Source organism: Rhamphochromis longiceps, linkage group LG22, assembly GCF_057381845.1.
Source record: "Rhamphochromis longiceps isolate RC_006_pf linkage group LG22, R_longiceps_female_GT1.1, whole genome shotgun sequence".
NCBI classification, from domain to species: domain Eukaryota; kingdom Metazoa; phylum Chordata; class Actinopteri; order Cichliformes; family Cichlidae; genus Rhamphochromis; species Rhamphochromis longiceps.
The window spans coordinates 9,012,387-9,156,565 of NC_140577.1; the positions used below are offsets into that span (position 1 = coordinate 9,012,387).

Here is a 144,179-nt window from a genome sequence, read left to right on the forward strand (position 1 = left end):
GTTTGAACAACCTTTGGAAGTCCGAAAGTAGAGAAAAATTTAAGTAGTGCTTTTAGCACCGGTTTTGCTTTCAGCGTGCGTAGTGGAATTGCCTCTGGGTACCTTGTTGCTGAACACATTATTGTAAGTATGTATTGGTGTCCGGATTTGGTTTTTGGCAGGGGACCCACACAATCCAATATTACTTTTTCAAACGGCTCACCTATTACTGGAATAGGATGTAACGGAGCAGGTGGAATGGGTCTGTTAGGTTTCCCCGCCATCTGACATGTGGTACAGGTACGGCAATATGCCACCACATCAGCTTTCAACCCTGGCCAAAAGAAGTTGCGCAACACCCGATGATATGTTTTGTTCACCCCAAGATGTCCAGCCATGCTGGCATCATGCGCTAGGCCAAGCACCTGCCCTCGATGCGGCTTCGGCACCACCACCTGCGTAGCACCAGGCAAACCACACCGGTCAGAGGACCACCTCCTCATAAGAACTCCATCTCGCAAAAAATAAGAAGTGGGTGATTCACTTCCTGCACTCTTAGCTGCAGATAGAAAACAGGGAGCCAGTGATGAGTCATTCTGCTGAGCGGTTATCAATGCATCCCTATTCAATTTCTCATCCAGCTCTGGCATCAGTTTCATCACATCGCTTTTTGTTCTGTCACTCTCACGGCTGGGAGATATTCTCTCGTCTGGCGTCGCCATAAACGTGTCAGCAACATCCATAACGTCATCAAATTTGCGTGACTGCGCACGAGTGATTGCACAAACAGGAAACACATTTAACAAAGGGGCGGCAACCTCAGTGACAGAAGAAATAGGCGTTTCCACCACTTCAGGCGGTGGGAAAACTGTCCCACCAGCCAAGTCATTTCCTAAAATAAACGAAACCCCTTTAATCGGCAACTGGGAGCTCACCGCAACTTTGACATGCCCCGTTTTCACGGGCGAATGTAAATGGACTTTGTGTAACGGCGCCCGAAGAACGCTCATCTTAATTCCCCAAACCAACACATCCGAATCACAAGCAGTTTTATCTGACAATGGTAGTACACTATCCAACATAAACGACTGATGCGAACCTGTGTCCCGAAGAATAGTAACAGGCACTTTGTCCCCCTCTTCTCCCGTCACAGAAACAAAGCCTTTCGTGATGAACGGTTTAAAACGTGGCTCTATTTCTGCATCCACATGGTGCAAATCACGGGTGAGAGTGGAATGCGATTTAGGCAAAGGGACAACTTTAATGAGACCTACGCCCGCTGGATTTCTAGAGCCTTTGCGCTGCTCTTTCCTCCGGAGCGCAGGACAGGCAGCGATTAGATGTCCGGGTCCGCGACAATAAAAACAGTCGCGATTAACACCATCCTCCTGTCTATCTTTCAGTCCTATCTTTGGTGACTTTATCTTCCTTTCCTGTCCCACCCTAGTATTCTGTGAGACAGCGGCTGAAAATATAGTTTTGTGGGTGAGAGTAAACTCATCAGCCATCACTGCCGCTTTAGCAAGTGAGGTCACCTTTTGCTCATTCAGATAAATAACTACTTGGTCCGGCAAACATTTTTTGAATTCCTCTAACAAAAGAAGCTCTTTCAGCCCCTCGAAATCCTGTGCTTTACTGGCCTGCAACCATCGTTCAAACAGGCGACTTTTTTCACGGGCAAACTCCACAAATGTCTGATTGGCGGTTTTTTCACACTTCCTAAATTTTTGACGGTAGGCTTCTGGGACGAGCTCATATGCCTGCAACACAGTCTTCTTCATGACGTCATAATCCAGGCTATCTTCAATTGATAAACTGGTACACACCTCCTGGGCTTTGCCAACCAATTTGCATTGTAACAGCAGCGGCCAAAATTCCTTCGGCCAACTTAACGCGGCCGCTATACGCTCAAAAGCGTTAAAATAGGAATCCACTTCGGCCTCACGAAACGGGGGAACCAGTTTAACGTGTTTGGTGATGTCAAAACCTGTCGGGACCGCGGTGGACGTACTAGGATGACTAGAGGCAGATGTGGAGGGCTTTCGCTCCAGCTCCAAAGCTCTGACACGGAGGTGCATTGCTTGTACCTCAAGCTCTTTAGCACGGGCTTCCACCTCCCTAATACGGAGGGTCAAACGGAGATCTTCCGTAGACCGCCCCGCCAGGGGTTCCCCGGCCGTACCAGACTCAGCTGCTTCAGGCTTCGCCCCAGCAGCATCAGGGTCCGCCTCGGCTGTGTCAGAGCCCGCCTCAGCCGCATCAGAGTCCGCCTCGGCTGGTAGCACGTTAACAGGCCCTTTGGCATCCGACCCCGGCTCAGCCTCCGGAGCCACCTTCACACCCCCGCCATCAGGCTGCTCTACAGCTGCCTGCGGGGCAGGAAGAACGCCTCGCTCCACCAACTCTGCACACAAAGCGTCCCTAACCACCGCTTTGCGGGCACCATAGGACACTTGAACGTCATAACAACTAGCAATGATAAGCAAATCCGCTTTCCTGCACTTCACAATTCTATCCCACGAAGGCGAAGTAACAAAATCATCCAAAGAAAACTCCATAATTCCACACACCTACCACCCCCACACCCAAGAAAACCGCCAACAGACCAAACACACGCAAAAACCCACAGGAAAAGGCAGAGGACGAGCCCCCAATTCATGTTACGACCCGTCTAGGGCCAGGCCATAACATGAACGAGGCACTCGCTTCCCTCCCCAAGACCCAAGCAGTCACACGCAACAAATCCGTTAGATGTGAAGTGATTTATTTACAAGGTGAATAAAGAGAACCAAAACGGGAGTGTCAACACTTCAGGGTGAGCCAAGGCCAAAACAATAAACAAAACAAACCTACACAAATCCCGCACCCCTGACCTCACCAAAATAAAGTCAAAATAAAGACAGAGTCTGACCTCCTTAACCAACTCAAAAACAGGGGAAAACGGGTGATCAAAATAAACGGCAGCTCACCCCTACCCACTCCACTTCCACAATTTTCGCACGTATACTGCAGCCAGCGGCTACCACAGGACTACTGCTGGGTGATGAGGAGAAATGCGAGGACCTCTCCCGCTGTAGCACTCCAGCCTCTTTTTATTGGGCGGGTCCTCCAGCTGGATCCAATCACGCCGGGGCAGTAAGTCCACGCACCAATCGGAACAGGGCCCTGGCACAGCTAAATTAACATAGACAAAAACACAGCACCTGCACAAACAAACACACGGACATACATGTTCGTAACAATATATATATATATATATATATATATATATATATATATATATATATATATATATATATATATATATATATATATATATATATATATATATATATATATATATATATATATATATATACATATATATAAATTATAATGTTTTATATATATAATATATATATAAAAAACATTAGCGTACACTGTGTGGGGAAAAAATGTATTTTTAGAGCAAAAAACCCCCCCAAAACTTCTGAGCAAGCACTTAGCACGCTACCACGGGGATGTGAAATTCACAGATAAACCCCCGGATCCTCCCACTGACGTGACCGCTGCAGCACCCAGTAAACCTCCACCTGCTCCACTCCTGCTTAACAGGTAACAATAGATTTAAGAGTGACAGGACTCTGAGTCTTTTTATTTATTTTCTGCTGTGTTTTACTTGCATCTATTTGAAAGAGTGAGTATAAACACAAAATATGCTGGAAGATGCAGAAAATAGGTTTAAATGTTAAACAAATTTCTTCCAGTCAAAGACTGTTTAAATTTAATTTTTGCTTGATGCAATGCGCAAAAAATTTAAAAGATTAAAGCTCATAAAACAATTTTTAAAAAGAGACTTTTTCATTTGATTACATTTTATCTGATGGGTTATGCATAAAAAGTAGAATTGGCCTGAAAGGTCTATTACCTTATTACCTATTCAGGTTGTGTTTCATGTTTATAAAAAGTAACTAAGTAACTAATAACTATTGAAAATTTGCAAAACTAATTAGTAACTAATTACTGATTACTTATTTTCAAAAGTAATTTTATACTTAGTTACTCCATTATTATGTAATCCAAATGAAACCAAAGTAGTAAAGTATACTTTATGCAACATAAAAACATTTAAAAACAAACAGGACATTAAGAGATGTCTAAGATGCAACACTATGAAGTATAAAATGAGCCACAGTCACATCCAATATTCATTTTAGTTCTAATGCCATTGTATTTTATGTCCACCGATTATTGTGCTCATTATTGTGATGCTTAAGTCTGAAATTAAGCTCAGAAATGAATGCCAAAGTATAAAAACATCACACTGGGGTTTTAGAGAAAATTATAGGCTTTTGATAATGAGACTTTTACTGCAGCTGACCAATAACCAGCCCAGAAGTCACTAAACATTCCTCAGAATTTAACATGTTTTTCTCAGTTAACACATAAAACACAAAACCACAATGCTTCAGAGATGGTGGTGTTTTTAACATAGTTATGGTCTCTTCCAGCACGACAACTTGCACGGTGGTCCTTTAGTTGTTTTCTCCTTTGGGTCCAGCAACACTATGTTTGGGACTCACATTTAGGGTCGTGTTAGGTTTATGTTAGTGAACATCTGAATGAACTCGAAATCTGTCCTGAAATGTCGCTCACTGGCCCATCACCAGATCTCAGAAACAGCTGGAGCAGCAGAGGCACAAACAAGCCGAGGCACAGAGCAAACTTCAGAAGATTAACACTGCGATTTGTACCAGATGTACTGAGAATTGATGCCGCTGACTTTTAAGCGGATCTTTGTAGCACAAAAACAAGTCGCCGTGCAGAAAAAGAGCTCTCCTGTATGTAGGTTATCTTCAGACATAGCGCTGTGTTATGTGGAGACTTCGGATCCTGTGAGTGTTTTCCACACATGCGTGACTGTCCCTCGCAGCCCAGACCGTATTTTTATGTCATGAGTGTTTCCCGCAGAGACATCAAAAGTGAGCCGAGTAGTTCCCGGCAGCACTGGGGATGGTTTGGACTTGCCCCCTGCAGATATGTTCTTTCCTTGGCTGCGAATCAAATGTGTCTGGCTAATTATAGCAGCTCACCGCCCAGGATGACTGCAAACATCTGGTGTTGTGTGCATTTTTTTGCCCTGCCATTTTTTGACGACTCCTGCTGAATAAAGTTCACTAAGAGGCAACATTTTGTTTTTGTTATTTAATCTGTGCTCTCTGCTGTTTTCTGTTCGTAGCTCCACCATCAGGTCACGCAGCTTATTCTGATGAGAGGAGAAAACACTGCAAGCTGTCAACATTTTAGGGACTGAGGGACTTGATACTGAACAGCTGTAAACAAGCAATTTAAAACTTATTTTTGACCATAATGATGCACTTTTACTGGTTTTAACTTCACATGTGAAAATTTTAAGCTTTTTTCCATTTTAATTTAATTACATAAGCAATTTAACAACATCACTTTGTGCTCCAGGAGATTGTGTCACGTTGTAATGGGAGAGGGAGAATAACATAACAAAATGTGAGCTCTAGCAGATGAAGAAAAAGTACACAAACATCCATCCATTTCAGGGGGGACTGAAAAAACTAAATGACAAGAGAAACACAGCTACCAAAGAAAAACATGAAAAGTAATACAGTAATAATAGTAAACATGAAAGAACAATGATAATTAATAATAATCTTTGTTTTAATAAATTTAGTTATACGGTACAATTCTTAACAAAGTTACAAAGTGCTCCACTCAAATTTCTATTACCTTGGTACAACTGAGTTGTACAGCGCAGTACAGAATGGAGTCATGCCACCAACTGATTATGAACTATCAAAGATTTATTTAACTTAATGTTAATCATCGTGTGTGTGTAACTCCATATCAGTGGACAAATGTAATAGATATAATGTGCATGCAACAAACAAATTAAGACAGCCCAAATAAAAAGAAAAAAACAGTCAGAATCAGGTGTTCTGCATTTCTAACCTTGTCCTTAATCTCCACCCAGGAAACTCCTGCAACACAATGAAAACACACACACAGCAAACCAGCATAAAAATCCAAGAAATTAATAGCCTGAAAAACACAAGGTAAATAATAAAAAATAAATATTTTAGGCACTAATCCTCAACAATACAAAGGTTTTAATCTTTCATAACAGAAAAAAATTTAAGGTTTTTAAATTAGATGATTTTCTATCTTTCACTCTTTTTTTTACGTAAACACGTCAAGCTTGTACGTTTTATTATTCTAATGTGAGCATATTGTTCATGGCAGGGGATGTTTTGAACTTTTGGTTCAATAAGCTAACAGTTGACAGTAAAACTGTACTTCAGCAAATCTAAAATCTAAATCTGTGTTTAAGGCTAACTTAAGAACACTAATGTGCCCGTGCTAACATTGCTAACACTAACACAATGTTTGGTTTGTTTGCAGTAAGCTATGTTAGCTTAGCTTGCTATCATGCTAACATTTCCTATTTGGCTGTAAACACAACATGGTCAATGGTAAACAGATTAGTCCTTTTATAGCACTTTTATTCTCTACACGAGCGCTCAAAGCACTTTACAAAACTTGCCTCATTCACTCATTCACACAAGCACTTTTCTATTCTTTCTATCATACATTCATGTTTCAGTGGATGCATCGGAGAGCACCTTAGGGTTAATGTGGAAACTTAAGCAACTTAAGCAAAGGCTGGACCACTACATGTACTTTAAAGTTTGCCGAGATATTTAAGTCTGATCCAAAGTGACTAATCACCAGCGATTAGTCCAGTGATCTTCAAATTATTTTCCCGGGTCACAAAACTTGAAAATGAAGGACTAATCATGCACATTTGGGGCAATTATCTTGTGCCCACTAATGACCTGAGCCAAATTACAATGAGTCAAACAGCAGATTAAGCCTAAACCTCACAATCAAACACAGCAGTGTATGCAGGCATCATAAGGAGAGAGTTCACTTAGAGTCTCCTGGGAAAATGTGGACAACATAAAGCTTCTTGCTAAAAGATGAAAAGTGCCACAAGTGAAGTAATCAGAGTTTTTCTTTCTTTCTTTCTTTTTCCAGTTCATTTGGGACTAGCAGGGTATCCTGTGGTATCTGGGCTGCAGATACTACACTTAAGAGACAGATGTCTGCTGCCCAGTCTCAATGAGAGAGCCCTAATCACTGAGCCCACTGACATGGAAAACTGCCAACAGATCACAGTGTCTCTGAACCTGCTGGCCTGGGATGGCAGCATTGATCAACAGCAGCCAGCTGATTATATCATGGTGGAAAATTTCAACAGGGTGTACCGAAAGCAGGGGCATCATGGAAATTATTTTGGAAGGGTAAGGGGGTCTGGATATTTCTGGAAAAACAGTCTCTTACTTCACAGTGCATTACTGTAAATATACTGTACGATATAATATCAAATAAACTCTGTACTAATTAGATGTAGCAGGTGCAGGAAGCAGCCCAGCTGGATGCAAGAATTTTTCTTCCTGACCTAAGAACAAAAAGTTACTTTTAGAACTTAAGACCATCGTGACCTGGCTGAGTGGGAACCTATACAGACATACTCCCTTGCAGTTTGGGACGAACACCCTTCAGTTAGTGCAGCAGTATGAAAGGGCTACAACAGCAGAAGACCATACCAGGTGCCACCCTGGTCAGCTAAGAACACAAGCTCACCAAAACTGTACATCATAAGGCTGGAAAAGTGTTGCCTGGTCTGACGATGCTCGCTGTCTGCTGCTATATTCAGATGGTAAGGTCAGAATTTGGCATAGGCAACATGAAAGCATGGATCCATCCTGTCTTGTATGCACAGTTCAGGCTTCTGCTGGTCTAATGGTCTGAAGGATATTTTCTTGCACACTTTGGGCCCCTCAGTACCAAGTGATGTACCTAAAGAAGTGGCCAGCTAGTGTTTCTGTCTGTGTTACCAAAGACATATTTGTTTTTATGAGCTCCAACCAAACCACAGTTTATGGCTGCAAACAGACTGCTTTTTGTTTGACATGTCGTTACGTGTCAGCCACATCTCCTGATGTATGTTTAAAGGGACATGAGGTCTGTTCATGATTAAAAACGTTAAACCTTTTCATTTTTAAATGGTTTTGTTTTTGTTCCTGGTAAAGTTCTCAGATTCTTGTCGCCAACAGCCCCCCCCCCTCCCCCACCTCAACCAGTTTTACGTAAAACCAGAGATTTAACCTTATGATGGTGGTTTGAGCTCAAATACAGTAACCCCTAGTTAGTACCGCATCATGATTTTACTGGGTTAAATTGTTTCATAAAGAACACATTGCATAACTGTAAATTAGTTAGGCATGACTCAGATGATTCAGGTGGGTATAGTGAAGTTTATTTCAAGTGTTCTCTGCATGAATGACGCAACAGTTTGCCTTAATTTAGCTAAACCTTGCTCTGTTTTCAGTGTAAAGTGAGGCTCTTGTGTGTAGGTGGTGGGCTCTGTATGAAAACAGGTATCAGTGGGATGGAGGCTGCAAAAGGTCAGGTCCTGAGTACGTGTTGCCATGGCTGCGACTGCCTTAGTTGGCCTTGGTCTCAGAGAGCTTTTGCCCTTTAGTTAAAAGTCAAGAATAACCTCCACGTAAGCTGACAAGGGAGATGAGGGTGATGTTGGGTTTTTACCGGAGGACTGAAGTGATTCATCGTTTAACTGTTAAACTTTAAATTCTGCAGTGAAAGGAACTGTGATAATGAAGGCCGAGATAAGATGATATCCCTCAAGAGCAAATTTACATAAAAGACGTGCCACACAGTAACCTCAGCCTTCAGCATTTCAGTATTAGTTGTTCACAGAGACAAAACTGGTGAATAATCAGATTAAAGATCATGTCGAGGAAAGCTGAATGAACGTGTTTTTATGAACTACAGTAGAAAGATGCTTTACTGTACTGTCAAAGTATTGTACATCAGTGTTGAGCAGTTAGTTTCGTATAGCTTCTTAGGAAGAATTCAAGTTTTAACTATTAGGGGTTATGTCTTCCTTTTATATTTTATTTTCCATTGCTGTAAGAGCTCTGTAACAACGAAATTTCTCATCCGTGGGATAATAAAGGTTTATTCTATTCTATTCTATTCTATTCTATTGAATAAAAACTCAAATTAAACTACTGTAAAAGCTACTTTATTCCTACTTTTTAGAGTCTTGCCATAAACTATCTACACAGCAAAAAAAGTCTAAAACACAGATTAACAACCACCATAAAACACATTAATAAAGCTTGACTGTTTCTATGCCATGGCAATGCCGCCATGATTTAGGCTTAAATTTCAAGTGTTACTCCTGTTTAGCACTGCGCTAGTTTTTTAACATCAGACTAAAAGCCCACAGAAATACAAATTTTTCTGCCATGACCAGTGATACAAGTGCTGGGTCACTGACCATCGTTGCTGGTGTTTGTGGCCTGTGTGACTGTGGCTTTAACACAGTCACACAGGCCACAAACACCAGCAACCACTTGCCAACTGGTTGGGGAGAACAATTTTCCCACATGGTTGTGGATTTAGTCTCTTGGCCTGTGTGAGTGAGGCCATTTTCACGTAATCCTATAGCATTACACATTTATTTATCCAACACTTAAACTTGTGATTATACTTTCCACATCCACTAGGGTTTGCTAGGGACTCCATTGTGCCTGGGTGAAATTTCAGGTGCTGGACAAGTTAACATTGTAACGTAAATTTCTCATTATCAGTTGGTGAATATGGGGTCTGTGTGGCACAGTGGTCAGTTTTCAAAATAAAAGACCCCTTGCAGACTAATTGCCTTCTTGCTCCCTCTGCATGTACTCTGAAGTCGTGCTAAAGATAGAAACAAATGTCAAAGGCATGGACCTGTTTCAGTGGTTAGGTCTGTGCAAGCTGCAAAATTAAGGGACAAATTTAGCCAGCACATGATGCCTGAAATATACTTCAGCTGAATATCGATGTCGTAACTTACAGTCTAACAGAAAACCCTTTTAACCCTACACCAACGTAACCTGAGAAATGTAAATACACATTAGGTCGACAAGACCTAAGCGAGTGATTGGCGTGAAAGGTTGCGTGTGGGGTTAAGAGGAGCTTCTGGTTTTGTTGTAAGTTACGACATTGATTTCCCGTAAGAGTCTAAATCATGCATAAGGCAGGGATTATACATTCCACGCCTGCTAGTCCATTGGGGTCATACGATGAGTGTGACGGGCTACCTCTTTTCTCTGACTATGTCTGTAGTCCTTGATGTTCGCAACAGAGTATAATCAACCCTTACGGCTGCTTGCAGTTTTGGTAATATTGTCTCTAGGAAAACTTTGTCTGAAACTAGGTTCTTTTCGCTTAGTGGTATTTATATCTAAGTTAACAGTAGCCAACGCCTCCTTTTTTATTGTTCTGCTGAATGAGGCAGAAACACAATGTTTCAGTGACTTTGTTGTGGTTTTTACCTCTTTCATTCATGCAAAGCGAGCAGTATCTTGCACCTCATTTACAGTAAAAAGTGGACACATAAGCTTCTGTGAAGTACTCTGGATTTGTTTTTCTTTAGGCAGAGAGGGGAAAACCAAGTACTATAATCTGATAAAGTCACTGAAGCACACAGACATGTGGAGCACTGCTTAAAAACATCCACCCTCCCAAAAATCTAAGTGGATTAAAGCCATCAGAGGGGGAAAAAACCCAAAAACGTGTTTCCATTAGCCTTTGTTAATTGATTTTCCCAGTAGAACTGCTGTGCAGATAAAAAAAAGGTTCCCACATGTGCACCATTAAAGCCCAAATACGTGGACTCCTGGCAGGAGGCGCAGTGACACTGTGGCTTCTTTTTGAAAACACCCACAGGTAAGCAGAGAAACAGACGACCAATTATGAGCGGCAGCAGAAGATCAGCATGTTCCGGACTTCCTCCCTCTAACCTGGCCTGCTGTCAAGCTGCTTGTGCTTTGCCCCCCGCCTCTGTCTGCCTCCTCACATCTACTTCACAATTACTGCCTGTCTGATGGAGTGCTAGTCACTGCAGCAATCAAATCAGTCTTCAGGTCCGCTCATGAGTCTCTGCTGTGGATCTGCGATGTGTGCCAAGCTGCTGCCGCGTGGGTCAGGGAGGCTTCAAGTACAACCAGCAGTCACTTCCTCTGGCCAGATCATCACAAACAGCACAGTGAAACACAGTGAAAAGAACAACAGACATAGTGAATCCAGTGTCTTTGACCTGCACTCCTTCATATGGCGAACAGGGGGCAGATCCTCTGACAGATGAAAAAGTCCTACAGTGCTCTGCAGTTCACATGATTTATTATTGAAACAATGCATTTCTCTAATACTTTTCAGTGTAAGTTCCCAGTTTAAAGTTTTCTTTAACAGAGCATGATATTCATTTTTAAATTTATGGTCCCATTTACAGCAAAACAGACAATAAAGTAGAAGCTGAAGGTTATGAGTTAGTACCATATGAGCATCCATTTGCCTCTGGAAGATTACTGTGGCTATGTCCACCTTTTACCTCCAGTCTGTGAGTTTGACTCAAGACTAGGAATAGTTTCCTTTTCAGATCTGGCTCCAGATAAGGAAAATACTGAGATTTATTAGGCACCAGTGCTGACAAGGCTCCTATTGAACCCCTCACTGGTTTTATTTGCAAAGGCCAGTGAATGAGAAGAGAAGAAGAAGTGTATTTATTACACAAACGTAGCCAAAGTCCTTCATTACAGCAGCCAAAAGTGACTCAGAATCTATAGCAAAATAGCTTAAATAAATTATCAAATTAAATTACATTTAATTCATTACATTTTATTTAATATGAAAAAACAAGACAGATTCAGTTACTTTCATTTGCCAAAGATTTAAACAGCGAATTGTTCTGCATGTCGGATTTCACATACAGTAGACTTTGTGTCGGATGGTCTTCCTGATACAAAATCTTCCATTTTCCCAGGTTTGAGACCACCACAACATCACGAGGCTGTTGTTTGTGACAAAACAAATCATATAAAAATTATTATATCAGCTGTACTTAATCAAGATGTCACAAAAAGTAATACTTTGGTACCAGATTGATTCCAAAATTGATTCTGAAGGCACTGAAGACACGACACTATAACAATTTGTTGCTTTTAATTATATAATTAAAAAGTTGCTGGTGCTTTTTTTGTGCCAAATTTGGTCATTGTATATTTCAAAAGTAGAGTTACTGACAGTTTTTTGGAAATGTCTCATATAATCACATCACAGAGAGATTCCAATTACATTTTAATGTTGGTTACGGGCTTAAAGAGCCCCAGAACTAAGACTGATGATTTAGTAGAATAATAAAGAAATGCAAACATGACATCTAACAATAGTCAAAAATGTGGGACTAAAGCACTGAAAAAGCAGTAAAAACAAACGGAAAACACTTAAAAACTCCAAAGTTACTCAATCAGGGGCAACGAACATTTTGATCAGCTCCAATTTACAAAAGTGTGCAAAAGAATTTCTCAAGAAGCATGTGGCTGAAATCGAGATGTGGTAATCTGCGAGTGTATCCCCCACTGAAACCCAAAGATGATCAACAGAGTGACAGAAGAGCAGCTCCCTAACAGTTACTGTTAAGACCATAAAAGTAGAAAAGAAAAAAAATTTCCATTTGTGCTTTTCTACTTAGTGAGGCATTTTGGGAAGCAGGTACAATTTGTCCTTCACCAACCCCGTAGCCTGCATTGTTCATTCAGTCTGTGGCCAAACTCAGGCTGCACATAAGCAATGACCATAAATTAAAGTGTTATTAAAGTTGTATAAATAATTTCTCTTTAATAAATAACCAGGGTTTAAGCTTTCCGTGGTAATATTATTGTGTTCTTTTTCTGTTTTAGAGCTCCTTCTGAAAGGAAATTGGATCTGCTTGTTTGCTGTGCAATGTTGATTATTTATGTTTAAACAGAAACACTGGGTTTTTTTTTCAGGTTTGATTGTGTGTTTTTCCATCATCCAGGCCCGAGTGTGAGAACTCAGGATGGATCAGATTAAGTGTGTCGACCGCGTGTGGCTAAAGCCCTGCTGTGACCTGAGGATTTTTCCACACGCTCAGACATATCAGTCACTCTTCTGTCAGCATTGCCCTGCATGTTCACCGCATGTGACAGCACAAGAAACCATAAATGCAGAAACGTGGAAGAAAACAACCGTGGCACTCATTCTAATACCTGATGTGACTCTGGTATTTTTATTGGCTTGTAGTTGCACGGGGCCGTACAGGATTGCTATAAACGGTGACAACAAAACAATCGTCACCTCCCATTGTGAAACATTTCTGAGCAGGCAGTGTTGCTTATCATAAAAATGCTCTTATCACTAATCCTATTGCTTTACCTTGGGGAAATCCTTTTTCATGTGCAATGCGTTCTTGTTTTGAAGTCTTAAGAACAAAACATTTTGATCCACTTGGACTGGAAACACTAATGAGTAACATTTTTTTTCTTTCTCAACACTGCAGGTTGTGAAATGCACCAAAGGCAGCGTGCATAAGCTGAATAATGTTGCTCCAGACTGAATACAATCTCAACACTTTTTTAGATTAAAATAAGAATCATTTAAGCATCCTTCTTGACTTCTAGAAAAGGATACTGACTGCACTTCACTAACTCATGATGCACATTTTCCCAAACCCATGCTGGCAACGAGTATCTGCATAGTCATGAAGTCAGGAGTGTATGTGATGTGATAAGGCTATTAGCGGAGGATCTGGCCTCTTTAAATAACCGGGGTTTAAGCTTTCCATGGTAGTGCCATTGATAGAAAGAGAACCGGGGAAAAAGCTGGCTAGGTGTTGGGAGAGGGCATGGATTAGTGGTGCAGAGGTGGAGATATGGTGCCACACAGGAGGCGGGTGGGTGATGAGAAAAAGCTGACTCAGTGGGACAGCGAGGGAACATCCTGCCTTGAGCACTGTGTGGTGTTAAGAGCCTGACTCACATGCACAGTGAGAATATCGTGCACTGGAAAACTTCTTAGTGTGTGTGATCCAGCTCCTGAATTATAACCACGGGCGTAAATGGACCGGATGCACTCTTCCTTATCCTCCTGGGGTTCATATGTGATGTTTGTCAAATTTCAGTCGAGTTAGACAGAAAATCAGGTGCCGACTTAAACCATTTAACTCTGCTGGGTTTCCATGTTTCTCAACCTAGCGTCTTGGAGGCTTTCACCTCTTTTCAGAGGGGAGGGATCAGGTGGAAAGGATTATGTGTTCACTAAAAAAAAACTCTGCGTCAAACCTCAATTATTCCCAAACCGCAGTCCTGCAAATTACGGCGCTGTTTCATAAGAGTAGCTGGGAGCTCCTGTACAGGGGGAGGAACCAGCTGGAGCCTCAGCTGCACCTCAGCTCTCCTTGTTTTCCATCATTGATGTAGCATGCAGATCAGGCCGAACTGAGAAGGGCCACAAGAATGTGCCCCAACACGAAAACAGAAGGGGTCCTGCCAGTAAAGATTAAAGTCAGGGGGGTAAAAATGGAGACAGACATTGCAGATTGTTAGATTGGTAAACTTGTTGTAATAGGATTTAAAATGTGCATCAATAACTTATGAGGCTTTTTAGATTTATATGTAAACTTAACATGGTTTTAACATCTGATCAGTTCTGTCACAGCTCTCTCAAATTTATAGCTCTTGTGGTTAAACAATAATCAAAATAGTAGTTATGGGTCAGTTAATCGTTAGCTTCAGCAGTCCCTTCATTGGTCAGCTGACTTACACAAAGGCGTTATTCACATCCCGACCCAATATGGTCTAATGCACATTACATAAGTCTCACTTAAGTCAAACAAATCCTGCAGCTCCCTTTTTGCATACTGCATTTATATAAATATACATAAATGGGTGATGTGAATGCACTTGGCAGCTGGATTTAAAGTAAATTATGTGACCTCAAAGTGATTCTGAGAAAAGGCTCTTAGGGTGGAGTTGTTACGTGTTACTCTCTCAGTTAGTGCTGAGCCTCAGAGCGTCACCTTGAAACAAATCAGAGGCGGTGACATCATGTGGAGCAGTATTCGCTGCTGTGCCTGCCAAAAGGCCTTTAGCGGGATTACACTTCAGGTTTGGCAATGAAGTGGTTTCTGTGACGCCAGAAATTTAATTTTGCTATCTAACCTCTCTCCAGCCATTTAACTTGATTAAGACTCACATGGTTCCTGTTTCTTTCTATTCAGTATAATAAAGCTTTTTATTACCCACGACAATTAACTTTGCAAACTTACAGGACATTTTTTGTGGGTGGGTACGCTAAACTCAATTATGCTCAGTATTAATTTTATCTCTTTGTAAGTTTATTGGTGCGGTCCTCCAGAACAGTCCCAGTTTCTCATGTGGCCCCCTGGGAAAATTAATTACCCACCTCTGGTCTAAAGCAACCCACAGTGCTGTAGTGGAAATCTTTTGAGACTGGGTTCACTCATGCAGTAAGGACCAAGGGGCGCCTTTAAGAGTTCACATAACAAAGAAGCCTCAATTGTATGAATGTAATGACTCAGCTTCTGTGTGGAGGCATCGAGGACTATCGGAGCTCCTCTTTTAAGTGAACTGTGCTTGGTCCCTCTGGGAAGTGGCCTCTGTAACCCCTCCAATGAAACAAAATGTTCTACAGCTGCCATAAATAACAATTTAGTGGCGTCATTATAAGATGATAAAGGTATTAATGTCATGCTTTTAAATTGGGGAATACAATACTGCCTGTGTTTTGGAAGTTTTTCTTGTTTATAAGCCTTCTTCACACATGATCTCAGATCATTTTGAGAGAATAAGTTTTTTGTATAGTTGCAACACACAAAGCAGGAAATAATCTGATGCAGATGGCTTCACAATGCTGGGTGTGGTTTAGATACAGGTGCTCCCTGGGTAGAGTGTGTATCCAACCACTGGCGGGTAACACACTATGCTGTTACATGTGCTATCCAACATTACAAAGACTTTGTGTTCAGGATCTAGCAGTGTAAAGACCAGCTAACGTCCACTATGACTTTTTTTGTGCGTTTGCATCCTCACACTCAGCTGAAAAAAACGTTCTTGTAAAGAGCTGCAGTGGAAGTGAAGCGCAGCTGTAGATGTGGTTAAGAGCTCAAAATTTGTTTAATAAAATTATTTTTGACACTTACGTTGAAAACTTTGAAAAACTGAAAAATATGAAAATAAGTCCTTCTTAATTTTTATTCAGTGTACGTTTCCTGGGGGCAGAATTGGAAGTAACACACAAACTTCAAACGGGACATTAGAATAATTTCATGTTGGTATCTTTTTTTTTTTTGCCTGTCCTGTTTGGATCTTTAGCCATCAGAACTGTTGTCTGAAGGCCCAGAAAGATGCCAAGTGGATTTACTTTACCAACTGGATCATCATGGCCTTGCCATATTGGTCCATTTGATTGACCTTTATTATAATTATGTATTTATTTGATTTGATTTTCCAGTTGTTACAGACGGGACAGACATGACTGGGGGATAGGACAGGGAGAAAGAATGAAAGAAAGAGAGGGAGAGAAAGAAAAATAGAGGGGAGACGAGATGGTGAGAAAGGGGGGAAGAGAGAGAAAAAAAGAAAGAAACACAAACAAAACACCTGGATCACCTGTATGGGGATAAGAAAAAACAGATGAGAAAACAAACAAAACAGAGCAACATAATAAATACAACATCATCACAATAAACTAGTTAACAGTAGATACTAAATATTACATGTTATTGTGCAGCACGCAAGATCGACAGCACAAAGTGTGCTCCGAGGTAGCAGCCAAGAAAGGTATAGTTTGTGTCTGTGAAAACCTGTGTGTACACCTGTGTGGATCGGCACGCTTGTATTCAAAAGGTTTCTCCATGTAATGATCTGCTAGGGAGTGTGGGGAGCCATAGCCCCATCCCCCAGGGTATGAAGCAGGTATGGAGGAGATCCAGGCCCCAGACATCCAGAGGCCCCAGAATACGAGGACCCGAGGAGAACCACCAGGAGGACAACCGTGCCACCCTCCTGGGAAGAGCTGAGGAGAGCCCCAAATGTCTTTTCTGTGATTACTTTAAATCATTGGTGAGATGATAATTTGTTTTATCAAACTCAAATCAACTCACTCGCACAAAATTAGTTTAATTTACTGCAATCTCAAGTCGGGTGTCTCAGTACACACACATCCAAAGAACAAACAAAACAACACAGTGTTTGCACAGCGGTGCCATTAGTGGCACCATACTCACTGACTGATACAGACACTAGCTGAAGCCGACTGAAGCTGGGTTTGTGCAGCTGAGCTGTTGCTGCAGCTTTCCTGACTCACATTCAGTGCCAGTATGTCTCCTATTGAACATGTCTGGGATACACTGGGTCAGCATGTTCATCAGACGCAGCCACAACCAATCAACACAGCACAGCTGCCGCCTGCACTCACCCAGAAATTAGTTTTCTTCTGAAGATCTGGGACACTATTGTGTCCTTCTTCCTGGATAAATAAAGCTAAATCATTTTTAATACATTGTTTATATAAAACAGCTAAGACATAATTTAGTTGATTTTCTTTTTCATTTAAATGTTGGAAAAAAAAAACTTGGTGGCAACACGCAAGTTTTCGATATTGTTTTGTAAAATCCCAAAGTTCCATGTAAAAGACCTGAGCACATGACACCAGCATGGACTACTTTCCTCTTTTTTATGATCTAATAACTGATATGAAAGGAAAGCTAACATTAGAATATAGAATTTTCTTATTTTTGGTCATTTTTGACTAGAGGCTGAAATAAAATCATCTCAATTTCAACGTCTCTCTGATCGAAACTGTTTAAAGCTGTTTCGGGTAGATCTCCTCATGAAACAAAACACTTTTGGAATTAAAGGCTGAAATAGGATTATTATATATTTGGTTTATTGTTTACAGTTTATGTAGGTTTTAAAAATCTATCAGTTTTTCTTTAAGTCTCAGCATCTTGCCAAAAATATTAACCTGTGTTTTGTCCCTTTTAGGCCTTCATCTGTATGTAGGCCGTGTCAGCTGAGCGAGCGTCACTGCAGGCAAACAAAGCTGAAATTCTTTTCGGACGTCTGCTGATGGTGCAGGCCCGGGCAGACGGTTGCTCATCTGTAGCTCACATTGTTGTACCGCCATGCAATATGAGTCATCGACCACAAGAGATCTCCTCATGGACGCTCCAGAGCTGCCAACACCCACCACCAACGGCTGTCCACTGGGTTATAAAAGCCCTCCTACGTAGAAATAGTCCATGCTGGTAGATAAAAAGCACTTTTCAAAATGTTTTTCTCTGTGTGTGTGTTATTGTGTCTGTTCATGTAAGAAAAACTAAAAAATATGTGAGGGGAACAGATTGTGTTGTCATTGTAAACTACTGTACACTTGTCTCTCAATAAAAATATTTAAAAAAAAAAAAAAAAAAAAAGTTTTTCTTTTATGGGTAAGATTCTATTCAGTAAAGTATTATGTAGCATCCATTAGAGAAACTACTGCTAATTAAAATTTTTATTAGAAGAGCACAACAGCTCAGTCCAAGGAAAATGAAATATTTTTAAAGCACTTTCCTTAAACCTGCATGTATTTGCTTTGGTGTGATCCCACAATGTGGTGATTCTAAAAATAATTAACAGTAGTTTAGTGTTTCTGGCTTGTGAAAAACAGATTTATTAAGCCCAAGATTTTAATATATTTTAATATATTATGTATTGGTTTTGGTAAATTCTTCTTAAGAAATTTTTTTTTCTCTATTTAACTTCAGTGTTGGTGATGTTTTCCCACAGACTGTACACTAAAATTCCTTTGCGCACTTACCAACCAACAGGAACCTCAGAGATCCAGGCCAACCCAAGCCAATATGCTCCCTTAGGTGAATTCTACTGATATACTTTAATTTACAAACATTCTTACAATTTGGTAATGTAAATCTTAACCACCCATATTGCCATTAAGCTATTGCAGTATAACATCAGTCTAATTATTCCTGTCACAGTACTTTAGTGTTCTGCAGAAATCATGGTACCCAGCATTACTAAGGACACTGAAACCATGACGAGCTTTTGCATCTAGTTTTTAAACATAACCTTATTTGACTGCAACTGCAAAACAAATGGATATGTGTTAAGGATATTATCTGCTCAAAGTCAACTGTCCCAATGATGATCAGTTCATTGATCCATTTCTGAACAGCAAAGTGACCTGAGCCAAAGGCCATCGTCAAATGACTCTGTGGCGGGGGCGTGGTTTGCTGGCCTGCTGCAGAGGAAGGGTGACACAGTGAGCTTTCTGGGCGGCACGGAGGTGGGGAGGCAACAGGTGTATGGGACTGTGTTTATGTCTTTTTGTGTGCCCACAGTGAGCTGGAGCAGATGATGCTGGCAGAGAGACGGAGTGGCTGAGTCCGAGTCGGGTGCCAAAAGATTATTTTCAAAATAAAAAGACACTAAGCATAACCCGTGTGTGTGTTGGTCCTGTGTCACAGACTACCATCAAAATTACAGTAGTTGCCTATCTGTCTTCAGTGGTCTGCTGCCAACCCTGCCAACCAACTACAGCTTCTTTCCTCACCACCACCACGCTTTTTTCTCTGCTTTAAGAACTGGAATGTATCTTTTGTTTGAGAATGTGATAACTGTAACCCACATAATATCCTTAGGGATTAATAAAGCATGCTGATTCTGATTCTGATAAGATTGCTTAAAAATTCCTTTTTTCACCTAACAAGTGCAACAATCTGTGTGGAAAGTGTTGTCAATCCTTTATTGTTATTAGGGAGGCTTGCTTACACATAAAGTAAGTACTTCAAAACTGATCATGTATAAATCAGTGGATGAACAAGTTTAACATCCTGAGTAAGTCACTGAAACTGGTAACCAATAGAAAACCCCTATGCTTTAAACAGATTTTAACTTATTTTCATTTATGGTGTCTATTATTATTTTGTCACAGTTTTACATTCTTAACCGTTTAGCTTTATTTATCTATGCGTGTATGTATTTTTCTATGTATTTATGTTTAAAAAATTTACAAAGGGAAAAAAAAATCAAACCAACATTCGGTAGCCATCTTTGGTGTTTTACTGCCCCCTGCTGGGAAACCCCGTGCACATGCTAAACCTACGTCACATCCGCACAGTCTCCAGTTGAATTCAGTGGACGAACATGGCGGTGCGTTTGATTAATCTGCTACCATCCAACCTGAAATATGAAGTGTTTCAGCTTTCGCACACCAAGTTATGACTTTGAAGCGGGTAGGTTACGTTACAATTTACTTATTTTTTACATTAGTCGCGTTTTAAAGTTTTACACGCCGCGTTTCTTTTTCGTTTCTTCCAACTGGCTGTCTCACACACATGGCAGACTGAGTTTAACAACAGCCGGTGTTTCTTACTTTGGGCCCACAGGCTGAAAACATTTTACGGTGTTGTGAAAATCCTGCAGACCTTTCCAGCGAGGCTCAGCCTTCGGTGGCTCTGTCCTTTCCTGTTGTGTCTGCTAGAGAAATGTGAGGCTGTTTGAGGCCCTGCTGTGACCCATCATGGCAGGGTTATAGGTAAACCTCAGACAAAGTAAAACAGATTTTAAAGTGAGTGATTTTAGTCATTTTGGTTTTCAGTGTATCAAATAGTTGTCTCTGTACATTTGTGTTTATTCAGGTAGCTGGATTCTGCATTAATCCACAGGGGCAGTGCACGAAGGCTGGCCGCTGCCGTTGATGGCATATGGGTAGTGTTGGGAAGGTTACTTTTAAAATGTATTCCATTGCAGAATACAGAATGCATGCCCCAACGTTTCTTGCCAGAGACAGAGAGAGGCGTTGAAAGGCTGCCCCAACGGAACTTATTGTTTTCGGAGGAAAACACGAACACGGAGTACGGAGTACAGTCGAGTCTTAATAGCTTACTTACAACTGGGCTCGTCAGGCTCTCTTCTTGGCTGCAGTGGTTATTATTATATTTACATGCTTCCAGCTCCCGTTTTTCCTTGATGACAACTCGTACCTTTCCACTCGCCTTTTTCTCCCTCCTCGCGCTCACAGACCCATTACAAAGTAAAACAGATTTTAAAGTGAGTGATTTTAGTCATTTTGGTTTTCAGTGTATCAAATAGTTGTCTCTGTACATTTGTGTTTATTCAGGTAGCTGGATTCTGCATTAATCCACAGGGGCAGTGCACGAAGGCTGGCCGCTGCCGTCGATGGCATATGGGTCACGAGATGTGACCATGGTAATTTCTTCATCATAATCTTCCCTCTTGTAGTTGGTTTGCAGACCTTTCCAGCGAGGCTCAGCCTGCGGTGGCTCTGTCCTTTCCTGTTGTGTCTGCTAGAGAAATGTGAGGCTGTTTGAGGCCCTGCTGTGACCACTCGCTGCAGGGTTGTAGGTAAACCTCTGACAAAGTGGACAGGTTGTTTTGTTTTGTTTTAAGTGATTTATCAGTTACAAAGCAGGCATTCCTTATTTCTGTGCATTACTAATGTTCACACACAGACGGCGTAAAAGACAAGCAGCTTCAAGGTGCGAAAAGATGTGTTAAACCTTCTGCAAAGAGACTTTTGGTCCTGATGAATCTGAAACCTTCAGTATTTCTAAAAAGTTCAAAAATACTGTCAGAAGTAAAGTTAGGTAACATTTCAGGCAAAATTCCTTGCTGAAGTTTACAGATGCTAATATTTGAAATGGATCTCAAACCACGTAAACCTCACATTTATCTTTCTCTGTGTTTACACAGGCGGCTGGCTTCTTCAGGAATGACTCATAAAGAGTAGCACATGAAGATGGGCAGCTGCCATCTTCAGTTCCAACCGCGTGGACCACGAGTTGCAAATAAGGTAATCTCTCCATCGCCGTCTTCCGTCACACATGACGTGAATGTGTAGGTGGTGTGCAGACTTTCCAGCGAGGCTCAGCCTGCAGTGGCTCTGTCCTTTCCTCTTGTGTCTGCTAGAGTAATGTGAGGCTGTTTGAGGCCCTGCTTTGACCGTTCGCTGCAGGGTTGTAGGTAAACCTCCAACATTATTTTACTCTGTTTAAATTGAAGCTGAAGGCTTGTTGTAACACTCGAGCGTTGTATTTTAGCTTCTTTACTGAACCTGTTTTTCTATTTTCTGCACAGGAGAAACCACAGCATGTGTCTGCTGTTGATGTCTCAATAGACGCCAAGTGGTATGTTCACCTGGACATCTCTTAACTGTAATAAGTGTCATAGCAGCAGTTCTGGACTAACACAAAGGCTCTTTCATTAAATCCAGAAGTGCGAATTGTTTTAAGGTCCTCTCACAGAGGCCTCACTCATTACCTACCACTAAATCCTGTGTTTACAAAAAGAATTACGTGTTTAACATCAGTAAGATATTTCTGTTAAATGCGCCATGTTTCAGCATTTAGACGTCAGGTGCAAATAAATAAACAAATGTTTATTTAGTGAACTTTTGTGTGTGTACGTTTAGTCCGGCTCAGTCAGGTTGTTGGGTGATGTCTCTGTTTGCACATAAACAGTTCTGTAAATGAAACCTGTGCTTCTCGTCTTTTCTAGCATGGCAGTGCTTCCAGAGAAAAGCTCTCCAGTGCAGATGGTTGTTGTTGCTCAAAGCGCCAGAGATTTAAGAGTCTGGCCTCACAGGTGAGAAAATGAATCCATGAATATCTGACATCTTTTTATTTTTATTTTTTAAAACCATTTTACTAAACTGTCTTTTTTTTTTTTCTTCTTCTTAAATTTGTTCTCTGCAGATTTCATCCAGAGAGCCGGAGAACCAGTTGATCAAGCAAAATAAATAAATATTAAAATATTTTTTATTGCACTGCTTTAGTAATGTACAGGTTGACTGTCATTTGAAGCACTTGTTGGTTAAGTTGACTTGCAGATTTTGTGGTTAAATGTTGAAAGAATCTGTGACACTAAAGAAACTAGAAAAATGTATTTGCACAGAGATAAATCGATTATAATCTGTTCTACGTTTAAACACATGAAAGTGTTCAACCAATTGAAATGAATACTAGAGAAACATTAAAATAAAATCATGAAAATGGATTTTGTTTTATTTATCTTATTCCTTCGAGGAGCTGGAGCAGGTGACGTTGGGAAAAAGTTAAAACTGCTGGCTAAGGCTAAATGTAAATTCAGTAAAATTGTAATTCACATCGTCAGTAATGACACATTAGACCTGGAGTGACATGTTTAGCTGCTTGTTCTCCATAAATTGCTGGCTGTCTGAGTGGTGTCCAAAAAACCGATGTGGGCTTTATAGATAATTGGGAAACTTTCTGGAGGAAACCTGGTCTTGTTAGGAGAGACGGCATCCATCCTACTTTGGATTTTGCTCTGCTCTCATTTCTAGAAATCTGGCCAAATTTATTAACCCTCCAAAACGTGACTATCTAGAGTTGGGACCCGGAAGCAGAGTTGCAGTCTCACACGCCTCTGCAGCTTCTCTGCTCCTGTTATCCCGCCCAAAACCCCATCCCCTTAGAGCTGGGTGGAGAACTCCAGGCCTGAAGGTCCTGTGTCCTGCAGGTTTTAGATCTCACCCTGGGTCAACACACCTGATTCAAATGGTTAGTTCATTACCAGGCCTCGGGAGCACTTCAAGACAGGTTGAGGAGGTAACTTAACTATTTAAATGATCTGTGTTGAATTAAGGACACATTTGAAACCTGTAGGACACCTTGAGACCTGGAGTTCCCCGCTCCTGCTTTGGACAGAAAACCCAAACAGACTAAAAACCAGCAAAAAAAAAAAGGATTTAAACACAAAATATTACAGAGACAGAACAATACAGTAACCAAAACGGCACTAAGATGTAAAACAGTGAAATACGGATTATTAAACAGAGGTCTCTCTTCTCTGCAGAATTTGTTAAATGCACATTTATCTGTCTACTGATTGAATCTGTGATGGGTAACCAGCTTGTCTTCTTCTGGCTGCTCCCTTTAGAGGTGGCCACAGCAGATCTATCATACTGGTGGTGGCCAGAGGGCCCGGTGGCGCCAGTGTCCGGCAGCCTCACCTCTGTCAGTGCGCCCCAGGGCAGCTGTGGCTACAATCTAGCTGCCATCATCAGTGTGTGAATGGGTGAATCACTGAATGTAGTGTGAAGCGCTTTGGGGTCCTTAGGGACTAGAAAAGCGCTATACAAATGCAGGCCAGGCAGGCCAGATCTTTCCTCTGTCACACCAACATGTCCTCCTTCAATACATCTATTAAATCTTCTCTGTGGTCTTCCCTTTCCTCGCCTGCCTGGCAGTTTCATATTCAGCCTCTTTTTGATACCCTCCAGCCATAAATGGCTTGTGGGGTATTGTCAACACCGTGCTGGCCTGGGTGAAGGGACAGTTTGTGAATGCGATAACTGGAGAACGATTGGAGTTGATTTGATACCGTAGGTACATCTATTGAAAATCTTGTAGACTTCAAATCTCAGTTTTCTGATAAAGTCGTGACTGTGTTAACAAGGTGACAGGATTTTGAAACTAATACCAGAGGTGTATCTAGTAGGATGCTGAGGGGTATGATGGAGTATTAGGGACACATTAAGAAAAAAAATATTGAAAAAAGTACTATTTCAAGATAAAAAGTTAAAACGTGGGGATTACAGTTGTTATTTGAAGACAAACTGTCATGGCTGCTGATGCCCTCTGCAAAATGTTTTGTGTAGATGCTTTGTGTAGTGGGATTAGCAGCTGTGGAGGTTTGTCCCAAAACAACTAATTCTGCCTAAATGTTTAATTCTGCATTACATCCACGTGAGGGCGCCATTGCACTACATGTAGGCACTAAAGGTTAAAGACCTGTTTGACTTTAAAGCGTGACCGTGATCTAATTGGGTTTCTCTGTTTATCTAACACTAATAAATTGATATGACAAGTTTAATGGCTTTTAACGGCCTTTACACAGCAGTGAGACATTTTTAGTCTGTGAACGAGGCGGAAATGAACCAACACCTTTTTAAAGTGTAAATAAACCTATTTTAATGTATCCCAAGAGATTTCCATTTAAAACTGGTTTATTTTTAAGCTATAATTTAATTATTGGTGGTAATAAATTATATGTTTTGCATGGTTTTCTGTGTAAAAAGTGTGTGACGGACGTGACGTGTGAGTTTCGATTTCGTCCTGACTTCCACGGGGCTGTGGAGTAAACAAAGCCGGTGTCATGAAGACAGAGAAGTGAGAAGTAACAGTAAGTTGTGGGTCGTCAGATCCTCGGTGTCTGTCTGTTTCTGGTATCTTTACTGAAACTATGATGGAGTAATCTCAAGAATCAGCAGGAGCAGTGTTCGTAAAAAAAAAAGTTTAGAGGGGTTTAAAAAATGAAGTTTTTGCTTTGCAGTGGCTGCACATCATACCTGCACATCTTTTATTCAGTTTTGCGGGTCAGTAATGCTAATCTGCACATGTTTTGTGTCTATGACTGACCTCAAAGCGCTACTTTCACTTTCGATTAAACTAAGTAAACGCGACAGATCCCGTGCTTTGTCTCTCTGGCACCAGAAAGTAGAAAACAAGTGAGTCTCAAGGGGTTTCCAGCTCCTTCCTGGAGATGCATAAGCAGGGGGGCCTGGTTAGGCGGTTGGGGGTTCCAGGTGTTTCACCAGGTGACAGGACAGCTGAAAAACATCGGTTCATTTCCTCAGACCTAAGCACGGAGGAGGGGAGGTGCTGTAGGTGTGGTGTGCCCCTCTCACCAGCCCGGACAGGCCGTCATCATAGTCCAGGACCAGAGGGTGAGTCCACCTGGAGCTCAGCTGGCCTTAAACAGGGGGTCAGGTGGAGGTGAAGGTGTTTGCTGTGGGTTGGACGTTTCTGTGTGGATAATAATAATTTCAGCCATTCAGGGTGCATTAATCTGTGGTACTTTAGCGCCCTCTGTAGGCATTAGAATGAAATGCAACAACAGTAAAATTGCCTCCGCGCTCCCGTTTTTGTCTTGGACTATGATAGAGTAGCTTTGCATGATTCACAGGTCAAAATAGTCTTTCTTTATCTGATCCTGGGTCCTCATGCAGACCCTCAGTTCATCCTCTGAAACAAGCTGTGCAGTGAATATTGTTGTTTTTACTTCAGTTTTATTTAATTTAGTTTGCAGAGTGGGTTTATTTACCAGCACTAGGTGAGAGGAATAAGGGATTTGATTATATGTTATTACAGTGAATCAGGACACTTTAACGCCCAAGTTGAGGCTATAAAATAATTTTAACATCTTTTTTTTAACAGTTCCTGCTGAGTTTAGCAGACTGATGTGCTGCAGATCGATGATCAACAGTATCATTTAACCGTGAAAATGTCTGAGGTAACTTGAACATTTACTGTTATTTATGTTCTATTAGGTCAGATTTATCCTTTATGTATTCATGCTGTTGGTCCTTCTCTCCCTCTCCCTTGTCCTCAGATGGATTTCCCAGTGGAGGCAACACTACATTTGAAAGAGTTTCAAGATGAGAGAGAAGTGAAGAATATCCTCAGGTTGCATGGCTTTGAGATGCATGATCTAGGAGAAGGTCAGGTGCGTGTAAAGGGTCATTTTTCTAAGCTCAAAGAGGTAAAGGCTAAATTAGAACAGCTTCCCTTATCACAAACCAAGATGTCGCCATCCTCTTCATCCTCACCAACCCCAGTTGCATCTTCTGGAGCCATTCCCAAAAACTACAGTCACAGAGACAAGCCCCCACACGCTGCTCTATCTTCCCCCACCTCCTCCTCATCATCAGCGCCAGGCCCTTCTCGTAGCCATCCAGCCTCTCATGGGTACGCTGCAGGCTCGTCCCCAGACCAGCGTGGTTCCCTCAGGCACGGAGAGAAGACTTTTGTCATTGATGCAGATGTGTTCAAGTATGCTGACCGGTTCAGGAAAAAAGAAATGGACAGCATCCTGATCAGCCATGATGTGAAAATGAAAGCACAGGATTGTGGTGATATGGTCAACATCACTTTAACGGGGGGGAACTCAAAGATAGCACTGAGTAAAGTGCAGAGCCTTATGGTTTCTCTTAGCAATACACTACGCACACAGGAAGTTCCTCTGCAGGACATGTCTGATGATGGCAAAATGCTTTTAACGAAAATTAAGAAAAAAGGAAACGTCGACGGTTCGGTGCTGGTGTGCGAGATGGGCGACAGGCTTCATCTTATTGGCTCATCTCGCGAGAGCTTCTTGTTAAAGCAGAGGTTGCTGGATGGGCGTGACCAGCACGGACGCACGGGGAGAGCCTCAGCTAAAGGCTCCAGAGGAAGGAGCAGCTCCGCTCCACCGACTAATCGCAAGAGCACAGAAACAGCTGCCAACCCTGATACATCGCCCGGTGGAGCCACAGGTTACTCCCCATCGAAGCACCAGGATGATGAACAGAAAGATGCCACAACTGGGCGGGAAGTTGATGCTTTCCACAGTCGGCCAAGAGTGTGGTCTCTGTCCCGTGAAAATAAAGATGCAAAGAGGGTCAATGGTAACCCGAAAGAGAGAGAAAGTAAACCTCCACCTCAGAAGTCATCCAGGTTAAATAACCTTTTAACATTGAATGAGATAAAGAACAAATTAAAAAAGATAAATAGAAATTTTAAAAAGAAGTGAGAGAGAATCTCTCTTGACACAAAACAGAGCACCGCTGCTCTTCTTGTGTGTGAGTATTTAAAAGGGTCTAAATGCATGTTTTTTTTTTTCTTACTGAGTACCTGTGTGGTGTTACACCACTAATCCTGAAACCAGGGCTCAAGCTTGAAAGGAATATGCGTTTGCCTTTTAAGGAAATGCAACCTGGATCAGTGGTTAGCTTAGCCTAGCATAACGACTGGAGAATGACAATAAACCTGTTTGTTGTTTATTTAATCCAGACAAAACACGTGTTTTGTGGGTAGAATATGTCCTAGCCTGGTGCTGTTTCTGCAAAGAATAATTTGACATTTAAAAAAAACAAAAGATTTAAAATTAATCTACATATTCTGAAAAGAGACAGAAGGTTTTATTTTATTTTTGCAGATGCCACCAGTGTGTCTGACTTGGCTCTGTTAAACTAACAATACTGAAACAGAGCTCATCATTCAAACGTCTAAAAGCATCTGAAACCAGAAGTAATAAAATGTCTGCATAAAGCACGAGACTGTGGACCTCCCCACCACTAAAAAAACACACATCAGTTTCCTGTTTAATAATTACATACAACAACAGAGGAGGTAGAGGTGAGCCCTTCCTTCTTCCCCTTTTCTGAGACTGCTGGTCAATATGTAGTGGATGGAGCCACCCAGTGATTAGTCATTTTAACGAAACAGCTCCATCCTAACTTTTTTGTTATTATCTGAGGAGTTTCAAACCTCACTGTTACTTAAAATTAACTAAATGAATAAATAGTTTGTGTAGTGTTGTGAGCAAACTTTCAAAATGCAAAGAAATGTGAATCAATGTTCTGTTCAAACAAGAAAACAAAAGCTGTTTTCATGTTTAAGGAGCTTAAACCAAAGGACTGTTTCTGTTCATTTTCTGTTGATGATTGAACTGTTTTATTGCTGCTTTTTTTACACTCAGACTTGTTAGATGATGGTGTAATCTGTCAGTCGAAGGTCAGGCCGATGGCCGGGTCAGATCTAGTTATCCTCTGGTGACCCTTGAATGAAGGCGGTCATTTATGCTGTTCAGACTTTGGGAGATTTTCCAGAGGTTCATTTGGATAAAGTCCAGACTGCTTGAATAATGAAGGTTTGTGCCTTAAACCTATCAATGCTGGCAGATACACCACTACCAGTACGCCTATCTTTATAATATCAGCTGTGTAGATGTACCAGTTTATCTCCGTTGTTTACCTTTAACTTTTTTTAATACTTTAAGTGTAAACATTGATTTATTTCTGTTTTGTGGTGCAATATTCTGATTTTGATTCTGACACAACACTCTTCAAAAGTAGATTTTTTAAACATTTTAAACACTAAAAATAAGCTTTACATAAAAAGGATTACACACTGACATGTGCAGAGGAGGGATAATGGATATACTGGACATGCTTAATATGAAGGGGTAAAAGAGGAAGACCAGGATGTCGTGACGGAGGACATGCAGAGGGTCGGTGTGACAGAGGGGGATGATAAGGACAGGGAGGACAATGAGACTAACTGAAAATACCATGACTCTGTATTTAATAGTTAATGAAACGTTTTTATTGTCAACTCAGTTGACTGACATCTCTTAATCGTTAGTTTTGATGGTCGCACCACCATTGTTTAATATTTTCACACATCAGTATTTGCTCTGGATCATAATGGCTCACTGAAATGCAAAGTATGTGAATGTATAAACCAGTGAATAAAAAACAAGCACTGTGCACATTTTAAGGTTACGCGATGTTTATGAAATGTGATGCATCTGTGTTTTTCTTCTGGATCTTTTAGTGACTGTGTGCTCTGCGCTATCACATTTTCCCTGTAACATCAATGGAGTCAGAAAAAGATGAGGGGAAGCCAGAGCAGGAAGTGAAAAAGTCTCTGACGTTGATCTGACCTGAGAGAGGAAGTATTGATGAGGATCTAACAGGCTCACTGTAATAACTGAAAGACCAGCTGAGTGTTTGAGTGGATTTTGCTGCCATTTTGTGGTAATAAATTTAGGATTGGACACTTAAAGGAGACTAGAGGATGTCAAGAGGTAGATGAACGCCCTGCAGTAGGTAGGCGTTTTGTTTTTCGGTCAAAAAGTCCCTTTACACGTCTATTTTCCAGTAAGTGTATGTATCAAGTGTAAATCATAAAGACCACACACTGATGACTATGATTATGATTCAAAGGCTGTTTTTTTTACGTAATAATGAAAACACATTAGTATGGTGAGAAATGTCTCCACGCAGCCTCATGTTGTGGTTTCCCTGTTTTGTTATCGGTCTGTTGCTAGGTTCAGTCACACACTGAACATGAAATCAAATACTGACATATTTTTTATTCATCAAGACAGAAAACTTAAAGATAACCACTTTTACTTCAAGGATTAGAGTAGCCACATTACACCAATCCCATCTCAACCTCGAGTTAGTGCTTTACTGAAGCTTTCAGCTGTTTCATAGACTTCATCAAATGACTTTTGTGGGCATTTTTTATCATAAAGACTCCCCCATTCATGCTGACTTAAAGGTTAAGCAAGTTGATTCTTAGCATTAAATCTGAAAACCACAGACAACAGCTTCAGTGTCTGAAAAGTATAGGAGAACGTGAAAAATGCATTCTTTTTATTGACCACCAGGGGGCGACACTTCTAGATGCAAAAAGATTTCCAGTTGCATAGTCTATGGGAAAACAACCCTCAACTTCCTTAATCTGTGACCACAGTACACTTTTTGGATGAATTTTCTGCTGAATTAATTAGGGAAATTAAGTGAATTATGGTCACTAGTGCTTAAAGAGCTACAGTGTTTTTGGCCTGTTTGTGATGCTGGAAAGCTTACATACAAAGTCACAGGGGCTGTAGATGTTGTTTAAATGCTAAAAATAGTCAGTGCTAGTGTTTTGCTAGGTGGTTGCTATACAGTTATGATTAAAATTTTGTGGATATAAATTACATAGTTATTGCTGAGCTACTGACAAGAAATGAAAAAAACAAAAACAAATTAGGTATTTTTTAGCCTGTTGCTAGGTGGTTGCCAGGAAGTGTAATGGTGTCATAATATACAATGCATAATTCAGCACTTGTGGATATAAATTAGATGTTACTGTCATCAAATAAAAATGATATAATGTATTAATTTTTTTTTGTTTCCGGTGCATTAAGACTTTTTAGGTTGTTGCTAAGTGTTCATAGCATGATGTCATCATTATATCTGAAATAGATAAGAACCTTAAGAGGCTAAGATGTACCTGCGCACTGAGTTTGTTAAAGTGCTGAAGGCATAGGAGGAGTTTTTTAAATCCAGTTTGGTGAATTGACTGACTCTTAGTGCTTTTCTACTCTACTTGAGCACTTTATAGAAAGTAAAAGTACTTTATAGACAGAAACAAAGACACAGGTTAGAGATTTTGTGTCATAGCCAGAGTATTAGAGTAAAAAAGAACAATTATCCAGGGCATGGTGACCAATCACAAGTCATTAGCCAGTGAGTGTGTGGATTTACCAACTTGATTCATGGTGTGACTGACTGTGGTCTGACTTCAGGATATGGCATAAAGCCCGCACCCTAAAAACATTTTTCCCAAATATGGTTTCTATCATTTAGAAGTACAAGTAGTTGTTAACACACTGATCAGGGTTCAAAAGTTCCCTTTTCTTGTAAATAGACAGGAAAGTTTAGTTAACCCAGATCATGTGTATAATTCTTCTTGGATAATTGGTTGGGTAAGTGGGGATTGCCAAAATATGTCCATTTCCTAGTGTGCACGTTCTTACTTCCTCTCCTCACATTTTAATCTCTTCCACAAGAGATACAAGCGGAGGAGGCAAGGGAGGACAGGAAATTGAAGTAACAGGCATTTAACAAAATGAGACATCCTTTCCATGATTGTCCTTAAGCACATTTAAAGGACAATATAAAACCAGGCTTCTTCGCCCAGAGGAGTCGCCGCTTGTTGGTCACTGGAAAAAAATGCAGGTTTAAAAAGCACTTCCACACTATATTAGAGCAAAACGTTTATGGTTTTTCATAAAGAGCAGCTTCTTATCCTTATCACAGACTCCATTTATCAAAGAGACAGTACAGGCATGGATTTGGCTCATCATGGCAAAAACAGTCCAACTGAGTCATGCAGTCACTTGTCTGTGCTTGGAAAGATAAGTGAGAACTGCAGGAGCATGTTGGAAATGCAGATTGAGTTTAGACTCACTGACTCGGTGCTGAGAGGAATCCAGATATAATCATCTGAATGTATAAGTTCATCCAAATGGGCTAAATGGGCTTCAAGGTTTGAGAATAAATACATTTTTAGACATCTGTTCATCAAGTCTTTGGTCTTACTCTATACTTAGACACATTTAGAGGAAGTGATGTTTTTTCGTCATTTTCTACACATCACCATTTTTATCTGAACATGCTCCTAATAAAGGCTGAAGATATAATTAATCAAAGTCAACTGAAAGCCAAATTCATCATTAACCACTGAGAAAAGGTTGAATATACATATATATATAAATGAGACTGCCACGTTTATAAAGCGAAGCTAATGTGGAAGCGTCTGAAATACCTGCATTATTTCTGATCACCAGCAGGGGGCAATGTTTTAGTTTCAAAAGGGAACTCCACTGTATTGATATCTGTGGAAAATTGACCTAACTGCTCACTTGATTTCAGACCCCAATAAACACTTTCCTGATTAGTTACTGTCCTCAATCTCTACTTTCAAGTCCTATTTAAGAAGAACTGATGCTCTTTTTGTGAATTACAGCCCCATTTAGAGACAAACAGACAATAAAACAGGGAAACGCTTATATGCTGGGAAAGATCTGCCTTTCTAGGCTTCTCAGCCAGATTAACCATTCAACTGAGAAATCTACTTTAAGAAACAAAATTAACTTTGATTTATGTCCCTTGTTTGTTCAGTTTAATTTGTGTGTTTTTGCTACATTTTTTGATGTTTTCTTGTCAGATTGTCAGATAACGGATAAAACACCCAGTGCAGTTGCTCCATGGTGCCAAAGAAGCAGCTTAAAGTATCTTAAATAAAAGATCCAGAATACTAATGCTTGTTTTTGTTATTAGATTTGAAACTGGTGCAGTAATAAGCCCCATGACACTAATGCTTAAAGTTGAGTGAGTGTCAAAGTTATTTTAGCTTGAGGTTCTGACTCTTGAAAAGGCTGTAAAATTAATTAGGTTGCAGTTTTTCACAGAGATTTAACACCTTTTGCAGTTGAGAGAATGAAACGGATCAGGCAATGCAAAGAGTGCCAACCCCACCCCAGTGTACGCACTACAAGAGCCTGAAATTTTCACAGTATGAAGATGAAATTTTGCGTGGCTTAAGTTATTGTAGAAAAAAAATTGATGATTCTGAGGGTGTGAGGTGGGAACGTTTCCTAGATTTGAGATCTTGAGTGATCTTGAAGTTAATAGCTGCTTACCGTATGTTGATAGTGGATAAGTCTCGATAATTCTTTTTTTGATTGTCAACCTTTTATCTAAATTTAGCTCTTACTTCATGATCTTTGACTAAAAGCCAAAAATGAGGCAATGTTTAGTCAAAATGGGTTTGGAAATCTGTCTTTGTCAACATTCCTGTAGCTCTGAACTAAATCACCCATACGTACATACTAACATGCTGCTGGAAAACCTTATCTTCACCATCTACAAACTGGAAACTGGTTTGAGAGAAATCTCTGAGGAACATGATGCATTGCTGATGCGGAACTAAGAAAGGAAATGCCACGAGATTAAGACCATTTCTCTACCCCCAAATTAGTAAGGTTAACTGCTCTTGTCTGGCAGCTTCTCAAATGTGAGTTTCTGTTCCTGGAAAGTAAAGATATAAGTAAAAAAAAGCGCACATCTACACACATACACACACAGACACACAAAAAGACAAGGCTGAAAGGCAAGCGCGTTAAGCACTGTTTAGTGACAGCTAAGAAATTTGGACGACTTGTGGCAGGAAGACAGAGCCGGAGGAGGATGCAGAAGCGGTTTGAGCTTTTAAAGATAGCCTCCTCCTATTTATATAGGTCCGTGTGAGGGCACAGGCGAGTGACTGACAGCATGACGTGCTGTAGCATGTTACCACAGCAGTGACTTGACTGAACACAGCCTCAAGACCCAACCAAAGATCACGCCACGCCTACAGCGCACTCTCTACACACTACCGGGTCCCAGAAGTCGAGCATACTTCTCTTTCTTCTTCCTTGAGGTGCTTTCTGTTCCCCCGGGTTTGGTCTGTCTTTTATTTTTTTTGTGTCTAGCGAGTTCAAACAGGGATGGCGGAGCTGGAAGGCCTGGAGTTTGGGAAGTCAGACTTTGTGCTCCTGGACGAGGTCACGATGGAGCAGTTTATGGAAAATCTGAAGCTGAGGTAAGGCCTGAGATACAGTTAGAGAGGAGGAAGGGAGGGGAGGAGGAGGGTGGAAGCAGCTGGATGGTAGAGATGCAGAGGGTTATACTTCACGTGTACCGGATGGTATGTGAAGGAAAACAGCTGGGTTTTACTTTGTTTAGCCAGCTATGAAGGGATAAAAAAATAAAAGATAAATTAAGGTGAATACTGACAGGATTTAACATGTGCAAGTTAAAAAAAAACAAACGGTATAAATTTCATACAACAATACTGATACTAACAGTTTGGCGTGTTGAATTTATAAGCTTGTGGCTAAGAGAGGATGTTACAATAAAACATAAAAGGGGAAAAAAAGACCATGACTCACTTCTACCTCCACGTTCCCGCTCAGCTTCAGTGTAAATGCTTGTGGTTGATCTGTTCACCACCACACCTCGTTCACTGTCAGGGGAAACAAATTACACACATGGCAACAGACCAAACCTAAACAGTTTAATATCCTGATATAACTTTTTTCTGGTTTTGTTTTTATGACCTTTAGCGTGTAAATGCTTTCGGTCCAGACTTTTCTCGCTTCCTCAGAGACCTCTTAGAGGGGCACCGTGTCCTCATTTCAAATTGTGAGAAGTCACACAGCACTTTTTATCCAGGCCGTCGTCATCCTGAAGGATGAGCAGAGGGAGCCAAAACACCAGAATGTCAGACACTGTTAAATGAGACTTAGAGAGAATAATCACACTATATCAGCTGACGTGTGCACAGCTGATGGCTCTAGATGAACATTTTTCACATCACTCTGGCCTAGAGTGTCACCAGAAGCTTGATTAGACTTGTCTGGGGCCAAAGAACAGCTACCAAACTCATAGACAGGTGACAAATTAAAGGAAAAACCTTTAATGGTTATATCTGGTGCCCAAACACCTTATCAGATTCTTCTTCTTTTTTTTTTTCTTTTGATTTTTCAGTGATCTGCAATTTGGGAATGCTACTAAGTACCATCCAGTCAGTCAGAACACTTTTACTGTATGAGCTGACATGAATAACTTGAACGGGGCATGAATTTTAGACACTGAGGTCTGCAATGGTTGCACTCTCTCGGGGGAAAGAAAGTTTGCATTTCTTGGCTGCATTTGGGAGACACTTTATAAATACTTACAGAAACTACACGATTACTGACACCTCTAAATAAAATGTAATATTAATGTAGTTTACTCAATTAACTTGAACTGCTCATTAGTACATAGATTGATGTATTTGACTGCATTCAAATTTTAAAAATAATTAAGGACTAACCCTCATTTACTAATATGTAAAGTAGTTTAACCTATGCTACAGCCATACTAAGGAACATCATGGCTGGGGACTGTGGCACAACCAAAAATAGTGCAATGGTGTGCAGTGAACTTGCAGCCTCGTTGCTTTTTAAATGGTTCTTTGGAAATGAGGACCGGTTTGTGACCACTCGCTGCCAGTTGTTTGAAAGGGACGATCAATTTTAACATAGTTTCAATCCGTCTGTTCCAACACAGATGTGCTACACATAGCTTTTACAGCTACTGCTAATTTCTAACTCTTGTTTGTTGTAGGCAATTCACAAAAAAAAACCCAAACAAAATTTACAACATTCAGTTGCATACATTTCGATACAGTCTGCTATCCGCTTGCAGTTTAATGGGGTCAAGTTCCCAATTACATGCAATCCGTTTGTGATAATACAACAACTGCAACAAATAGTCAAACACTGCAAATATTTTGCTGTCTTTTACAGCTGCTGTCTTCATGCACAGACACAGGATTTAGATCACAATGTCATATGTGCTGGGCAACCTTGTTTTAAAGTAGGTTTACCACTATATAATATATTGTAGCATTATAACCTGAATACAAACACTTTGTAACCAGTTCAGTCAGTCTGAGCTTGTGTGGAGACTTGCTCCCAGCAGGCAATCCAGCCATCACCTTGCAGTTAGAAGTGACCAATCTGGTCACCCAGAGGTTAAGTGTGCAACACCCTGTGCTTGACCCTCTGAGTTGACTTAGGTCTAAGCCACTGGTGAGTTAGACATAACCCCAACCCTGGCCCTAACCAAGAATATCTAATTTTTGCTCTCATTACACTGTTCTGCCAAAGCTTGGCTATCAAGAAACAAATAAAAACTCATTCTAACTGACACAGATTATTATTTTTTAAACGGTTTAGGGTGGTTTTAGTGTTGGAGTTACCACCCATGATGACTTAAACCTCAAAAGGTAAACCTAATTTTTAGCAGCTGTAACAAACAAATTCTCCAAATTATGAAGAAATCACGTTTTTATCTTATTTTCTTAAATAATTTTAAGAAATTTAAAAGATGCTTGTAGTAGTAGAAACAGGTTTCAGCACTTGTCTTGGAAATGCTTTTGGCCACTTTTGTCAGTTGTTTAAAAACACTATTCTAATTTCCAATGACTGTGATGACAACTAGCATGTAAAAACTGCATAATCATCAAATCTGAATGAAAACTGCTTCAAAACTATGCACAAGATAAAGTTTTTCTTCTTGAGCATTATTATTCTATCAACATCTTTGCCGTTATAAAATTATCCAATAGATTTCAAATTCAGGATTCTCTGATAGAGCCACATCTCCCTCTTGTTTCTCTGGTATAGCTAATTATTGCCTGAATACTCAGGTTGGGAAAACTTAACTATAGACGCTTTCAAACTGACCTTAAATACATAAACCATGCACAGATAGTCCACAAACATAAAAATACAGTGGTTTTTTTGTGTAGTGCAGGAGGACATGCAGAGGGTTTGACAGAAGGGGATGAAAGAACTGTTCCTACTACGGTGACCCCAAGTGGTAACAGCCAAAAGAAGAAGCAGTTTTGGTGTCTGACAGTTAGTAGCATGACTAAAATCAGGAGCACGATCGCAGATTGGAGCAGATAAAATGAAATAGATGCAATAAACTACTCATCCATCTATTTTTAATCGCTGAACCCGTTCAGGGCCTGGAGCGCATCTCTGTTGTCACAGTGCCAGAGGCAGGTGTAATGTTATGTTAACAGTCAATCGCAGGACCGATGCAGAGAGACAGATAATGTTTCACACTCCCATTCACACCACTGATCAGGGAGTGGTTAACACTATGGCCTCATTGCAAAAAGATTCCTTGTTTCCTATCTGCTGGCTGGCTTTTCTCTGAAGAGTTTGTGCATTCTTCCTGTGTTGTTGTGAGTTCTGCCCAGGTACTTAAGCTACTTCTCACATACCAAAAAATAGTTGTTTATTGGTGATTCTAAACTGGCTCTATGGGTGAACAATAAACTAACAAATTACACAACGGTTATAATAAAAGCACGTGCGCAAGTTTTATTATGTTGATGGTCTTTAGGTTAAAGTTTTAGACAATTATGCAAGTGGTCTGAACTTACTTTCATATCCTGGTGGAGCCTGAAACTTAGCCTGATGCAAAGAGCCAGCACAAGCACATTAAATGGAAAACACCATGAAATAAACAGGAATCATTCTTTAAGACAGATTCCAACCTCTGAGTTGAGACACAGCATTTCTGCCACATGTTGAGCAAACACAACACCTACCATCTACAAAGCTACACATGCAACACGACTGTTAGGTCTTATTCATTCTAGCAACCTGTTTATCCTCTGTGGCATGTAGTCTTAACCCCTCCCAGCTCAACAAACCCAGTCAGATTACCCAAGGCTTGGTGACGCCCTTCGAGCCGCAAGTTTCATTTCCTGCTTTCAGCATGCAGACACTTGTGTCACTTCCTGTCAGCTGTGACATAGTGGTGCGTGATCTTCATTTTCATGTGCATTGTGAAAAAATTAATGGCAAATGCAGCTAACTTGCACCTGCATACCTGTTAACAAAAGAGTGAATAAACGACATAATTCTATCTGACATACAGTCCAGACTGGACCACTACAGTCAAAAGGAAATTGGTAGTTAAATCTACAGTAACTGGAGAAGCAGATACAGATAGAAAATATATGACACTGGCTGAGTCAGAAAAAGTATTGAAGAAAGGGGGCTGGGGTAGAGGCGGGTTGCACAGTGGCTTATTCATGCACAAAGGAGCTTAATACATGCATTTGATTTGCTAACTTGCTGTGTAGAAGGGTATAAGTAGATATGAGCTAGCACTAAGATCAGCTGATCTGTGGTTGATCTTGACTCTATGGCTGAATGCTATGTTTTGTGACTTCTTTTAATCTCAAATGTGCACAGCAGGTCTGCAGGTACTGCATTTGGAAAATCTATATCACAAATCTTTAATAACAGCAGGTGTATGTGATTGCCTTTTGTCTTGTCAGGTTCGAGAAGGGCCGAATCTACACCTACATCGGAGAAGTGGTCGTCTCCGTTAACCCATACAGGCAGATGGACATTTACGGCAAAGATAACATTGAAGCATACCGAGGCCGCGAGCTGTATGAAAACCCTCCTCACCTGTATGCAGTGTCTGATGCTGCCTATAAAGCCATGAAGAGACGGGCCAAAGACACCTGCATTGTCATATCAGGTCAGACTAACCTCACTGCTGTTTACTTTCAATAACCTCATAATAAGCTTGTAATGTCTGACTGGTGGGATTTCTGTTCAATGATGAAACCTTCTTTGGTTTCTCTGATTTTATGTTTATTAAATATTTGGAACAATCCGATGAGGAATTAGATCATTTTAACAACTTCAAAGCTACTTAAAGGGAAATTATAGAGAAAACTAAACTTTAGTCAAAATATGAACCCTCTTAAGTATGACTCTGCTTTTCTTCGTTTGTGCCTTGACAAAAATATGGAATTAAAAATGTAAAATTGATTTAGGTGCACCTTGCTAGCACCAGGGTGAACCCCTTTTTGCCTTCAGAACAGACTTAATTTTTCATGACATGGATTCATCAAGGTGCTGGCAGTATTCTTCTAAAACTTTGGTCCATGTTCACATGACATCATCACACAGTTGCTGCAGATCTGTCTGCTGCACATGATGTCATTCACCCATTGCACCACATCTCAAAGGTGATCAAGTGACTGTGGAGCAAATTAGAGTACAGTGAACTCACTTTCATGTCTATAGTAGACATGAAGAGTGAAGTATTGGAATGTGATTAACTGATTAGATACGTTAATGAATAGTTGAACAAATGCGGCTAACAAAGTGGCTAGTGAGTGTAAGTTATCAGGTTGCTATAACTGTTTAGGATTTTTCTATTGTAAAAGTAAATCTTCAACCTAATATGAAAACATTGCACTTAGCACTTAATATCATTGTTAATTCAACAGTTAACATGATAATATGGTGAACATTTAGGTTAAAGCACCATGCTAACATTTAAAACGCAAAGCTAACTAGCTTGTATAGGTTCTCGGTCATTCAGGTCATGGTAGTCTCAGGATCTACACTACCAAAGAAAGCGACTGGACTTCTTTAAGTGTTGTGAAGGCCTTTCAACCCACTTAAAGAAGTCCAGTCGCTTTCTTTATTTTTTTCCAAGGTCCTTAGTTAACTAGCATGATGCTAATCCCAAAGTTAACTGTTATGTTGGGACATTGAGGTTAATGCTAGAGACAAAAGTTATTTAATTAATTAGGAAAATAATTAACAGTAAGGAAGCACCGATGCTGTACTTGTAACTATACCAAATAAGGTGGCTATACCAGTAGCAGTATTAATTAGTAAACTGGTTTTCTATCATTACCTGAACAGGCAGCTTGCCTAAATCTGGATTTAAAAATACATTTTTTGCGTCCCTCTACTAAAAATCAGCAGTGACCTTTGACTGAATTGTAATCACAGTGTTCCTGGAGTTAATTCATACACTGTTTTCAGGCTTTAGAAAAACAAGTCCTATAATGGGAGACTTTTATCACTGTTAATCACAGATCAGATCAGGATGGTAGTATTAGTATAGTTAAAACCTATACAGGTTTTTACTATAGGGATACAGAATTGAGATACAGTCAAAACCAGTGACTGTAAAATCAATTTAGGGTTAAACAGGTGACAGCATGGGACAGCGTGGTTTTACTTATATGAAGGTAAAAAAAAATTACGCTGTGGTATTTTCACATACACAAATCAGCCCTGTGTTTGGTGTTGGGTTTCCGCTTTCTGCAGTTTTAATACTCAGCTAGGTATTTTTGGGAATTTAATTTATGCTTCTTTTTTGGTCAAAACCAAGATGTCATCAGGTGATGAGTCACACCATAACTTAGGTGTTTGGCTTACGTTTGATTTTTTAAGTTTATTTCTGAGTGCTTTTTGAGTCGTTTTCACCTCATTGATCAAACTGTTTTATCATTGTGTAAATATATGTGTATTCAGATACATGCCTGTTCTGTGTATGCAAGCTTTTTTTGTATATATGTATTTTGTTGGCTGTTTTAAGAGGGGCATTTTTTCAACCTTTTCCCATAAATCGTGGCTCAAGAGTTAGGAGTTCGCCTTGTAATCGGAAGGTTGCCGGTTCGAGCCCCGGCTCGGACAGTCTCGGTCGTTGTGTCCTTGGGCAAGACACTTCACCCGTTGCCTACTGGTGGTGGTCAGAGGGCCCGGTGGCGCCAGTGTCCGGCAGCCTCGCCTCTGTCAGTGCGCCCCAGGGTGGCTGTGGTTACAATGTAGCTTGCCATCACCAGTGTGCGAATGTGTGTGTGAATGGGTGGATGACTGGATATGTAAAGCGCTTTCGGGTCCTTAGGGACTAGTAAAGCGCTATATAAATACAGGCCATTTACCATAAATAAAGTATACTGTATTTTACTACTTATTTCTTTCACTCTGTAGGCAGGGAGGATGTGAGACTTATTTTATGCAGACAGGAATAGATATAGGACTATGAAGGTTGTCAAACAATATGATCTGCTAGATAGTGATTATTACTGCGTTGACCAAATGTCTGTATCCTCATTCATTAGATGGCATGCTGCTTAAATACATCCTTTTGTCAGTGAGATGCCATTTTTTCACATCATGTAAATATTCTGATATTATATTCACTTCCATGCTCAAAAAGGTTGTGAAACATTTTTTGTGTTGTAGGTGAAAGTGGGGCCGGAAAAACAGAAGCCAGTAAATACATCATGCAGTACATTGCAGCAATCACAAACCCAAGCCAGAGGGCAGAGGTCGAGAGGTGAGCCCTCACATGATCATTAGGTTCATAAGTTTTATTTTAATGTGATGTTGCCATAAATAACTTGTCATTCTTCTATTCCTCTGACTGCGCTTTACCTCCCTCATGGCTGATTCTGTAAATCCATCATTGGTTACCACAACGTGATCAATCAGTGTGAAGAACGTGCTGCTGAAGTCCAACTGTGTGCTGGAGGCCTTTGGGAACGCCAAGACAAATCGCAACGACAACTCCAGCCGCTTCGGCAAGTACATGGACATCAACTTCAACTTCAACGGCGATCCCACCGGAGGACACATCAACAACTACCTGCTGGAGAAGGTGAGATGATGAAAGGGTTTAAACTGCAGAGAGAGGGCCTTCACAGCGAGCCGCTGCTGAAAAGTACCAAAAAGTTCTTCTCATTTAGCTTTTAAATTACATCTTTCCTGCTGAACATGAATGTTTCATGAGGTGATAACAAAGAGGTGTGAGGGAACATCCATGAATAGATGTGTCTGTGAAGCCTCTATCCTCCTGCTGCTGCGCGTTAATGAATTGCTCACCTGGGGGTACTTGATGCTGCTGTATTTATCCGCTCTGTTAAAAAACCGTCTGACACTCAGATCCAGTTTAAATGATGGTGCCATGATTTATTCTCAGAGGGCAGAAATAACCACGCTGTCTCGAAGCAGCAAAAAAAAATCCAGAGATGAAAAACTGAAACAGCTAGAAATACAGAAGGTGGAGATTTGGACTTTTTCCTCCAAAACTAGGTGGTCTGGTCTTATTTGCATGGTGCACTGGGGTTGTTGCTGTCTAAAAAACAAAAAGCAAAAACAGTTTTTCCTGGAAAAATGAATTTTTGACACCACAACAGAGACAAAAGAAAACCATCAGCACTGTGAAAATTCTTTTCTTCCACACTACTTTTGCTGTTTAACTCATTTACTAAAGCATAATAGTTTATTAGGACGATACATAAGCAACTGCTTATATTTTTACTGTATGTGGACTGTACATGTGTAGCCTTCCAGTAAAAGCTCAAATGGTGTTTGGAAAAGCCATGAAAGTCCTTCTTGGAGGTAAATCTTTTCACCAGTGTTTCAGAAACATCCAGGGAAATATTAGTCTTTGATATCTAAAAATGACAGCTGACTAGCATAACATGTGATGCTATGTTCACACTGAGGCCTATCCCAGATGTGACAGGGTGAGAGGCGGAGTAAACCCTGGACAGGTGTGGGGCCAGTGTGTCACAAGGCTAACATATAGAGACATACAAACATTTGCACGTATATTCTCATTTATGGGTAATTTAGCATTACCAACTAACTAATTAACTAATGACTTTTAACTGTGGGAGGAAACCAGAGTACTCAGAGAGAACCCACTGCAAACTCAGCCAAACTGTGGATTTGGATTTGAGCCCAGGCTGCAGTGCTAACCACTGTGCCGGGCTGTCAATCCAGACTTAAATAAGTAGGAAAGCTATGATTATAAGGCTTGATACAGAATTTTCTTGACATTTATGTACTTGACAGGTTAAACCACAGTAAGTAGCAATAGCATCTACGTAGTGTGAGTTTGGTTTTCCTGTGGTTTGAAGTCTCATGTGAACCTGTGCACTTCATGAGTCCAGTCAGCTAACCACTCCACTCCAACTAGACTGCATCATGTCATCTCAACTGGAACAAATTAAGTTGTTGAATTTCACGCAGATCCTACACGATTTAATTACGTTCACCATATAAACATGAAATTATTTTGTTTAAAATTACAAGTTAGAATTGTGTAAATGTAACAACCACCAAGTTTAATTTTTCTGAGTGATTAGTGTTGTTTTCACGTTTCCCTTTTGGACTGACCCACTTGATTCAGCGTCCAAAGCTTTCTTTTTTTTGTCTCAAAAACTTAAACCAATGAGCTCTGACCTTTGGGGAATTGTATGTAGTATGTAGTAAAGGTATAATGGTATTTTTAAATTTTAAATTTTAAGGTTAGAAGTTGAGTTTGTCAGATAAATATTTCATTTAATGTCAGTGAACAAAAGAGAAGAAATTCTAACAAACAGACACAGATAGGCATTTATTGTCAGCTTTGCATTCAAAGTGACCAAATATATTTAGGATACATTTACTCTAATATTCAGTTAGTCTGAGAACATATATGAACATATATGGATGTTTGTGTTCTCAGTCATCCAGGTGATGGTGATCTGAGCTTGGAAAGAAAGTCTGGTTGCTTTTCTTTCCAAGCTCCTTAGAAAACATGTATGGATGTATATTCCAGCTAACGCTAATTGTCTGAGGTTTGCAGATATATGGCAGTCACACAGGTCGTGTAATACAGTAGCAGAAAACTAATAGGATGTAGAGTGGTAGTTGTTAAATCATAGTAAGAAGGTTCCAGGTTTCAAATTCTTTTGGGGTTCTCTCTGTGTGCTCTTGCTTAATTAGGGAGTCTAACCTTGTTATAGGCTATTGAGCTGTCCAGGCCGTCTGCCTGCCTCTCACCTGATGACACCCGGGATAGCCCCACATGTGACCCTGAATTAAAGAAAGAGTTGGATGGAGTAGTCTTAAGGTTTTTTCCTCCTCTAAGGAATAAGTAAAGTAATGCATTATTTTTCATTATGCGACAGAATAATGTGTAACACATTTTGAGGAATGACCCTAACATTGGTTACAGAAACTGCACCTAACTGAAAGTAACTTTTGAAAAAGCTTCGTCATCACAGAGTAATCGTATAACACTGTAAGAGTACCTTAGGTAGCATTTTTTATTTGCTACCATAATCTGTTTTCCTGTTCAAGTCCAGGGTGGTGCACCAGCAAGGAGGTGAGAGGAACTTCCACTCGTTCTATCAGGTAAACTGCAGTCTGCACTTCTGCTGTAAAACAGTTATCGCAGTTATCACATGAACACATTCACTCCGCAGCTATAACCAGGCTGTGCAATGTAACCTCCACAAATAAATGTCACCTGCCCAGTGATGCCTGCACAGCTGTACAGTCACAATGGTGCTGAGCTGGTATATTTGCTGTGTTTTCATAGCTGCTGCGTGGAGGCTCTGATGAAATGCTGCAGTCGTTTCACCTGCAGAATGATCCTGCTGTTTACGTTTATACCAAAGAGGGAGCGGAAACTGTTGTGAGTATATCATCTTGAGAGTTTTAGTTTAAGAGTGAATAAAAGTTTGAATAACTGATATAAATTAAACTGTCTGAATTTTAAAATGAATCTTTTTTTAAATTTTTTGCATAATTTGGAAAAATATTCCCAGCAGCCCATTTGTTTTATTTTGCATTTTTATTTGATCTCTTCGCTTTCCAGACCTCCAACAATGATCGCTCAAGCCACAAAGCCGTGTTGAGCGCACTGGAAGTTATTGGCTTCTCAAAAGAAGAGATCACCTCAGTTTATCAGATCCTCGCCACCATTCTGCTTTTGGTATTTTAGAGCTCGGATTAATGACTTTTCTTGACATACATGCAAAACATAAATTGGTCAATATACTTGAAGCATCCAATGATATAGAATGGTGTCTTTTTCAGGGCAATATGCAATTTGAGAGCGATGGTGAGAGCGTTAATATTGTGGGACAAGAAGTTGTGAACCACATCTCAGAACTGACGGCCACAGACCCGGAGAGCGTCAATAAGAGCCTCCTGTACCGCACGGTGGCCACTGGAGGAGGCGAGGTCATTGAGAAGGGGCACACAGAGCAGGACGCCTGCTTTGGACGGGATGCTTTTGCCAAGGTGCCAGAAACAGGCCCAAAATAGCTCAACAGTAAAGCTAAATGGTGTTACGGCTACTGAGGATGAATATAGATGTTTACAACATACAGTAACGTGTTTTCCTTTTATCATAGTCACAGTTGTGACCTTTTTTAAGCTCTGCCTTCTCTCCTACAGGCTCTCTATGAAAGGCTTTTCGGCTGGATCGTCAGCCGCATCAACAGCATCATTGAGGTGAAAGACTACGACCCAGTGCTGCATGGGAAAAACACTGTAATTGGTGTGCTGGATATCTATGGCTTTGAGATCTTTGACAACAACAGGTGGGTGTCACAACAGTGTTTTGACATCCGCCCTCTTTTCTTGTGAATACTAGTCATTGTTGATGTTGTTGCTCAAGTGTTTGTTCCGCTGTTTTCGGCCAGCTTTGAGCAGTTCTGCATCAATTATTGCAACGAGAAGCTGCAGCAGCTTTTTATCGAGCTGATCCTCAGACAGGAACAAGACGAATATCAGAGAGAAGGCATCACCTGGCAACATGTGAGGAAAACACACAAACACAAGCACTTGCACAACAACAGCTGCGTCCATATTTGTTCTTACTCAAAGTGGGCCTGTCATTGTTTCTCTTGTATTATATATCCGGTTCCAGTGGTGGATGCTCATATGAAATATGACAAAATTTCAAATAATAAGGTCAAAAGGTCAGCTTTCAGACCACTTGATATGCTCTGAGCCAGACAGATTTCTCCCGCCTTGTCTCTGTGATTCAAATATGGAGATGTCTTTATATGGTCATCTTAAACAGATCTTGCATTGAAGCCTCACACACCTGCTGTTTAAACCTTCTGTTTGAGAGAGGCAGCCAATCAGAGGAAAGCTGGATTTCAGACAGGGGATGAAGTGGGCATCAAAACCCAGTATGAGATAAATAGCCATAATTTTACAGTGAACTATGCAAAACTACCCATCAACTCTGACTTTGAAGTGTAATGTTGTGTCTATGTGTATCTAAAGGTCAGGCTGAGAGATTAAAAGTGTATTTTGGATTCAACATCAACTTCAGTGGTTCCCATCCCATCTCAAATTTGTGTTTTAATTATGCTTTAACTTTTACATAACCCATGTAGCATTGCTGTCCCCCAAACCCAGAACAGCCCCTCACTGTTTGGTCAGTTCAAATGAGGGACTGATCTGAATGGGAAACTGAGGACACTGGACTTGTCAGTGAGAATTTTTTTTTTTTGCAAATTAGCATACCCTGAATAATTCTCAGTTCTGACTTTAATGAGGTCCATAAATTACAAATTAACTTCATGTTTTATTTATGATTTATCCACTGAAGTCTTCATCAAAGTGTTTACTGAGGACACAGACAAAGTGAGCCAAGGACCTTTTCCCCCTATGCAAGAAGTCTTTCTGCAGCCAGATGAGTCGCCCCCTGCTGGATTCTCTTAAAACTAATGCAGGTTAAAGAAGCTTGTCCAATGGCTTCACCTTTCACTTCCAGAAGCTACAGCTATCCTTCATAATGTTGATCCAAAAAGGAAACTCTTAAATCACTGATTTTCAAATTGAAAATCTTCTAATCGAGTGTTGGATTTAAAGTCTCGTGAAAAGACACGAGTTTTGTGTGAGCTTAAAACCCTGACCTGTCTGCTCACTAGTGGACACCTGGTTGCTTAGGTAACCCTCTCATGTCATTTAAACACTTTCTTATGTCAATAAGCATCTTTCACTCCCATTTGTAGTGTCTTCAATCACTCACCTCAAAGTTGAGAAAAGTTACCATTTAGCTTTGCATTGCTGACTCTTATGTTGCCTTTTGTTGCCACATGTTGTTGGATTCTGATTACGACATCACTGCTAGTCTCTTGTTGTGTTAACTCTCATTACTTGTAGTTTATTTTAACATCGGATATACAACAATCTGTGAATCTGTTTGTATGGGGGTGTCATTGCAAAATCAAGAAACTGACCGAAACCACACACTCGCTGTATGTGGACACATCTGTCACAAAAGCTCATAAACAGAACAAAATTCTCGTGCAGTAACAAGAGCAACCACTTCATTCACAAACCAATCTGTTCTTTCTTTGAACTGACAGTCGTGCTCTTTATGCGTAGATCGAATACTTCAACAACCAGATCATTGTCGACCTGGTGGAGCAGGCCCACAAAGGCATCATCTCCATTCTGGATGAGGCTTGCCTCACCGTTGGAAAAGTCACTGACACAGTCTGCTTGGACAGCATGGACACCAAACTGGCACAGCACCCCCACTACACCTCCCGCAAGGTCAGAACTAATTACTACATCTCCTCATGTGATGTAACATTTACACTACGATTCCCTTACTAGACCCGAAGGTTAGAAAATAACCTTATACTCTCTAACAGTAGCACACAATTAAAAGGGCACTCAAAGAGCACATCCTCTGCCAAAGCCAGTGCATTATTTTGCAAGTTTAGGAGAAATTTGCTTCATACTTGGAAAGATGCTTTCATAATGACTGGGTTTCATTAGCACTTCTGCCAGTGCACAATAACAAAAGTATTTGTTTTTGTGAATTATAACATGAGGTTATCAAGCTTCTCAACAAAAGCAGAAGATCTTTAAATGTTTTTAACACAAAGTGGTTTAAAAACAGGATCTCGAACTTTCAGAATTAACTGGGAAGGAAGTGGTTTTATTTTCAACATGTTCTCATCAGACTTACAGTAAACCTAAAAGGCAAAAGAAGGAAGAAATCTGATCATTTGCCAAAATGGAAATGCTAATATTTGCCTTTTGTAGGTTAGAAGCACCGAAGTAAAGCAGTGGAAATGCTACAACCTAAAATAAATTGAGTTTTGCTCATTTTGGGGAAGGGTGGATTGTAAACACGTAAAAACAAAACCAGTAAAGCCAGTGAAGCAATTTATTGGATAAAGGTTGAGACAAATCCACACTAGTCAGAATCAATAAATGAGATGAAATCTTCTTTCAGGCAGATATTAGTAAATGGAAGGCAGTGCTGAGCCTTGAAAGACTTGAAATGTCCATTTACGTGGACGTATAATTTAACCAGTCACAATATTTAATGGAATTGTTGAGCAACAGTTCTTTAGACTGTCTGAAGGTCCTTCATATGTTTTACTTTGGACATTGGCTGCTTTTTCACTCATTTCCAGTCCAGTCCTTTTACCTGACCATTTGTTTTACTGTTTGTTAAGCTACTGACACTGACTTATACATCATTCAAGGATAAAAGGCACCTAACTCAAGGGTAAGGGGTCAACGGTCTTCAATTGGTATTGTCTTTACACAGACAACTTAGCAAAGAACCAATTTTAAAATATATCTGTGGGTGCTTATTAGCAGCCTGGTGCAAAAACAGTCTATTTGCATTTCTTTATTGCATATATGAAAAATACCAAAGATGACAGTTTGACAGGCATAAAATATATTTTTGTACCAAGAGATTGATTCCCAAAGAACTATTGTTTGAAAAGTTATCATGCATAACTCAGCATGGTGTGCACTCTGTCATTAAGAAACTGAGGAAAACTAACAAGTGGAGATAAAGAGGAAGTGACAGTCCTAAAATCAAATGAACAGTATCTGAAAGTCCTGTCAGGAAATCAGACATAAAAACAGCAAAGACCTGACACAGAACCTAAGAGATGCATCTGGCCCTTCAGTTCAATCATCCACTGTTCACTGAAGCCTCATCAGAAATAGAAGGGTGGCGCTCAAGATGGCACTCTTAAGGAAGGGAAACGGGGAGAAAAGGCTGAGGTATGCCAAATTACATCAGAGCTGGAGTGAAAATCAGTGTTAGCAGGTGTTATGGAGTGATGAGACCGGATTTGAAATTTCTGGTCCAAATTTTTATCACTGTGTACAGAGAGGGTCAACGGCCATCTGTAAAACGCGATTTAAGCTGTGTCAGGGTTTGGGGCAGGGCTTTTTCTTAAATACTGTGTTTGTATTCATGTCTGCATGTTTCAGTAAATCAATGATCTTGTCTCTCATTGTTCAAAATGTGAAGAAATGAGAGGCGGTTTGAGAATTTTGCACAATACAATTTTTTTTTTAAATTTAAATATAGAGGAGAATAAAAACACCCATAGTTACCTAAGAGAACAGGTGCAGTTTTGAGGTTTTACCACTAGAGAGCAGAGTTTCTCCAACATTTTTCCTTTTAGGTTTGCTCCAGATATGAGATGCTTTATGAAGTGCAGGATCTCCAAAACTCCTCGTAAAGTTGAGTCTGAAGATGTCTGTAATTGAGTTAAATAGATCATATTTCACTCACATTGTCCTCTCTTGTTTCCAGCTCAGCCCCACTGACAAAAGCATGGACTTTCAGAAACACTTCCGTATTCGCCACTATGCCGGAGACGTCACGTGAGTCGCTACATTTTGCACTGTTTGTTGTCATGTTTTTCAGTCCAAGGATTCTCTGTGGAGAAAAAATAATGACAGGCTGCTGTGCTTGAGTTCATGAGTGTAAGCCATAAAATCCTATTAAAGGAGGTCAGCTCATGGCAATGACATCATTTGGGCTCCAGCGGTCCAGAGTGACAGCTTTACTGAGCAGAATATGTAGTAAATTCCCATGTTAACCAAAATCTGTGCAATCCTGGAAAGATGTTGTCACTTTTCATATCCACTTAATTTATAATTGTATGGACAGTGGATGTTTCCACAGATGACAGCAGGGTTCAGAAGTCACATATACATATGTGAGTAGGACACTACTCTGCACATAAACAAGGCAATGTAGTGGCATAGAGAGGACACGCACACATCTGCTTACAAGAGCTGGAAAGACATGATTTTCAACAGGATCAGTGGATATTCATGTCCAAAAGCTTCCAAACCGCTAATATTTTATATGTCAAATTTTAAATCACGTATAATTTAAAATATATGTTTTACAACACATAGAATAAATTCCATCTATTCATTTTCTTGACCACATATGTAGTTTGAAGTCACCGGAGTGCTGAAGTCTGTTCCAGCTGTCGTGTGGAGACAGAGGCGGGGTAGAGATCATCAGTCTATCACAGGGCTAATACAGAGAGACAGACAACCGTTCATTACTGATATCGTCTTTGTTGTAGTGACAAAGGTTGTTTTAGTTCACTAAAACTAAACAAAAAATCAAAACCACATGTGAAAAATAAGATATTTTAATGAATGTTAATAAAAGGTAAGTAGAGATAGTAAAGATTTTTAAAAAGCGCGTTTTGTTTTAGTGACATTTTTGAATATAGACAGGATTGTGAGACAGTTTTGCTTATGTTTATTGAGACTGGAGGGTAAACATGACTATGAGTCAAGTGTTTGTAAGTTATGTTCTGAAAACTTGCTTATATCAGCCTTTATCACTATAGCAAAAACACTCTAAACGTAACACTGAAGCAGAAAAAAGCAGTTAAAACTGTCTGGGCTCTCCCAGGAAGAAGTTCTACTCCTCCACCTTGAAAGGAGGCAGGTATGGTGATTCAGATATATGACTAGGATGCCTTTTAGATGCCTCCTATGCGAGACATTTTGGGCAAGTCCAACTAGGAGATGGCCTTCTGGAAGACCCGGGACACTGGGGAAATAACGTTAATAATGTCAGGCTTTGAATGTCACGCTGGATGAGGTGGCCTTTAATAAGGAGGTCTGGGTATCTACACATGCCCCTGCAACCGTGACCCTGTAGTAAATGCACAGATAAATTATACTTGTAAAAGTAGGCTAAATCTAAAAATTAAAAACTTTAAAAAAAAGAGCTATAGTTACCCTGGCAGCGGCTTACAAATGTGTACTTTACCAAAGTCAAACAGGAGGCGTTCTGAGCTGCTAGAAAACAATTTATAGGACAGATGACATCATAAATCACATGTATGGCTATAAAACTGATATATGCATATTGAGCTTTTTAGCTTTTAGCCTGCTCCGAAAGTTGAATTTATTTTTCATTGATGTTAGTGGTTGCTTGGTTTATGACACACAGACTAAAGAAGAAACACTTTTCTCAGCTTCCTTCTCCATCACTGCTCCATTTCCTTATCGGGATTTAAACACTGCAGCGGCCAGATGAGGCCCCTGGCCAGCAGTCAGCCACCGTGGCTTTGGATCCCCACAGCTCACGTGTACTGCCCTCAATCTAGAGAGGGAAGGACATTAATATGTCAAGGGAACACGCAAGTGGAGGAGGATGAGGAGAGATGGAGCCAACTGATGAGACAATTTCGTCTCTGTGTGATACAGCAGCAGTAATCAAAGACTACTGAAGGAGGTTTATTGAGGTTCTGTGACTCTGGGAAATCCAGGCTAACAGGATGTCAAACACACACAGAAACACAGGACAATTTCATGCATCAGCTCAGGATCGCTCTCACCCACAGTTAGCAATGGTGTTTCTATTCCCCTGAAATGCATAAAAGAAAAGGTTCTTGTAGTAGTGATGTAGTATATGAGACAAAATGTTATTATTACTGATGCAGTAATGTCCAAGTAGCTGTTCATTTTATTATTTTTTATATTAATTAGGATTGTAACTAACAAGACTCTTTTAAGAATTACTCTATTAATTTTAATTATTTCACAAATTTATGCTTTTTTTTAATGCAAACCCAAAAGAAAAAGTTTGAGACCACTTAATCAAAAATATTGTGACAGTTGGTTGATCAACATGAGTGTTAGTCAAGAACTTTTTGAAGTTCTTTTCATTGCCTGCGGGTGCTTTTTAAATGAAGATTTTGCTTACAAAGAAACATCTTACAACATGCTAACGGACTGACCGCTCACTCCCTTTCAGCTGCATCTAGCTCTCTATGTCGAGTGGTTCGTTGATCTGATTGGATGAAATTAGCCAGTTAGACAGTGATAAACAGATAGTACAGAAGTACCAGGCAACTAGGCCAACTTCACTAACCTGCCAAATGTTCCACGTATTTAGTTTTTCATCCTTGTTTATGTCTAAAGCTAAAGCAGTGCTGTATGTTTTTGATTTTATACAAATACTTCAGTCAGAACACAGTTTTGTGTAAAATTCAACTGTCTAACTCCCTGTTAACTTCTAACGCTCATAAAACCTCCTTTTCTTCTGGACATTAGGGTTAGGGCTAGACGATGGAAAGATAAGCAGATTAATTTTGATCGCCAGACCACTGCGCTGTCAGAGAAAAAACACACACGTAAGCTGAGTCAGAGAGGGTTAAATTATTGAATGTTACGTTTGTTTAATTGTTTAGTCATGAGCATCCTAGAAAAACCATGTCGTCAGGGTCCTGCCAGCGGTAATATGACGGGCTGGATAAGAGCGTGTGTCACAGACCTGCAGTAAGTCATGACAGATGGCTGTCCCTGTCACTACGTGTCCCCATCATCCGCCCCCTGATCACCTCAGGGCCACGACGGGGTCTCTCCAGCTGAGCTGTCACCTCTCGTATATTGCTTCCTGGTGGCACCATCCCCTGTCCCATCCCATCCCGTCTCAGTCTTTCCTTACTCTAGCTAAATATACCCTCTTCCTCACCACCCGCTGGCCCCCCCTTTCTCCACTCTCACCAAACCACCAGTATCAGAAGCTTTGACCTACTTTGTTCTCTCCTCCTTTTCTCATCCTGTTTCCTTTTCTCCTGCTTCTGTTCTGCAACACTCACCTAGCTCTCATTGCTATCCGCGCTTTTAAATCCCTGCAGAATTTCAGCCTGCACATGCAGCACTTTCAGGAAAGATATACAGTTTCATATATTCCTACTCTACAGCTTTATATTGCAGGCATCTCACATCTTTGTCACCTGACTCTCCCCATATGTGCTGCCTTTCACCTTGTGCCACTCAGCGGTCTCCTTGCATCAGCCTTGACCTTCATACTTTAATATACATTCCTCTAAATCATTGTCGTGTCTCTGGAGACCAGCTGCCTTTGTCTTTGCCTGTCCTCTCCTGTCTGCTCTGTCGCAACAGCTTTCCTATGCTTGTAAATAAGTGCTTTGGCTTCTTGTTGTGGGTCCTGAACCCTCACTTTTTTTTTTACACTGTCTTACTTCAGCGAGCCTCCAAGAAATCTGATCAGGTTATACTGACTTCTGAGAGCCAAGGAGACACATCTGTCATAGGCACTGATAAGTTGTTAACGAATCCTTGACCATTTCCCCTTTGACTTCTATAGGCCTGGAAGTCTCTTTGGAGCCACAGGTATCGCCCCCTGGTGGCCATTAAAATACAGATTTAAGGCACTTCCACGTTGGCATCCCTTCTAAGATCTGGAGGCTATGTCCAACTTTTACACTGTCTATTATGGAAATCTGTGACATGTCGGCCTTGAACTTAGGATGCTAGAGTATGCAGTGAAATAATTCTGTCCAGCATCAGCCTTTCCAGACTCCAAATATGGACGTTTTTGCCCTCATATGCCCCCCAAGAAACAGTGCAAATGAGACCAGACACTGGCTAATTTGCTCTGGCATTGGACTGAATATGAAGGGAAGCTAATTTAACATGAACAAGAGTATTCTGAAGCCATTGGGGAGGCCTTTATTGAAAGTAAAATTCATGTTGAATACTTTATTATTGTTAATAATTGGATAAAAATGCAGATGTTTCAGGGTTTTTTGGCTTCTAAATGGACTGGTGCTTATATAACGCTTTCATTCACTCACATTTGTGCTTTTCTATATAACATTCACACTCCAGTGAACACATCAGAGTGCAACTCAGGGTTCAGTGTTTTGTACAAGGATACTTTGGCATGGCAGGGATTGAACCACCAACCTTCCAATTAGTAGATGACCTGCCTCTGCCTTCAGAGCTACAGCCACCTCAAGTGGGGAAAGACAGAGAACGTTTGAGAACCAGTGGTTTAGCAGTTGAAGGTAAAACAAGTCCTGCAGTAATCAGGAAGTTGGTGACTGGGTCCCAGCTTGTGATAGTCAGCATACATATGTGTCCTTTAGTGAGACACTGAACCCAAAAGTGCCCCAAACGTGTCATTGTTGTGAGTATGTTAATATGGATTATAGTCCAAAGTCCTGTAACTGGGTGATAACAGTAGAAAACCCCTATATATATAATGTAGTTTAAAAAAAATGTAATTTTAGGGGAATATTTGTATACATTTTTGTTTTGCTGCTTTTACTGGTTTTAAAGCTTCTCATTTACAGGATATGTGCACAGTCCAATAAAAGGAATGCATTCTTTAAAGTCAGAAATGCATCCACACTGTGCATCGTATTGTTACACTGTGAATACGAGGGAGAGGTTTTTATGAGGCAATGCTTACACTACAGCAGGCTCATCCCCCGGAGCTGGACAGCTTATGTAACTGTGCCTTACAATGTGCCCGTGACCTCCCACTGATGCCTCATCAAAACCAACTGAGCAGTTTGTGGAGGGAAAAAAAAAAGGCAGACAGATTAGTTTGTAGACAGTTCATTTTATCTAAACGCGAGCCATGAGGAGAATTTGACCATGTACTTAATTTGTAAATTGACTAAGCAGCATGACTCTTGCTCTAATCCTTTGCCGGAGGTCTGTGAGTCATTAGTAGCAGAGAGTGCAGTTAATGATAGCGACCCTTTGAGTGGCAGACACTTACTCTTTAAACTCTATTGCTATTTTAGTCTGACTTTTGTGTAACTTTAGCATCTTGATTGTTATTGTTCACTCCAAATACTCATCAATGGGGCCGCCCTCTCATTACTAAATAATTACTCTCATATCACCCTCTCTACATCTGTTGCAGATATTCCGTCGAGGGCTTTTTGGACAAGAACAAGGACCTGCTTTTCCAAGACTTCAAGCGCCTTATGTACAACAGGTGCCAAACACAAGCATCACTGACAGTTTTTCCCAGCATCATAATGCTCTTGACAGTTCATTAACTGGGTCATGTGTATATATGAGTTTCTTCTTCCCTCAGTCTGCACATCCCTCCTCTGCTAGCCTAGTTAATGGTGTCCTTTCTTTACTCTTTACCCCGCTTTCTTGCTTCTCATAGTGCCAATCCAGTCCTAAAAGAGATGTGGCCAGATGGACATCTGAGCATCACAGAGGTCACCAAGCGGCCTTTGACTGCTGCCACCCTGTTCAAGAACTCCATTGTGGCTTTGGTTGATAAACTGGCGTGCAAGGTTAGTAGTTTCTGCTTATGATCGACTTCCTCGTTTCTTCTCTTAACCCCAGTGGGAGGCTGTGGATGTATTTTCAGCTAATTAATGCACGTTTGATGTCCACACAGTCAAAGAGTAGTAAATGAAGAAGCATTAAAGTTGAGAAAACTGATTTCTAAACTAGTTTGTAAATATGTTAATCCATAATACTGCTGCTTTATGTCGGTGTTAAGATAATTATTTTAATCGCTACCACTCCGTCTACTTAGAGAGCTGCCATGAGACAGTACATGATTGATGTTAAATGGCTAAAATAATAACAGCGTTTTGCAAAAGTGTGTTGATTGGATGGTTAAGACTTTATAACGGTACCTTTTCCTACCTTGTGCTACCTTGATAGCATGTGATTGTGTAAGATAACTGCTAATAAATGTTAGTAGTTTGGTGTGAAGCCAAAATGGTAAATGGTCTAAAATGACTTGTGGCATCCATTACGGTTACAGTAAAGTATTTGCTTTTATACTGAAAATATAATGAAACTTTTAGGTTGTAGCACCAGTCAGTTCATTCAAGCCAGAATTTGACTTAGTTGGATTTCCCCATTTATTGGAAATGTACTGAGTCATTCTAAAGGGCTCGCTGAATTTGTGTGTGGTATTGTAGTAAGATGCCATCAGTTAGTGAAATGTCTTTCCTCTTAGATATCCCACAATATCTGTGGTGTTTAGGAACTACAAGAGCTCAGTCACAATGTAGCATAGCTCTTAAAAGTCCCGTAGACCTCCTCTGGCATTAACATCAGCACAAAAACTGTGCACTGGGAGCTTCATGGTATAGTTTCCATGGCCAGCTCTTGTAGGTTTAATGTGTAGGTGACCCAGTACTTTTGAACACATATACTGTAGGTGGATGTCTCACCAGATGATATTTCAAATAGTTCTCTTTTTTATAGTGCAGCCATCTACTTATTAATGTAGTCTTGTTAGCTTTAGATGAGTTTTTTCTCAATTATTAGAACTACCAAAATGTCACTTTATTAAAAGGCACAAACCAGTTAAGGGGGATTTGTTCAGTTTAGATTTAGCTTTAACTAAAACAAAGTGGTCATATCACCAGCTGCATATCTCATTTTATTTAGCTTAGCTGTGTAGTTAGATAACTATGGAAGCCCGTTTCCGCCACTAAAAAAAAAAAAAAAAGCTAGTATCCATAACTCGAAATTTCGAGTTATTTTCTCGAAATTTCGAGTTAGCTCTGCCAATCAAAAATATACGTGAATGAGGTCGCTTTCTTGTTACACGGAAGCATATGGCGCAGGACCGCGCACTCAAAAACGGATCCCAACAAATTAAAGTATGTTTGCTGATAGTAACACCATGTGATTCAGCTAATAACACAGGGATTTCATCATTTGTGAAGCCAGGCTGAAAACACTCAGCAATCTGTGCATTCACGACTGGATGTAATACCGGTAGCTTAGCTGTAGCATTTGTAGCTGAGGGCTTCAGCTTCCGGGTAACATGGAAATGACGTCATTCACGTAGATTACTGATTGGCAGCGCTAACTCGAAATTTCGAGTTGCTTTTCTCAAAATTTTGAGTTAATATGTCGAAATTTCGAGACAATAACTCGAAATTTTGAGAAAATAACTCGAAATTTTGAGTTATGGATCCTTTTTTTTTTTTTTAGTGGCGGAAACGGGCTTCCATAGATACCCAATTAGTGAGTTAGTGAGAAATTTAGTTTTTGGCTCAAACCTTGGTTAAATTACCAAAATAAAATCTCACTAAAAAAGATAGCATAAAAATGATTCTCGTAATATTGTTCAGTTTAGTTTAGCTTCAGCTAAAGCTAATGTAGGTAGCTAATCACAAGCTTGCATTTAATTAGCCTTTTCTTGCTTTATTTAGCTTAGCTACCTAGTTTCTACCCAGTTACCGAGTTTCTATAAGCTTGCTAACTTTAGAAATAGGCAAAATGCCTTTTCCTCAAATCATTAGATAAGTTACTAAGATATAATTTAATTAAAAGTAAGAAAGGATATATTTGAATCAATCATTTTAGCTTTAGCTAAGCTACATGCCAGTCTTATCAGGTAAAATTTCATATGCCTTTCTTTCATTATTTAGCATTACTGTCTAGGTAGTTACCCTATTACACAGTTGCTCTAAGCTTGTTAGCTTTAGAGGATTTTAGTAGACTTCTTTCTTCCATCATGATTGGATTTAGCTACTTCCTGATTTAGCTTTGTGGAATGACTGTCTGATTAGCTTTACAGTCAGCCTATAATTCTATGGTTTGTGTTTTTTATATGCTGTTTTCATAAACACATAACACATTTGTTTATATAGGTTACAGATTTTAATCTAGCAAAAAACATATGAAAGATTGAGTCCAGTGGAGCATTTATTTTGGTTTTGCTTCTGTGCTTTGATTTTGTAGAACATGAATTGAAGTCAAATCAATTACTCTGGAAACCTACAGATTTGTTTATATTTCTGTGTCAGAGTTTGTGTTTAGTGCCAGCGTAGATCATCTCCCCAGTTTACTCTGCTGTCTGTACTGATGCTCTGCACCAGTTATAGGCGGTTCTGGTCCCTGTAAGTCTGCATGACTCACAGACTATTCTGAGACTCCCAATGTGTTTGTGTGATGTCTCCTTTGGATAGTGCATAATAAACATCGGAAGAGGAAGAAGAGGTGTAGCATTTACATGTATACATCGCAGTCTGTTCCTTGTGGTGTCAGGGAGTAGCAGTGTTTCTAAGTTGTCCTGATCCTATCTGTCTTTTTGTGGCGTTTAGAGGGTGCTGAGGAGGAGAAGGAGATGGAGGTGGTACATAAAGTATGCACCTCACCTCGCCTGGCCTCATCTCACTGACTGAAGTCTGACATTTCTTGCTGTTATTTTTGGATGGCCTGCTTCCGGGCTGCTGTAGCATCTCGTCATGATGTGGCTGAGGTGAAATGAAAGTAAACTCCCATGCCTGAAGGGTTTTTTTTGCTGTAGGTCACGTTGAAAGAGCAGACAGTTTTCTTCAGCAGCAGTACTGAAGCACCTGTGCTCAGGCTTCCCACTTCATTTCCTCTCAGCCTTCATTTTCTGACATTTTCTCAAACTGCTGCCGAGCTGAGTCGAAACTCCAGGCAAAGCCTGCACAGGGATCAGTGTTTGGTGTCAGAAAGTGCTTCGCCTTATTTGTCTTTAATGGACAGAGCGGTTAAATCAGTGAAAACACAACAGCCAGTTCTTTGACAGGATGTAGTGCATCCCCGCTATAACTGTCAAGGTTCAGGCATCCAGCCATGACCCTGCTTCATCTAAAGTGCAGCTCGGCGTGCTGCTAGCGAGTAGCTGCGCGGGGCTGGGCTGTTGTGAGGCTCAGCTGCTCACTGTGGCGTTTGTTGAAACATTCTGCAAGTCTGATTAAGGTCACTGAACTCAGTTTGCCAGTTTTGCAGCATGGCTGTGGTGCAGCTCATTGACAGTTTACAAGCTGAGTTCAGTTTATTTACTCGCACAGTGATGACCGCAGCGGTGACGCGAACACTGAGAAAAATCAAAGACCTGTTCAAGTTTGTGCAGGTGATAAAACAAGAGTGTTATGAAAAAATACATTCAGAGTATCAGTCTAAATGCAGTGTTGCTGTGTCACCAGTGATGTAACACTTTATTGAAAATGCAAACAGGCTTGTTGAAATACAGCCAAAGAAAGCTCACACCATGCCAGCTGAACAACTTGTTCTATTTTGCAGGAGCCATACTATGTGCGATGTATAAAGCCCAACGAAATGAAGTCACCGGTGTTGTTTGATGACGCCCGCTGCCAGCACCAGGTGGCCTACCTTGGCCTGCTGGAGAACGTGAGGGTACGCAGGGCGGGCTTTGCCTACAGGCAGCTCTATGCTCGCTTCCTGCAGAGGTAAGACAACGTGATTACGGTCTAGTGAAGTGGTCTCTTCAGCAGCGGAGTGTAACACCATGAGTAAAAAGTAAAAAAAAGTAACTTTTCTTACCCAAAATGTACTTTGATCTGAAACCTTAAAAAGATGGCACACATTTATGTAAATAATACTACTCAAGAGATTTAGACTATTTGACAATTGGTGCCTGTTTTAACAAAACCTAACACGACTAAAAAGACCTAAAGTTAACATTTAAGGTGTGTCAAAAAGTTGGCTAAAAGAAAAAACACATTACCAACATTACCAGCCTGGTTCGTGCATGATATGTTTTGTATTTTTTGAAGTCGCTACGTGTTGGACAAGTCATTATAATGACCATAATTTAATTAGTATGACCTGAAACTAGAAAATGAGTCATTAGCCATCAGGACAGTGTTTAGAGGTCCCATCACAAGAAAGTGGAGGGCAGACTTCCACAGGACTGGAAGTTTTTTTTGGGAGCTAGAGGGATCGCCCCCTGCTGGTAATTAAAAAGAAAAAGTTTATGGCTTCAGTTGTCAGACTATGTTCAGCATTTATACTGTGGTTGCTTTCCCTTCAGGGTTGTCTTCTTGTGTAATTCTGCACCACTGCAAGCACCCTAGCTATTTTAGGATTAAAGTCCTGTTCTGACCATCTGCTGAATCTCCTCCACAGTTTCAAAATAGCAAACCTTCAAGTTGAATTCCATTTTTGGATTTTTGGGAAGAGGAGGAAGTAGCAGTGAGCCCGATCTGGAGATTGGAAAGCTCAAGTGTGATTGTGTTACTCATAAACTCCTGAGTTTTTCTTTAACGGCCTGTCAGCAGGTGCACAATGGCACGATAGCAAATGTCAAAGTTAAAGTTACAAAATTGTCTGGGAGCAGGAAAGTGCTACATTAGAATAAGGTCTCAGCAGATGTGGCAGAAGCATGGCCATGTAAGTAATTAAATACAGATTTTAAAATTTTTTAATGAGAGCCAATGAAAGGAAGAAAAACATGGACAATGTCAGAATGTTATTTTGGTGTGGTCACAATGTTTTCTCCAATTTTAATCAAAGCTACACTTGACTCTAATACCATAAATTAAGATATCTGCCCTCCGATGCCTCTGGATATCACAGAAGGCATCTGGATAAAGTCTGACCCTCGTTGAGAGTTCATGGTGCACAAAAATGTGCAAATGTCAAAATCACAGTGACGATGAAAATTCTCTCGGTTATGCTTCTGATATTGATCCCTCAATCTGACACTTGGAAACTGCTTGGAAACTCACGTTCTCAGGTAGCAGAGTTAGTGATGTTCACTGACATCAACTGTCTCTACCCAAGTTTGAGGTCAGACTGCAAACACTTATGTGATCATCGTCTCTGATTCTTGCTGAATGTTGTTCAGGTATAAAATGACGTGCGAGTACACCTGGCCAAACCACCTGATGGCGTCAGACAGGGAAGCTGTGGAGGCCATCGTCATCCAGCACGGTTTCCAGGACGACGTTGCGTACGGCCAAACAAAGCTGTTTGTGAGAACGCCGCGGTCTCTCTTCACACTGGAGCAGGAGAGAAACCACCTCATCCCCATCCTGGTGACTTTCCTGCAAAAGGTGAGGCATGCAAGTGTCACCATGCTTCACAGCTGGTTTAATGTTTAATTTTAAAGATCCATTGATGTGATAGTTTGACATCTAATTCAGCATCAGGAACAGTTCAGATGGTGTGTTGAAGTTAATAACATGCAGTGTTTTTTCCACCAGGCTTCAAGGTATCAGAATAGAAACTGCAGTTTGTCTCAGGCTCATGAATATGTGGCTCTTGGTTATGTTTGACTGAAATTCATCTGCCAGCTTGAATCCTAATTTCCTGTAACAATAATTGGGATAATTAATGCGATCCAGAGCGCAGCTGCATTAAAGTCAATTACTTCGCTTGCTCAATGAAATACCCTTCTCTTTTCTCTTTCCTCTGACCTACTTTATAACTGCAGAGAAATCTGGAACTCTAACTGGAGGAAAAGTTTGTCTTAAGTGCTGTGGGATGCAGAGGCAATAATTTTTCTCTTGTTTTGTCTCTTTCACACGCCCCTTTGTTGTTGTTTTTTTTAACCTGACCCACAGGTGTGGCGCGGGACTCTAGCTCGTGCAAGGTGCCGGCGGATGAGGGCCATCTATGCCATCATGGGCTGCTATAAGCGCTACAAGGTCAAGGCACACTTCTGGGAGGTGGAGCGGAGGTTTGCTAATGTGCGAACTATGGCCGACTATGGGAAGAGCTTGGAGTGGCCGACGCCGCCTGCAGCACTGTCGCAGTTTCACAGCATCACAGTCATGCTGCATCGCAGGTCAGAGCACATAAAAATATGCAACTCTGTGTGGTCTGTGAAATACTAAGGATATTTTACATTACATAGACTGACATATTATGCTGTGTCATTATATATTTAATAAAAGCTCAGCCAAAAGAAGCAGTGTCCATCCTTACTGCATCCATGGGAACCCTACCAACATGATGCACAGTCACACAGTTTTAAACTTGGGTGTTATCAAATCGTTGTCTCTGGGGATTGACTTGATTTTGGAGCCAAGCTGAAGTGGCAGTTTTAGGAAACGCCGCTTTGGGGATTTTCATGTTGGCTTCATTGTTCATCCCCAGAGGTTGCTGCTTAGATGTGAAACACTTTAGAGACTTTATTACAGATGAAACAAAAGAGATGTAACTTTCGAATTAGTGGATTAGTTTTAGAGGTTAGTAAAGTATTAACGTTTAAAGATATTGAGAAACAGCCCTTCTACTTGTTTACAGCCTTTTTGTTAAGCTAAGCGAAGTGGCTGCTGGCTAAAGCCTGAATTCACAGATGCGAGAGTGATTCATCTGTCTGTTCTTTGCCGTTCTTTTGATCCACTTCAGACTTGGTGGATCTTTTCTGGGGTTTGAGGAAGAACAGCCCCAAGTTTGAAGTTGTTTGGATAAGTGGTTCAATATTTTAGCTGGAATTTATTCTCTGTTAGCAGTGTTTCCCATAAAGTGACTGCTGCCCGCCCGACTGCACATAGAGTTATACATATTCAAGCCTCTTAACCCTAGGTTTAACTATCTGAACTAAGTGCCAAACCCTAACCTAATCCTAATTCTATCCATTAGGGTTAAAGTCTTACTCCTTCTTCTTCATCCTTACCTCTTTATCCTCACTTCGTCTCCCCCACCACTCTCTCCACCTCTTCTCTACCCTGCCTGCTTTCTTCCTCCATCTCTTTCATCTTCATTTTGTAAAGTGTGCAAAAATCTGGTTTCTTTTTTAGATTAGATTAGATTAGATTAGATATTAATCCCTCGGGTGGGTTCCTCTGGGAAATTCGATTTCCAAAAAAGCACAGCACCGACAGAAGTTACAGAGTTACAGAATATATATATATATACACACACACATATATATATATATATATATATATATATATATATATATATATATATATATATATATATATATATATATATATATATATGTGTGTGTGTGTGTATATATATATATATATATATATATATATATATATATATATATATATATATACACACACACATATATATATATATATATATATATATATACACACACACACACACACACACACACACACACACACACACACATATATATATAAATACAGAGACAATATAAATAAAATATACGAAGGGGATAAATAGAATAAATAGGAATAAAAAATAAAATACAAGTGAATTGCACATTTCAAGTATTGAGTCTATTGCACCGTTGACTATTTACAAAAGTATTGCACAAAAGGTATTGCACAGTGAGGTGAAGAGGCACTACAGCTTAGTTGTTCCCCCCTCCTTTGTCCTCCTGTTTCCCCTCCCTCTCCCCTCCAGAGAGGAGTTAAACAGTCTGATGGCGTGTGGGACAAAGGAGTTTTTAAGTCTGTTAGTTCTTGTCTTTGGGAGAAGCAACCTGTCACTGAACAGACTCTTCTGGTTGTTAATGGCCGTGTGCAGAGGATGTCTGGCATTGTCCATAATGTCCATCAGTTTCTTTAATGTCCTTTTCTCTGCCACTGTCACCAGAGTGTCCAGCTTCATGCCGACCACAGAGCTAGCCCTCCTGATCAGTTTCTCCAGCCTGGATGAGTCCTTCTTTGCTGTGCTGCTCCCCCAGCACACCACAGCATAGAAAAGTACTCCAGCAACCACCGACTGGTAAAACATCCTCAGGAGCTTCCTGCAGATGTTAAAAGACCTCAGCCTCCTGAGGAAGTACAGTCGGCTTTGGGCTTTTTTATACAGGTGCTCTGTGTTGCATGACCAGTCCAGTTTATTGTCCACCCACAGCCCGAGGTACTTGTACTTGTTGACCACCTCCACCTCCTCCCCCTCTATCTGAACCGGCAGTGGACCTGCTCTAGACCTCCCGAAGTCCACAACCAGTTCCTTAGTCTTTGAGGTGTTGAGTTGCAGGTGGTTTGTGTGACTCCATGCGACAAAGTTCCTCACCAGACTTCTGTACTCCTCTTCCTGATCATCCCAGATACACCCCATGATGGCTGTGTCGTCTGCAAACTTCTGAATGTGGCATAATTCAGAGTTGTAGCAGAAGTCAGAGGTGTACAGGGTGAAGAGAAGAGGGGACAGCACAGTTCCCTGTGGTGCTCCTGTGCTGCTGACCACAGTGTCAGACGTGATGTCCTTCAGCCTGACGTACTGTGGTCTGTCGGTGAGGTAGTCGGAGATCCAAGCCACCAGGCAGGGGTCCACCTCCATCCTGTTCAGTTTTTCTTGAAGCATACAGGGCCGGATGGTATTAAAGGCACTGGAAAAGTCAAGAAACAGGATCCTGACCGTGCCTTTTCCCCCATCCAGGTGTGAGTGGGCTCTGTGTAGGAGGTACAGGATGGCATCCTGTACCATCCTGTACATTTAAGCACATGTGTTGAAATCAACTCATCTCTTAAGGTCACTAAATTCTCAGTAGCTGCAGAATAAGTCGAGTCAGTGTTTGGCTGTGTGATTGAGTGAGTTTTGGATCACTGATTTTTATCCTTTATCTGACTCTAACTTAAAGCTGTTCCTCCAACTTTTCTTTCTTTGGGCCTTTGAAGTAATATCCACCCTCATGGCATGCTGTCTTGTTCTCATCCCTCGGTGTCAGGTGGTGGGCGAGGCAGATCGTGAAAAACATCCCGCCGTCTGACATGCTGGAAGTTCGGGCCAAAGTGGCAGCTATGACGGCTCTGAGCGGAGAGAGAAAAGACTGGGGAGTCAGCCGAGCCTGGGAGAGGGACTACCTGGCAAATGTAAGAATCACAGTAGTAACAAGATAAATCCTGGGTACCTTTGTTGTTTCTCAGCACATCGTGTTCGAATAGGTTGTAAAATTATTTGTTTTGGGATTTATTTTGACCTCTGGAAGACACTTGATTTATTTTACCTTTATTTAAGCAAGAAAATTGGACACTTGAGATATGAAATCTTTCACAAATTTGTGAGTATCCACCTTAATATGCAAAGATGAGGCAACACACGCACACACACATACATGCACGCCACACTTTTTGGTGAATAGATGCTGGGATGTGTGATCAGCAAAGATGGATGGATAGGTCACTAGGAGATTGGTGCTCCTAAAGTTTGCTTAAAAGATGCTGACTTTTCTGCAGTCTCACCATTTACTGTCTGAAGATGAACAGTCTCTGTTTCCAGTTTACATCACACTTTTCATAGTTTCAATACAGTTTGGCAAATAGCTAGTGAGCAAAACAATAATAAAACAACTTTCTTTAAGTGTAAAGAAGTACATTATATATATATATATATATATATATATATATATATATATATATATATATATATATCAGTGATTCATTAAAAAAAGTCACATGTTTGAGATGTCATTAGAAAAATAATGCCACTCTTATATGTGCATTAAGTTTTACAGATAACAAAGCAAAAGTAAATAACTTTCACTTGTAGACCACCAGAAATCTGGAGTAGGGCTCATCCAGATTTTGTCATCCACCTTTCTGTGACGTCACTGTGACACACAGACAAAATGGAAGCTTGTATGTGCATTTGATGACCTTTTGTCTGACAGCATAGTACAAAGAAAAACAAAGAAAATCCAACAGGGAACTATATCTGCAAGAAAGGAAAACATGTGAGCAAAATAAAAATGTATTGGCAACATTTTCAGAGAGAAAACACCAACAAAACACATTAAACCTGAGGGTTGTTGTACACACAGGCTACTTAGAAGAAGTGAGTACAGCTGTGGAGAATACCTGGGTGCAAGCAATCAGTGAAACACAATTATGGGAGGCAAAACTGAATAATAAGCACACAAGACAAACTAGCTCTTGAACATGAGAACACCTAACACAGATTTATACTTAAGACACGAGAAACACACGCGAGGCAGAATAAACTGAAACAGTGAATAAAAGCAAACTATAACCACCAAATAAACTAGATGGCAAAACTAAAACTAAGAAACCAGCCATTATGTCTGCGATTATTGTGATTCAGACAGCACACCTAAATCTCAGCTAGAAAAGCAGAACTACTTTTGAAATCACCTGAAATGATATTGCAATGCATTTTATTGAAAAGCTGGAGTTGACTTTTCTGCCGTTTTTACACTTTCCACTCCAGATTTAAAAAACAAACAAACCCAAAAAACAGTAGAAATAAGTCTCAGTGGCTTCCCTGGAAAGGCAGAACATGATTTCAAAATTTAAAAAAAAACAAAACTTGTTTCTTTATATATATTTTAACATATCAATGTTAAAATAGTGACATAGATTCTCAAACACTGCTGAACTAATAAAAACATTAAAGCATTTTGTAGTTTTATAGTTTTCCGCTTGTTTTTTCTGCCTCTTTAACTTTCAAAACGGAAGAATTTCTTAAGCAGTTGTCATTTCACATGACTCCCATTTAGTTAGTTCAGCTGGATATTTTGCAGCCCACTGGCAGGAAATTTTCACACAAATTCATCACAGTAATGAAAAAAGACTTGAACAATCAGCTGTGTATAGGATCATCTTTTGTTGTGAATGTATACTGTGCATGTGATGTGCCTTGGGCTGTGACCAAAAGAGGGCTGTTCATGTGAACACAGCCCTTTATTGATGAATACTACAGTTGCTTCATTTACCAGCTAATATGAGGTTGTTTTCTGACTTTAAAGATGCCTTCGGGGAGCGTGAGCGTGACTGCCGCAGAGTCCTGAGACATTCCCTTTGCTAGTTTGTCAGCTGGCCCCTGACTTGCTGGCCTCCTTCAGGGATCTAAGTTCATGTGATTGCATTTAATTCCACAGTGACCTGTAGATTAGTGCATGCATCGTGGCATTCAGTCAGGCTGAATCCTTACTGTGATTGTAAGTTCACCGAGTTCAGGGGGTTCATGTCCAGTCTTAAGCTTCAACAAAGGAAAATTTTCAGGTAATCAACACTAAGACCTGGAAAAAGTGCCTGAACCTGCCCCGTTTCATATTACTTAAATGAACATATTTAGACAGTGATTTTCCCATTCAGCAAAAATGGTGGCTACATTCATCTTTTATATATAGTCAGAGATGTTGAATCTTAGCTGTTGGTAGTAATTTGGAATCACACTAGCATATCAGTTCACTCAGTAGCACTCAGATTTACCTCTGGAACCAGAGAAGCTGGTACAAGTTTAAAAACTAAGAGGTTTTTTGGATACTTACCGTTTCCAAATAACACCAAACGATAAGCCATAATATAAGAGTAAACCAGTATGCATCCCTGTGAAAAATATATCCTCTGTCTTCTGACATGTTTTGATTACAGCATCAGACAACAGAGAGAAGTGTCACCTTGCCTCCATCACCTTATGAAACACCTTCACACCAATCAACAGGCAGTCATGGAGCCTCTTGGTTGGCATCCGGTGCTCTTTTGAAGTAGGCCTAGTTTCTCTCAGAGGGGATATTTGGTTTCCAAGTGGCTCTTTAGGCTTTCTTGGCGTCATGTTAGCACACATTCAGATTAAGGGACGTTGACATCTCCAGGCAAATGAAGCCATTAGGCAGTTCAACTTTCCTCTATGCTCCCTACTGATTTTTTTTCTCTTTTCTTTAGTTGGCGAATAGGCTGGACTGGTAGTTAGTTGTGGTTTGATTCACACAAGAAAGTGAGCTGTTTTCCCCTTTGTATTCTCCCTGCTGTCAGTCAGAGCCTTTGATGTGTCATGCTGTCATAATACTCCTCAAACAGACTGAGGTTCACTTTGATAGAAGAGATTTTTTAAGGGAAACGAGTGTGCAGAAAGTACTGATACAGAGACTGAATTTATTTATATAGTTTGTCTGCAGTTATTTACTGCAAAATGAATGTACGATGGTCACACCTGGATTTCTTCAGTGCACACAGTCTGGGAACCACAGCTTTAAACCGTGTACTGTATATATTAAAGCATGTAAAATAGATTGTAGGAGAAATGTTTAAAAAATGACCGTGATAGCTGCACTTTATAGGAGGAAGACTATAACAGAGTGTTAGATTTGCCACCAAATGTATTTCTCATCAGCTTTGGTCCCTCTGAAACGGCACGTCAGGCTCCGTGTCTGGTAACAGCAGCCAGGGGCCTTGAGCTTTGATCTGCTGCTTATGGAATTAAAGCGATAAAAAGGCTTAAAAGAGGCTGGGAGAGGTCACCTGGAGTTTTGTGACTAACAGCGAAGTGCATTCCTATTCCATCTGTACTGAAGATCGTCGCCTCAACCGACCTCCTGAAATAATACTGGTCTTTCATTTCTGCAGGCCCGAGACTGCCCTCAGACCAGCGCCAGCTTCATCCGAATTTCCAAGGAGCTGAAGAACAAAGACGAGTACAGTCAGGTCCTCTTCTCGAGCTTCTGTAGGAAGGTACAGTATGTGAGGAAAGAACACAGGGAAATGGAAATGTCTGTTTTGTAGCCACAAGGAGTTTCTTTCTTCTGCTGCTTCCTTTTAGCTTTGGGATGTTTTTCTGGTTCGATGTGTTTCCCATTCCACCCCCTCATGCTTCCTCTCTTTTGTAACAGCTCATCTTTCAATATTTCATGTTCAAACCAGTGAACACAGCCTTCTCAGGAAGTAATCTGAGGATCAATCATAAAAAGGAACTGAACTATGAATTCAGTCCTCAAGTTCCCTTAACCTGAATGAAGCGCTGCTTATTATTTTACCTCATGCTGAACCTCTTATCGTCTCCCTGAGGATAATAATGGCCATACTTTCCATATCAGGGACTGAACATTGAGGGCTTCGCCTAAGTTATGAGTAGAGCTTAGTTATATTTGAAGTTACGTAGCCTTTGATACAGTGAACTGAAGCAACCCCCGACTCACAGACCCACCACAGTCTTTTTTATGTTTTCTTGTGTGTTGCTTCTTTGCTGCTTTACAAGGAAAACCTGTTTTTGAAATGAAATAACCCAAAAGATCCTGCAAGAGGCATGAAGGGCTCTTCACAGAAAATAGAAAATGAACAAACATGCTGAAGCTTTTTCTTTCCCCTGTTCTGCTCTCTCAGGTGAACAGGTTCAACAAGAGCACAGACCGAGGCCTGCTCATCACAGACAAGTACATCTACAAATTAGAGCCAAAGAAACAGTATAAGGTTCTGAAGAAGCTTCCTTTAGACTCAGTAAGTACTCACGTGGGAGAGCATACACTCTGAATGCAAGCTCACACACAGACTCATTTGCTAGCTTCCCTTCTAAATCCCTTCTCTTATCTTCACTCCTGCTGTCTTTATCCAATATTTCCAGCATTGCAAATGTATCCTGTTGGGATCTGAGCATATGTTACTCATTTCCACAGCCTGATTACATTATAACTCTCACCCTTAAACCCCAGACTGATTAAACATAGTGTCCCCAACAATGCTCATAGTTGCAGGCATTGACTTTTTACCATAAGACCATATGATGATTTTACAGTTTTTAATACAATAATAAATACTTTCATTTTTCATTAATTGCTTCAGTCAGTACTAAATTCACTTTACTGTCCTTATACTTATTTTGTGCTTTCATGTGGTCTCAGAGTGACTGAATGTCTGCTCAACTCTTTTGGTGCAGAATTTGCAGAGTTATTCATCATAATACATTTCTGATAAATAGTACAAACACATATATTGCATATAATGTTTGTGCCTGAGAATTAATTGTAACTGGACGGCTCATTGCTGCACTGGTTTGAATCCACAGGCCATCATGTTCTCTCCCTTCTCTCTCGTTACTTCCTCCTGTAGTCCAAAGACATGCACGTTAGGGCAAGGGTCTCCAACTCCAGGCCTCAAGGTTCGGTGTCCTGCAGGTTTTAGACATTACCCTCGGTCAACACACCTGAATCAAATGATTAGTTCATTACCAGGCCTCTGGAGAACTTCAAGACATGTTGAGGAGGTAATTTAACCATTTAAATCAAATGTGTTGAAAGACACATCTAAAACCTGCAGGATACCAGCCCTTGAGGCTGAGAGTTGGACGCTCCTGTGTTAGGGTAATTGGGGATTGTAATTTGCCACAGGTGTCAAGGCCTCGTGGCCTGTGACAGATCACTCCAGCACCCTTGCAGATGTGAACTAGATAAACAGTTTTTAAAATGGATTGATGGATTGTAACTGTGGCCTTCCAGCTGGAGGAGCCTTGACTAGACAGAACATTTTGATATTAGCATGAAAATGACCAAGATTTCACATTATTATGTAAAGGCACATAAAAAGTAGATTCCCAAGTCAGGAACTGTAACCATCCAAATATCACTTAAGTGGAACATTACAGCATACATGAAAGCACTGAAGAAACATTATTGTACTTGTGTTCAGCAAGTCAGTAAAATGCGCGGCAATAAATAAGTCCAGAAATCATGCCGCCCATAAGCAAGTACAAATCAGAAGGCTGATGTCAAAATGAGGACAGAAAGCAAGGGAGACACAACTACTGCAAAAACATGCTTTTTCAGCCAAGCTCACTGGACCCAGGTGTAGCTCATGCCGTTAGTTAGTCTCCTGTTAGCTCCTGAAGAACAAAGCACAGAACAAAACCAAGACAAATCACAGAGGTTTATAAAAGGTTTTGTCCTTAAAGTGTGGTACAAATACAAAAATAACAGCTGTTATGAATGTGGTCAGACTTTTTGTGCTTTATTCTGGCTGCTCTTTATTTCTTACTCTGTCCCCTCAGTTGTGTACACGCACAAACACAAACACACACACACCTACTCATCTTCCGTCCTGTTTGACCCAGGTCACAGCCATCCATCAACAAGTACAAGAGCAATAAGAGGACTCACACTGAGAGAACACTGTCTTCCTTTGGGTCTCAGGGCTGATGACCTTTAAGAATTGTGAGGTTGTTGATCAGTCAGTCAGTGTTTGTGTGCGTGTTTGTGTGTGTACGTTAGGTTTTGTTGTCAACATGTGACGCCGTGGTCATGCTTGGGAGGCAGCTGCCAAGCTTAGCTTTAGATTTTCTGCCATATGGGGCGAACCTCAGCTGAGAAACTGGATCAGGAATCTCAAAGGGCTGCTGGCTCTGCAGGGCAAGAGGCTGAAGTTCTCTTGAAATAACAGAAATCATAATTTTCTTCTACAGCTTGATGCATGAACCTTGGTGTTGGGAAAACATACAGAAAGTGAAGGGTTGACTAAAGAATTTAACATGTGGAACACTGGGTCTATTTTTATATCTAAAAAAAAAGGGGGGGGGGGGGTGGTATTGTTTCAGGTAGAGGCATTTAGCCAAACCTCTATGGTACTGTGATGGTGCATTTAATGCTAGAAAAACCTTCTTGGACATTTGGCATTTACCTCTGTCTCGGGTAAAAGTATGTTTTTATCACCACACAGACTTAAGGCGTCTTAAAGCAGGGCTGTAAGCATGCAGTCAAGATTGGAGGAGACCAACTCTAGAACTTTTGACCAAGCAGCTTAATGTCTTTGCTCTCTCATACATATTACATATATTTAAGAGAATTAAATGTATGTAATTGTCTTTACAGTGTCTGCATCTTTAAATGCATGGCGCTTCCACCATGTGATCAGCTGATTAGTGACTTAATGAGCAGTTTAACTGTTGTACCTAATAAAGTGGCTGTGTGTGTTTTGTAATAGCTAGTAGCACACCTTCTTTTTTGGCCAGAAAAACTTCTTAAACTGAACTAAAAAATTGAGATGTATGTAATAGTTTGTCTAGTTTATGATATTTCCATCCCATTTTTTACCCAGTTCCTCACTGAGGAATCTGAGATTAAGATGGATTCCAACAAAAGTTGGAGATTGCCAAGTGCCATCAGACTTTGAGGTGACTCAGGTACTGAATGCAAAATAGCTTTCACTGAGAACACCTTCGTGAGATGTAATGAGTCAGCACAGCTGGACGTCCAGCAGTGATAGAAGAGAGGTGGAGAGAGAGAGCGCTTGCATGCCAGAGGGTTAAAAACTATCATTATGCAGCAGCGGAGCGGCTAAAGATAACTGGTGCCATTAGACTCTGGTGCTCAGAATGAGGAATATGAGTCTTATCCAGGTCAGAAACTCAGAATACAGCATTAAAGAAGCAGTGCATCTCTGACTCTCACCCAGGTCACAGCTGAGGTCAAAACCTGAAGCAAAACACGAGCTCTGTACCTCTGACTGGTCAAATTCAGAAAACCTGACTTTAACTGGCGCTTATGTTTACTCAGTCTTCAAAAAATGTTGACAAAATTAAAAACTAAGCATTCACTTTGCATAAACATATTGTAAGCTTAAATAGTTACTGTTAAAACATTTAGTCATTTAAATAACTGATAGAAAGTTAATGGACGTTTCTCACACTGGAGTATTTCCAGTCATTAAACTTTTGATTTGTTTATAAGATAAACTATGTGAAAAATGCTCCTTTTATTTAGAACAGTCAAATGTTCAAAGTAGAAATCAAAGTGAAATTAAAAGACTGCTAGGAAGGAATACTAAAAACAATAGGAACACTGGAAAACTTTACACAACAACACAATCTCACAGCAACAGAGGAGATGGCGAGTTTATATACTGCAGGTGAGCTATTGGCAAATAGTGAACAAGTGGGATTAATCAAGGTGGAGCAGACGATGACCAATGAGGGGGGACAAGGAAAAGGAAGAAATAAAAATGAAAGGAATACACAAGGAGCAGTGATTTCAAAATAAAACAGGAAAGAGCGTGATCTTTGAGGTATAGAAGTCTCCCATAGATACTAATTTACAATTTATTGGGGGACATGTCTTGCTTTTTTGTATTATCTCTCTTTTGAGTCAGTCTTGATTGAATTTAGGTTCGATTTATCTACCATGAAGTCTTCTCATAGGTCAGGGACCTCAAACTCATTTTATACTGCAGGCCACACGCAGCCCGCTTTGATTTTCTGTGGGCTGAACCCGTAAAACTCCAATTTCTGTTGGTGTAAAAAGTTTAACTACAGATTTAATCAAGGAGATAAGACAAAAAAAGTGCAATATTCAACATTATTTCTCAGTTTTCCTACATGGTAAAGAAATGCTGCTGTTGTAAATGAAAGAAATCAGTCAGCATGAGTCTTTGAGCTTCAATTGTAAGGAGAAATGTGTAAAATGACAGATATCTATCATTTTATTACTTGTGAATGAGGGAGATTTTTATGGGAAGGAAAACCTGTAAAACTAGCAAAGAAAGACTTAAAAGTTCAAAATTCCTGCCCTCCTTCACATTTTCCAAAGCCATCCAGCAGGCTGGATTGGGGTCTTTGCCAGGTCAATTCTGGCCCACAGGCCTTATGTTTGACACCCCTAGATTATGTTCCAGTTTAAACCTTAATCATAAGAATAAAGCAGATAATCAAGGCAAAGTATAAAAACTTAAAACAGCCCCTAATGTCTAATGCAGGGCAGTTGCATTTCTTAAATTTGTGACGTTTATATTGTAATTATAAATTGGATATTTTTAGATTTTTTTTGTTGGGTTGACAGAGTGAGCACCTAAAAGATATGGTCTTGTACTGTGCAGCCAAAGTTTGTTTGTCTATTTAGTGAAACTTTAAAGACTGAAGTAAACGATTAACTGAAAAGATCATAAATGAGCCTCATATCAAATCCATCTTGTGTTATTTTAGAGCTGTAATTTAAGCACTGCCACTGCAAAGAGAAGTGCTGCAGATACAATAGAACAAAGTAAAGTAATGTAATTTATAAAATATGTTTGGAACACAGTAAAAAGTATCACGCTGCTAGATCAGCTGTGCAGCTTCCCCTTCACTGAAGGGCAGGTTTAACCAGCGTTTGTCGGTGCTGGGACATCCTGCACATTGTCGTCCCTGCTGGATTAACCTGTATGGCTGGAGGCCGTAAGAGGCTTAGTCCACTCTGTCCTTCCATTTGCTTTCTAAAAACCCATGACACTTTCTCTGTTTGCATGTCTCCTCTGGTTTTGTCTTTGACCTATATGGGTCTCTCATAGTCCTTCTTTCATTTGCACCCTGCCGCCTTCCTCTCCCTCCGTTGCGGTAAATCAGTACATTAATTCCAACTGGGTCACAGCTCATGACTTCCCCTTCACTGCACCCACACACGTGCACCTCCAGCTTACATATTCTGAGCAGAAATAATCCGCTGGCTTCATTTATGGCATTGAATTTTTTTGATCCAAGATATGCTGCGCTGTACTGTATTAAACTCACAGGTTTTGTACATTGATGTGATAATCCCTGACAATTTTATACAAATGAATCCCCAATGCTGCAATCTGTGTCGATGAATATTAAAGGTCACTCAGCCTATAGGCAGGTCATGCATGAGGCTTTAGAGGAAGGAGAATTCTCACCTTTGGTCTTTTGCTAAAATAAAAATAGCATTGCAGCGTTTATGAAATACTCCTTTGGAGGTAAAGGGTATGGAGTTCCAATGCCGCCATAATCAGAAAAAATAACAAGCAATTTATCAGTGAAAGCACCAAAATTATTAAAATCTATGTATTCATTTATTAATAAGACCCTCACTAAAGACTATTTATCTGTCAGTGTATCACACCATGCAGCAGACTGTGACAGCACTGAGCAGCTCCTTCAGTGGGAGACTGCGGCACCCACGGTGTGGGACGGAGAGATTTCGCAGGTCTTTCCTCCCCACTGCTGTCAGACTCCATAATAAAGACTTTAACTGATCAAGCACACACATCCATACATATGCAATAATACTAAGTGCAATAATCCTTTCTGTCATCGTTGTATTTTTACTCAGTTGTATATAGTATTTGTATTTGTATTCTATTTTTATCTTATTGTATATTTATTTTATTTTATTCTACTGTATATAGTATTTTATTTTATTCTATTCTGTACAGTTGTGTACTGTATTTATTCTTATTGTATTCTAATTTTTGCCTCATAACTTTTGCACTGTCCACTTCCTGCTGTGACAAAACAAATTTCCCACGTGTGGGACTAATAAAGGTTATCTTATCTTATCTTATCTTATCTTATCTTATCTTATATTACATGAAAAAGTCATACAAAGCATGAGCTCAAGCTTGGATCTGGCTGAGATCTTTCTTTAACGTGTTCTTTCTCCGCAGTTTACCGGAGTGAGCGTGACCACCGGGGTCGACCAGATGGTGGCGTTACACACGTCCTCCCAGGATGACGTCCTGCTGTGCCTGCAGCGAGGCGAGTTGTGCCCCAACCAGGACAGAGTGGGTGAACTGGTGGGAGCGATTGTGGACCACTTCACACGGTCAGTTACAGAGATTTTTTTTTTCTTTGTCTTTTATCCCGCACTCATTTATACTTATGTTGTCAGCCTGTAATGCACATTACCTTCAGGGTAAAAGTACTCAATACTAGCCTGCAGATAATTGCAATGCAAGTATTTGCTCCTAAAGATGACTGAAATGATAATAAACGGCCAAGTGCTGTGGCCTCGGTCATGGTATCTTAAAATGGATTATTCAGTTTGAAATCTGATTCTTTGTTCTCTACAGCTATTTGCGATTACATTACCTTACATCAACATATACTTATTTAACATCTGTGGGGGATTTTCTCCCGGAGCAATGGTTCCTAACCTGACTGTGGGTTATCCTATGAACAGGCACAAGTCAAACAACTTCTGGCAGAAAATAATTTCAGCCAGAATTTCTAGTATAAATATGCTGTTATAATAATGATGATACATTACAGATGATACAATGATGATAATGAGGTAAGTGTATGTACAAGTAATCCCTGTCAGCAAAAAACTGCTTCAAATGCTCTGGTTCAGTTTTTTTTTTTTTTTATTCTCTTGGCTCTTTATGATGTCACTGAGAGCAGATATCAAGTTATGGTCATCGTACATACATCTCTGACTCTCAGCCCCTCCCACCCGCTGTTTTAACTTTCTATTTGCAAGGGGCAGCCAATCAGCCAAAAAGTTGGATAAAAGGAGAGGCATTGAAACAACTTGTTTTAGACAGTAGATAAACTCAGGGGCTACAACAAGACCAACAACAACAACCCTGCATAAGATAAATAAGCATTATACTGAACTTCTGAATCATGCAAAGTAGGGCTGTACAATTTTGCATAAAATGAGAATCACGATTTTTTTGCTTAGAATTGAGATCACGATTCTCTCACGATTTTCTTTTCCAATATAAATATCTTTGGTCAGGTGATAAGTGATAGCCTCCGTAATTTCTTTGTGCCTGCGGGAGTTCGACGGGTATAGGGAAGCGCTGTATAAGGTTCCCGTTATTGATGTATGGGTGGTTGATCGGGACGGATTTTCTCCTGACACTTTCTTGGCCTTTACAGCTTCGTCATCTCTCACGTGCTCTCCGTTGTTTTTTCCCTGCCAGCTGACTTCTGTATCACGTGGTATAAGCCTCCGCCCTTGTCATTTGTTGAGCAGGAAGAGTGAGCGCTTGTTTTCATGCAGCTTAAGTCCCGGAACAAAATGCAGTACAATTGTAATTTTTTTTTTTTTTAAATCGTTGTCATTTCGAAATGAGATCGCACATAAGTATGAATTGAGATCGCAATTTTCTAACGATTAATTGTGCAGCCCTAATACAAAGCATCTTTAGTAGAATCAAGGGATAAAAATATGGAGCTTGAAATGAGCATAATGGGTTTACTTTAAGAAATTATAAACTCACAAGGGTAAAATATAGCCTTTGGGCCAGACATAGCAAACAGGAAAACAACACCCATGAATCAGCCAGTCGATCAGAGGCAGCACCATGCACAGGAATCTGAAGACCAATGATTGCAGGAAGTCTGTACCGCTGTTTAACTCAATTTCAGAGCAATCTGTTTCATCAGTGATCTATGCAGTGGTATATTTCAGACAACTGGCAAGATGTTAAATATAACCTGGTTTCGATTGAGTTATCCAATGTCTGGCTCTTTGCTTACTTTATTGAAGTCAGTATGGCTCTCTAGGGAGAAATGCTGCCTGCCCCTGCACTAACTGAAGGGGTTCATGGCTCAAAAGAGATGCCACAACACTGCTGCCTTTCAGGAAACGTTTATTTCTACAAAAGAAAATTTACTTGCAAGTGTTGAACACAAATAAGAGAGGCAGGCAGCAACTCCCAACTCATCTAATAATAAGCGAAACTTCAAAAAGCATCTGAGGAATACCGATGCTGATGGAGGAGAGGCGAGGCTCAGCAGGTGTGCCTCCGCAGACAATCAGCACTAGAAGTGAAGCAGAGAAGAGAGCAGGTTAATGAGGATGCAAGAAAACACTAACCAGATGGCGGATGTGTCGGCCCACTGGGGCATGCGTAACAGGGTGCACAGAGTGGTCATCATTCTCAAAGAGATCATCCGCAAATTCAGAAACAAATTTGTTTTCTCATGCTGATAATTCACATCTTTGACATAGGTTTTAATTAGAATAAAACATTCTTCATAAAACTTTTAATGAATTAATCAGCGAGATGAGCCGGCGAAGTGATTGTTCAAAATGAAAACCTGCCGCTTTCCAGGCCTCGGTGTCACATGAAGAAACGACACGGCTTTAGCCCCATTGTTGCCCGCCAAACATCTCGGTTACAACGAACTCTATTAACGCTGCATAAAAATTACGTAAATCATATCCTTGGCATTTATCACTGTCATAGTTGTCGCTGTCTGTGTCCTGCTCTGAATAACTACCGTGAAATGAATCAGTCACGCTGACATTTATCACATTTATCACTCGGATTCCGATTTTTCGTTGCTGTTTATAAACCTGATTCACATCCACCCGCATTCATCTCTGCCAGACTCCATTTGAATGGCACGGCCCACGAGTTTTCACACACAGCAGACTGTTTTGGTTGTGCGCGCGTGGGCGGGTGTGTGTTTAAGTGCGGCCGTGTTGTCGTAAGTACTGCCCTCGGAGTCCTCACCCAGTCTGCAGCGATCGATCTCCTGCAAATCCTGCCAGCTTCATGCTGAGAGAATTTTACAAAAATAAAGACATAAACAGTGGAGCTCATATCTGAATTCGTTTCCCTTTTTGTAAAATTCATCACAGACTTTGCATTCTTATAGGTACGACTTATGAAGTTGTGATGTGATTTCTGGAATCACTGAGTGCAGATGAAGTGTAGACTGAGCCATCAGCTGACTCACATCAACATGTTTTTTATTTCTTCTGTCCTGTCCGTCGTTTTGTTTTTGCTCTCAGCTCAGAATCCGGCGAGACAGCAGTCGCTCCAGGGTGCATGTGTTTCTGTGTGCTCCCACTTTTATGAGTCTCTCTGTGTGTATGTTCAGCTTCCTGATCCCAGATCCCCGGTGAGGCTTTTGTGGATTTTACGAGTCTTAGACTTTTGGTCTGGGTTTTTTCAGGGGGGGGTGTATGGGTATCTATATCACCAGGGTCCCTGCGGCAGCTGCGTGGCTCTGTGTCGGGGTGCGGCAGGCGTCTCAGGGGGAGTCTGTTTCAGCTCTCCGCCTGTTATTGTGCCACCATCTGCGGTGAATGGAAGGGGGCGCGACCTCAGCTAGGCTACTCATCAAAAGGAGACTCATGAGACAAAGTCAGGGGTGAGATGTGCAAGTGTGCGAGCATGTGCGAGAGGGGGGTGAGGATGACAACACACAGACACACTCTTCTTGTGCTTCCTTCTGTCAGGAAATGGGATGCCAGACTCTGAGAGTCACGCGCACGTCATTTTAGTTTTTATGTTTGGTGGGGAGAACGGTCAGAGGAGGAAACAGTCAATGGAGTGATTGTGACTCCTGCTGCTTTTCCTCGTCTCTTCAGAGTAAGTGAGTAGATCTGTGAGGCTGCCGGTGTTCACAGCTGAGAGAGTTTGCAGTGACACAGTGAGTTGTACAAAACTGGGTCAGAAAAGTCAGCGTTAAAGGCGCAAGGTAAAATCTGACTTCAAAGCCGCTCTGTGTTGTCGGTGAGGATGGCAAAGACAAGCTGTCTGGTTTGCTGTCATGTCACATCCGATTCTCATTCCCTCAGAGGACTGCGCTCTTTCACTCTCTCCTTTCCTGTACATAACCCCATCCTCTCATCCCTGATTCTCTCCTGCTTTCTCTTCCTGTCACCTGGGTCAGAGCTGTCAGTGTGAATGAGCTGTTTGTGTGTGTGTGTTGAGTGTGTCTGTTTACTAAGAGAGAAATACTGTGTATGTGTGTGTTTCTATGTGTTTTTTATTCAGGGGGTTGGACCATCTGCTGGGACAGCTGGGGGAGTATGAGTGAGCTAAAGGCAGGATTTAGGGTATGATCTGCTCCTGCCTCAAAAGATTTAGGAGGATTTTTACTTAAAAGGCAATTTGGGGGTTTATAATCTTATTGATCACGGCCACAGACTCCTTGCAGAATAAATAGAAGTTTGTACAAAATGTGCAGTTTGTTAACATCCTTCATGCAACTTTTCACATATTAGATGCTTTAAATTGACAGTTTTGAACTGACTTTAACAGAACCAATTGTAAAACTCTCAGTCTGTGGATTGATTTCGATATGAAGGATATAAAATACAAAAATACAACTCTGGCTCACTTAGCCCAGAAGTTGAGTTTATTGTTCCTCTTATAGAGGAACATTGTTTATTGTCTGTATATATTAAATATATCAATACTTATTTTATGTAAGATAAAATGAACTTTAATCGCTCGATCAAACTGGTTTGGTCCAAAACCCACCCTGACATCATGTACAACTTATTAACTATAGTCTTGAGCTACCACTCATTCCTTTATATTTTGGTGGGAAATAGGTAGGTGAGTGGGGTGGCTTCTTGACAGCCATTCTTCCACTGAGACCATTACTAATGAGACTTCAAACAGCAGATGGAATAACTGAAGGGCCAGATTCATCTCTCAGGTACTACGTCAGGTTTTTGCTGGCTGACTTTCAGATACTTTTTTTGTTTTTTAGTGCTGCCATTTCTTCTTTTGTCCTCCACATGTCTACATTTCTAATTACGATTTGTTGAGCTATGCCAAGTTTTTGGCTAAAAGCTCTTTGGGGATGACCTTGTTTGTGTAAAAATACAATTTTACACCTGTCAAACTGTGTTACCTTTGGCATTCTTTTAGACTGAGCTAAAGACATGGTGAGATGCGTTTTTGCAACAAGTTCCTCGTAATAAAGTGTCTAAAATTGGTTCAGTGATAAGTTGTGTGTTATGTGTAGAAACAACAATGGTTTATCCCTTGAGTTAGGTGCCTTTTGTATCCTTAAATAACACACAGGTCAGTGTTGAGTAAAATTCGAAAAATCACACACCACTAAACAAAAATGTCTCAAAAAGCATATTGGTCATTTTTTCCCCGCACACCAGGTACAGCGGAATTGGCTCAGTTTGTCCCCGGTATACGTTTTTTGCTTTCTTCTGACCACTACTCATGCTAGGGCCTTCATCTGGGTCGGGATTTTCTCCAGGACCCAGGTCAGATTGGCTACTTTTTCTTTTCATCTCACACTTCTTCGTCTTCTTCGGTTTTACTGGCAGTTGGCAACCCATTTAATTAGAGCAGGTAGCTGTACTGCCCTCTAGTGGAAGAGAATATAATTGTTCTGCCCGTTACGCTGGTCGTTTAGAGTACTAATCAGGTGGAACCACGGCACACCTGATCATTTCTAACGACACATTGGTTGAGAAACACTGTCATAAAGGACATACACAAGATTTTTACTTTATTGCAGAAAGCTGACTGCCTGACTGGTTTTGGTTGCATTGCTGGATTGTGTATAGAAGACTGTATTGTACTGTGTTGTGTTGTGTTGTATATAAGGCTTTTATTAAAGTTGTATCTTTTTATTTTTTAGTTGTTTAGTGTTTCTGTGCATCATCTGTACATATGGTTTTTGACAATAATGCTAACTTTAACTTTGACCGATATACTCAGCTTTACTATCTCTCTGGGTCAGAGGTTCTTCATTGCTAGCTTTGCATTAGCCTGTTTAAGTGGATGCTGTGTGCAGCAGTACAGCATCAATAGATCGATACCTGCCCTGAGCTTAGTATGCACTTGACTGTCACATTTAAAGAAAGTTATTTTTATTCCTCTACTCCTTAAAATTTACTCTGTTTTCCTTCTTTCCTTCCACAGGAGTCAGATTATTGTAGCACGAGTGTGCAGGAAATGACCACGTTTCTTTTCTTTAATGACATATTTGTTTTCGTAACGTTGGTCTAATTACTGGATTTAGTTTGGTAAGATGTTATATTCCAGATATTACTCAACAATCTAAGATCACCCGTTTATTTTCTGATGCGGTTGAACAACATGTCAGTTCAGCTCCAAATTGCTGCGTTGCTTCATGTCGCCTGTAGCTTTTTGTTTTCAGGTTACTCATCAATCCCATCTTGTGAAACAGATACTGTTTTCATATTTAACACTAACACTCGCTGGAACTCAAGGATGAACTGGTGAACGTCACAGTGACCACATGACTGCCCCATTCTTGATAAATGATTTGTCTAGAAGACTTGAAGGGGATTTAACTTCATGTTGCACAACGTCTTGAACTAAAAGATGAGTTTGCTCCACCTTACTCTGCGTATTCAAAGCCCAGTTACAAGCCTCATTCACCCAATTACACACAAACAATGCAAGTCCTTTTTTCTAAACTTAAGCACCTTGCCTAATATTCATGTGCACACTCACACCGACCTCCGACCTTCCAATTGTTATATCACTCTAACCTCCTTATTGGTAGGTTACAGTCTGGAGGTTAGAGGTCTCTGTGATCTAGCAGACTATAAATGTCTATGTTAATGTTTTACCATATAATAATGAAATGATGGCATTTTACATTAAAAAGGTCAAAGGTCAACTTCACATTGACTTTCCATATTTCTGGTGTTTATATAGCACAGTAACTCAGGAACAGAAGGGAGATTTTTTTATCATATTTAATATATATAGATGCTCAATTTATTGCACTAATCTTTATAGCCCACCTTAATTTAAAGTCTTCACTACCTATGTAATGAAAGTCTTAAACTTTGTAACTGTAAGTAAACCTATGCTTGAATGATTTGTGGAGTCCACAAAGTGTTAAGATCTAGTTTCCTCACTTGCACTCTCCTCCTCTAACTCTTATTTGTTTTCATTTCCTCAGTCTGCTCCTTCCAGACTCTTCTCCAGCATTTTCTCCACTCGTCTCCACATCAGCAGTTTCATTTATGAATATGGAAAGACCTGGAACGATGTTGCATTAATAGCAATCTTCTGGGTCACCCATCCCTTTACAGCTTAGCAAGAATAATGTGCAAGTTCATTAACCCTAAAGTATATGTGAGAGGACTTGTGATTAGGCGTTAATGCCCAGATCAAAGAGAATCACATAGACACACATGCTCACCTGCTAATGATGGACTCGAGGACTTGTTTGACCTCGCTGGACATCAACAGTTTGCCAGTTATTCTAGGTGTGAGAGAAATCAGCCCTCTCATTTCTAAATTCAGTTTTTAGGTCGTGAAAGGCGTCATCCAAGTCCTGAAATAGCCTCCCCTGTTTCTCTGCCTCCCCTTTTTTTTTCTCCCTCAGTGGCTGTCCTCAATGTGCTCGTCTCACAGTCGGTCCTGCTGGCTGGAGCAACAGGAGCTGCATCTTGTGCTCCAACTCTCCTCGGTCATCTCGTCCCCTCTTTTATGTTTTTGTCCCTAATTTTTTTGTCTCTTAAGATTTTTCCAAACCTGCAGCTTCTGATCAGGTTCTTGTTTTGACTTGTTATTGGAGTTTTGATCAAATGCAAAGTAACTGCAGGAGCAGCTTTTAACCCAGACGGGTGTAAATAATGTATATAAACTCTGACCTATTTCCTTCTCAGTTCCCACAGAGCTGGCAGGTCATGTGCTTCACTGATTTTCTTCATTTAGCCACAAAATCCAGCCTCAGTCGCACTGCTATTTAAAGTTGGTCAAAACGCCTTGTTGACATGTGCAGTGTGTGGTTGACTTCCACCAGCGCAAGTGTGAATGATTCATCCCATGTGCACAAAATCACATGGCACAGCCACACACATTATAGTTCAGCAGCTATAGAAAGAACTGGCATACATTATCCAGGATATTCTTGGTCCCTCTTTTGGGCTTTGACCAGATGCTCGTTTTGAGAGATCAGACACACGGTCTAAATCAGGGGTGTCATTTTAGATTGTTTGCAAGTTCACATAACGAATAACACATATTGTTCCTTTTTTTAATGTAAACAACATTAAGGTCATGGTTCTCAGCTGGAGAAGTGTGGAGTGCTCACTCCAGTTTGCAGATTAGCTGCTTTCAGGCACAGGAGCGCCATTATCTCAGGGTCTTGTTCACAAGTGAGGGGAGTGGGAGGTTCATTCTCCCCTCGACTGTTAATGCTGCCAATTGGTGCAGCTTTGGCAGTGATGCCGCTACCACACTGAACTGTTGTGGTGGAGAGTGAGCTGGTCATGAAAGCGAAGCTGTTGATTTGCATTCATACCATCACCTGTGGTCATAAGCTGTGGGTAGCGACTGAAAGAATAAAATCAAAAGTGCAGAAATGAGTTTCCTCTGGAAGGTGTATGGGCACTCCCTTAGAGATAGGCTGAGGAATATGGTCATTTAAGGCCAGGGGACTCAAAGTAGATCTGCTACTCCTCCACACTGAACAGTCCCAGTCCAACTGGGAATAGATTCCAGGGCAGACTCGCGACACACTGAAGAGATTACATGTCTTGGCAGGCTTGGCAATTTCTCAGCGTTCCCCCACAAGAGCTGGAAAAGGTAGCAAGGAAGTGGGACATCTGGGCTTCTCTCTCTGTTAATTATGCTACACCCGCAACCTGGCTAAGCTGCAGAAAATGGATGTTTAAGCACAAAAATGTTCACTTTTAATAATAAATGTAAAAGTTATTATGATAAGTCTGAGTTGTCTTTAGGGAAAATAAGTGTAATTTACAAGTTTAATTTCATATATATATATATATATATATATATATATATATATATATATATATATATATATATATATATATATATATATATATATATATATAAATAATTGGTTTTAACCTTTGTTTTCACAACAATAGACACTATATTTGGTAGTGTTCATATGATTGCGTTCAGCATCTGGATAAACTTATTTAAAAAATCAACAGAAAAGACTGAGAGCCAGTTAAATCACTGACTACAGGCAGTGTGTGCGGCGCATGACAGACTTACAACAACAACAAATTTGTTGTTTATTTGGACTCTCCAGTTTGACAGACTGTATGCGATGAGACTTCAGATGAAACACGTGACTGTAATGTCTTTGAAAAAGCTTCATTTATCCATTTTAGAGAGTGACTCACAAAAGGCCAATTCAAAGAGCATTAATGTTACAGGAAGTTGGTAATACAATATCTCTCCTTCTCCCTTGCCCTTCTGGATGGCACTTCAGCCACTGGCAAACCGTGTAGGAAAACCATGTGACTTTCATTACAGGCAGGCATAGTCACGCATTTGGTATCACATTATGTTCAGGAAATCATTTAGCTGTAATCATCCACACATTATTGTGTTTCTGCTAAATTGCTGCTTAGTATAGACTTAAGAGGATACCTGTAGCAGGGTTCACATTCAGGGCACAGCTCAGAATATGGGTTACAACATCACCATAAACCTTTTGTTTTTACTCTGTTGTTACCTTGTGCATGGGGTAATGAAGTTGAACTCAAACGCAGCTTCAAACTCGTATTTAAAATGTAAAGGCGTTGTCTGAACCTGCCTTAAATTACAGGGTGACCAGTGAGTTAGACCTGAGGAACAACAAGGAATTAGGACTGTAAAATGTCTGGGTTATGTGGTGAAAAACAAGATTAAAATCTACTAACTGTCCAGTTTAAACGGCTTGTTTAGACCCCAATGATCTCATCCAGATGCTCCTCCGGAATGACTCCATTCCTTGCCTTTTTAAATGCTTGTCCGACACTCTTTAGAGGAAACTCATTTCTGCACTTGTGTCCATGGCCCTTTTGTAATGACCTTGTGTAAGTGTATACCTTTGCTTCACACTCAGCACTCTCTTCACCACAACAGCTTCTTCATCCTTGCAGACGCTGCACCAATCCATCCTATCCTCACTCACAAACAACAACCTTAGAACTTGAGATTCTTGAACTCCTCCACTTGGGGCAAGAGCTGTTTCCCAAACTCGAGTGGACATTTAACCTTTCTCCTACAGAGATCCATGGCGTCAAGGGTGTGTCCACACAAGAGCAATTCGCTGGTCGCCTGTCACTTTGTAGCTAGAAGTCAGTAGCTGGCAGACATTCCAGGCTCAAGTTGCCTAGGTAACCTTCTCATATAATTACCATGCTGAAATGTTTCAGTCAGTGGCATCGTTTATTCTCACTGGTAGTTGCTGATAGTTCAATCGCTTGCCTTGAACTTGAGAAAAGTTTAACCCAGAACTTGGCAACTTAAGATCACCAGCAGTAGTTTTACCCATTCATACTTGAAGTCACTGAATGTCGCAGAGTTTCTGCTGTTTCCCGTTGTCACATCACTGCTAGTCGTTTCAGTGTGGATGCGCTTTTTGACTTGGAGGTGCTAATTTTCCTTCTTGCTACTTCACACTGAGCTGCAAACTGCTCTAGCCTGAGCTACTGTAGATGGTAATGTTCAATGAAGCCAGAGGGACAATGTGAAGACTTAGGCCTGTTTTTCACCACTTTGACTGCACCAAGAAATTCTGTCAAAAAAATGGCTACCATGGTGAAGCCCAGCAGGAACGAGTCTGACTTAGTGTCAGCAAGACCAAACAGACTCACTACAGGTATACCAAATGGACCGAATACCCTTTAACAACAGGCCCAGTACAGCAAACTCCTTAAAATAATGATGTCACAGAACTTTATGGCAAAGTTTCTAAATTCTCGTATTTGAGTTTACTACCTGATGGTGTTCACACAGTGCAGTTAGAGTGCATATTGTGTATTTGCACTACTGGTTCTGTCAGGTATTTCTTCCTAACACAGCCGTTCTGGTACTATGTGCTTTCAAAGTTTTTCTTTGGCTCCCCTCTTGTGTTTTAGTATTTTGTACTTTTGCACGTGTCCCCTGTGTTTCTGTGCCTGTTTCTTATTTATTTCTTGGTTTGCTTCTCTGCTAGTTTGAAGTCTTTGTTTTTCGCCCCCTTTTTAATTGGCTGTCTCTCCCTGATTTGTTTCTTTTGTTCTTTATTTCCCTTTCCGCTCCATGTGTATATATAACCTTCTCTTCCCTGACTCCTTTGCTGTCAGGACATCTGTTTGTTTCTGTTTGTTTGCCTACCTGAGTTTGCAGCCCATGTTCTCTGACTTCTTGTCTCTCCTGTGCTCCTCTCGTGTTCCTGTTTTCCTGTTTTGGTTTTGGTCTATTTTTCTGAAAAGACACAGTTCAGTTTTCCCTCTTGGAATATTAATATTCTGTTTCAACTTTTATTATTAAGGTAGAAGTTTACTGTTCTTTTCCAGTATTTTTATTAAAGAGTAACTTTAAAGAGATACGTCTAATGAAATCATATAGATGAGAGAGTGGAAAATAACTCACTCACTCACTGGTATAACTTGCAAATATATTAACCATATTTTTTTAAAGTCTGAGAAAGAAAATGAGGGAAAACATTATTCGCCCCCCTTTAAAGCTTGCTTTTTGCTGCTTTACTCCTGTCTGATTTGTGTCCTGCATATTTATCCGCATGCTGGGCACAGTGTGTTTGCAAATGTGTCCATGTGCACTGTTTGTATTCACTTTTGTGCTTCTCATGAAAACATCTTGTTCCTTCCTTGTTCCTCTTCTCTCTCTTGTCACCCCCACCAACTGTGCATCCCTAACACTTGTTCTGCCAGAGGTCTCTACATGTTAAAAGTGAATTCTTCCTCCCCTCTGTTGCCGAGTCTGCTCGTTGAGGTTTTCTTTGAAACCGTTGGCTCTTTATGATGATGAAGAGATGGCTGTTGTTGTGAGCCAGTGTTATATAAATCAAACTGTATTGGATTGAATTAAATTGAAAGCGGCATGAATGCAGATGAAGGAGATGCTACAGTACAGCCGTGAGATGTTTTCGAAACATCAAGTGTGCTGTGAAAGATTTAGACAAAGTGAATACTACATCATGCTTTCCTAATGAGCGCCTTCTCACACATTTACATCAAAGACAACATCAGCGGAGGAGCAGGTTTATGAAGACGTTGGCTCCTGTTCGTTTAACTTTTAAAGCCTCCTGGGTGCACTCAGACTGAGCCACTGACCTTGAAACTGCATCAAAAGGCCTCTTTGTGGATTCAAACGGCACACGTGCTGCCTCCAAATCCTCCTCCGAGTGCAACAAATGGATTCCTCACAATCATTTTCATTCTTCACTACAATGTTGCTTTAGTGCCAACTACTAAACCGTAATAAATGAAATGTTTTTAACAAAGCACATGATTGGCTGTTTGTTTTATCGTCGCTCAGCTGAAGATATCTGCACCAGTACGGGTTCAGTAGCAGGCATGACTAAGAGTTGCCTATCCAGTGACAAATGTTCCTGCTGCATAAAAACCCCTGATAAAGTTCGACCGCCTTATCGATAATCAATTTGAGGAGACGCTGGGCTCTTGCTTTGTGCGCTCCGTCATTGACTCTCTCTTAAACGGATTTGCTCTTATCTCAGAAACATGTCTGTTGTCCCGAGAATTAATCAGGACCAGGAAAATTATTTAAGTGCCTTTCACTCAGTGATTCAAGCCATGTGCATGAGCCAGTTTTAAGTCTGCAGAGTGTTGGCGTCGCATCTTAAATCATATTTTATCCATTCGGAGAAGTCGCTCTGTATGCATCAACTCTGCTGTTCTTACAGTATGAATCACTTTTTTTTCCCAGAATGCCCCCCTGCTGAGGCTCACCATGCAGGGTGCAGCCAGTTAAGATAGGCCCACTGTTAGCGATGATGCTGATGGTTATCATAATGGATGGGTGGTGATGATCAACGCTATGACGCTAAAGCGAACCCTGCAGGATGGTCAGCTCCCCGCCTGCCCATACCCGAAGACTTGAGTGGCCTCAGCCCCCGTTGTCCCCGCTGTGGGGGCTGCAGATGATGCTGTTGCCCCAGCGATGGTTGCCAGGCAGCTGGGGAAGTGCTAATTAAGACTGCAAGGGGAAAACTGGAGGATTGTGAGGACAGAGTGTCAAATTCTGAGAAGAAGATGGATGGGATAGAAGATTGCAAAGAGGGGGAGACAGCAAACAGGGTCATGTTAAGTAATGACAAATAATTAATCGTAACCGACTGATGTTATGTAATGTGTGTGTGATCTATACAAAAAATGTAGCGTTGAAGGGAATGCCTGTTATCTGAGTAGCTTCAGGAAGTTTACTGCTCCAAACTAAGAAGTGGTTTAGCTGTGCATCTTGTTTTTACACTGTTTTGTTTTACAGACTATTGGCATCTTGCACCAAAACAAGTCAGTCCCCATAGTGTAAGGCTCTGTGGGTTATGTTATATTTCAGAGGTTAGGTTTCTGGTTAGTATTGTATATGTCAGTTCCTGTTTAGTGTCTTTACTTGCGTATTGACTGCGTGTGAGCTTGTGTTTGTAGTGTGATGTCTTTAGGTGTCTTTGGGTAGTTTTTTGTTCTGTGTATGGCTACAGTCCAAAAACAGGTGACATGATGATGTGACATGATGATGTCTGTGTGCATCTAGCCACAAAAATAAACTACAAGTCCATTGACCACGCGTGTGTGCTGGATCTCCTCCAACTCATTGACGTGTTGACGATTGTCCATTTTGTATGAACATTTTAGCAGGCTGGGCAGGGTGTGAACAAACCATTGGGTTACTTTGCCTTTTCAGTGCAGGCCATCCAGCAGTATGCATTCGCTGTGCACAAAATGAGCATGTTTCTGGTCACCCTTTTGAACTGATGTTCTGCCTTCTGGCTGGGACTGTGGGTTCGGCCAATCAAAATTGCTGTTTGGCTCTGTAACATTAAAATCTGCTCGGCTTGAATCCAAAGTTACAGAAGCAAAACTTGAGATTTGTGGTGAAATTGTGAGTTGCGTACAGAGGTCAAAACAGTACTTAAGTGCTCTTGAGCTGAATAAAAAGCCTGAGAGGCTGAAATTCAAATTTGCTATGGTTTTTCCTTTTTATGGGTAGCATTGCAGGTTATTTTGATCACCCTGCTTACACGATGTGTTTCCCTCTGTTTCTTTGTGCTAAGCTAAACATTTTCAGATGTACTAAACTCACAACAATATGAGACCAGTTTTAACATCATGAACCAAATACACGGTTTTATAAATGGCAAACTTCTCCTTTAATCCCGTTTCCAATCACAACCGAGTGTTCATACTGTATTCAGTTGTGCAGCTTCAACTGGATACAAAGTGAATGGGAAAGAAACAATTAAATGCAAATATGTCCAGGGTGGCAAGAAGTGTTGTGAAAATGCTTCTGCGTGATCTGAAATTTTTCCCACTTGCATGAAAATTTTATTTGTGAATCTTTTTCATAAAAACACACAGACCAAAGGAAAAGGAGAGTGGGAGAGGAAGTAACCAAGAGACTTTAAGTTCAGTCAGATTAGCTGAACATAGACAGACTATATCTTGTGTAGCCCATAAATAGTTCACAGTCTGCGAACTAAAGCATCTCATCTTGGTCGTCCAACATGCCTTCATCAGTTTTGTCTCCTCTTTGGACCTGGAGTTCCTTTAGAGCATGCTCAGATTTTGCTCTGCTCGGTCAGTCTGTGCACACCTGTGTAGTTCAAGAACCAGTTTTTCCTAAACCCGAGGATTCAGATAAAGAAATTGCCAGAGAAGAAGAAAAAGAGGAAACCTTTCTGATCTTTTGCACAGTGCAAAAAGTTCTCATTAACAGTGTCTGATGGAAGGTGCCGTTACATGACTTCAGGTGTCAAGCTGTTGTTTCTTTTGCAGGTTTCTGCCTGTTCTTTCACACACCCAAGTGTTATCTGCAGGCTATGTGTGTTCATGTGTGTTTATGTGCGGTGGAAGCGGAAAGTGAAAGTTATGGCTGCACAAGAGAATTTGTGTGTTTTGACAGTCTGATGTTGTCTAGGGTCTGTGGGATCATTAGGAGCAGACGTTGTCGCTCTCTCTGCTTGTTATCTAATCTGACAGGCCTCTGATACAAGCTCTTTACTTCAGAGAATTAGCAACAACCAACAGACGCTGCATTTCCTCCTTTATTGTGTACTTTTTGGGGTTTCTTTAAGCAAAATACTATGTTTTGTTGTTGCAGCTCGACAGTTTGAGACTTCTTGAGTTAATTAAGATTTTACATAAACTGCACAGTGTAAGATTAGTCGTGGTGACGAGGGACAGATGGGCAGATGACAGATTGGGAGAGGATAAATTAAAAATCCTCACAGGGGTCATAGTATATGGAAGGTGGTGCACAGTCACATAGGGGCAAAGGCACAAGTGGCTTTTTTGAATACTTGAATTTACCTTTAAAAACTGCACAACCTGACTTTACAGTTGTCACAGGTCTGACACTTCCACAGTTCATCACTCCTTCTGGTTCCCACCTGGAGACAGCTTGCACAGTTTGCCTGTGGTGGCTCTTTGTCCAACGTCTGTGACATTCAGAAGTTGCCTCACAACAAACATTCGAGAAAACCAAAAAACAACAACACTAAATACAAATCCTAAAAATCACAGTATCACTGTCGTAACATACGATAACATACGTTGAAATGGAGACTCAGCGATGGTGTATCTTGCTGCCACATCGTTTTTAATTGGTCATTTGATTCGACTCTAGAGGGCTAAACCACTTACACTTAAAACTGTATAAATATCTATGGCAAAGTTCATGAGCTCAATCATTAATTTCAGGTCACACTGAAACACTGAACATTATTTTTAAGTTATGGTCCCCATTAGACTTAAAGTATGGTAAACCTTTTAAGATCATTGGCTAAGGATCAGTTAGTCACAAGTCATTAGCCAGTGAGCATGCAGCCACCATCAGATCTCGCCTTACACGTCATGTCTAGTTTCATTTGTGACTGCATCCATCTTTTAGGGTCACAGCTAGTCACCATGATACCATCGCAGCACAGCAACATTGATGGCATCTGTTATGTTTTGCATCACCTCAGATGGAGGTGTTGACTTCTTTTGTATAGACATAAATTTAGCTGTCAGTACCCACACTGCCACCTTAAAGGCACAACAGAAAAAGTGAATCCACATGGTGTGGAAGGTGCTTTAGTTTAATGTAAGGCTAAAAAAAAACAGTCCATCTACTATAAACTCTCAAGCACATGGTGTCTGTGAAAATTCTCAGTCATCCAAGTCAACGTAGTCTAAGGAGCTTGGAAAGAAAAGCGTCTGGACTTCTTTGAGTTGCTTGAAGACGTTTCACCTCTCATCCGAAAATTGGATTGGGAAACTCCCACTGGGTTTAAATCTGGGACTCTCCACCATTTGACCCTTAGAACTGAAGAAGCTTCTCGGATGAGAGGTGAAACGTCTTCAAGCAACTCAAAGAAGTCCAGACGCTTTTCTTTCCAAGCTCCTTAGACTCTCAAGCACATGGTTTCTAGTCAGCATGTGAATTGAAATCAAAGCTTTCTAAAAATGCAAATCACACTTATGATTTAATGTTTTAGGAAGTTATTTAACATAAAGCTGTTTGATGAACTTCAGATCTACTCGCCTTATGCGAATAAAAAATAGCTGTTGTTAGTGGTGAAGTTTGGGGGATGTCCTGAATCAGATGCTTCCATTCAGCTGATTATCTTATTAAGCAGGCTGATTTGCATCCACCCACAGCTGTAACTATAAGTCGTGGTGGCGCAGCTACGATAAGTTTGTTTGATAGTATTAGTTACAGTTTATTTGGCCATAATAAAATAGCTGATATTCATCCACCGTAGACATGTGCTCTTTTTCCCAGTCATAGTTCTGTCAATGCGTGTATAGACTGAGGTCTTCTCTCCAGTCTGTTTTAGTGAAACTAACAGTCGATATATGTATTCATCAGCTCCAAGTCTTGATGGCAGAGCGGTGCAGACACACAGGCTCATAAACATAAATGCAGGTGATGTTTTAATCATACTGTGCATATCCCATACAAGTGTGTCATGCTTCTGTCTCCTTGGGACAGATAATCTTTTTATTGTTCAGCAGTTACATTTTAATTATCAGTCATGATTTAATCGTGGTTGCTGTGTCACCGCTTGTCCCTTGGAGGCACTGATCCCCGTTTTCTATTTAAAGTGAAGAGAAGCTTCTGATAATATTATAAAATATTCAGTTTACTGAGCAGTGTCCTCCAGCAGGACAAACTGTTTCTAAAGAAAACTGTGTAAAAAGACATTAGAAGCATCTTTTATCTGTGTTGGCACATTACTCCCTCTGAGCTATGCTGCATGGGAGTGTTGTTGTTGATCTGATTTTCCTGCAGTGGCACACACAGCATCAGAAGCCCTGTGTTTCAGCAGGCTCACTGGCTATTCCACACCACACATGCAGCTCAACTGTAAATGAAATGGCCTGTAAGTCTCCATAATGGAGACACCAGAGGCATGTACTCACATCGGATTATCAGCATCCAGCATCATATTGGGGATGACAGGGAGAAATCCTAGAAAAAGCTGAAGAGGGGGAGGAGGAGGCAGAAAAAAGGGGAGATGAGATGAGGAGTGGAGGGTCCAAGGGCTCCTCCAGGAGCTGCTGCTCGTCCCAGTTCTGTCTGCACCGTCGTCTCCATGAATTATTTGACTGCAGCATGAGGACGTTTTTGCAGACAGGAGCCTGTGGACCATGTTTATATACCACATCCCACTGCTCCCGTACAGACTGTCTCCTAATATGTGTCACTGATTTTATGATTTCCATGGAGGACATTTTGAACTCAATACCAAAGGGGAGATGTTCATAAAATAAGCTATCACAATGACAACTACGATGGGTAGTTTGCAGAGGGGAATCTTTACATCTTTGTTTGAAAATATGTGAAAAAATTGTATATATAAAAAAGATAGATGGAAAATTATTATTATAATTAAACAGCTTTTCACTCCTCCTGTCATAGGCAGTGAGAGCAGCACGTGTAACCCTGCTAACGCTTTCCAATCACGGTGACTGTTTTAGCCACACAGCGTTCACAACAACCTGAGGTGTGAGTCTTCTTCATGAGAGGAAAGAACAAAAGACGACTGGTTCTGTTCATTACCAGCTGCATATTTTTTATTTGTGGACTGTGATAGAGGAGCTTGTCCACAGCTCAAAGTTAAAATAATCTTTATTTACTTTATTCTAAGCCTTGGTGCAGCACCTCAGTTTATCAGAGACAAGCTGCCTTAGCTTCTCTCTGTATGAACATTTGGAAAACAGTGGTTGGAGACGGTGGCCCAAACAAAATTATTGCGACCTTGTTCAGTGAGCTTGCAGTCTTGTTGAAGAAGGTGACCAGATGTGACCTGTCCTCAAAGTGAGTTTGGTGCACTGATAAAATGGCAATAAGACTGAGTCACACTAACATCAACACATTACATGCAATGGGGTGTGTCATAATATGTCTTAACCGTCCAATCATAAACAGAAATGTCTTTAATCTTGTTATCATATAGAAATATAACCCAAATAGTCTGCAACCAGTTGAATCACCTAAAGAGACGCAGCACAGACGAGTGTTTCTTATTGGTGCAGTATGACTCAGATTGATAGCATCGTGTTGGTATTCCCTGGGTTTATAAATAAGATTTGAAAACCTTTCTCAGTCTTTTGGAGAGTGATTACAGCCAGTCTGATTCAGGGCACGATTGTTTGGAGACCAGTTGTCTTCCACCAGTTGACCTGTGCAGTCACTTTACAACCAACTGGTCACTGCAGCAGCTTGCAATCAGTTTCCCTAAGCAAAAAAAAACTTAATGCAGTCATCAGGCAACCTGCCGCTTTAGCCTAGTAGCAAGGAGGTTGTCATCCTACTGACAGAGCTATAATTTAACTATCCTCTGACTAACTGCCCCTCCTGCAGGTAAAGATGCTCACAGATGATTACATTAAAGACATCAGCTCTTATTGACATCATACAGAGCCAAGAATAGAAAAAAACTGAAACTTAGCAATCATTTTTTTTATAAACATGCTGGCCTCTTTTAGCCATGTTTAAATTGAACAGCCTTTTTAGACCTTATATATAACAGAAGATAAGAAAAAAAGCCAATCCCAACAGGTTCACTTTTATGTCAAGGTCGACCTGCATTTCTGGGCCTTCTTTTTATTTTCTGCACAGTACAGACAGAGAATGCTAACATCTAATATTGAAGGTTTTCAAAGAGAATAAAAGAATCAAACCTTCACCCAAGTAAACTCAGGCCACAAGAGCTCCTCAAACCACTTAACTGTCTCTGTCTTGGGGGGGGGTTGGCATTTTGTTGCTCATTAATAGATGTGAGACAAGATTGGAAACATCTGAAATCTATATTCATGCGACCTTACACAAGAAAACGAATCAAATCAAATTAAAGCCACCATGTTGTTTATTTTCCGCTACATTTAATACAGCTCCCCTCTCACTCTCACTCTCGCTCACTGCTGCTCTCATAAATCAGGGCTGATAGGAGAGCATCTGTGATTTTGTGGTGATATTTTCAAACATGCCAGAAACTTCCGAGCGAATGAGGATGCATTTCTGGCTACTGGGCAACAGGTTTGTGCAAGAATTTGGCCAGAATCTGGATTGTTTGTCTGAGCAGTTTGTCTGTTTTAAAAAAACAACTGTTAAATAGTTGTAGTCTGAATTACTCAAAACTACAAAATTATTGTGAGAAGCTTTAATATATTAAAAAAACTATCCAGCAGTCCATAACTGCAAAAAACAATACATCAAAACAAACTAATCATTCATAAGGGTGTTGTCTAAAGGGTGGGTGTAGGTAAATGAAACAGTTTGGTTAGGGCAGGGTCATGGTCGTGGTAATTGTTGGTTAAAGGCCACAGGCTGGACACCACAGTGTCAGACATTGACGGTTTGGTTGTACACCGATCCATCCACCCCAAACTGCTTCCTGGGAGGTTTGGCTGTAATGTAACAACATGCTTTGTGCAGCTTTAAAGCATCATTTAAGTTGGAAAAAAATGGAAATGTGTTGAGAAATTGTGCACTCGGTCAGTGACTTCTATCTGTCCCAGTCCGCAGTTACTTCTTTAATCCTCTTGTGCACCTTGAGAGAATGTCTTCCCTGCTATGTACGTTATCTAAAACATGTTATGTAGACTTAAAGATGGCTAATCTGTTCTTTTTTTTAATGAATTTGCAAAGTGAGGTCCTCCAATGACCTCCTAGTTAAAGGTGGTTCCCCATCTAGTGCTTGTGAACATTAAATGTTTGCACAAGCAACATCTGGGCCGATTTCTATTGGTGGAGGAAAGTCTGGTTATTGTGGACAATCTCAGCCTTAAAACAAAATTCTCTTGCTGCAGCAGAAAAATTCACAGGCCTCTGCAGCCTGTCATCCACTGTCCTCAGGCGCAGCCAGAGGCTTTTCTCAATGTGCGCTGCCGGAGTTGGGTTTCACTTCTGGTAGTGCTACGATGAGGTCAGCATTGTGCACAAATTAAAAAAGCTCTCTGGAGGTCAGTGGGTTTTTGTGTCAGATTTATCATAGTCCAGCAGGGCTGGACAGCTGGTTTGGGGGTTCAGCCAGGCAGGGTTGGCTTGGCTGAGAAAAAAACAGCAGGGCCACACCTGTTGGGGTGATTCATGATGAATACCATCACAGCTCTGGAAAATTGCAGTGACTGAGGTCAAACTCTTTTAGAAAGAGCACAGCAAATAATGCATCTGCAACTTTAAAAATAGAGATCTCAGTTTCCGTCAGAAAATTCAAGAAATATGTCCCCACTGCTTGACTTGAAGCATATTTTTAAGCAATTTGATTACCTGATCCAAATATGAGGTTTTCCACCAGATAATCTTTTTGTTTTATTCAGAATGCGGCTGCATTTCTCTGTAATTGTCTGTTATGGTTTATTACATTAAGCTATCACACCTCTGATAGCTCAATGTGTTTAATGAGTTTTGTTTAGTTATAAAAGAGTGACCGTGCTTCATTTTCTCTTATAAATGTTATAATATAAGCGGCTAATACAGGAAATTAAGCCCTTTTACCTTCAAAGCAAAAGTTTCACTTTTTTAACATTTTGGCTACAGCACTAAGACATATGTTGTCCATTGCAATTTTTTTTCTAGTTCAACTAGAAGTTAGCAAATGTGTTTGCAGACAACCCGCTGTCTTCCATGCAAACCATGAAGAACCTTGACAATCTGCTAGACATTAAAGTACAGGGAAAAGGAGGTTTTTGGTGAAGCACTCTTATTATTTGGCCTAGTGACAACCAGCAACCACTCACCAACCCATCAGGGAGTACACACATGCACGCAATGCGCCTCTGACATCACATGAGAAACCTGAATACCATCAGCTAGGCTAAACAAAAACTTCATGATTAGTTTATAACAAATGAATTAGAAAATTAATTTGCTGAACTAGCTTATTTGCTAGCTGAACTAGCTTATTTGCTAGCTGAACTAGCTTTTTTGCTAGTTCAGCAAATCAATTCATTTGCTAAACTAGCAAATAAGCTAGTCTAATCATGTTGGTTAGCTATAGTAAAAACTTGACAACCAGTTCCATGAAAATGAAAGTTAAATGTATTTAATGCTAATCATCATCTTTAAATGTTCAATACAGACTTGTCTTTGCTTTGAAACAATTCAAACACATGAGGTAAAACTGAAAGTTCCAGCAAATACCACTTCCAGAAAAAAAACATTTTTCTTGCTTGTCAAAGACAAACTTGAGTATTCATGAACCTGAGCCTAATTGGAGCCAAAAATATTTGTCCAAACAATGTTGGATCAGGACATTGCAATATATGCAATCTAGTGCCAGGGGGCAAAGCCTCAAATTATATTTAATATGCAGGATAATTTTTTTATTGTACTTTTAACCGACTTTATGGGAGGTCCCCAGAGTTTGGTGAAGGGTTAAAACACAATGCACACACAAAAACCTAGCACACTTATAATCCAGTTCACCCTATTCCTATCTCTATTCCACTAATGTACATAGCATTATATATTTATATAACACTATAATAAACTGCATATTTAAACTCTAAGATTTCAGGTGTTTCTCCTCAGATTTGCACCAACGATTGCCAGCACTGTTGCATAACAATAATTATGCAATCTTCCCAAAAATGGGACTTTATCCTTTATGATTTCCAGCCAAATTTTTGAAGACGACCATGCAGTCTGGGGAGAAGATGACACAAACACTTTGAAACAACACATTCGTCTGTCTTGCCAAACTAACCTCAAGCTTGCCAAGTTGGCTTATCTTTACAAGCCAGCCTTTATCATCAGTCACATTACCAATATTCAGAGGCATCCACAAATAGTCATTATGTAAATATTGCCTTTCATCTCTTTTTTAAAGCCATTAACTTGAATTGAAACCGAGAGTGTTTGCTGATTGGAGAAGGAGAGAATACATTCGCAAGAGAAACATTCTTACAAGCAGAGTCTGAGCCTTAAACTCCCCTGGGCCTCTGACTATGACGTAGGTGGATTCAGTGTTAGAGTCTTTATAAGCATGCTGCACAGATCCAGCCATGTGCTGGGCCAGCTTGTGTTTGGTGGAGCAGCGGGGTCAAGGCAGCCACGCTGAGGCTGCGGGATCCCCAGGGGTCGAGGAGGAAGCAGCGACTTCACAGTGGATCATCTTCAGCTGACTGTGCAGCAGCCGAGCGAGCCCGGGCACACTTTCATGCCCCAGCTGTCAGCAGAGGGGCTGGATACTGCTTTGATCAGGAGAACTCAGCAAACAGCCAGGTGTTAGGTGATCAATAACAAATATTTTGTGGTGATGCTTCAGTTTTGGGTTTTTTTCTTTTTTTACTTTTTGACTTGCTCTGGAAATGTTGTAGTCTTGTTGCGGTAGACATTCAAAACACACTTCTAAGAGGAGCAGACTGCAATTTTGGTATCCCAAGATTTTGGATTAGCAGCAATTAATGCAATGTTCCTAAAACCCACACACCAGTGGGCAGGTTTGGGACTCTTGAATCTTAGCTTGTGTAGACCTGTATTTTAATGTCTGGGTAAAAATGAAATAAAGATCAAAGTTAGTTTTATATCTGTGCATCTGGGAATTCAGTCAAAAAAGGCTTAACAAAAAGTCTGTCTCCAAGTGAATCAAAAGCAGCTTCATACTTTCGTCTAATATCCAAGATAATATATAAGTGGCAATAAAAGTGATTTCTACAGCCCGTATATGGACATGGATGGATGTGCACATGTTTTAAACCTCCTTGTAATTTTCCCACTGAGCAATTGTGTCTGAACATCTTCTGCTATTTAACTGACCAGATCAATATTCCAGCAGTTTAATGAGTGATCCTGGTCCCTGTAACCATGATAACCATCAGCTAATCACGTATCAGTTCTGGCAAAGTTATTGAAACCCAAATGTTTGCGTTGTTGTCTTCCAGGGTGAAAAAAGTCCAGTTTCCTGTGAAGGTTTGCCGTTCAGGTTTGGAGATTCACATGCGAGGCAAGCCCAAGAACATCTCGGTGGAGACCAAAGCCGGTCAAACCATCGCTGATTTCAAGAAGAGTAAAGACGGTTTCATCCTGCTGGTGCCCGCTAACTAACAGTCCCCCAGTCAAACCATTAACAGCTACACCTCATCGACATCTAAGGAGAAAATATCAGCCACAGACATCCCAGCTGGACTTTAGCAAGAATTTCTTTTAATACATATAAACAATTTTGCAGTATATGAGGATTTTAAAGTAGTAATCTGAGCATTTTTTCTGGGAGAATCTGCTTTCTTCAGCACGCAGAGGAAACTGAAAGCTGAAATACTTTTATATTCATTTATAACACATTTATATGTATCGTACTGTTTATGCTTTTTTGTATTTTTATGAAATATAAAGATGTTTTTTTAAGATATGATTGAAAAAACAGAAACAAAAAGCACTTTTTATGATGATAAATATGGACATGTTTTTGTGTTGTAACACACCGCTGCCTGCAGACTGAGATAATTATGTCAGAAGTAATAAAAGGGGAAAGAAAAAAGACAGTGGGGGAAAATTCATTATTCAATGTTTACTTAAGTTCTCTGTTAGTGTTTCTCTCATGTTTTGCCACATGAACAGAGTGAATGTCGACTTTACGCAGTATTTAAAACCCATTAAAATGTTCAGCCTTAAGTGGCTTTAAGGTTTCCCTGCAACATAATGAATCAGTAAAGACGCTTCTATCCGTCCTCTGAGTGGCAGCTATGAGCCCGCGTCCACAGAAAACTGGACCCCGTGACGCAGGAGCTGCTTCCTCTCTCATCCCCTTTCCTGATAGTTAGACTGATAAACACAAACCAGCACTGGAGAGGTCATTTAAATGATTTCTGAGGAATGAAACTGAACATTCCTTGTTTATTTATTGTGCTATCTGGTTGTCCAGATATGTTTCTTTTATTGTGAACAAACTCACAATGAAACCTGCTTTTATACAAACGTCTTCTATTGGAGTCTTTTACAGAACTTTAAATAAAAGTACGGCATTAAATAAAGTGTAAATTTGTCGTCTCAGGAGAAGCCGCACTAAACTGAAGCCCAGCTTGTTTATCATGGTTAAAGCTAACCAATCATAGAAAACAAGAAACGTGTGATTAAATTGAACCTTGTGTGTTTCTACAGTGCCGTTGAAAATCGTGCTACCTTTGCATTGTTCACGTTTTGAGATTTGTAGAAACAATAATTGTGACAATAAATGTTTTTTTACATTAATAATCATGAGTGTTTTCCAGGTCTAACTAACAGCAGCTGCAGATAAATTTGAGCTCTTTTGTGTAATTCTTCCCAGAATATTTACAATTGAAGAACAGATAAACCATTTGGTATGAACCAGATTTACGGACATGCTTAAAGAAAATGATCCTTTAATAGTAAAGATTGCTGCATAATTGTCATTATTAGTCCTTTAGTTTGTTGTCTCAATGTTTGATGCAAACTGTCCCGTGGAAGGAACTGATACTTACATAATACAAGTGGTAAAAAAATAAAGCCAGGACTATAAACTACAGTTCCTCTGGTGGCCACTCAAGACTAACTCCAAATATGAGTTAATCCCCACAGACTCCCATGTTACAGCAGGAATAAACATGTTTACAGCCTGCTACAAACATGGTTTCAGTCTCTGTAGCTGATTTACATGCTTATAACAACTGAACAGGGTTTGTTGTTGTTTAGTCCCGGAGGGCTTTTTACATAACCGATCATTTTAAACTCAATTAAGGCGAACAGTCTGTGACTGAACCAGACCTATCCACCTTGTTTGAGATATTTTAGATGTATTATCAGCCAAAAAAATGTTGTGTGGCTTACTGTACTAACAAATGACCCAAGAAGTCTCTGCTTCAGTTTCACATTCTGGTGATTTTTAAACTACCAGTCAACACACAATTTATACCTGCAGCCAATGCTAATTAAATTTGATGTTGGTTGATAACTTAACATTCTACCTTTCTGACTCAAATGAAAATCAGCCAGTGGTGCTGATACCAATACAAATACTTTTAACCTGTAAAGGCAGCTTGTGTTACATGATTTATAAATGAATCATCATCAGTTAGCAATTTCTTTTTGTGCCAGCCTCTAAAGCACTTTGGCTCAGCCACTGTTGCTTAAATGTGCTACAGGCTATAAATACAATTCACATGACAGTCAGCACAAAAAGGTTTGCACATTTTTCACAGATTATAACTGATGTATGTTTTTTAATTTTCCAAAGAAAAAAATGTTTAACACAGTTCAGTACGCTTCATACTAAGAGGGTAGAAACAAAGCATCCTATCAGTCCTAGCGCTAGCATCGATCAAATACCACTACCAGTGTTGGTATCGATATAGATGTTTAGATCAGTCTGCCCATCTCTAGGAGGCAGGTGAGGCCACAGGTGGTGGCGACTGGACTGATGGAGGTCTCAGTTTCTTTTCATAGTGAAGGAACAGACGAGCGGAGAAGGGAGAGACAGAGGTCTGGACTGACTGTGTCTTTGTCTGTGCAACTGATAAGTAAAGTGAAAACCAGTAAGCACAACCATCGCATGTGTTGGGTCCTTGAACAGATGCATCCCGGGTGTACTCTTAGGAGAGATGTTACAAGCATATCCCAGCAGGAGTTGCCCCGGGGAAGACCCAGAGCATGCTGGAGGGATTATATCTCTCAGCTGGCTTGGGAATGCCTTGGTATCCCCTTCAGATGAGCTAGACGAGGTGGGGGGAGAGGAAGATCTGGGTTTCTCTGCTTTGACTGCTGCCCTCCTGCATGGATGGATGCACAAACATAACAGTGTCCCTCTTTTATACATGCCCACTATAGAGTGGATTTAAAACAGCCTTGGACTTTTTTATTCCTTTATTATTCCTTATTCTCAATGCAACTGCAGATTCGGGTGTGTTATGCTAGTAGCAGCTAATGTAGCCTTTAGCCGAGATTAGCAGCAGGTTTCCAAAGAAGGACAAGCAGACTTTAATGTGGAAAATTAGATTTAGTGTTTTATTGCAAAAGCTTCATTTCAAACACAACAAAACTTCCACTTTCTTTTAGTGAGGTTTTAAATACGGTTACTGCTCCACTTGTAGTTTTTTCCCCCTCTGAGCAAATATGTGCGTGTCTCTGTTCACAGTCTGAGATCTTAATTCTCTGATGTGCTGCCAGTTTTTATCTGTCTCCACGGTGACCTGTTAGTGCGACTCGGTGATGTCCTGCCCTCGCCGTGACTCCTGCTCTTTGACGCACACCCTGCTGTGATTCCCCAAATCTCAGTGCTACATAATACTCTGAGAGTACAGATGTGTGTGTGTGTATTTTTCATGAGTAGGATCTGCATAATGTGGAAGGAGAAAATATTGTAGCTCTGTAAGTTACACCAAAGTCACCAAAATCGTCCGTGATGCTGGACCAGGATGTTCACACCTTCTGAATACTGGGTGGAAGTTGGAAAAAGCATGTCTTTCCTCTGATTTAAATCCGTGTTTAAGCTTCTGAGTTCTTTATAAAATAAATGACAATGATTTGTTGCCCACATCATTGTCTCAGAAGCTCAGAAAAGCAATGTAACTGCTTTCAGGGTACGCAACATATAAAGATAACAGCCAGTAGCCGATGATGAGATTTACGCCACTGGGACCCAAGCAGACTCGCAGACATCAAATAAGCTCAAGAGACGGGGAGTATTTTGAATAGTTTGAACTGGACCGTTTCCTGTCCAGTCCTGTGTGGCACGTGTGAGTGAGGACACCTGTGGGAAACATCCCAGCCTAATTCTGTTCAAACTGTTTGGACCTCATGTGTGGAAAGAGCCTTTCAAACTTGTTTCCAAAAACGTTAACAGATCACACTGCTCAGCTATCACTAAGCGAAAAATAAATAATGCACTGTTAAAGTGTATTTAGGGAACACTGCAAATTAAACAGCTAGTGAATGTGAAACATCAAAAAGTCGAAAGCTTGCTTGTTTTTTTTCTCTTCACTTCAAAGTGGTGCTGGGACTACAAGGCTGTCTTGACATCCTGTCTCAGGAGGTTTGATGCCAATTCACACCTTTATTCTTGCAACTGTAATGACTCTCGCATGACTGCAACGTGACATTAACGTGTGAACGATCCAGAGGAAGTTTAAAACACATAATCTTCCTCTGGGAAATGGGAGCTACAGGTATGTGGGAAGTTCTAAAGAATAAAACAGCTAAATAAAGCGACTAATAACTCAGGCCTTGTAAAGATAAAATATCTGGTGGTGTCATAAAATGCTGTATAGAGAGAGAAGTTCATGGGGCATGGAAACAATAAAGATGGAAGAGGCATATCTTCTAGAGGGCAAAAACCTGCTTTTTAAAACTGATTTAAATTAGTTTTTGTCTGGTAATTTTATACATGCAGTTTTTACTTCCCTGTGACGAGTGAAATTAAAGTTAATTTAGATGATGCTTCAAGGAACTGACAAAAAAAATGCCATGTTCCTACCTGACTGAAGACTTTGTTACACTGGGGGAATTGGATTGTTTTTCATGCCTCGCTGCTATCTGAAGCAACACACCTTCAAGACGGTGCAACTTTTTGTGTAGTTTTATTACGAGGTGGTTTTGCTCAGTGCCCATTTCTCAGTGGAATAAATAAAAACAAATCAAATAAATATTGTACAAAACACAAGGCATGATTTTCACTTTCATGTGCCATAATACAGATTACATGAAAAGTAGTGAAAGAATCATTTAGGTTGTTAAATAAAAGTCATTATCCTACGTAAGAAAAGTTTAGCATCAAAATATGCTTAAAATGCCCAAAGTAAAAGTAAGTATTATACTACATTACTTCACTGGATCATTATTATTTATTTATTAATGTGTTTAGCACTTCAATGAGTGATGAGTGAGTCTTTTTGGTTTCTTCTCTGAACCTCTTGTGAACTTTTGACCCTCAGGTTTTATTAACTAGGTGACCGAAGTCAGCAGCTTCTTCTTTCGCGTCTCGTTATATTGAGATCTCAATAATCAAAGAAAAATTAAAGTAAGCATGCAGCAGAAATCACGGCCGTCGGCACACCTCAGCCCTCTGCCCTCATGCTGCTATTTTCACAGCAAATTGCATTTAGTAGCAAAACAAAGTTAATTGTAAATCTAATTTCGACTTTGAGTCTCAGGAAATGAGAGAATCCCAAGGTCTCTACAGCTGCAGAGGGAAGATCAGGCAACTGACCGAGATTTGTTTACCAAGATGCCACGAGCAGCTCCTCAGCGTGAGCCTCAGACTCATGCGTGTTACTGTGAAAGCTCTGTGTTTCGGCGCCAAACGAAGGCCTCCAGAGTTTCTGTGTTAATCTGCTGTCGCTCCCGTGGATGAAAACCACAGCTCTTCTCCCAGTTACAGCTCCACCAATCACTCGCTGGAGGCGGCTGTATGTTAGAAAACAGAGATTATATGCTGCATTTGTTTGTGTGTAATCCTTTAATCATTCATGTAAAAGCAGTGATTTATCAATTACGTGTTAGAGCAGCATTTGAAGCCTCTCCATCTCCGATTATTAAGTGTGTTTCGCGTGCGTCTTCGATCCATGCAAACACGTTTTCAGAACAGATGAACAATTAATTATCAGATCATATTTTTGCCTCACCAAATCAACATCTTTTTCACAAAAGCAGAGTTGAAATTCATAGTGCTTCCCCTGCTTTTTGATGGGTTTAGCTTAATGGCATCTTTTCCATTAGCACAAATGCAACAGTTATTTTCTCAATTGTTTCCCCATCACAGTCACAGCTGCTGCTGCCAAGCTTTTCTTCGGCATCATTTTTGCAGTCATTTTCCTTTCTGACAGCTCCAATCACATCTCTCCTCGCTGTGAATAAAACCCAATCTCGCTGGCACAAACGCAATACTGCAATCAGCCATGTGGTTAGAATGTAGATCGACGCTAACAGCGTTTCATCTGATGCTTGCTTTGGATTATCATGAAGTTTCTCGGTTTCTTACAGCAACAGTGTGCAAACAGGATTCTTCTACGTCTAATCTAATTTATCAGGGGTGGCAATTGTTGATGCAATCACTTAAACCGCCGTGCAATTCCATTACAAAAAGACTGGCACCTGGTCCGTCTCTCTTTAGAGCTTAGCAGCCCTGCAGTGAGGATTTGGTAATGAGTTGGAGAGGATTTACCAGTGGGAATATAACGTGTCCCAGAGCTTCTGTGTTTTTTCCCCTTAAATCCTCTCAGTGCAGAGCAGCCACTGGTTTGGTGAGCCCTGCAGGTTTTCCAGCATCCCTCCGTCAGAGGAGGTCACATGCTGCAGATTACAGTAACATGAGGGGGGAGATTGGTTTTTACTTTGGCTCGCTCTGAGCCAGCATGCCATCAGCCCAAATGCTTACTAATCAGGAAACGTTTGATAAACCACAGCGACCAAACACAGGGAAAAAGAGTCACATTTTATGTTGTTTGGGTAGCTTGCAAAGGTTCAATATGAAGAAAATCTTCTTCTTAAACTGTTGCTTTTTTTTCTTACACTGACTTTCTTGAATGGTGCATCGATAGTGAAGAAGCAGGTGTTCGTGTTGAACATCACCAGACAGGGTCATGTCTGCAGTGCAAAGCTTTATTTTTAGTACTCTTTGTATTGAGACTGACATGTCTCAAACTGAAAAATACGTGGTCAAAGCAGACAAAGCAACTTTAAGTGGTGTGCTTGTTGATAATACGCAGTATAAAGGCAGTTCACATACTGTATATAAAATACGGACATGGCAACCATGATGTCACCCTCTGGTTTCGAAGGTGCCGTGTTTGGATAAAAGTGGAATCCAAAGTAACAGACTAGAATTTTACTGGATAAGCGCTTCATCCCGCTCTGGGACATAAGGAGAGAAGGTGCATCAAACTGGCTCCAAGTAAGGTCTAGCCTCAGAATTTTACCAGAGGACAAACGTTTTATTTAACAGAAGTGAAGTACATACTTTTTGGACACATACTACCACACAGTCAGTCTTATTTGTCATCTAATCCAGTTAAAAAATATTCTAGAAGTCACCAACAGTGCAAATACGATGGAATTTGTTGCACAAAGTCGCAATAATTTTGGCTCTGACTGCTGTTGTGACTGTAGCATTAATGACTAACCTCGTCTTGTGGATGGGGTCATTGCAGATGTTCTCTTGGTTGCACCATGGACCTTGCACTGAAAGCAGTTTAGCCATTCTAGGTCTGCTAATGTGTTTATATTAGCTTAACCGTAGCGCTATAGCATGCCACACGGTGATTTTACATCAACTAGCTCCGCTTTGCTAACCTCCAAATGTCACTGCTATTTCCTTTTCCATCTTCATTCATCCAAAATAATAGCAGCGCTGTTCTGGGGGGTTGTTTTGTTTATTTAAGTCAGAACACTTACTGCCAATTTCTATTCCTGCCTCTAAACCTCATATATCCTATTTTTTTATGGATGTCTGGACTTCAAACTTTATTGCAACACCTAGAAGAACAGCCACTCTGATCATTTTAATGGACACAAAAGAATTTCCATTCTACAGTAGGAATCCAGTGGGATTTGAGATTACAGTTATTTCCCATGATTGAGGAATTCCCAGTGAGAGCGGATCACAGGCTTGCATTGATTAAGTTAGGGTGGCTGTGGCTCAGAAGGTACAGGGAAAGGTCGGTGGAATGATTCTCTAACTACTCCAGTTTACATGTCGACGTATCCTTGGGCAAGATAATGAACCTCAAGTCGCCTGTGATTGCATCCTTAGACGAGGCAGTTAGGTATACAAAAAAGTATATGAATGTGTGTGTAATTGGGTGAATGAGGCTTTGAGTAAAAAGCACTTTGAGTGCCCACTCAAAGCAAGCTGCCTTATATACGGATAGCTACTCTAAAGCTAACAGTCAAGGGCAAAAGATGTCCCTCGGTAGTTCATGGTATGTGCAGAAGGCTTGGAAATAAAGGATGTTCTGTTCTCGTACTGCAATCTAGTGCCAGTTAGTCCTAGTCCTACATGTGCACCAGAACTGTTTCATGTCATTTTGTCCATTTGACCATTAGCAGGAAATAATGAGTCGGTTGGCTTATTTAAACACTAAACAAACAGCCTCCCCATTCAGTATTAATTAGTGTTGACGCCAGTGCTGTTTATAAGTGGTAAATTGGTAATTACACTATGACGTGAACACGGCATTGAGCGTTGAAAATGACCCCTGTGTCTAACATTAGTGTAGAGTAGACATAACTGATATAGCCGCCACAGAGGATATGCTTGTTCTTGTAAACAGGGTTTTATTATTATGACCACCACACACTAATGTGACCTAATTACCCAGTAATATGCTCCTTGCCCTTGCTTGCCAATAGCTGAATATGCTGAATATACAGTTTGGAAAGCAACTGTTTTGCTCTTCGTATTAACACCTGAACATGTTTTCTTTTTTAAATATGTACTTAAAGCAGGGACTGAGGCAGAAAAGTGCAGCACAGCTCGGACAGATAATGTCTTTGGAGACCATCTATGGGAAGAATGGCAGCAGGGTTTTGGTGCATGTTGGTTCCCAGAGGACCGATAAAAGTCAGTGAACAGCAGCCGAGGCTTTGAAAAGCCCCAGGGAGCTCAGAGGCTCTATAGAAGAGTGACACCGGGAGGCAGAGAGCTGGTGATTTGTGTCCTCCGAGGACAGGAGAAAGCTGGAAAGGACTCGGTCAGGCCGCGGCAGCCATCTGCAGCGAATCCTCTCCATCTCGTCTCATCTGTCTTCTTCCTTTTTTTCTTATTAAAGCACCCCAGGCCTCACCTCCCTCACCTCTTTGCCCTATGAGGGGTCCCCCGTGCCGGCCACTGACCACCGCTGTGTAGTTTTCCCCGACTGCCCTCTCACCCTCGCATTGTGAAGAGATAATAAATGACATTTAAATAATCATTTTCTAGTATCATCGACAGGGTGACATAGTGCCGCGCCAAGTAAGCTTCTTTCACCGAAAACTCATTTCTCAGTCATAGTTAGATGGAGAACAGCTGTTACATGACAAAAGCTAAATATATGCATTTAAAAGGAAAACCCATGTGTTTGTTAAGAAGCACTTAACCATTTCTAGCTTTGGTAAAAAGTAAGAACGTGGATTAAACACGCCATAACGGTGCCACTCTCATTTAGCCACCTGTTAGCAAACGTCTCCTCTGGGACATTTAAAAGCTTTAAAGTAAAAAAATGTAGGGTTTTATTTTCATGGCAGACGTTTGGACTCACTGTAAAAGGAATAGCAAAGGAAAGACCTCAGTCACAAAGGCTTAGAGTCTGGTCTGCAACTCCTTGGTTACCACCCGTTGCTATGGAGAAATGTGTGTTCTACCAACAGGTTGGGGAGTGGTTTCCGGCAGTTGCTAGGTGAAATTAGTCACAAGGTTACGGTGCTGTGCCAGAAACCTCTCCAGTCGCTACCCGATTGCCTGTAGTTTGCATGAGAGATGCCAGCTTGTCTAATCAGTCACACAGTGAGGAGATCAAAGAAAAGGCCATTACACCGAGCGTTTGACATAAACTAGTGTTATTTCACTATTTTCATATCATTGTATGTTCAGTACCAGTGCGTGTTTTGAGCTATGGGTGTATTGTTGCCAAATGCTGTGGTCTGACTGGTCAGATCTATTTATTCGGATCTGAAAAATTGGTTTGAAAAAATAACTAAATAAACTCATCCAAGGAAATTACTTGGTCGGTGTGGAGGGTTGCATTTAGGATTGGTGAGTCTGAAAAATGTTTTATTGCACAAAATAATCACACGGACGCTTCCAGTGTGTAAAGGCCTTAAAAGCTGCATTTCTTTTTTGCATAAATTTCTATTATATTTTTAACCTTCTTGGCTTTTATTTGGGACCAAAGAAGCATCATAGCCACGTGAATTAACTATCAATAATAAAATGACAGTGTGACAGTTTACAAGTTTCAAAGAAAGTGCAGTGTGAAGACTCAAGTGGTTTCTCATGCCTGTCATCTTTAGCTTGTAGCAGCAGACTACAGAGCACCACCCGAGGTCAGCAGTCTTACAGCCTCAGGGAAGAAGGTCTTCCTCAGTCTGGGGGTCCTGCTTTGATGCTCCACGGCCTCCTGCCTGAGGGAAGTGAAACAAACAGTGTGTGTGCTGGGTGAGTAAGGTCTTTCAAGATGCAGAAGACACTTTTCCTGCATCTGCTGGAGTTGATGGTGGTGGTGTTGGACCGATCGTCAGCAAAGACTTATTTTCTGCCATGCCACACAGTGATGCAGAAGCAGAGGAATCCTTCACCACACATCTGTAGAATACGTTAAAGACTGAGCTCCCATGTCCAGCGAGCCTCAGAGAACAACACGAGTCTTACCGTTTCTGATCTTAATCGCACTGTTTTAAGTTTCACTGTCACTTGGTAGTCTTCGCTGCAAACTCCAGGCGATGGAAGCATTCTTCGAGCAACCAAAACAATCACACAGGGGTTTTTGGTGCAGCAACCATCACCAAGAAACAACAATCCGCTCACCAGCTATTGAGGGAACGTGCATTTTTCCCTATTGACCTGCGACTGCCAAAGGTTTGGCAACTAAACTCTTAGCCTGTGTGACTGAGGCCTAGAACAGGCTAACGATGGCTCAGTTAAATGTTAGAAAGCAAAACAGTCTAAAACTTCAGCTCAATTTATTACTGAGCCAGCCATTAAAACGCCTTTAATGGCTTCTGCTAGGGTATCTGATTCAATATTACCTTTAACAATAACATTGAGCGGACGATACCTATGATTGTTTTTTCCCTCAGTGCTGTGATTTTGTGCCAGTTCGAATATGTTGGAGCTATTGGAGAATATTCTACATATAAAGTTCATGTATGCGGTTCATTTATGTAACTATTATTATTAGCTAGTAACAGTGCACCAATTCGAAGGTGTCCTTTTCTTTTAAAGTAATGTAAACGTAACAAGAAATAAATGTTGTAGTTTCTGAATCAAAATTTTAAGAAAAATTTTTAGAAAAATGCAAAGTTGTGGGAAGAGAAGCAGCTAAGATGTAGAGATATCGGTGTGTGTGTGTGTGTGTGTGTGTGTGTGTGTGTGTGTGTGTGTGTGTGTGTGTGTGTGTGTGTGTGTGTGCGTGCATACGTGCATGTGTGTGTGTGCATACGTGCGTGTGTGTGTGTGTGTGTGTGAAGGCAGCCCGAGGCAGACGCTCTGCTGACCACAGCTACTAAATCAGCAACACAAAACCTGCTTTCCTCTCTGCGTTTCTCATTTTAAACTCATGTACGCTTGCAGAACAAAGCCGTCTCAGCTCTGCAGCACCAACTTTGTTCTTTCATGTCGTATAAAAATCTTCTCATCGCACTCGGAGGAGAGCAGAGGCAGCTTCACATCACAGCAATTCCACCTGTGGTAACAGAGGAAAGGGTGGCAACTGAGTGCAGAGAAATGCTCAGATGGAGCCCAGCCCTCACTGACAGGAAGCCAAAAGGCCATCTGCAGCGCAGCGCCATTGTGTGTCTGTGCATTAAGTTTTTTTCTTATGTCCCACATGAATTTACAGCCAGCCTTAAGTTAGCTGGATTGAATGCAGAGAATATATCATCATGTGCTGTGTGGAGGACAAAGGCAGTTTATTTAAGTGGAAAATGGGAAGCAGCAGGTTTGGATTTCAGCTCAATACTTTATTAAATAATCAATATAGTAAACATCATCATCGTCATCATCATGAAAAAGGAAATAAACAACAAAAAAAAGAAAAAAAAATGAAACAGTCACATTTGTTTTTCTTCAAGTTTTCCCCATCAACAGTATTTTCACTTTTAGAGAGACGCACACTTGAGTGGCTTTACAAAAGTCGCTCGAGGTGCTGCTTCATCTCGGTGCGACAGTTATAAAAGATGTCTGAGGAAAGTAACCATGGAAACTCAGGAGCAGCAGCAGCGGTGGAGGAGGAAATGGACTGGACAGTTACATATTTATCTCTGGACTAACATCTGTCCACTCCTGGCACAGGAAAAGACGCAGAAATAAAGTGAAGTTGTGGTGAAATTTTAACGTGTTGTTTTGCATCAGAGGACGCAGGCCGAGCCGGAGCCGCCTGCGACGACTGCTGCACGCACAATGGACGCCTTTGTGTCACCAGCTGGTGCATCGATGAGAAAAGCCTCTAACTCGATCAGTTCTTTACGAATTTAGCAACAAGACAGGGGTGAGCTCGGGTTTTAAAAAAGACTCCAGATGTCCACATCTAACTTAGCGAAGTGACAAATGAAGCCTGGTGTGAGAGTGAGTCACGTGACACGCTTTGATCTTTCAGGACTTTCGAAAAACGAGCTTTTCTGTTTCGTTAAATGTCTCTAGTGTTTCTGAACATGAGCAGACCATAATGTTGATCGTTACACCTGCAGCCATGAGAGACTTTAATACTGACGACATCGTGTTTCCTGTAACCAATGAGATCCAGTTTTAAATTACCATAGAAATTCATTTAAAACATCACACAAATCCAACAAAAGCAGAAGTAAAAAAAAAAGAAAGAAAAATATCTAAACTACCTGGCTGGCATGCATGCTACTACACAGCAACACTATTTGTTTTTGTTCATTTTTTCATTCTTAACAGCTCTTTTTGTTACACATCCTCGTATTTACATCATCAGTCTAAGGCGTGCCATTGAAATGACACACCAACCTACAGCAGCACTGAAATAACACAGCTCACAGAGCTGTGGCAGCTTAAAGGATAAGCAGTGATGTACTTTCCAGATTTCTTAGTGTCAACAGATCAAATAATTATTGATACGCAGCAGCTTAAACACAAACACATGCTGCTTAATTTAATGAACATAGGCACTGTAGTTTTTCTAACTCGAACCCTGCAGCTGTAAATTCCCCAACTAATTTCCTCCTGTGTCATTGATGTTTCCTATAAACTAAAGTGCCCACCCCTTTTTCATAAAATAAAAGTATACATCCACGTCCCGTCTTCAGTCAGAACCAGCTTGCAGACAAGTCTGAAAGCGTAAAAACCCAGTCTGATGCTTGTTGACAGTAAGAAAAATAAAGAACAATACCAGACTTATCTTTTAAGTCTTTTGTAACATTGTTCACAAACAGCCAAAGCCTCCTGCAAAGAGCCACCTGAAATATTCTGCAACTCTCAGTTGCCAAAGTCCCAGACGGAGGTCCCATCTACAGAGCGAGGTCCAAACTGCACTGTTTTATCACGGTTAAATCACAGGCATCGTGTGTCCGCCGTCAGTCAGAAGCAAGAATCCGCTCGGGACGCATATCGGGGGGTTTTGATTGGATAAAACAGAATTACAGTTCCAGCTAAAAAGCGAGTTAGTTAAGGAACAGCTATACAGTCCAGCTGCCGACTGATTGGACAGATGTGCTGAAAAAAGGGGCGGGGGAGGTGTTGCCTTTTTGTTTAGGGTCAAATTCTAACGATCAGGCTGATATAATCGTGGTTCTGTGCTGTGTCTGTGCTGCTACAGAGAGTGAAGAATAGGCCACGTGTAAGAAAAAGGCCTTTTTCATTAAAAGAAAAGGGTCGCGATGTGCTCCTCTACTCCTCATTTCTTGCTGATGTCAATGAGATGATTTAATTATCACCCAGGTCTGCACGAGCTGCATGGTGGAAGCAGATGTTGCCCTTAACTTTGACCTGCATGCACACGCAAACACAAACCAAGCCGGTGCCAACAAACTGGCCCATTCTGCCCTTCCTCGTCCTGACAATGGCTGGCGGGTGCGGGGTGTCAAATCTAATGAAACAGGCAGGGAACAACAGCTGAGTGTGTGTAGGGAGGGGAGAGGCAGGAGGGGGTGAGTTAAGACACAAGTGTCCTTGTTAGAGACGAAACCAGGCCGCAGAGAGAGCTGCGCTGACCTACAAGTCCAAAATGGCTGCTGGTCAACGCTGTAGAGAAAGCGATGTTTCACTACTCGACTCTCCGAGCGTGACTCACCACAGTCGCTCCTCTCAGGCTGGCGTGAGCTCATGCGAGACCCCTCAGGAGAGCAGGGAGGCTCAACTCCAGTAAGCTTGGATGAGCTGGAGTAGGCGGTGGGGCAGCCTTCACTTTGTCAGAGCTGGGCTTGAAGGCTTCACTCGAGGGGAATTGTTTGCTTATTTCTCCATGTTTTCATCCTGGGTTCCCTCTATCTGTTTGATTGGGCTGCAGGATTAGAAGATGCTCGTGTATCGTACGACCTTGTGGCCGAGAATATAGCGAAGCATCACACCAAAGTGATTGCCACGTGGAGAAGGGAGGTGGAGCACCAAAACCTCCAGATGCCCTGCTACAATAAGATTAAGGCATTTCCACTTCACACAATAAGAAATTTTTATGTTTTAAACAGCTTCTTGGTTCAAATTCATCATAAACCCCCTCAAGAACCCAAAATAAGGGTCACAGGAAAGACTCTGAAGGATCTTGAAGTGATTAAAAGAGGAGGAGAACAAAAAGATATCTTTTTTTCCACAAACATTTACCTTCTTTATGTAAATGACTTACATTTTTCTTTTAAAAACACGTTTTACAATTAGACATACGCATCAGCGATGAGTCACAGACACACATATAATTTTTAAAGGAGCATAAGCCCAAAATAAGTTGGGAAGCCTCTTCATTTTTCTCCCCCAAACCCTTTAAATATGTGAGTTTATCAACCTTGATTAAAAAATCTAAAAGAATCCATACGTCTAGCGTTTTTCTGAAAATTTGAACATTTGGGCTTTAATCGAGCTTTTATTGTGCTGTCAGCATTACAAGACGTAGCTCTAGTTCACGGCGGCCATGAAGTCAAGCTCAGCCGCAATCTTGGCAGATTGGCTGATTTTAACGCAAGCCCAGATCAGCTGATTGCTCAGCCGTTACCCTTCTACAGAGCCAACTTTCTATCTCATATAGGGCAAGTCACTTTGCAACCCACTTCCACCCCAGCTCGTCCTTCCATGCTGTGTCTGACTTAATAAATATCACGTCTGCTGCCGCTGATGCCTGCTCTGTTCTCAGCTGGGTCTTGCAGCTGCTCTCCCTTCCTCTGGCTTCCCCTGCATGCATGTGAAAGAAGAGAGAGCTCCCAGAAAAAAAATAAAAAGCCACCAAATATAAATGACTGTAGAACCAAATCTTCTTATGACTACAGTGGTTCAAATGCAGTTGATAAGCCCTTAAAATCTAAAAACAATGAACTTGGAGCTCATCTGTGACCCATCACTGACATGCACAGTAAAACACACGAGGACCAGGGATTAAAGCCACTGAAGCACAAATGCCAATGGCTTCATTCAAGGGAATAGTCGAGCGGAGGGAGGAACATGAGAGAAATGAACTCCCAGTTCCTGAGAGCCTGTTGATGGCAGATGAGGATGCGCAGGTGAGGGATGAGAAAGTGGGACAAATTCAGAAGCAGCAATAACAAACGCCTTTCGTCTGTCATTTCTGCCTGGATGGCCTCTGGAAAGATTTGCTGCCTCCACCTCGGACCCCAAGCTGCACACGTGTGCCACACATTCACGCAGCACGGAGAATAAAGCACACACAGCAAAGTATTTTAATGTGTGTGTGTCTATAGTCCTGCCCAGTCCTGCCTGGGCTGGATTAGCCACTGAAGGTCTGCAGGGCTGCCGACCGGACAAGAAGGGGGAGAGGTTGACGTAGGGGAGGGGCAGCAGTAATCGGCTAATCTCATTAATACCACGGCTGTGGGTGCCCTGTCAACAAGATGCAGGGAACAAAGGATGGGGTAAACAGCTGATGACCTTGGCTGCCGTCCAGCGCACGATGCCTGCGCGCACAGCCATGCATGCGCTCGCACCAAACATGCCCACGGTAAACGCATGTTCGGCTTCCTCCTCAGGGTTAAATGAGACTTTAACACACGGAAGAGCCGCTGGCAGGTTTGAGTGAGTGAAGGGAAAAACAAACAGCAAGTGTTCCCTCAAAAGGCTCCACAAAAACACACTGCCTGTTCGTTTTGTTTTACTGAGCAAACATGGACGTCTCAGCTGTTCCCATCAGTCTGAACCGCGGGCACTTAAGACGGCGGAGGATGTCAAGATGTTGCTTTGTATTATCCATGAAATTTTCATGTGGACTATGTTGTCTGAGCCCTATTTTCTCTTCTGTCACTATTGGGAAAAAAAACGTGCTTTGCGTAAGGTGATGGCATCTCCTTGCCTTGTGCATACAGATTGATAATGTTAAGGTGAGGCTGTGCAGATACAGAGGAGTAGCTGGGACGACTGGGACCAGACACGGAAGGGAGCAGGTGGACCAAATGGTTAAAGTAAACTCACAAACAGCTGTAAGCCCCACTCAACCAGTTATCTGTGGACGGATGGGACAATGGCAACAAGCACAAATGCAATGATTCAATACTTCTGTGTAATTCTTTTAAGATAGGCCTTCATAGAAGAAAAAGGGGTGGAGCAATCTGCATGACAATTATGTGTGTGTGTGTGTGTGTGTGTGTGTACGAGTGCATGAGTGTACACAAAGGCATGTGGTCAGCGAGGATGGGTGCTCACCGATCAAGCACCCGGCTATAATCCTGAGGGCCGCAGCCTCCTTCGCTCTTGAGTTCAGCAAATACTTGTGTGAAAAAGTGCGGGTCTGCATTGATGCGCAGCATCTTGGAGCTTGTGGCGTCGATGATGGCGAGGCAGCGGTCCCAGAAGGCCTCCTTGCCCGCCTCTACCAGGAAGGGCTTAAGAGGGTATGAGATCTCATTGCCCATGTAGGAGTAGGACAGGTAGAGGCAGGTGAGCAGGATGGCCTGCAGCTCGTGCTCCGACGCCACTAGATCACCATCCACTACGTCTCGGCACAGCATGTAGACGAAGACCACGTTGGCCGGAGTAACGAAGGCCTGGTCCTGCCAGCCCTGCAGCAGCAGCGAGCGGTCCACAGCCCGCAGCCAGAGCACCGGATCGGCCGGAGACAGGTGCTTCAGGCGGTAGCAGCGACAGCACAGGAACTCCCCCAAACAGCGGAGGAGCTCGCTGGTGGAGGCCTGGACGATGACGCGCTTCGGAGACGAGGTCACCGTGCCCTGGGGGACTTTTTTCACAGAGGAAAGCTGCTGGGATTTGGTGTAGCCATATCCATGTCCCTGACCCATCCCCAGTCCGTAGCCGAGCCCCAGACCCAGACCGGCTGGGCCCTCGTAGCTGGACAGGTTGGCACATGACAGCGACTTCTTCACATTCTCACGGTTGAGGTGCAGCACGGGATCCTTCTGGTAGATGTTAATGTTGTTGTTGTTATTCAGAGGATCCCCGAGGGCCACCGGGCCACCAGAGCCTTTCTTCGAGTTGCCCTTCTTCTTTGTAGAGGCCACAAGTCTCTTCCATGTGAGTGCTGGGAGGAAGATGGACTGGCCCCTCTTTAGCCCGCGGTCTTTTTGGCTGTTGAGGGAGCGGCTGCTGAGGCTCGGGTAGTGGCTGAGAGAGCCGGGACGGTTGTCATAGTAGCCTGATTTGCGAGAGCTGGGTGATAATGATAGTACGGTGCCCATGGTGAGTCAGTCAGTGCTTCACAGATTATACTGCCTCACTGGTGATGAGGAGGAAGTTTTTCCTTTTCTTTTATTCTAAATATCCAGGAGGTGTGATCTCATGAAGAGGTGAGTAGTGCAGGCATGTCAGAGAGTGCTGAATGACAGAGACAAAAAAAGGAAAGAGTTTAATCTAAAGTAGAACGAACGTAAACAAAGCCAACTAATCCCACAAACACATCATCTACTGCCAAATGACCCGGTGGCTGACTGTAACCTCTTTAAACTCATCTTGTGCAGCCAAAAAAGGACTCAACTGTGCATTGAATTTCAGAGGAGATCCCAAAAGCGCCTCCAACATCCTGGAAATGTTGGGTAAACATCATGAATTTTTGCAGTAATTAAACCATTTTGGGATAAAAATTCACTGAGACTAAACATCTCTGGGGAGCTAATTGAAACTGCTGGTGCAACGCTTATTTAACGTTTAACATATTTAGTCAATGTGGATTAACACCATTTGTTTCAACCCTTAAGGGCAAAAAGCTCACAGGATAAACTGGTCTATAAGGGGTTAACCACCAGTCTAATTTAATCTCCCTCCAGATTCCTGGATTTTAAACAATTAAAGGGATTCCTCTCTTAATCAGCAAATGCTTGAACCAACATGGTGAATATATAGCACAGTGAGCACAGAATGCACTTCAGGCTGTTTACAGAGCTACATCTGGCTATTCCTTGCTTTAAACCTTCTCTTTGGTTCAAAGAGATGAAAAATGTGACAGCAGAACCAGAAATGTACATGACTGTCCTCAGAGCAGCTCACCTGCGTTTACGCGCAGTCCAGGTACGAGATGATTGCCCGCTTGTGCGTTCCTGCCGCAGTCCGCGACGGTGCAAAGATGAAGACATAGGCTATAGGAGCGCAACACATGCACTGATTCTGCAGCTGCAGAAAATAACCAAGGACCAGAGCGAGCGGGACTGTGATCTGAGTGCAGAATGAGAGGCAGAAAGTCACTCTCGCAGAAGCTTTGACCTACTATTCAAAGATGCCAAGTGTGGTGCAGGTGTCATCCTCTGCTGCACCTCAAAAGAAGGCGAATGTGAAGCGTGACTGCATTCCGATTAATTGTCTGTAATTTGCTTTTCCACGAGAAAAACCCAAACTTTCACAGAGTCGGAGTCCTTTCAATGCATTCCATCTCCTCAGCAGAGCTGTGCGTAAAGTCACCTCTGTCTGACTTCTCCCGGTCCCGGGGTCGGACTGAAGGCGGTGCTGGAGTGTCCGCACACTGCGAGCTTCAGTCACCTAATGACCAAACGTCGGTCGCGGTGGCCAGACCTCTAAGAGGACTCTCACACATTAGAGACAGAGCAGCCAGTGAGCTCACGGAGCGGCTCGGCACACACCGCCCCCCTCCGACACAGACTCCTCCTAACAGCGCTCGACGGCCGCGCGCGCGCGCGCGCGCGCGCGCGCGCACACACACACACACACACACACACACACACACACACACACACACACACATTCACAGATTAGGGAAAGGCAGCTCTATCTCATCTGGCCAGGGGCACAGCTAAATTGCAGAGAAACAGCAGCACAGTAAGGCAAGTGCTACTTTATTGGTCTATGTGGCAGTGCAGGAGCAGCTGTAGTATTATTTGTTTGTAAAGCAACATTTGCACAAATGTTGTTGCCAACTCTGCGCAAAGCAGCACTTCACCTGCTGAATGATGGGATTGTCTAATAAACGCTCTCAGCTACATAAACCGCAAATGGTGCAGAATGCATTCGGGCCAATAAAGGTGTAATGACTTGAATGAAGTTGTATAATAGTCTCCCAGAAGCCTGGAGAAAAGTGTCAAGTACAGGAGGAAGAGGGGGCCTAAAATTATCGGTTGGTGTTGATTTATAGGAACATTAAGGCAAAATCGTTAGATTAAATGTCCTCCTCACAGATATATGAAACTGCACACGAAGCACATCCCTGAAGCCTTTGCTCCTGTTTACTATTTTTATTGTATTTTTCTGCCTTGTTTCTGCTGCAGTGCGATTCCTGCTGGTCATGATAATCTTTTTCGTGACATTCCTCAGATGAATAACCCTTTGGACACAAATCAAATCACAGAGAAAATGAAATATCAGACGATGATGATGAAATGACAGTGAGTAACCTATACCTGCGAGGGTTTACTGTGGGTTACAGTGAGTAAGCCTCCCTCACGTGGAGGCAGGTCTGCTGGTATTATGCAACCGTCTTCATGTGTCCATCCTGTATTACGGGTCATTTGTCAGCCTGAGCTGTTGCTCATAAGAGGATCAGATATATTGTTTGGAAGGAAGGATGATAAAATATCTTCTGTTCTTCTACTGTTTGGATCTATGTGTGAGGAAACGAAGTCACGTGCAGAATAACTTGTACAGTTTTTGTCTATCTTTGTCATGAAGCCACGTGCAGTGAAACCAAATGTTTTTTTTTTTAGTGCTTGCGAGTATTAAACTAGAACAAAGATATAATTTACTAAAGCTTTAGAAATCTTGAATAAGTATTGTTTTTAGATTTTGTAAAATCCCATTGAGTCTTATTACCAACTTCCTAATAGTTACAACTGCAGAACTAATGCCTTATTAACTTGTTTTACTGCTTCCTTTTATAACCTTGTATCTTTAAATAAAATAACAGTTCTATAAAAACTTAGCATTCATAATGCATTGACCACTGAATACAACAAAATATACCTGCAACCTGAAAATGTGTTTAATTTTGTCTTTAAAAAGATTTCCTGTTGCAAAGTGCTTCCACGCATTTGTTTACCTCACTCTTTAATTTTCCATGCCAGGGACTCAGAGGCTTTCCCTGGCACTTTGGCATCAATGGAGAGCTCAGGACTTTCTGGGAAAACAGGATAAATTTAGACTGTATCTCAAGGATTCCTCAGAGATGAAGGATTGCAGGAAACCAGAGTTTTAAACAAGTAATAATAGGCCAAAGAGATAAGGAGGGTGCAGAGGACGGGAAGCAGGCAGAAGATAAACAAGCAGTTGATGAGTGAAGACAAGACAGAGGTGAAGTCTTTGAAGTTTAGAAACACTGGTAGATGTTACTGTTAGAATGTGACCGCATATTTGCAGAGAGGTGATTCTTTTCCTGGTGTGGTTTAGGTTTTTTGTCCCCTTAGATTAAATTCTATTTCTTGCGAGCCACGTCTGTGTGTCCCCCACACTGACCTGTGTGTGAAATTAGGATTCAAACATAAATGGGTATACATCAAACCAACAAACACTCTTTGATAAACTCCCCATCAGAAAACTGTTTTTTGGCAGTTGTGGGAAATCACAATTCAGTTGTTGCTTTTGTTTGACTGATATTTTTTAAAGATTTATATAACATGTGTGTGTAAGCTTCACTGTAAATGTCTTGGACCTGATGTTTATGAAAAGGATGTGAGATTGCAATTCCCGGAAGATGTCAGCTCATATGAAAAAGAAGAAAGTGCGCTTTACCTCTACCAGCTTTGTGATTTTCACAATCACACAAAATACAGTAAACCATTTTCTAATGGGGGAGTTTATCAAATAGCCTTTGGTGGACTTTGATTTTATTACTCTTCACCTTCCATGGTGAAGCGTAATAAAACAGATCAGTGACAATGGAGGAAATCTGGAGCTTCAACTGGAAAACAAAATGGACAATTCTGACTTCTTTGGCTTTACTACGGCACATCCCACTTACTTATCTTTGCGCACGGGATAATGAAAGTTTGAAACGAAGCAGGAGCTGGCAGCAATGTGCTCAATGAAAGGCCCTACATCAAGGAGTGATTCGTTCACAGAAGTAAGTGCATGCTTGGAAACGCTTTGGCTGAAATGGGCAAACTGGCAGGTGTTACAAAAGATGGCTGTTCAAATCTGTCAGGAAGAAATGTTGCTATTAAGTGGAATGAACCCAAAAGTGGTATTTTCATATTTCGTATTTTCACAGGCAGGTGCTGTGTGAGTCAGTGCCAAAAATTAACCATGTTGCTCTTGTTGTAACTAAAATAGTTAACTTCATCAGGAAAAGATCGCTGAATCACAGTTTGAAGTTTTAGAGGAGCATGGTGACATAGGCTACCACACAGCTGTCAGGTGGCTCCGCCTGGGCAAAGTGCTAAAAGAGTTTGGGACCTGAGAGCAAAAATCTGAGAGCTTCATAAGAAAAAAGGGGAAAGACATTCGACATCTCAGATGCAGAACGGAGGGCTTTCATTTGTTGTTAATAATGTAACTGTCCTTCACAAATCCACCTCAGACACTGAAGCTGACTTTAATTCACGTGTTCAAACCCACAGCAGACTAGTCTTATCTCACTGAACAAGAAAACACAGGATAAAAACTGCAGATGAACAAGCAGAGTAACATCAGGTTCCTTTTATATTCTGACTAACCTGCTTCCATGAAGAAAGTTAATCAGAGTATAAAATGCTCTCTGCTTAGGTCCACAAATAAACACATCAGATAAATTTAGCTGCCGACCACTCTATCATCCAATTAAAGCTGTGAATAGCTACAATCCTGCGCACGGTAAAAAGATTTAGCCCTGACACAGAGGTTTGTAACTCTCACCAAGTTCAAACAAATATTGAACTGAAATATTGAATCTTTTAATACATTCAATAATTTATCTTGTTATAAGGCCAGTGAATGTTTGCTTGGCGATGAGAATAAAATCAAATCATATGTTTGTACACCAAATACGGCCTGTATCATCCACTGTCCATAATCGCAGTGAATGGAAAAGGACGTCATGAGTGCACAGATGGGGAGTTTTAACATATGAGGAGTTCAATCTTTTCAAGGACGGCTACATCAGCTTCTCAGAGAGGAGAGTAAAGCGGCAAAATTAGATCACCTTGATGTCTTCAAATCTGTCAAACAGACTCTTCATTCCTTCCCTCCGGTGGTAAAATCCCCCAGCTCAGCATCTCTGAAGGACAAAAATCCCCCAGAGACAGTCAGGTCAACAGCACATCGCTTCATTTAATGAAAGCAGATCTCAGCTTTTCCTCCACTAGTGTTTTAAGTTCCAGTGTTTAGGTGCCCCAACTAGAAGATAAGACACATGGTAGTTAAATTTCTAAGAGGTTAATTAGATCTTTTTCCAAAGAATGAATATAAAAGAACTGAATAATGGTGAAAGGGATAACCACAACAAAGGACCTCTCAAAAGTTCTTTTGGTTGAAACCACTCACCTGATTGATCATGAATCACTTTTGAACCTTGCAGAGTGTGTCTAAAAGCTTGTTTGGCAGCTTCTCTAACAAGCTGTCACAAAAACAGCCCTCCACTGTATTTATTACTGACTCATCCTCCAGAAGAGTGAAGGCTTAATAAGATAAAACTCCCCGACTGTGCACTCGCAACATCTCTTCATGGGTACAGCAAATGTTCACTGACGCATGAAGGATTTTGTGTTTGAAAACAAGATTTAAAAACAAAATCCTGACCCACTCGGCCCATCAAATAAAGAACAAATGCTTTATAAGAACCAAACTAAATCAACTACATACACGTATTAAAGGAATAGTGCAACATTTTGGGAAGAAGCTTAATTTGATATTCCTGGGAGCTCACTCTGATTACTGAGCCCACTCTCATATCAAAACTAGTTAGCTCAGCTTAAAGACTGGAAACATGTGAACATGTACATGTAAAGTTAAGCATCATTTTTCAACACGCAATGGCATTTTGAATATTTAAACCAACATTGTGATCATTTTCTGTGAATTAAACCTTTTACCCAACAGTCTCGTGGCCTCCCTGAGTATACGCTGTTCTAAAGACATTAGCTCTTACAGGACTAGTTTCCTGGAAAATTCAATACAGTTTAAAATATGAGTTTTCCTTATTGTTGTCTCTGAAAAGCCTTTCCTGATTACCGTCTGTCTTAGTGAAGCCTTCTGCCCAGATACAGAGGATAAAGATTGAAGATCAAAGTGTCGAGTTGAGTCCCCGTGCATAATAAATCTGAATTTAATCATGGACAAATTTGGCACATTGTTTGAGAGCATGACTCACCACTATTGTCACAACAGCAGCAAGACTCTGTGACACCACAAAAGGAGAGCGCTGATGGGAAATGAAAAAAAAAAAGAAGAAAAATACAGAAATGGAGGAAAAATCAACTACACGCACCAAGATTCACACATATTTCAACAAATTTCATACAGCGTGGCTCTCTGATGTAGCTCCATGCCAGAATTCAGAGTGTATGAGAGGGGAAGATGCTCTGCACAGTTTTTCATATTCGAGGTTATGTGTGTGTGGATTATTCAAATGGTGTCATATCACATGCTTAAAACCCAAATAACAGACGGAGGGAATAGTTTGAGTAAGCAGAAGCTGTCGTCTTCTGGCATAAAGCCATCTTTGTTTTCGCCTCTGTTTAGGTTTTATGTCAGAGTGAGCCAGCTGATTGGCTGCTCGAGCTGTATAGGGGAGATCTCCTCATTCAACAGACACACATGCACTCTCTCTGTCTCTCTCTCTCTCTCTCTCACACACACACACACACACACGCACACACACAAACATTGTCTATATCTTTGTTTAATTTCCCGGAGGTTCACTCTCACCTCAGACCAGGTCTTCATACTCTGGTTATGATTATGTGAACTTTTTTGGTCCCCCAAAAAAGGAGGCAGGTTCCCACAATGTGACTGTGTAAAACTGATTTTTGTACCCACAACATGATTAGCACGCACACACTTACACACACACACACACTGCTATTCCTTCTCCATCCTCATTTGCTCTGCTGTTCTTCCCTCCAACAGCTGCAGGACTCTCAGCATCTCCTGCACAGCTGACCCGGATCTACTGACAGCAATGAATAGAGCTGTTGTTGTCCACTGGTGACTCCTCCCCACCCGCTCCCTCTTTTGTATCCCTACACAAACAGACATACACACACAAGCACACGTGCACAACATCACTTTACAGCAGCAGGAATCACAAGCACAGACTTGTGGTGTCATCCTAATCCCCATTTATGGCGTTTTACTTTGTTGAACCCTCAGATTAAAGGTGGATGAAAGGCTCGTAGCTGCATCTTAGCTTTTGCCTAAAAATCTTTGAACTGTTCCCAAAGTTCCCTTGTTTTGAGCTGCTTTTCCACAGGTCTGTCATTTTTTGTTGTTTGACCTAGATCCATTATGCAATTGTGATTTGTACTGTCATGTCCCACATTTTGCAGCAGGAGAGGAAAGCGGGTGCAGTCAACAAATCGTTTCCTGTCAGTTTTCTCTCTCGCTCTCTCTCTTTTTCTTTTTTTTTTCTGCAGCAAGGCTTCAGTTACAAAGAAGCCCACAAGCTGTATTTTGTTCTGCTCACATCAAAACACACAGTGGATCCATCTCGTCTGTCTGTCACACACCCACTGATCTTATTTTATTTATTTAATTTCTTTAAAAGACTTACAGGAAGGCTGTGAAATGAAGCCTTCCTGATTTCTTTTCCTTTTTTGTAGCAGCAGAGCTCCCTGAGTTGTTTCATCTAAGTGTTTCTTGGTATAATTATGGCTCGCTGGTGCTTTTTGTCATTCATTTGCGTTGAATACTTTATAACGTAATGGCTTGTCTGCGTGCTACAGACCCAACTGGCATTCTTTCAGGCCATTTGAGTTCAGTCAGTTTGTGCAGCAGCAGCAGCAGCAGCACCAGCAGGGGCAGGGGCACTTCAGGTTGGAAAGGATCCCACCCTGCGCTCTTTAAGGGATAAAAACAAAGCCAGCCGCATCAAAACAAAACAAGTCAAAATGAGAGCAAGTAAAGGGATGCAGACATGAGGGAAATGAGGGCAGGGACTTCACAGAAAGGGAGTGGGTGAAAGGCGTAAAAAGGAGGACACAGACAGAAGGGAACAGCGGCAGGAGAGAGATGGATGGAGAGGATAAAGGAGGGCGAGAGTGAGAGGAGACAATAACGGGGGCTGCAGAACGAGGGCACAGACGGTCAGAGAGGGACGGTAAGCTCAGCTGTGGCTGCTGCCGAAGTCAGACTGGTTCACCTGATGACACATCTGTCGGTCTGACTCACCCAGACTCTGTAATCTCTCTCTTAGAGACCTGCAGGAAGCAGCAGACAACACACTGGGAAAACACAACACACACCGCAGATGGATTACATGATGTTTCAGGCCAGTTTTCAGGCCTATATTAAACAGCAGATATCCATTTGTGTTGTCGTGAAGGAAAAACAATAAAATAGGTTTTTGTTTGTGATTTGAACTCTTTTAACTCAAAGCTGAAATGCTCAAATTCAGTCAAAGGTCAAACAGATAAGTCGATTATCTGAAGATCAGAGATTCCTGAGTGAATTCTCTAACAAAATAACTCTCCTTATCCTTATCTCCAGGCTGCAATGATTCAAAACTTTAAACAGGAGGTTAAATAACAGCAATAAAATAAGGAGTTTCTCACACTGAGGCTTTTCTGAAAGCTCTTAAGTGCACCTCTAACCACATTTCATGCAACAGAAAGGAAGCACAAAAATGTGGCATCCTGTTTAAATAACAGTCAGACAAGGTGACTCTGGAAGAACAACCTGCAGATTGGAAAGAGCTAAGAAATTACATAAAAACACAGACTTATAAAATATGCAGGGGCTCTGATTAAAGCAAATATATTAAGAAAATGTTCAAATTAGCCCCGCTTTGACCAATTATGTAATTAATATGATGGATACACCTTTCAGCAGGAGTAGCAATAATGGATGCAGTATTTTTCTTCTGCATTTAATAATTAGAAAACACTTTAAATTAAGTGTTTTACATTTGTGTGTGTGTGTGTGTGTGTGTGTGTGTGTGTGTGTGTGTGTGTGTGTGTGTGTGTGTGTGTGTGTGTGTGTGTGTGTGTGTTTTACATTGCATGCCACACTGATGCAAATCGTGTTTCAATGACTTCCCTGTCACAATGGGGCAGAAATTCAGTTTGAACATTCACAATCAGAAATACTTTATTAATCCCGAAGGAAATTACATCACATTTGAAACTTCACCGAATGGAAAATATACGTTGTTTTAGCCTTCAAAGGTATGTGTGTGTGCCTCACAGAGCCTCAAAATTCTGTGTCAACACATATGTAAAGGAGTTCAAGGCTTCCTGCTTCTGTTTGAATGAATAAAAAGGCTTTTACAGCCTTTATACAGACTAACCATACTGTGGATCCATGTGGTGATGCTGCCATCTAGTGGGTAAAAATGGTTGTGCAACGCTGTAGCACGAAAGCTGGTTTACTTTTCCACTTCAACCCTTTAAAGCCAAGAGTGTCATTGTTGATGAGTTTTTGAGGGTTTTTGAGACTTCTTCATCATTAGTTATTTGTCTTCTTAAGCTCATGAAAGTTACAGAATTTATAATGTGATCACGAAACAATAAAATAAAAAAGTTCAACATGTAGATGGTAAAATCTGAATATCTTATATAGCTTTCATGTAAACCAGTCAGACTGTATATAAATAATACTCATGTATATATAGTCCTATACAGGTTTCATTTGTATAACAACAACACAACTATTACCTCAGGGTGTTTTTAGGTAAAGGCCCTAAAATGTTAGAGAGAAAGACCCCAACAATCGAACGACCTCCTGTGGGAACACTTGGCGAAGGTGGGAAAGAAGAACCCCTTTTAAACAGAAAGACTCAGGCTCAGGCAAAAGAGAGGAGAAAAAGGCCAAAGCACAAGCCAAGGGAGAGAGATGACATTTAATGACATGCAATAGAGGGGAGATAAAGGTCTGAACCTGAAGTTTTAGGAAAGGAAAAGGTTCATGGCAATATCAAAACTAGAGAAGGTGTCTGTCTCCTGAACTCAAACTGGGAACCGGTTCCACAAGTTCTTTGAACTTTGACCTTTAAGCTGCACGGAGGGAGTTTCATGACTGAACTGAGAGGATGAATTTTGGAGGAGCCCGCTGAGCAAAAGAGAAATAAAAATGGAGAGCCAGGTGCTGGTGGGCGTGGCCTGCTAGCCTGCTGACAAGCTAACAGACCAACAACAGATATTCGGAAAACTTTCATCTCTCAAGTGAAACAAAATAAAAATGATGGAAGAAGTCGAAGACCTGCTCTCTAAAGATTTCAACCACCTGTTCAGCGGGATGAAGAGAGGACAGTGAAACGCACAGGTGAAACATCTTTGAGTGTTTGCTGGTGTTTACAGCAGTTGGAGTCAGTCACTATTTGTGTGTTCACCATTTTTATTATCAGCAGGTTATTTCTGCTGCGCTGAAACCTGTTTGTGTTTGACTTATATTGAATATTAAGCATGATTTTAAGTGACCCGATGGGTGTGCTAAACATAGCCAGTCTTTATTAGCCTTAACTCGAGAAAACTTAAAACCAATTTGGAGATGATGGGCATCAACTTTCTCTCATAAACATTTCGTGTCGGAAAGTAATTATCGGTTTAAACTGTTGTTACTTGTTGACCTACAGTGTAATATGTCAAATATGTGTCTTATGAATTATATCAAGACATTTTGAACCAAAAATATTTTGAATCTGTCATAAAGGATTGGATTAGACGGGTCATGTGACTCTTCTGCGCTTAAAGGATCGCGAAAGTGCTGCTGCTCCAATCAGCGGCGTTATCAGATGATGCTAAAAACGTGATTATAAATGTGTACAGGAGACACAAATACAGCAGTAACATCCATCATTGTTGCAGATAAAGATGTAAAATAAACATTTGAATTCATGTTAATTATTTTATTGTTGAATTTCCAGTCGGTGCTGTTAATTTCTAAGGTGATGGCTGCACGTAAAAATCAAATGTCACTGTCCCACAGCCTAACGACTTTCCTTTGCTCACTTTGTGCTGAGTATATTTTATTTCCTGTGATCTTTGTGTAACGAGAGCACTGCACAAGCGGCTTTAAATCGTGCAGGGAGCTGAAATGTTTTTGCTTCTGCGGTTGTTTCAAATATTCTTTCCCAGTAGAGGGCAGTAGATCCATGTGCATGGATGATGATGATGATTATTCCCTTGCACGCCAGCCTTAACTTCTCAGTGTATTGTTTGTGATTTTAAATCACTGACTGCCAGTTTAGTCTGGACCTAACCTGTTTAGGCAGAATACAACAGTAGTGACGCTCCATCAGTGTGACTGTTGCAAATGAAGTGTGGGCTGGCTTTTACTGACTGCGCTGCCTTTTTCAACACTGGCGGAGCTGCTTCATGCATTGCTGTTGGGATCCCGGAGCAAAAAGAGGTTTCAGGGTTTTACAGAGGGTAGATCCATCCATCCATCCATTTTCTGTTTATTCAGGTTGCATAGGGTAGCAATTAAGGAAGAGATGCCTGGAATTTCAGCCATCTAAACCAGCTCTTCTGAGGGGATAGAGAGGCCTCCCCGATCCAGCTGAAAGACAAAATTTCTCCAGTGTGTCCCGAGTCTGCTCTGAGGTCTGCTCACAGTTTGACGTGTCCAAAACACCTCACAGGTGACCAGGGGAATCCCTGATCAGATGCCGAGACCATCTCAAATGGCTCAGTTTGATGTTGAGGAGCTACTTCATGAATCATGGTGGAGGGGCTCTGTGAGCATGTGATCCCAGTGTAGTTGGGCAGCCCCTGGTCCTGGATGTGGAATCATACTAACACCCGCAAGGAAGATAATAACTAGGAACACCAAACTTGTCAAGATCAGAGATACTAGGTCTCCATGTTGGAGCGAAGCCCGAGGCAGGGTTGGAGGCCTTGGCTGTTTCATATCCGCCTGTCCAAACAAATGCACTACAGTAAAAAACAAACACATTTATTTCAGTCATCTATCATTGTTGTGTAGTTTTTTCTTCCAGCCTGTCATGTACATTGTTTAATAATTTCCTGATAAATGAACCAGTATCAGATAAAGAGACAAAAGCCGAAACAATTAGTGAATTTATCACTGGATTAAGAAGACAGTCAAGCTGTGAAGTTTTTTTTATAGAGAAATACTTTACATTCTGTGACTTCATGCTTGTCGCTGTGATTATTTGCTCTTTTTCTTAGCAGCCTCTGATATTAAACTGAAGTATTTTGTTGCCTGTGAATTAGAGCTGGGCGATATGAGATTTTTTCATATCACGATATGTTTTTTTCATTTCAGGCGATAATGATATCTATCACGATATAAGCCAAATAACTATATTTGTAAGATTTAAATGTGCCGTTGCTCACAAGTAAAATGTGAAATAATCAGCAGCTTGTTTTTATTTAAATATTTATTTCCCATAATAAGTTCAACAGGGTAGATGTACTTAAGGAACATGAGACTTTTTCAGATAAATAAAGGCAAATATTACAAACTACACAAAAGGCAGCCGCTAAAGCGTTTAAGTTTCTTTCTTTTTTTTTTTTTTTTTCTTAAATGACATCAGAAACAGCAGTATGCGACATTACGTGATGGCAGAGCTTCAGTTCATCCTTTGTTTTTTTTTTTTTTTTTTTTTGTTTTTTTTTTTTTAATAAATAGGACAGGGGGAATGAATGAGAGAAAGAGGGGGAGAGAAAGAAAGAAAACCAAAGGGGAGAAGAGACGGTGAGAAGGGGGGGAAGAGAGAGAAAAAAAAAAGAACTCCTGGGTCACCTGTATGGAGAAAAAAAAAAAAACAAACAAAAAAAACAAACAGAGGAGACAGCAAACAACAAAGAGCAACATAATAATAGAGAAAACAAAGCACCATCACAATAAACTAGCTAGTCATAGATATCAATATTTACTAAATAATAAACGATATTGTGCAGCACGCAAGATAGACAGCGCACAGTGTGCTTTGAGGTAGCAGCCAAGAAAGCTTTAGTCCGCGTCTGTGAATACCCATGTGTGCATACCTGTGTGGATCAGCATGCTTGCATTCCAAAGGTTTCTCCATGTAATGATCTGCTAGGGAGTGTGGGGGGGCCACAGCCCCGTCCTCCAGGGTGTGAAGCAGGTATGGAGGAGATCAAAACCCCAGACATCCAGAGGCCCCCAGAACACAAGAGACCATGGAAGACCAACAGAGGGGCAGCCGCGCCACTGTTCCAGTAAGAGCTGAGGAGAGTCCCAGATGAGGGCTCGCCCAGCAGCCGCGGAGCAGAAGTCAGGGGGAGTTGCAGTGACGCGCCCGTGAGCTCCGCCGGCCCCCAGCTGTGCCTGAGTGACCGAGCCCCAGGCCGAGAGGCCGGGGGCACCCCACCTCCAAAGGGGCCCGAGCGAGCCCCAGGCCCCAGGCCCCGACAAGCGGCCGCCAAGGAGTGAGCCGGTGTGTACCCGGACGCCCACCCCCAGACACAAAGAACCACCAACACACCAACACCTGAGGGAGTCCGCCACCGGCAGGGGAAGTGGTGGTGGGTGGAGATAGGCCTCCAAACCTTGGAGGGCCTGAGGTGTCCCCAGAGAGGTGGCGTCTGATACCCAACCTGACATATAGACACAGACATACAGGCACACACAGACACAAACATCCATTCCCACCCTCATGCTCTCATATGCACTCACTCCACACTCAACCAACGTGGAGACAGACATAAAGAGACGCTGTACACACAATCACACTCCCCAAGCGTACTCTACAAACCGGGTCTAGGTACCCTTGCCCCTGGAGGGGGGAATTGCACCCAGACCCAGGTGGTGTTACCCTTTTCCCTGCGGTGGGGAGAGGCAGACCACCCCGACTCCGCAGCAGCAGGGAGGCCCCACACCCCAGACCGCAGTCGGACGGCCAACTCCTCCTACTAGCCCTCCCGCTCCAGCAGGCCGCAGAGAATGGGGGTGGGAGAAGACTCCAAACCTCCCTCCACCCGCTCATTGTAGTGTTGATGCATATGTGTTCTAAGGTGCATTTAAAACCCAGGAGGGCATGGAGCTACCTGCCAAGGAGCAGCAGGTAAGCGCATAGTCCCTCCTGCTAGCCCTCAATGACTAAGTGTATTTAAAATTGAGAGGTGGGCAACGACGTCAGGGGTGAGGTATACACCCTGATGGTAATTTGGACTCCGTGATTGTGCCCACCCCCAAGATCCTATATGTATGTGTAATGAGAGTGTGAATAATGTGAATGTCTAAGTTGTGGGATAAAATTGAGGCAGAGGCAGCCAGAAGGGGACAGGGGGGGGGGGGGTAGCCTCCTCTGCACCCTGGTGACATACCCCCACTCCAAGGCCCTGCATGTGTGGGTGGTTGTGGAGGAGCGGGAAGAGGGAGGCAGCTGGAGATGGGGAGGGAAGGAAGGGAGGGGCAGGTAACCCCTCCCTGGGGCCAGCTCCCCCGCTGACCCCAGTAGGCACTCCCACCCTCCGCGACCCGCCAGGGAAGGGGGGCCCAGGCCCATCAGACCGGGGCCCAGTGCAGTAGCGCCCTCCGGCTCCACAGAGCCCTGGACAGTCCACCCAACCCCACCACAGAGAAAACTGCACCCACCCCACCATCCACACATCTTCCAGACTACATAAGACGGTAAACGCCCAGGCTGAGATCTTCCTCCACCTCTCCTGTATCTCCCCCTCCTGCAGAGAGTTCCTGAAGAGAAGAAAGCTCCTGCAAGATGTGACCATCCCCCCCACCAGTTGAAGAGCCCCCCAGGCGGCTCGACGCACCGGCGGCACCCTGCTCCAGGGCCGGGCCCCCATGCACCCACCCGCCCACAACCCCGGCAACACACCAACCAGGACCCAAGCCCCCGAGGCCCGGCCCGGGCCCCAGCCCAGAGACGGAGCGCCCCCAGAACCTCACGCCCATCCCGGACCCACCCAGGGGCAGCCAGGTTGCCAGGTCAGTAACCCACGTCCGTCAGCACAGACCCTCCCCTAGCCCCGCTGCACGCAGCCGCGAGGAAACAGTCACCTGAGAGCCAACAGAGCCCCCAACCGGACGTGACCGCTACCCCGGGTTGAGCCCCCCAAGGAAGATGCCTCCGGGGAACCCCCCGACGCCCTAAGCCTGTCCCTACCCCCTCACCAATCACAACAGTGAAGGCGGGATCAAACTATGACCCCCCACCCCCACTAGGTGATGGAGCTGATAAAAGGGGCCCAGAGCAATTGATCTGATGTGGTGGCAGAGGCTGTATCAAGACTAATGTAATCTAATAGATAATTTCTATATTGGTTAGAATTAAGATTATTTTTATTTTTCCAGTTCATGAGGACTGTTTTCTTGGCTATGCATAGGGCAGTGAAGATCATATGGGCTATATTCTTTTCTGAAGTGACATTATCTAAGCTGCCCAGTAGACACACTAAGGGGGAGGTTGGAATGTTACATTTCAGACACTTTGATAAGTCTTCACATATCTCGCGCCAAAACTTTTGCACTGGTGGACAGAACCAAAGAGCGTGGATGTAATTGTCTGGTGTATTGCCTTGACAGTGTGAGCAGTTGTTGGAAGATGTAAAGCCCATCTTGAACATCCGATGACCTGTATAGTGCACTCTATGAAGTATTTTGTATTGTATTAATTGCAGACTGGGATTTTTAATTAATTTAAAAGTTTTTAAGCAAATCTGAGACCAGAAGTTTTGGTCTAGGTTGACTGATAAATCTGCTTCCCACTTTGCAGTAGGAAGGGATATTGATTCATCTAAAGCGTTTAAGTTTCAAAATAGAACAAACGAAACAGATTACTAAATTGTCAATTCCACTTAGAAACAAAATATTAATTCTAAAAATAAATCTTAGTTTGTTTTACAGAAGAACAGACAAAACTGACTAACTTTTGTCAATATCAAATAAACTGAGAACTAAAAGGAAATTCTCAATCTCTCCTTGTTGTATAGCTTAGCTTTTCAAACAGTTTTAACAGTTACTTTAGTCTGACAAAAGCCGAATGACGAATTAGCGCTTCCAGTCAGAGACTGAGGCTACGTCCACACGTACACGGGTATTTTTGAAAACGGAGATTTTCCGTTTTCGTTTTAAAAAATAATCTCGTCCACACATAAAGGCAGAAATGAAGGAAAACGCTGCTATGAACATGCCAAAGCAGCAGGTGGCGCTAGATTCCTAACCGTGCAGAAATGTTGGCCAATCAGAAGTCTAGAAGCCTCGGTGGGAAAAAGTAAACAAAGCTGGGGCATAGAAGCAGAACCGAGTCGTATGTGTGGAGGGACAGTAAACACTGCAGAGAGTAGAATTAACAGTAACAGTATTGTAGAAATTCATTTCACTGAAACAATAATGTGGCGCACAGTGTGACGCATGCACCAGTTTATTGTATTTCCAGACTTGCTTTCGGCACAATTTACAGTGCACGCTACTCTGTTTTTTGTCAGACTTGAAATAGCCGAAATACCTTCACCCTACGGAACTTCTATGGCTCTTCCGTTCGACAATCTCTCCGGCATTGGAACCATCATCTGTTTTCTCTTCGGTCACGCTCGGTTGATTTTTCTAGTCGGCACACTCATTTCCTCCATTACGCGCTGGCTCCACTACCCGCTGGCTGCTTCCCAAACAAACACACGTGCGGCTTGGCACTTGTGCTGTATGTAACAAGTCACGCGACGTGACGCTGCGGCTGTGATTGGTTCGGCTCTGCGCTACTGAATTTGGATTGGCTGACCTTTTTTTTTTTTTTTTTTTTTAAGAGGACAAGAGCGGCGAGGTCTATCGCGATAGCTTAATTTCTCTATCGAGTAAAAGTTATATCGCGATACATATCGTTATCGTTCTATCGCCCAGCTCTACTGTGAATAGTAGCTGAATATTTCAGTGTATTTGGTCCAACTTAGGACTTAACTGGAGTTAACTTAGGTCTTGACTAGCAGCTGTTCTTCATCATAAGTGTGACCTTGTGATTCTGCTTGATATTTTCTACCAGCCTGAGGACTTTACCGTGGCAGACAGAGGAAACAGGAGGCCCATGTGGCAAGCGACTTGGCCGGCTCGAGGGGCCTGCACTGTTGCCACAGAGAGAAAATTGGGGGGCAAACAGACAACTTTGGTCTCACACCTTGAACGTCCAGAGACAAAGAGCGATTCAGTTCTTAACAGTCCATCCCAAAAAAATTACAGACTGAAACCGTTTATGACTTTTATTTCCTCTAGTTGGACCAAAAACAGTCTTTTAGTCATCTTGGCTTGATTTGAAATAAACAGTAAGAGATTTGGAGCTTTTAGAAACGCTGTAAAAGAAAAGGAAATGCTGAATTTATAACACAGGACAAAGTGAGAGCTTCATAAGGAAAGTTACTGCAAATAAGTCATAGTTTTATTTCTTTAATGTTGTTTTTAGACTCACTGAAGGCCAAAATCCTGCCTGAAATTGAGATTTGATTAATTGCCCAGCTTCAGCCTGCTACAATGTTATTTAAAAAAACAAACAAACTGGAAATGAACTCAAAGAAGTAAAAAATGGTTAAATGAACAGATGTTATGACAGAAATCCATTTTACCTGTTCATTTTCCTCACCCGCTCATGTCCAATAATATTTGCAGGTTAAATAATTCATTGTATACAATGAATTCTATAAACAAGGTTAAATCTTTGCTTCCATCCTCTTCTTGTACATATGCTGATCTGCTGTTGTGTCTGATCCACCACACAAATAATAATTATAGTGACCGGGCAGTAGTGCATCAATCAAGTCAAACGTATTGACTGCTACACACTTAATATTTGCCACATCTCTCATTATCAAGCATTTTGCACAGTGATCTGCTTTTTGCAGCTTGAGGTGACTGTGTTTGTGTGCACAGTCATTGTTCCATCCATCAGATATCACCACTTCTATTATTGAAGGTGCTCTACAAGAGATGAGACCACAGATCCATTATTTCAAGGCATCAGGATCAAAACTGCCTAAATCATTAATTAATTTGTAAATAAATAAAGACAGAGGAAATAAAACCAGACATATCAATTTATGGTATATTTTATTAGTGCCCAAGTTATTATTTTCTTTAAGTAGGATGTTCAGTGGTTTTTCTGACTTTCGTTTTCTCTTACAAAGTACTTCTAAAGAAACAAAACAGCTCAGATAGCTTAACATTTTTGTGCTACATGTTCCTGTACGCTGTTTAACCACAGCTAAAGTTTCTACACATCCTCTCTGCTGGCGTCCTGTATGTTTGTGTGTCTGTCTGCCTGTCTGTCTGTCTTTGACCATGAGGCCTTTGGGGTCAAACTTGTTAACCTCTCCATTGAAGATCGCATCATCAGCGGGGATTTTGGTGCAGTTCACTACACCTCCAGGGGCACAAACAGACACCCTGATCCCACAGGCAGAACGTAGCTTTCATCGCCAAGCAAACATTTCTTCCGTCAGCGGATCAGGCCTCTCACCCTCATCCCCCATTAGCTCGACGTGTTTCACTCCATTACTCGTTTTTAATGCTGTAGATACAGAGCGAGGAGATGCAGTAGAGCTGACGGCAGCGTGGAAAATAGATTTGTCTTGTGAAAGACGAGATCCACATGCTCGCAAACTCATCAGCGGCTTTGAAAGAGACATTCACGGTGGCGCCTTGAGCGTGAAAATTAGCTGTTTATTTGGGGTGTGATGGGATTTATGGGACCTGAAAGTGAAGTCTTTAAGCTCCCTTTTGGGGATTTTGGGACAACTTGTTTGTTGTTGTAGAGCAGCTTGTGGTGTTAACCCACGACCCCGCTGCCCTCTGACCCCCAGCACAACAGCTCTATCCACGCGTCAGGGAGAAGGGCTTTCACAGCGGAAACATCCAGAACACGGGCAAGTCTCGCAGGGAGGGAGGTCAATTAGAGTCAGGATCAAAAACACCGCACAAGAGGACAGCTAATAATCTGACTGCAGGAAATATGCGAATAGATGCCACAAGCAGTTTGGAGGTTTCTGTGGAGCAAGTGAGTGGATTAAACGACTGATTAAAATGGGAGGCAGAGCCTTTCCTTCAGAACTGGCTCCCAGTTTGGATTTGAGAAACGGACACCCTCTCTGCTTCTACGATTGGACTCAAACGTTTATGGAAAAGTAAAGCTTAAAGTTAGGGCTAGTTCAGGTGACTCCATACCACCCCATCATTAAGCTGCTACAGGCTCCGACCGAGTCTTCTTTTCACTCCCCACATATTTATACACCTCTGCAGCACGTCAGTAAACTTTAGTCTTTGCTTTAGTCTATATTTTGTCATGACATCCCAGCTCTCTTTTTTTTCCCCTCTCTCTTTCCAATCACCAAACGACCTGTCACAGCAGATGGCCGCCCCCTCCCCCCTCCCCGAGCCTGGTTCTGCCAGAAGTTTCTTCCTGTTAAAAGGGAGTTTTTCCTTCCCACCATCACAAAGTGCTTGCTCACAGGGTGTCGTTTTCATCATTGGTACTGAAGCACCTTGATGTGGCTGTTGTGATTTGGTGCTATTTAAATAAACCTCAGCTGAATTCAATTCAAGTGGCTCATTTATGATCCTAGCTGTATATTTATATGCACCACTGTGATATGTCTAGTTATAAAACTATTTTCTAGTTTGAAATTGTTAACCTGTTGCAGGGAGAAGGTTCCTGGTTTGAAGTTATATGTTGTCTCTGTGCCTGTGAGTACAGAGCTTCTGGGTACTGTAGTTTTCTTCCTCAGCCAGAAGATGTGCTCGTTAGATTAATTTAGAATTTGGCCACAGGTGTGAATGGCTGCCTGTTTTTTTTAGGTATCAATTTTATTAGTCATAAGTAACCACACTAAAAAACGCTTTAGCTGCTAAAATAGCTTGATCACATGGTCTTAGCTTGTTGGATTATCAGACTTACACATCCACAAAATATTAATGTTTTATTAAATGTAAAAGGCCTCTGCCTATGACTGGTGCTTAGTGACTGGTACCCTCACTATGACCACAAGCTGTGGATAGTGAGAGGAAAAAATGAAATATTTGATGCACGCAGCCAAAATGAGTTTCTTCCATAAAGCATTTGGGCTCATTGTTAGCGACTGGGTGAGTAGCTCAGACTCAGAGTAGAGCTGCTCCTCTTTCTTAGGTTCAGATGTTTGATCAGGATGCCTCTCGATGAGATTTCAGGCATGTCTTTCTGGGAGGAGTCCCCAGGGTCGACCCAGGAAATGCAGGAGAGGTTACATCCCTCAGCTGGCTTGGGAACTCGTCGGTGCCCACTACTGGAACAGCAAGAGAAAGTAGCTGGGGAAATGGAAGTGGATGGATGTTTTCTACTTTTAATATCCATTTAGTGTCATTTTAAGAGTTTAGAAGACGCGTATACACATTTTTACAATTAATTAATTGTTTCTGCCTTTGTGGAATAGCTTTGGCTTAGGAGGTAGAGTGTGTTTCTCACTAACTGAGAGGCCAATTTTACACTTTGCATACATTGATTAGTGAGTGTGATAAAGTGATTAATTAATATGGCTCCCTGTGTAAAAGCTTTAAGTGGTCAATAAGATCAGGGAAATGTTAAATAATCACCAATCAATTTGATCTGTGCTGCCTTCTGAATTATTTGATAAATTTTATCTCCAAAAATATTCATCACAAATTCCTGCATGAAGTAATCAATCAAGTTTTAGTTGATTTTGCAGTTGGTTCCAGGAGGAAGGAGCTACAAATCTGAGTGCTCGTTTTCCAAATTCAGTGTGAGCTTTTTGGGGACAGGCAGAAGGAATCGTCACATTTAACTGGCTAGCGTTTGGTGTTCCTCACTGGTAAATGATTAATAGAAAATAACATTATTATGAGACCAATGATAGGCGATCGTATATAAAAGTGTGAATAAAACAAATCATTCACGTTGCTGTATTGGGTAACACGTCAAAGGAGTGGAAAGTGGAAAACTCCCAGCGATGTATCCTCCAGCCGCAGGTTATATGCGGTCTAAGTGGAAAAATTTCAGCTTGCACTGATGTTGCATGTGACATTTTTTTTTGTCTTGATTTAAAAACATGATTATCTATCAACTCTTTTACAGTAAGATCATATCCCCGTTTTCGAAGCAGTGTTAAATATATTCGGGTGGGTCAGGTGTAAAATCATGCACATTTAATGTTCTCATTTGTTGCATTTAAAACGTGGTTTTAATTCAAGACATTTCACCCACATGTGATGCAGGCCTAAAGCTTTTTTCCTTTTTTTTCTCCACACAGTCAATGCACTGTATACAGTACATTGTTTTCCTCCGTGGAAAGAATTTTTAGCTCCAGCTAATGAAAGCCAAACTTAAATGGGACATTGAAGCGATCTGGTCAGTGTTCCTGCTCTTTATCTTCTCTGAAACTCTGCATCTATCAGACGGTGACACCGCACTGAATTTTATCACTGTTTTTGTTGTAAGCTGCCTTCCAGTGAGGTTACAATGTGCATATTTCGATCTGTTTTTTCAGGTGACAAGTTTTCCATCCACCTCGGTTGCTTGACTGGACGCCTGCGTACCCCAGCCGAATAACTGCTGAGGGAGGGTTTTGTTCCTGTCTGTGAATCCTTCAGGCCGTCGTCGGGGAATGTGGAGGTAGGTGACCGCAAACATCCGTGTGCCAGCACCGTGCCACACATGCATCCAACGGGGTCGCATTATCTTCAAAGCCTGTCGCCTTCAACATGTGATACGACTCAGAGCTCAAAATAAAAAATGGAAAAAAAAAGAAATGGCAGACATCTTGCATTCCTGAGCTCATTCCACAAAGTACAATAACTTCCTTGAATTCTTCGACCCCCGGCGGCGGAGCCAGGGCACATCCTGTTGTCCTTGCAGCACTTCCTGCTCATGCAGCTCAATCAGGCTCCTTTGTTGCCATGGCCACTGGAAAACAGTGTAGTCATGCTTAATAGGCACCCAAACACGTAACGCTCGGATGATTATGGATCAAAGATCTGGCAGATATTTTTTTTTCAAACCTCTAACATCCACTTTTCAAGCTTTACTGCTATTAGAATAACTTTATTCGAGAGTCTGACTGCATATCATTTAATTTCTGGACTGGCTTGATGCTTCTCTTCATTCATTCCTTGTGATGTTAAAACTGAGAAAGACTGTATATGAGTCATTAAGACTTTATGCTTTTATGTCTGCACCCTTCTATCAAATACAAATGTTGTTTTTGTGCATTATTTTGTACCCATCTTCTCCAACATATCTGAGTTACAGCGATGTATACTCAGTGTAAATATATTCATTCGTTTGTAAAAGAAAGTTTTCACAGGACTTCTTGCTGTCGCTTGAAAAGCAAATTCTTACTGCTTCCATAGGAATTAAGAGTGTAAGTAGCAGCCAGTTGCTGCTAGTCAAATGCACTTGATTAATTGATCGTCAGCAAGTATGAACACCTTAGTAAAAACAGACATTTTGGCAGTTTGCTAGGAAGCATTCAGGTGTTAACAGAGCGTTAAGGAGGAAAGACATCAGTAATGATCTTAGAGAAGCAACGGTTGTTGCGTAGCAGTCTGGGAAGGGTTATAAAGTCAACCAATTTAAAGTCTATCATTCTATTGTGAGAAAGATTATTAGGTAGAAAACATTCAAGGCAATTCTCAGTCTGAGTGGAAATCCCAGAGAGTTCATCCCAAGGTCAGACAGTGCGATTCTTAGCAGAATTTTAAAAAACCCAAGCGCTACATCTCAGACTCTACAGGCCTCAGCTAGCATGTTAAATGTTGAAGTTCATGAGAGTAAAATTAGAAAAAGACTGAACAAGTGCGGCTTGTTTGTTAGAGGTGCCAGGAGAAAAGCTTCTTCAGTCTAGGTTTGAACAGTTGCTTCTGAAAAAAACCACAAGACAGATTTCAATTTTTCTCTGTTATATTATGTTTAATTGCTGACAACAGGCGAAGTACAAGATTTGATACTACAGTAGTGCATTTGTAGTCTGAGTTCATTGTGGTACAGCGGGCTATGGCTGCATATTTAGTTTCTTCAGCAGGAACATTGGACAATAGATGTATTGTGCCAGGTGTAGCAAAAAGATCATTTTCGTATGTAGTTACTGGGTGGAGAATTTTAACGTGCATGTGCAAAAATGCACAAAAAATGCAAAAGCAATCAAAGATGGCAGAGTTGTGGTAAACATTAGCTAAATAACATATATGCACAGTGTAAAAGCCTAAAAATACAAGCACAAATCCACTGGATCATGACCTTTAATGCTTTCCTTAGTTTGATTCTAATTGTACATATTTGTTCATTTGAATTAGTTTCCCTATTACTGAGAGTAACATGACTAGTATTAGACACTGGCTGTATTTTAAAGGATTGTGCAGACAGAATAGTTGATAGTAACTGAGGTAAAACTGTGTTTATTTGTTTTAAATCAATTCTGCCTATCATAAGATCATTCGATTTTTGTTCATTAGAGTGTGTTTGGGTGCAGATGATGAATTATTTGTGAGTGAATGAAGTGCCCCTTTCAATTTTGCCAATATATAAAGTACTTAGGATAAAGTTAGGTAAAGGTGGCTTTGCATGTGTGTGGTTGTGTGAGTAAAAACACTAAAGTAGGTCTGGATGAATTGGGTCTTTCACTTGTGGAAAGACCCAAACGGCTTTAATCAGCAAATCAGTGCTCACTTTCCTAGACTGTGCATTCGCTTCACTCTGTTTACTGTTTCGTTTGTGGGTGAACACTGCATCAGAGTTGCTCTCTTTCATAACTACTCTCTCGCTTGCCAGCACAATGTTCATTTGTCAGCTTCCAGCATGGCAGCTCCAGCCAAACTTTCATCCTGCTTAGTCAAACAGAGAAAGGAGCAAAGCGAGCAGGCTCTCCTGGGATCATGCTAACCCTGGAGGGATGCATTCAATTCTGCTTCCTGCACTGCTGTGTCTTTCCAAGAGTTTACAAGCCGGAGGAAACAAGGCTGGCAACGGACCCATTTTAAAGAGATGTTTAGCAGGTCAAAGTGTTTCTTCACTTTGCCGTCTTTGATTTCTTTATGTAAGATTTATTTTTCCTTCAGCGATTAGATGATGTTTGCCTGTGAAAACAGAGCAGGGATGTTACAAACCCTCATACCCTGATTTGATAGGGATGAGCAGTCGTTTGGTATGGATGGACAAAGATAGCAGACAGTAGTGGCGTCCATGACATCATGTGTCAGGAATGTGATACCACCTCAACTCTGCTCTGGCAGGGTTGACCCGTATGACTGCAGGCTGCACGCCACCCCTGTTTTGGACAAAGATGGGAAAACCTCAGAATTTATTTTTTTGTTCCCCTAATTTTTCTTGAATTATGTGGTTAATAATAAAATTTTGTCATGATGTTGCCGACAGAACCGTTTATTACATTTTAAAATGCATTAATTAGAGCTTAAAATGGCAATGAGGGTATTCGTGACTGTATACATTTTTCTTCTCTTATGATTCACCCCATATCTTTTCACGCGGAGGAATTTTCACACCGTTTGGGCGAGGCGTATCAGATGGCATACCGGATGCTTTTGTCTCAGCCAGGGCATAGTTATCCACGGATATTCTTGAGATTGGGTTGTTATCTGACGAACCCCTACACGACCAATGGCAAAACATACAAAAACATAATTGTAACGCGGTATTAGGAATGTGAATACGTTTTACGTTTGTTCCATGTGACGTTTTTGGGGTTTGTGCTAGCAGATGATTGTGTAAACGTCCTTTTTCAGCCCGTCATCATGATGCATCGGTGTCAAATTTTCAGCTCGTTTCATTTGCAGTTATGGAGGTAGACAATCATCGGTTATAATCTCTTATCTTAGATGGTGATGAAGTATCTTCCAATTTTTTTTCACTGTGATAATGTATGTTTTTCAGACTATAGGATAAGAAAGCTATCATTTTTCTGTTAATCATGCTGTTTATTATCAACACTATGTGCTTTCTATAAATATTATTTACATATATGTCATAACTTCACCCACCATGACTTCAGTGCTGTACATTACATGTCTAATGTAACTCCTTTGTCTGTTTATTCTTCATTTTCGCCAAGACGCCACCTTGTTTCTTTGTTTTTATTGATGATGTCATAAGTGTTGGATGGATGTGACTGAGAAACCAAGAGAAGAATAGTGCACACCCATGCTGCCAACTGTTATTAACAGTGTAGCTATGTTGTAAACCACATCCTGGGGGTCTCCAAATTCATAGGCCGCATCTTGATGCATTCTCAATCATCCAGGTAAGTAAATCTCCAAAAGTTGATTCTGTTCAACGTAGCGTTTTGTGGGAGAAACGTTTCGTCAGTCATCCAGGCGACTTCTTCAGTCTCAGTTGACTGCAGGTTAGGCCACATCCTCCTGAGGCTGCATTTGTAGGCCAGTTACGTCACAGCGACACGAAGAAGACTGTCCAAATTCGTACACTCCTCCAAATGCAGCCGACAAATGATTCCTTCTTTTCCCTGAATTTGAAGGATGGGTCGGGTGTATCCTTCGCGGCACAACATGTTCCAAAATTCATAACGCGGCCCAGCCAATTCCAGTTTCCAAAAATGGCGGCAGCTACTAAGTGTTAATATTACTCTTATTACTCTTTCTGGGTCACAAAATAAACTTTTAAGATTTTTTCAGGCGAGAATGTAGCTGTGTAAACTTCAAATATCTGCTCGGTTTATCAAGACGGCACATATTTGTAAAAGTGCTCCGACGTTTTCGGAGACGTCTGTTACCCAACAGCTCGATAGCTAACTGGGGCGAGAACAGCGGACTTGCATTGTTTTCAAACCCCTTGCGGTCTTTCGCTACTCAGGTTAAACATGATATATAAGTCACTTAACTTAAAAATGTTATTGTTTGGCTTTTTTCTGTGTTTTATTTGTTCTGAGTAAATCGGTTTGGTTAGATTACAGCTAATTAAACGTTAAACGGATTAAACAGAAGTGTGAGTTGGTCGAGAATTTACGGTAGTGTCCTGTTATATTTTACATAGCAGGGAGCAGACAGCTGAGGTTATTAAACTCCACCGAGACAGCTGTTGATGCAAAACTGAAGACTAGACTGTCCAATTTCACAGCCTCTCACTTCCGGCCTACCCCGTTTTCGGAGGATCCCGCCCACGTAGACCGCGAAGACTGGGTCCTCAGGAGGATGCGGCCTATGAGTTTTGAAAAGTGCAACACAAACTGTAAACATCGACTGTCTTGAGAGTATTAAGAGAATTATGTTCCAGCAATTGGATACAACTTTTACTTAAAAGGTGGAAAATTCTTCATATCTGGTTTGTGCAGCACTTTTTCCCGTGTTTCTGCAAGCAGGAGAGTAAACAGTGAGTGTTTGCTCTATAAACAACCACAAGCCACACAGTCGCCCCCTGCTGGCCATTAGAAAGACTGCAGACTTATGTCTTCACTTCATAGTCTGTTTTAATTGTAAGTTTTCTGCTCTTTGTATGTAGTAGTTCTAAATGCATTTTACTGAAACGGTGTGTGCAAAAAATATAAAGTAAAATTTATAATAACGCCAAATAATAATGCGCTGGAATTAATGTAGATGTATCACAGACAGTTTAACAGATAGAAGTTGCCTCAGTGGCATCACCAACTCACTCTGCAGTTGTTGCCTCTGTGTTAGCGCTTTGGCTCCCACATGTTAGTTGTTCTGATGCCAGAAGTGAGAGCTAAGTTATCAGCAAGCTGTAATAAAAGATTTTCAATTACTAAAATGGGAGAATAAACTACTTGGATGGTCTGTACCAGAAAAAAACAGGTTTTTGTTTGTTTGTTTGTTTGTTTGTTTGTTTGTTTGTTTGTTTGTTTTTTGCCCACTTTCTTGTTTCAGATCATGGAGCCATTGACACAATTGTGCTCTGGGACATCATTGCCTTTAGAGGCCTTCTTCTGGCTGATCAAAGACTTGAGGATTTGGTGCGGCTGTGTGCGTGTGAATCACCTCAGTAAATACTTTTCATCACACTTGATATCTTAAGAGATTTTAAAGAAGCCTTTTGGACTTATAAGTGAAAGGCTACTTTAGTTACATTAGAAGAATCATTACCTTTAAATGGCTTTAAAGCACTTGAGGCAAACAGCTGGAACATACCGGCCTATTTGCAGTTTTTGTCTCGACATTAGACCTGTTGAAACAGATTAAATGTCTGAATGTTTTCGATGTCACAGTGATTTTCCTGTTTAATATGCTCCACTCTGAGCTGAACTGAGCAACACCATTTATTGGCTCTAACGCGATCAGTGAAATCCTCTCTAAGCCTCTCCCCCTCAGCTCTGCATGCTCATCACACTTCACTCAAATATGTTATGATCTTCTAACTGCTTTCCCCAGCAGGGCAGCACGTAAAGAATGCTGCTTAATGTCACCGGCTGTCAGTCTGACTTTAGACGAGCCGCTCGGTAACACACGAATATGTTAACCCTGTGATGTCACGGTGAGAGAGTAGGGAAGCAGAAGCACAGCCGGCACGCTATGGTATTATTAGAGTGAAGTGTGTGCATGTGCCTGTGTGTTTGTGTACATGCAATACGTTTGCCTAATCAGAGCCCTCAGAGGTATTAAATAAGAGTGTGGGTGTGTGTAGAGAGCAATGTAGTTTAACTGTCATGTATGGAACTGCACTGCACTTCTCTTCAGAGAGCAATAACGATGGGTTGTCTTTAAATTGTCTTGAACTAAGATCAAATTAAACCTCAATGTTAATTCTTGACTTTGGAAAAGTGTTGATAGAATAAGCCGACCCTGAAGTCCATTTTAGTGTCTGTTCCAGTCACAATGAAATTCCAAGAACTGATACTTCACACCAAGTTGATGCCAGAATTCTTAGCTAGCACTTTTCTTTGGTACCAAACTGGAGATACTGGACAACAACATATGGGATGGTGATAGTAAGTGCAGATAAAACACTTGGTCTATTGGGGTCCTTAAAAAAAAAAAAAAAAGTTTATGCTCTATTATTAGGATCCACTGAAGAAGCTTGTTGTTAATTTTACAACTGGTGTTTCTTACTTTATTGTTTTTCTATTTTTTCTTTCCTTTTCAGAGACAAAACATTGAGAGAAGAGTATTTAACCTAATCCTGCAAATAATTTATAGGTTAGCAAAAAAAGCACGTCTTTTCTTCACATCGTGTTGATTTTAGACAGTAGTTGCCACTAAGGACATCAATTACAGTTAGAGATTTTGAAAAGTGCCAGAGTTTTGACTGTGTCCTGTAGCTCTGCACCGAGTCCTCACCTCTAACATTACGAGCTGAGCGCTGCATAGTTCTGGTATTTTGATGTCACAAAGCAGAATATAACTGAATGTTGGGCATCAGTAGGGAGGAGAATCCCAGTATAAGACACATGGATGCACTGGGTATTAAAGGCAAACAAGTTACTTTTGCCAGTAAGCAATGGGCAGCGCTGGGTGTAACACGTTACGCCTTAGGCATAACCTGTTGCTGTCATCACATTACATTTTTCTTTAACGAATTACATTTTTCTGTAATGCAGTAAGTAAGTCATTACTGTAATAAATTCAGTAATCACATTGCAGTTACAGTTGTCATTACTTGCATTGCAAATGTTCTGCCAATATCTGCATCAAACAAAGGAAAAAGTAATAAAAACGTTGTTTTTTTTTTTCCCCCTGCGCCTTCAGCTCATGTGCAAGAAGGCAGAAAGTCATAGAGTCATCTGCAATTTACTTCAATTACTGCATTATACCACTAACAGGGCACTGGCTGTTTGCAAGCATTTACACCAAGAGCTAGCAAAGAACCCAGAGTAATGTTAGTGGCCTATTAAGTGATTGTATGTTGAGCCCAGATAAGCAATCACAGTCTGATCTTTGATGAGTAAGAACAGCATCAATAAGCAGGATGGTAGCCTGTTCCTGTCTCTACAGCAGAATCTCCGTAAACTCTTTGCTCTGGTTGTGAAATTTGCCGTCCAATTTGTGTTAATACGTTAAAAGAAGGATCTTCATCCTCATTAGAAGAATTTATGTCATTAAATCAGATTGCCTAGTTTTTGTATTGTTACCTAGTAGGGG

The 144,179-nt window shown here is 41.2% G+C and overlaps 3 protein-coding genes, 1 long non-coding RNA gene and 3 other non-coding genes across 12 annotated transcripts; 6 read left to right on the forward strand and 1 right to left on the reverse strand.

Moving 5' to 3' along the window:
- Positions 1-20,053: 20,053 nt before the first annotated feature.
- On the forward strand, positions 20,054-22,961 carry LOC146643373 (uncharacterized). Of its 4 annotated transcripts, none has more exons than XR_014909422.1 (6): positions 20,054-20,179; positions 20,585-21,155; positions 21,660-21,759; positions 22,044-22,093; positions 22,464-22,550; positions 22,661-22,961. It is a non-coding gene; the product is annotated as an uncharacterized LOC146643373 (long non-coding RNA). The 4 variants fall into 4 exon arrangements; XR_014909423.1 differs by having other exon boundaries at positions 20,065-20,979; positions 21,067-21,155; XR_014909420.1 differs by having other exon boundaries at positions 20,089-20,179; positions 21,067-21,155.
- On the forward strand, positions 20,364-20,498 carry LOC146643374 (small nucleolar RNA SNORA9). The gene has a single exon (XR_014909462.1). It is a non-coding gene; the product is annotated as a small nucleolar RNA SNORA9 (small nucleolar RNA).
- Positions 21,194-21,328, forward strand: LOC146643375 (small nucleolar RNA SNORA9). Its single transcript, XR_014909463.1, has one exon. It is a non-coding gene; the product is annotated as a small nucleolar RNA SNORA9 (small nucleolar RNA).
- Positions 21,813-21,946, forward strand: LOC146643376 (small nucleolar RNA SNORA9). The gene has a single exon (XR_014909464.1). It is a non-coding gene; the product is annotated as a small nucleolar RNA SNORA9 (small nucleolar RNA).
- Positions 22,962-25,050: 2,089 nt separating the features above from the next.
- Positions 25,051-27,616, forward strand: rbm43 (RNA binding motif protein 43). Of its 3 annotated transcripts, XM_085396815.1 has the most exons (4): positions 25,067-25,109; positions 25,564-25,653; positions 26,144-26,219; positions 26,319-27,616. In XM_085396815.1, the coding sequence occupies exons 3-4, from the start codon at positions 26,211-26,213 to the stop codon at positions 27,495-27,497; spliced, it is 1,188 nt and encodes a 395-aa protein (XP_085252941.1). In that variant the 5' UTR covers positions 25,067-25,109; positions 25,564-25,653; positions 26,144-26,210; the 3' UTR covers positions 27,498-27,616. The 3 variants fall into 3 exon arrangements, with proteins under 3 accessions (XP_085252942.1, XP_085252941.1, XP_085252940.1); XM_085396816.1 differs by lacking the exon at positions 25,564-25,653 and having other exon boundaries at positions 25,051-25,109; XM_085396814.1 differs by having other exon boundaries at positions 25,070-25,653.
- Positions 27,617-33,039: 5,423 nt separating this feature from the next.
- Positions 33,040-99,024, forward strand: myo1g (myosin IG). Its single transcript, XM_085396123.1, has 22 exons — positions 33,040-33,889; positions 38,198-38,406; positions 40,923-41,016; positions 41,172-41,337; positions 43,812-43,865; positions 44,053-44,148; positions 44,332-44,448; positions 44,553-44,759; positions 44,916-45,061; positions 45,164-45,278; positions 46,866-47,036; positions 49,060-49,130; positions 54,472-54,546; positions 54,727-54,859; positions 58,596-58,762; positions 60,163-60,370; positions 60,881-61,104; positions 63,922-64,066; positions 67,559-67,663; positions 68,312-68,425; positions 74,348-74,505; positions 97,747-99,024. The coding sequence occupies exons 1-22, from the start codon at positions 33,795-33,797 to the stop codon at positions 97,907-97,909; spliced, it is 3,033 nt and encodes a 1,010-aa protein (XP_085252249.1). The 5' UTR covers positions 33,040-33,794; the 3' UTR covers positions 97,910-99,024.
- Positions 99,025-109,447: 10,423 nt separating this feature from the next.
- On the reverse strand, positions 109,448-116,645 carry LOC146643379 (cyclin-dependent kinase 5 activator 1). Its single transcript, XM_085396326.1, has 3 exons — positions 116,384-116,645; positions 116,121-116,285; positions 109,448-115,451 (listed from the first exon to the last, which is right to left on the reverse strand). The coding sequence occupies exon 3, from the start codon at positions 115,313-115,315 to the stop codon at positions 114,323-114,325; it is 993 nt and encodes a 330-aa protein (XP_085252452.1). The 5' UTR covers positions 115,316-115,451; positions 116,121-116,285; positions 116,384-116,645; the 3' UTR covers positions 109,448-114,322.
- Between the last annotated feature and the right edge of the window lie 27,534 nt (positions 116,646-144,179).

Excerpts from the sequence above, each read along its gene's own strand:
- myo1g (XM_085396123.1), top strand. The coding sequence starts at position 33,795 with ATGGCGGAGCTGGAAGGCCTGGAGTTTGGGAAGTCAGACTTTGTGCTC. Across the intron at positions 38,407-40,922 it reads CACCTGCATTGTCATATCAG|GTGAAAGTGGGGCCGGAAAA; the intron begins GTCAGACTAACC and ends TTTGTGTTGTAG. Across the intron at positions 61,105-63,921 it reads ACAGTCATGCTGCATCGCAG|GTGGTGGGCGAGGCAGATCG; the intron begins GTCAGAGCACAT and ends CCTCGGTGTCAG.
- LOC146643379 (XM_085396326.1), bottom strand. The coding sequence starts at position 115,315 with ATGGGCACCGTACTATCATTATCACCCAGCTCTCGCAAATCAGGCTAC.